This window comes from Myotis daubentonii, chromosome 2 (assembly GCF_963259705.1).
Source record: "Myotis daubentonii chromosome 2, mMyoDau2.1, whole genome shotgun sequence".
NCBI lineage: Eukaryota > Metazoa > Chordata > Mammalia > Chiroptera > Vespertilionidae > Myotis > Myotis daubentonii.
Genome location: NC_081841.1, coordinates 90,892,640 through 91,008,606, shown reverse-complemented (window position 1 = coordinate 91,008,606; position 115,967 = coordinate 90,892,640). Strand labels below are relative to the sequence as shown.

At 41.5% G+C, this 115,967-nt stretch overlaps 2 protein-coding genes across 10 annotated transcripts; one reads left to right on the top strand and one right to left on the bottom strand.

Annotated features, from left to right (window-relative positions):
• The first annotated feature begins 25,873 nt into the window (after positions 1–25,873).
• UBE2N (ubiquitin conjugating enzyme E2 N) lies at positions 25,874–76,801 on the top strand. Of its 2 annotated transcripts, XR_009451279.1 has the most exons (5): positions 25,874–26,100; positions 74,516–74,762; positions 74,952–75,092; positions 75,259–75,405; positions 75,791–76,801. XR_009451279.1 is itself a non-coding variant. In XM_059683787.1 (4 exons), exons 1-4 carry the CDS (start codon positions 26,071–26,073, stop codon positions 75,829–75,831), a joined length of 459 nt encoding a protein of 152 aa, XP_059539770.1. In that variant the 5' UTR covers positions 25,878–26,070; the 3' UTR covers positions 75,832–76,801. The 2 variants fall into 2 exon arrangements, 1 of the variants encoding a protein (XP_059539770.1); XM_059683787.1 differs by lacking the exon at positions 75,259–75,405 and having other exon boundaries at positions 25,878–26,100.
• Positions 55,111–101,431, bottom strand: NUDT4 (nudix hydrolase 4). 8 transcript variants are annotated; one of them, XM_059683783.1, is made up of 6 exons: positions 100,895–101,428; positions 91,356–91,466; positions 90,116–90,160; positions 86,996–87,083; positions 55,594–55,738; positions 55,139–55,447 (listed from the first exon to the last, which is right to left on the bottom strand). In XM_059683783.1, the coding sequence occupies exons 1-6, from the start codon at positions 100,991–100,993 to the stop codon at positions 55,420–55,422; spliced, it is 516 nt and encodes a 171-aa protein (XP_059539766.1). In that variant the 5' UTR covers positions 100,994–101,428; the 3' UTR covers positions 55,139–55,419. The 8 variants fall into 8 exon arrangements, with proteins under 8 accessions (XP_059539767.1, XP_059539766.1, XP_059539762.1 ...); XM_059683779.1 differs by having other exon boundaries at positions 55,598–55,738; XM_059683781.1 differs by having other exon boundaries at positions 55,148–55,447; positions 55,598–55,738; positions 86,996–87,080; positions 100,895–101,427.
• Between the last annotated feature and the right edge of the window lie 14,536 nt (positions 101,432–115,967).

The window sequence follows — 115,967 nt, the reverse complement described above, 5'->3', positions numbered from 1 at the left end:
CCTCACCCCTAAGGGTTTAAAATAGGGAAGTGAGGAGGGCCTCCAATCGGAGAACCCAGCACTGTGTTCTGAGAACTGTGCTAGCTATTCATTATGGGAGGAAGAAAATGTGCAGAATCCTGGATTTTGCCATTTGTCTTACACTTTCTGTTCTCATTGCCATCAGTGCTCTTCTTTCAGCTCTTATGACCACTGCCTTACTTTATCCATATTGCTCAAATATCATCTCAGAGAAGACCACACCATTAAAATAGCCTCACTCACCCATATACTATTGTCTTCCTTTAGTTTTCTTCATAACATTTACCATTATAGAACATCATATTATTTGTCTCCTCATTTAATGTCTGTTTCATGCTGGAATGAAAGCTCCACAAAGGCAGGGTCAGGTATCTATCTTGTTCTATATTGTATGCAAACCCAACATCTAGAACTGTGCTTGGTCTCACTGAAGGCCTCTAGTATTTGTTGAATGAATGAAACAAATAACACAGCAGGCATCGAAAATAGCAGATGATTTTCAGCAGTGTAACCTGGAAATTCCTTTCCCTCATGATTTGCAAATTTTGTATTTATGTACATTTTTCTGAAAAGGATTCATAGCTTTTATGATGTATTCAAGGGGGTCAATAAACCCCTCAAAACATTAACAACCATTGTCCTGAGTGATTAATATTAAAAATAAGTGGATGTAAATTCACAATAAAAAAAATAAATGTGGGCTGCTGTGGTTTCTCTCATTTCCCACAGAATACAGGCTCCTTCTGCTGCTAATCATTGCTTCTGTGGAAGCCCAATGAGGACTCATCTCTGTCTTTTTAATCTTGTCCATCCTTCAAAATCACTCCATAATGCCTTCCGGGACTATGCTGTAGGAAGAGATACAGAGGAAAAACAGAGTTGAATGAACAATCAACTGGATTTGTCAAACATTCATTGTGCAAAGCGGAAGGGGGATAGATTAAAGATGACTTCAGAGGACATGTCTTGATGGCTGTGACAGAATAGGGACCACTGACCAACAGGGAGACTCATCAGAAAGGTTTAAGAAACTGAGACCAGAAAAGAAACTAATCACGTGCATGGAAAAGAGAGTAGAACTAGCTTTAGGCTGAGGGAACAACTTAAAAGTCTTAAGGGGGTGAAAATAACTTACCATCTCCTGGAATACAGAGTGGAGGAGAGTGGCAGGAGATGAAGTAAGAACCATGTCATGTTGGGCTTTGTAGGCCTTGGTGGTGACATCATGGAATTGGGGCATAGGCCATATGTGCAGATTATTCTAAATGTAGTAGGGAGTCATTGGATGGGTTTAACACAAAAGAAGGGACATATGATTTATGTTTTGAAAAGATTACTCTGGCTGCATTGTAAGGAGTGGCAAGACTGCAAGCAAGTCTAATGAGACTATTGCTATACTGCAGTCAAGTTAAGAGATGAAGGTGATAACATGATGTAGGGTAGCAACAGTGGAGATGAAGAGAAGGGAAGAGAGTCCAGATATATTTTGAAAATGGAAATGATAACCAAACTTGCTGGTGGATTGATTGGATGTGGAAGCTGAGAGAGAGGAAAGGCACTTCAGGTGATACTTTGATGACTAGCTTGAAGGTGGTATGGTTCATGAGATAGGGAAGAGTGAAAGGGGAGCAGATTTGGGGGTCTGATGAAGATAGAAATTAATGTCTCCACTTGAAAGTTGTTGAGTTTGAGATACCTCTGAAATATCCAAGTAGGGATTAAAGATATAAAGTGAGGTAGCTGATGGGAAAAAAATGTGTCTAGAGAATAGAGATTAGGCTAGATATAGATTTAAAGCCATGGGAATGTTGAGTGCATGTAGGTAAAGAGTGTAGAACGGGGGAGAACCAAGATGGCGGCATAGGTTAACGCCGGAGTTTGCTGCTTTGAACAACTACTTCAAAAGTGAAACCAAAAAACGGAAGGGACATCACCCAGAACCACAGGAACGCTGGCTGAGTGGAAGTCCTACAACTAGGAGGAAAGAGAAACGCACACGGACACTCAGAGGAGGTGCAGAGCTGAAGTCAAATTCTGAGGTGCGGAGTGCGCAGAGCGGGCTGGCGGCGGAGGGCGCGGTTGTTGTTTTCAATCGGGAGGGAGTCGCAGACTCTGAGCACCAGATCCGGGCGAGTCTTTAGGGACCCAGACTCAAACGGGAGAAGCGGGACTGTCTGACTTCGGTCAGAGTGAGTGCAGCTTTCTCTCCGAGCTTTGCAGCGGGTGCTGGGACTCAGAGAGGCAGAGCCCCTGGGGACAGGACTGAGAGCCGCCATAACTGCTCTCTCCGGCCCACCCTGTTGATCCTGTGCGACCCGCCCCGCCCAAGCCCTGCACAGAGGCATTTGCTGGATAGCCTCAGGCAAAGGCTAGATTAGCACCTCCCTAGAGGACAGAAGTTCTCTCACTGCTGACACAGCTGATTCTCGTAGCCACTTGGCCTGGAGGTCAAACCCTCCCTGGAATTAGCTACAACAATCAAGATTTAACTATAAGACTTCGAACAAAGACCACTAGGGGGTGCACCAAGGAAGCATAACAAAATGCGGAGACAAAGAAACAGGACAAAATTGTCAATGGAAGATATAGAGTTCAGAACCACAGTTTTAAGGTCTCTCAAGAACTGTTTAGAAGCTGCCGATAAACTTAATGAGATCTACACGAAAACTAATAAGACCCTCGATCTCATATTGGGGAACCAACTAGAAATTAAGCATACACAGACTGAAATAACGAATATTATACAGACACCCGACAGCAGACCAGAGGAGCGCAAGAATCAAGTCAATGATTTGAAATGCGAGGAAGCAAAAAACATCCAACCGGAAAAGCAAAATGAAAAAAGAATCCAAAAATGCGAGGATAGTGTAAGGAGCCTCTGGGACAGCTTCAAACGTACCAACATCAGAATTATAGGGGTGCCAGAAGATGAGAGAGAGCAAGATATTGAAAACCTATTTGAAGAAATAATGACAGAAAACTTCCCCCACCTGGTGAAAGAAATGGACTTACAGGTCCAAGAAGCGCGGAGAACCCCAAACAAAAGGAATCCAAAGAGGACCACACCAAGACACATCATAATTAAAATGCCAAGAGCAAAAGATAAAGAGAGAATCTTAAAAACAGCAAGAGAAAGAAACTCAGTTACCTACAAGGGAATACCCATACGACTGTCAGCTGATTTCTCAACAGAAACTTTGCAGGCCAGAAGGGAGTGGCAAGAAATATTCAAAGTGATGAATACCAAGAACCTACAACCAAGATTACTTTATCCAGCAAAGCTATCATTCAGAATTGAAGGCCAGATAAAGAGCTTCACAGATAAGGAAAAGCTAAAGGAGTTCATCACCACCAAACCAGGATTATATGAAATGCTGAAAGGTATCCTTTAAGAAGAGGAAGAGGAAGAAAAAGGTAAAGATACAAATTATGAACAACAAATATGCATCTATCAACAAGTGAATCTAAAAATCAAGTGAATAAATAATCTCATGAACAGAATGAACTGGTGATTATAATAGAATCAGGGACATAGAAAGGGAATGGACTGACTATTCTTGGGGGGGAAAGGGGTGTGGGAGATGTGGGAAGAGACTGGACAAAAATCGTGCACCTATGGATGAGGACAGTGGGTGGGGAGTGAGGGCGGAGGGTGGGGCGGGAACTGGGAGGAGGGGAGTTATGGGGGGGAAAAAAAAGAGGAACAAATGTAATAATCTGAACAATAAAGATTTAATTAAAAAAAAAAGAGTGTAGAACGAAAGAAAAAGGTGTGAGAGTAGTTAAGAAAGGCATGTCATGTCATGAAGTATTTCTTAACTTTAGCATCCAGTGCCAACAAGCTAAAAACTATTATTTCCAAAAATACAAACTTGAAATACCAATAAATAACTTACATTAGCCTACATAAAAGCTGTTGCAATTCATCCTAATGAAATGACAAAGCAGATAAAATCTTAGATGTTTGGAGTTGGTTTCAAATGGCTTCAGTTGAAAGGGGGTCAACTTTTTTCTTTTCTAACTTCACTGAATAAAGTCACTCTTTATATAAATCAGAGAGAGCAAAGACTTCAGAGCAATCTAACTGCCAAACCATTAGGGATAATCTTTCAAAAAACTTTTTTTTATTACATAAAATTGGCTATAATTTTGAGCATTTACTATGTGCCAGACTTTTAAACACTTTACATGTATTGTTTTTTTCTATTCCTACTGTTGGCCCTAGGAGATGGGTATAATTACTGTGACTGTCATTAGATAAATGAAATAACAGAAGGGGAATTGTTCAAAGCCATGTCAAGTACAAGTGGTAGAAATATTATTTGAATCCAGGAACTTCTGATACCAGCACCCATGAGCTTAACTACTGTGTTAGACTGTGCCATGCTCATTTCCAAATAGAAAATGTAGATTAAAAAAAATCCAAGTTAAAAAAAAATCCAAATTAATACAGATTTTAAAAACAAACCCCCAGAGATAATATCTACTAACATTTTGGTGTGTAACTTTTCATTTTTATCACTTCTTATATCTATACTAGAGGCCTAGTGCACGAATTCGTGCATGGGTGGGGTCCAGCCAGCCGGATGGGGGCCGGGAGCACGGAAGTTGGCTGGCTGGCTTCACCCCCTGGTTGAACTCTGGTAGAGGGGGCAATTTGCATATTACCCTTTTATTATATAGGACTAGAGGCTGGGTGCACAATTCGTGCACTGGTGGGGTCCCTTGGCCTGGCCTGTGGGAATCAGGCCAAAACCGACTCTCCAACATCCCCCAAGGGGTCCCGGATTGCAAGAGGGTGGTCCTCAGGTGACGCACCCTGGAATCGGGCTCCCTTCTCTCTGGTTCCAGGTGTGTCACCCAAGAACCCCAGCTGCCAAGTCACTGCAGCTTGGTAGCTCCTGTGCTGAGCGTCTGCCCCCTGGTGGTCAGTGCACATCATAGCTACCAGTCGGACAGTCAGACAGTTGGTTAAGTTTTTATATATGTAGATTATGATACTAATTAACATTTATTGGACACAGTATGTATACTATTCTAAAATCCTATGGTCAGTAACTGGCAGAGGTGAGATATGAACCAGACAGCCTTGTTCTCCTTCAATCTTCTGCTTTTTTACACAAACACATTATCTTTATTTCTATTGCTATATGTATATAAATAAATATACATATACATACACATATACATATAGACTTTTTTATAGAAATATATATATGTGTATATATATGTGTGTATATATATATATATATATGTATATATCTTTTCCCCCCACTTAATGTATCATGAACATTTTTCCTATGAATAGCCTAAATATTATCAGTTTCAAAACATCAGTCTCTTACACATCATCAGGACTTCTTTATTATTATTTTTGTTAATCCTCACCCAAGGATATTTTTTCATTGATTTTTAGAGAAAGTGGAAGGGAGGGAGAGAAACATTGATGTGAGAGAGACACATCAATTGGTTGCCTCCTGCATGTACCCCAACCAGGGCTGGGTATTGAGCCTGTAACCGAGCCACATGCCCTTGACTGGAATCACACCTGGGACCCTTCAGTGCAAGGGCTAATGCTCTATTTGCTGAGCCAAACTGACTAGGACAGGACTTCTTTAGATTATTAAAGATACTTACAATATAGTTTTCTCCTCCCCCCCCCATTGTTTTCATTTTAAAGTTATTTCATTATTAGGTGCTTTTCTGCAACTTCTAAAATTTGAATTTATTCTATATTCATTCATTTAACAAACATTTACTAAGCACATATTAGATGTACAAGACACCAGCACAGTTTTTCTCTTCATAGATTGTACATCAAATGGAGATGACAGATATTAAGTATATAATTATATAATTAATTATCTTATTATCATTGCACTAAGTGTCTCAGAGGAAAATAATGCCATGGAGCATATAACTAGCCCACAGGCATCTGACTAGTCTATTGGGGTTGGAAAAGGTTCCTCTGAGCATATGAACTTAAGCAGAAATCTGAAGGAAGGGTAGAAGTTAGGAAGAGGAAGAGGGCAAGAGGGAACAGTCTGTGTGCGGGCCCTAAGATAAGAAGTAGAATGATTCCTTCAAGAGACAAAAATAAGGTCAATGTGCTGTGGCTCGGTTGGTTGGGTCATTCCTGGCCCCAAAAAGTCACCAGTTCCATCCCTGGTCAAGGCATATGTCTGGGTTGTGGGCTTCATCCCCAGTAGAGTGCATACAGGAATACAGGAGGCAACCAGTCCAATAGATGATCTCTCTCTCTCTCTCTCTCTCTCTCTCTCTTTCTCTCTCCCTCTCCTTTTTTCTCTCCCTAAAAATCAATAAAAATACTTTGAAAAATAATAAGGTCAGTGTAACTAGAATACAGAGGGCTAGCAAAAAAAAAAACAACACACAATGGGTTTGGTGATGAAGGCAGATCTATTGTATGTTTCTAAAAAATATTTCACACATGACAGGTGACATTGAAAAAGGATTTTCTGTGTATCTTTTTTGAAAAAATGTCTATTCATATTCTTTGCCATCCTTTAATCAGATTATTTGGTTTTTGGTTGTTGAGACATACAGATGACCAACAGGCACATGAAAAATGTTCAGTATCACTTTATTATTAGGGAAATCCAAATACAATGAGATATAAAATGGCTAGTATAAAAAATACAAGAAATAACAGGTGTTGGAAAACATGTGGAGAAAAGTGGACCCTTGCTCGCTGTTGGTGGGAATGTACTTTGGTACATGTGAGAAATGCTCACCTATCTGAATTCAAATAATGGACTCAGAAACAGAAGTATGGTGAAAACGAGACTTTTAATACATTCTCGAGAGTGGGTGTCCACCCAGTTGTACAAGAACACGTGGGGCAGTGAATACAGCCAATTTATTCAGTCCCTCCTCCAGTTCCTCATTGGCTGAGTACTATGAGGTCACCTGTCTCCTCATAGGTCACCTAGGTCTTGCTGTCTCCCATTGGGCTTCTTTAAAAAGTTGGGCTGAGACCTTTTCTAGTTGCCTCCACCTACCACTGTCTAGCTGAGTCAGTCACCTGGGGATTTCTACCATGATGTTGGCTAATGTCCACAGTTCCTTGCTCTTAAGTCCTCCTTCCTCCCTCCCTACATTCTGTTCGCCCTGGGGAAATTCAGCAACCATTTCCATCAAAAGCCAACCATGGTAGAGATGGATCACAGAGGCCCATTTCCTATAGTACAGCCACTATGGGAAACAGTATGGATATTCCTCAAAAAAGTAAGACTAGAGCTACCATATGACCCAGCTATTCCACTGCTGGGTATTTATCCAAGAAATATAAAAAACACTAATTCAAAGAGATACATGTACTGCTAAGTTCATTGCAGCATTATTTATAATAGCTAAGATACGGGGGAAAAACCTAAATGCCCACCAATGGGTGAATGGATGAAAAAGATTACATGCATACATATCCTATATGATAAAAAGCTAATATGCAAATAGACCAAACAGCGCAACATCCAGTCACAATGACACGCACTGACCACCAGGGGGCAGATGCTCAACACAGGAGCTGCCCCCTGGTGGTCAGTGCGCTCCTACAGGGCCCGTGCCGCTCAGCCAGGAGCCTCTCCTGCCTCCATGGCAGTGCTAAGGATGTCTGACTGACAGCTTAGGCCCACTCCCGGTGAGTCATCCCCTGAGGGCTCCCGGACTGCAAGAGGGTGCAGGCCGGGCTGAGGGACCCCCAAACCCCCGAGTGCACAAATTTCGTGCACTGGGCCTCTAGTACATACATATACATACATATACTATATAATAAAAGGCTAATATGCAAATTGTCCCTTAGACTGTGAATTCAATCAGGAGTTTGACCAGGGGCGGGGCCAGTTGGCCAACCGCCGTGACCTCTCTCCCCAGCCAGCCTGGCCTGATTGGCCCCAATTGGGGCGGGCCATCTGGACCCCCCCCCATGCACAAATTTGTACACCAGCCCTCTGGTATATATATATATATATATATATATATATATATATATATATATATATATACCCACACACATATCCTATATAATAAAAGCCTAATATGCAAATCGACTGAATGGTGGAATGACCAGTCATTATGATGTGCACTGACCACCAGGGGGTAGACACTCAACACAGGAGCTGCCCCCAGCCCCCAGGCCCCAGGCCAGTCAGGACAGGTGTCAGCAGGGGCCCCACGATAGCCCGACTGGTCACCCTGCAGAGGGAGGTGACTGGTGCCAGTGGTGGGGGGATGGGGCTGGCCGGCGAGAGGGCAGCAGTAGGGGGCGGGGACAGCCAGTGGACGGTACCAGGCCAGCCAAGGCGAGTGCCAGTGGGGGCCCCCAGATTGCCCCACCGGTTGCCCCACAGATCAGTCCTGATCGCAGGCCAGGCCTAGGGAACCTACCCATGCACAAATTTCATGCACCAGGCCTCTAGTAGATAGGTAGGTAGGTAGATAGATAGATAGATAGATAGATAGATAGATAGATAGATAGACACAGAAACACATGCACACAATGAAACACTATTCAACCATAAAAAGTAACAAAATCCTGCCATTTGTGACAACATGGATGGACCTTGAGGGTATTAAGCTAAATGAAAAAAAGTCAGATGGAGAAAGACAAATTTGTATAATTTCACTTATATGTTTAATTTAAAAAACAAACAAACAAAGCAAAAACAAACAGATACAGAGAACAGATTTGTGTGGTGATTACCAGAGGAGAAAGGGTTAGGAGGTGGGCAAAATGGGTTGGGGATCAATTGTATGGTAATGGATGTTAACTAGACTTTTGGTGAAGATCACTTTATAGTGTCTACAGATGTTGAATTATAATGTTGTACACCTAAAACTTATACTATAATGTTATATATCAGTTTTACCTCGATTTTAAAAAAAGAATGCTTTCTGGAACATGTCTGTTTGAAACTTAACCCAAAAATTAAGACTTTCTAATAAGCTTCAGGTGCTTATTGAATGTGTATGATGTGGCCCAGGTTTTCTAATAAGCATTGAGTATTCTTCTTAAGAAGTGTTTGCTACTGTTTGGCCGTGTGGCTCAGAGGTTGAACATTGAATTATGAACCAGGAGGTAATGGTTCAATTCCTGGTCAAGGCTCATGCTTGGGTTGTGGGCTCAATCATTGATGTTTCTGTCTCTCCCTCTCTCTTCCTCGCTCAAATCAATAAAATTTAATTTTTTAAAAAATAAAAAATAGAAGAAACCAAGATGGCGGCATAGGTAAACACCGGAGCTTGCTGCCTCGAACAACCACTTCTAAAATACAACTAAAAGACGGAACGAACATCATCCAGAACCACAGGAAGGCTGGCTGACTGGAAGTTCTACAACTAGGAGGAAAGAGAAAAACATACCGAGACTCAGAGGAGGCACAGTGCTGAAGTAAAATACTAAGGTGTGGAGTGCATGCAGAGCGGGCTGGCGGCTGAGGGCACGGTTGTCGTTTTCAATCGGGAGGGAGTCTGAGGCTCTGAGCTCCAGTTCTGGGCGAGTCTCTAGGGACCCAGACTCATATGGGAGAAACGGGACTGTCTGGCATCGCTCAGAACCCTAGGACAGGTTTCGCTCCTTGGGGCTTGCAGCGATTACTGGGACACTGAGAAGCAGAGCCTCTGAGGGCAAGACTGAGAGCAGCCATAATTCCTAACCCCGCCATGTTGATCCACTGGGACCCACCCCGCCCAAGCCCTGAAGGGAGAATTTTGCTGGATAGCCTCAGGCAAAGGCTAGATTAGCACCTCCCTAGAGATCCAGGAGCCAGGAAGCCCAGAGGTCAGAGTGGGACCATCCAGTTTGCAGCTCCGTGGAACCATAAAAGACACACTCAGGGGGCAGACTCAGTGAGCACCAAAGCCCCATCGAAGCAAGTCTACCCCAGAGGGGTGTCTCCAGCACAGAAGTTCTCCCACTGCAGACACAGCTGATTCTCCCAGCCAATTGGCCTGGAGGTCAATTCCTCACAGTGATAACTATAACAATCAAGGCTTAACTACAACAAGACTGTGCACAAAGCCCACAAGGGGGTGCACCAAGAGTGTCTACCTCAGGTAATTGGGACACATAGCACAGAAAGGCACTCTATCGACACAGCGAAGCATAAGAAATGCCGAGACAAAGAAACAGGACACAAACAACAGAATTGGAGGAAAGCAAACAGTTGGATATAGAGTTCAAAACCACACTTTTAAGGTCTTTAGAGAACTGTCTAGAAGCCGCCGATAAATTTAATAAGGCCGTCGAAAAGACTGGTGAGACCGCCGATAAATGTAGTGAGATCTTCAAGAAGACTGGTGAGACCGCCGATAAATGAAGTGAGATCCTCAAGAAATCTAATGAGACCCTTGATGTTGTGATAAAGAACAAACTAGAAATTAAGCATACACTGACTGAAATAAAGAATATTATACAGACTCCCAACAGCAGACCAGAGGGTCGCAAGAATCAAGTCAAAGATTTGAAATACGAAGAAGCAAAAAACACCCAACCAGAAAAGCAAAATGAAAAAAGAGTCCAAAAATACAAAGATAGTGTAAGGAGCCTCTGGGACAGCTTCAAGCGTACCAACACCCGAATTATAGGGGTGCCAGAAGATGAGAGAGAGCAAGATATTGAAAACCTATTTGAAGAAATAATGACAGAAAACTTCCCCTACCTGGTGAAATAAATAGACTTACAAGTCCAGGAAGTGCAGAGAACCCCAAACAAGGAAGCCAAATAGGACCACACCAAAACACATTATAATTAAAATGCCAAGAGCAAAAGACAAAGAGAGAATCCTAAAACCAGCAAGAGAAAGAAACTCAGTTACCTACAAGGGAGTACCCATATGACTGTCAGCTGATTTCTCAACAGAAACTTTGCAGGTCAGAAGGGAGTGGCAAGAAATATTCAAAGTGATGAATACCAAGAACCTACAACCAAGACTACTTTATCCAGCAAAGCTATCATTCAGAAGTGAAGGCCAGATAAAGACCTTCACAGATAAGAAAAAGCTAAAGGAGTTCATCACCACCAAACCAGTATTATATGAAATGCTGAAAGGTAACCTTTAAGAAGAGGAAGAAGAAGAAAATGGTAAAGATACAAATTATGAACAACAAATACACATCTATCAACAAGTGAATCTAAAAATCAAGTGAATAAATAATCTGATGAAGAGTATGAACTGGTGATTGTAATAGAATCAGGGACATAGAAAGGGAATGGACTGACTATTCTTGGGGGGGGGAAAGAGGTGTGGGGGTGAGGGAAGAGATTGGACAATAATCGTGCACCTATGGATGAGGTCAGTGGGTGGGGAGTGAGGGCGGAGGGTGGGGTGGGAACTGGGTGGAGGGGAGTTATGGTGGGGGGAAAAAGTAACTAATGTAATAATCTGAACAATAAAGATTTAATTGAAAAAAATAAAAATAAAAATGCAATAAATAAATAAATAAATAAAATGCTTAAATGTGTTTAATTTACTTTCATGAAAGTTTCCTTGATGGTTTTATTTTAGTTTCTTGTCTTATAAATAGAAAAAGAATTGTAAATGGAGCTTGAAAGAATAAGGAAAATCTAAACTTTACTGTTATTTAAAAAATTTGAATGCTAATTAAAAACTAATTTGTGGCCCTAGCTGGTTTGGCTTAGTGGATATAGCGTCGGCCTGGACTAAAGAGTTCCAGATTTGATTCCAGTCAAGGGCACATGCCCAGGTTTCAGGCTTGATCCCCAGTGGGGAGCATGCAGAAAGCAGCCAATCAATGATTCTCTCTCATCATTGATGTTTCTATCTCTCTCCCTCTTTCTTCCTCTCTGAAATCAATAAAAATATATTTAAAAAAAAACCACTAATCTGTGAATAATCTCCTTGTGCAGGAAAGCTGCCTCAAAGACACCAAAATACTCATATCAGCATAAAGATGTTCTTGCCCTCTTCTCTCAAAAATCACACCTGAACAATGACAACAGGATGATAGCCAGCAGATGTAGGTATGGCCCCTGACTTAGCAGGACACAGGAAAGTTAAGCCTACAGATTCCACTTAAGCTCAAATAGTTGGTGGCACCAAGTATTAAAAGAAGAGGGAGTGTGGGGGGGGGGAGGGGGAGCTGAAATTTACTGAATGCTTAAAATTCAGTGTAAGGTACAATTAGACCTCAGATTCTCGTACCCATGAGCCCACCTTGCTTTCCCTATTAGAAAATAAGTTCAAGATTAGAGCTCTTGCCTTATTTTTATTTTATTCATTTATTTGTCTGTTTATTTAAATTATATCTTTACTAGAGGCCTGGTGCACAAAAATTAGTGCACTGGGGGGGAGGGGTCCCCTCAGTCCGGCCTGCGCCCATTTGCAGTCCAGGACCCCTTGGGGAATGTCCACCTGTCGACTTAGGCCCACTCCCCAGGGGATCAGGCCTAAGCTTGTAGTCAGACATTCTTCTGGCAGCCAGGGATGCCTCGGGGGATGTCCGACTAAAGGCTTATGCCTGGAAAAACCAAGATGGCGGCATAGGTAAACACCAGAAATTGATGCCTCTCAAAACAAATTCAAAAATACAACTAAAAACAAAACTGACATCATCCAGAACTACAGGAAGGCTGGCTGAGTGGAAATTCTACAACTAGAAGGAAAGAGAAAAGCACACTGAGACTCAGAGTAGCTGTGGAGGTGCAGAGGTACAGAGGAGCACTCGGCAAGGGCTGGCGACTGAGGACGCGGCTATCTTTTTGAATCAGGAGGGAGTCACAAGCCCCTGACTGCTCTGAACTCCGGTTCTGGGAAGTCTCTGGGGATCTGGACTTGAGCAGGAGAGACTGGACGGTCTGGCAGTGGGCAGAACTCAGAACTCAAGGGCAGCTTTCTCTCTGGAAGTTCTTGCAGCAATTACGGGGACACTGAGACGCAGAGCCCCTTAGGGCAGGTCTGAGGATCAGCCATAGCTGCTTGGTCCGCCCTGTTGATCCCCTGAGACCCCACCCCACCCAAGTTGCAGCAGAGGCTTTTGCATATGAATGCCCTGGCCCTTTGCAATCTGAAAATCACCTAACAAACTGCAGCTGGGCCAGACAGACCCAGAACGTTCAAGAGAAGGCCCAAGGTCCCACAGCAGCTTGCATTACTTCACAGCTGGGCCTCATTTGGGCACCTCCAAACCCCAAAAAAGGAAGGGGAATCTGCAGATCTCTTCATAGCTCCTGCTAGGTAGCCTCAGGCAGAGGCTAAATTAGCACCTCCTTAGATCCAAGAGCCAGTGTACCCAGTGGTCAGAGTGGGGCCATCCAGATTACAACTCCTCAGATCCATAAGGGACACACTCAGAGGGCAGACTCAGTGAGCACCAAAGCCCCACTGAAGCAAGTCTTGCCCCAGAAGGGTGTCTCCAGTACAGAAGTTCTCCCACTGCAGACACAGCCGATTCTCAAAGCCAATTGGCCTGGAGGTCAATTCCTCCCAGTGATACCTACAACAATCAAGGCTTAACTACAAGGAGACTGTGCACAAAACCCACACGGGGGTGCACCAAGAGTGTATACCTCAGGTAATTGGGGAGGCTGAGCCACTGGGCCCTATAGGACACCTATCACACAAAGCCACTCTACCAACACAAGGAAGCATATTAAATGCGGAGACAAAGAACCAGGTCACAAATGACAGAAATGGAGGAAAGCAAACTACTGGATATAGAGTTCAAAACCACACTTTTAAGGTTTTTCAAGAACTTTCTAGAAACCGCTGATAAATGTAATGAGACCCTCAAGAAATCTAATAAAACCCTCGAGCTTATGATAAAGGACCAACTGGAAATTAAGCATACACTGACTGAAATAAAGAATATTATACAGAGTTCCAATAGCAAACTAGAGGATCACAAGAACCAAGTCAAAGATCTGAAATGCGAAGATGCAAAAAACACCGAACCGGAAAAGCAAAATGAAAAAAGAATCCAAAAATATGAAGGTAGTGTAAGGAGCCTCTGGGACAGCTTCAAGCACACCAACATCTGAATTATAGGGGTGCCAGAAGAAGAGAGAGAACAAGATATTGAAAACCTATTTGAAGAAATAGTGACAGAAAACTTCCCCTACCTCGTGAAAGAAATAGACTTCCAAGTCCATGAAGCGCAGAGAACCCCAAACAAAAGGAATCCAAAGAGACATCACACCAAGACACATCATAATTAAAATGCTAAGAGCAAAAGACAAAGAGAGAATCCTAAAAGCAGCAAGAGAAAGACAGTCAGTTACCTACAAGGGAGTACCCATACGACTGTCAGCTGATTTCTCAACAGAAACTTTGCAGGTCAGAAGGGAGTGGCAAGAAATATTCAAAGTGATGAATACCAAGAACCTACAACCAAGACTACTTTATCCAGCAAAGCTATCATTCAGAAGTGAAGGTCAGATAAAGAGCTTCACAGATAAGGAAAAGTTAAAGGAGTTCATCACCACCAAACCAGTATTATATTAAATGCTGAAAGGTAACCTTTAAGAAGAGGAAGAAGAAGAAAATGGTAAAGATACAAATTATGAACAACAAATACACATCCATCAACAAGTGAATCTAAAAATCAAGTGAATAAATAATCTGATGAACAGAATAAACTGGTGATTATAATAGAATCAGGGGCATAGAAAGGGAGTGGACTGACTATTCTTGGGGGGGAAAGGTTTGTGAGGGATGCGGGAAGAGACTGGACAATAATCGTGCACCTATGGATGAGGACAGTGGAGGGGGGTGAGGGCGGAGGGTGGGGTGGGAACTGGGTGGAGGGGAGCTATGGGGGGAAAAAAGAGGTACAACTGTCATAATCTGAACAATAAAGATTTAATTAAAAAAAATAAAAAAGGCTTAGGCCCACAAGGGAGCTGTGAAGAGGAGCCACGCTGTTCCGCCCCACCGCCCTGTGTAGGTTCTCACACGGGACGCCAGGGCCCAATTGCTGCTGCCCTGCCTGGATGCCCCAGGACAGGTCCCACATGGGACGCCCGCTGCCCCAGGTCGCAGATAGCAGGCCAGGATGGTGGCGGGGCAGGTGGTATGGCGCTGTCCCACCCTGCCTGCAGTATGCAAATTAGCCACCATCTTTTTTGAGGTTACTTTGCATATCATGCTGATTAGCCAATGGGAGGCATAGTGAAGGTGCAGTCAATTACCATGTTTGTCTATTATTAGACAGGATTGTTGAAAGTATTACATATATCCCCCATTTCTCCCCATTTCCCCCTGTTGGCCCCTTCTAGCCTACCCTCCCCGCCGCCACCTTGTTTATTTTTAAAACCCAGTTCTTAGAAAGGGTCCAGTACATGCTAGGTAGAGAATAAAGGATCTATGAAGGACAAAATATGTGCCAGGTATTATGTTACTGCTGGACTCACTGCACAAAGAATATGATGGTCCCTGCCTTAGAAAGGTGTGCTGTGTGGTGAGGGAAGTAGGTAAACAGATTACTGCAGATAACATTTTTTAGAGCATAATGTGCAAGATGTTTTATAGAGGATAAAGATTTCTCAGAGCGGGGTGAGAGAACAGCAGGCAGGTGGAGTTGGAATTGAAATTGAAAAGGCAAAATGATGTGGGTGAAAAGACAAGATGAGAAAATTATGGTGTTAGAGTGTAGGTATGGTTGATCACAGGATATCCAAAGCAACAAGATTGTCCAGACTGTGGTCTGAGGTGGCCTCTGAGATGGAAAGTAAGCAGTGGGTTAAGAAAATATCAAGTGCTTTTATGATTAGAAGGGAAGAGTAAGTTTTCTGTCTGATGAATCCTACATAATAAAAGGCTAATATGCAAATCAACCAAACAGCAGAACAACCGGTTGCTATGATATACACTGATCACCAGGGGGCAGACGCTCAACGCAGGAGCTGCCTCCTGGTGGTTAGTGCACTCCCGCAGAGGGAGCGCAGCTCAGCCAGAAGTCGGGCTCACAGCTGGCAAGCACAGCTGTGGTGGCGGGAGCCTCTCTTGCCTCCACAGCAGTACTAAGGATGTCCAACTGACAGCTTGGGCCCACTCCCTGCTGTTAGTTGGACATTCCCTGAGGGCTCCAGGACTGCAAGAGGGCACAGGCCAGGCCCTCCCCTCCCCCCGCCGAGTGCATGACTCTCATGCACCGGGCCTCTAGTTTAAAACAATGAGCTCGGTTGCTGGGTCTGCTCGGCCTTGTCTCTTTCCCCCTCTCATTCTCTCCGTTCCTTTTCTTCTAAGTGACTATGCCTAAAATTGGGGAGCTGATGGGGGAATATTAGTATGCCCAAATTATTGCTGACTTAAAGTTGTGTTCTCCAATCAACGTTATTGGTAATGAAGGCAATATTTTTGTCTTGGTTATAATTTGAGGAGCCGAAAGGGGGGCTATTTAGTGGTGAGGAGAAAGTGAAAATAGGGAATATATGAAATGGGGCCTCTTTAACCAAGCTGCTAAAATTATCCACATTATGAAAGTTGAGGCATGAGGCTATGATTCTGTTTTTGTTCTAACTAGCCTGGGAACTTAAACTTTTCGAACTGTCCAGTCCTGTGTCAACACCTGGTTATACATATGGACATGCACCAGACCTCCAGATAACCCTCTGAATACTCTCCTGAAGGATTCACGTATCTAGATCACCTGACATCCATTATTCAGACCACAGGATATGACCAGAACTCCTGGCACCAAGCCTCTGGACCTCCTGGCACCCGTCATCCAGACTGCCTGACATCTGACTAGTAACTGTCCTGGACCAATCCCAGGGCTAAGAATGCAGGACTGCGTTCACAGGTGTCAACGTATTATTATGCTTCACAACTTACAGCTTACACATGTACATGTATATGTATGAAATTATTACATAATAAAAACATTTTATGCACACAAAGTGGAATCCAGACTGATAATTGTCAAGAATGTACTTTTTACTATAAGAACTGTTAACTTTTCCTTCTTCTTTGGTATACTTCTTGGGGTTCTTTTTGGAAACTCTAAAACCCTATTAAAAATCTTTATCATGCCCTTGCCGGTTTGGCTCAGTGGATAGAGCATTGGCCTGTGGACGGAAGGGTCTAAAAAAATCTTTATTATTTATTTCTAGGCAAAACCTCCAAATTCTTTTGAGTTCATTTGACATTGGCCTTCTCAAAACCTGGAATACTGAATAATCTGAAATACTGAACACTTGGGCCAACTTAAGTGCCAACAATCTGAAATATCTAACACTTGGAGCAAGAGAATTAGAATAGGCAGGAGGAAATAGGGATCAAAAAGATAAAACAAAGAAAGAAACAAACAAACAAAAAACAGCAAAAAGAACCCTGGCTGGAGTTGCTCAGTTGCTTGAAGTGTTGTCTATACACCAAAAGGTGGTGGATTCAATTCCAGGTCAGGGCACATACCAGGTTTCGGATTCAATCCCGTCAGGATGTGTTTGAGAGGCAACCTGATAGATGTTTCTCCCTCCTTCTCTCCTTCCCTCCCTTCCTCTCTATCCTCCTTCCCTCTCTATCCTCTTTCCCTTCCTCTCTTTCTTTAAGATCAATTAAAAAAATAAAATAAACAGGAACAAGAAAATATAAATCAAGGTTGATGTTGCAACATTTTGTTTACTTGAGCAGATCAGACAATGTAATTAGGACAGTGACTCTCAAGCTTCAGGCACTTCAGTGGTACCTTGGGAGCTGTTAAAAACAGAGGCATGGGGCCTATGACTACCACTCAGATGATCTTGGGTGGGGCAGTGTGCAGTCTTTTCTTCCTCCCCCACCCACTTCCTCCCTGAGTCAGTGTTCATGAACCCTCTTCTCAGACACTTCTGTCTTGATCGCTCATCGTTTTCCTATGTTGCAGGAAATGATAAGGGTAGTTGCAAACAAATAAGCCATCTGCCAGATGGCTATTGCTCATGAATGGAAACAGGGCCTCTCTTAAAAGGACTGATTTCCAAACTGATTTACTCCATGTTGTCTCTGAAAAGCATTAGGCAGTTTGTGAAAAAACTTCCGTTGCTGTACAGGAAGTCAAGTTGAAAAGTTTAGGGATGAGCACAAACATCCTATGCTTTCCGTAAGCATGTTCTTATGGATCATGAATCTACATCAACATTCTCAAACAGGTATTTATTTTCAGCCTGCAGTTATTGATTCATTCCCTTGACAAATGTATTTTTTTGGAGCTCTCATGTCGCAGGCCCTGCACTGAAGCCCCAGGGGTATAGTGGTGACCATAATGGAAGAAATCCATGACTCTGAGGAGCTCAAGTATAAATGCCCTAAGATATTACCTGAAGGGTAATGCATTCACTATTTTAGGACCAAAGTAAGGAACCTGGAATATTAGAGGGTAGAGGGTGGGGAAGTAGCAGGAGGCAGTAAAATAATGTTCTGGGGAGTAAAAGCTTTGCTCTAATTCCTCTAATTCCTCCAACACTGCATTCTTTTTTTTTTTTTTTTTAAATATGTTTTTATTTTTGTTAATCATTGATTTTTTTTGAGCGTTAGAGGGAAGGAAGCAGGGAGGGAGAGAGAGAACATGGGTATGAGGTAGACACATCTATTGGTTGCCTCCTACATGCCCCTTCTGGGGATAGAGCCCGAAACCCAGGCATGTGCCCTGATGGAATGGAACTGGCGACCTCTAGGTACATGGGACAATGCTCAAGCAACTGAGCCACACTGGTCAGGGCTCCGACACAGTATTCTTGCTTTCTCTTTTCCCATATTATAATTAAAAGGCACCTGTAATTTGAGTCTGGGAAGGAATGTGGAAAAAAACCATGGATGAGAGTGAGGCCTGACAAAGAGCTGAAGATGATTAATTAGCTAAGAGTTCTGCTTAGCACTGTTGAGCTCAGTGAAGCTCTCCGATCACTATAATTTACTCAAATGCCATGGGCTAGCATCATTTTTATAAGTTTTAAGGGTATAATACTTTTTGATCAGTGTTGAAAGAGCTTTGAATACCTCTTAGACTGTTGACATTAGTGAATTGGATTCTTATTTTAATGGTTTGAGTAGGTATCCACATGGCTCAAACTAAAAAGGGTATAGGAGTAAAGAGTGAAAATGCTTCCTTTTACCTCTGGTCTCCAGCTGTCCTCTGCTCTGAAAAAATCCATTCAATTAGTTTTGTGGATATCCTTATTATAAACCATATTTTATGGATATAGTAAGTAGAACTCTAAAGCAGCTTTCCAATGTGAGAATAAACCTCATGTTGGCCCTGTGGCAACCTGTCCTGGAATGTATCCTGTTTTACAAAACTTTAATGAATCAGAAGTTCAGACTTTATTTTACTGATGAGTATAATATGAGCTGTTCTCAAGGAGGAAGAGTGGGAAAAACACCTAGAAGAGACATGAACACATACAGTGTTTATACCCTAACAATCTCTGCCATCAAACAATCTGCCAAACTAGGTTATACTGTCAAGTTTTAAAAATCTGTTTTTTTAAGGAAATTATCCTAGTTCTATCAATATCTATACTAATAATAGAGGAATATGGAAATTGTCTGGGATGCCGTCACAGTAACAGTAATGACAGAACAGAACAGGCTGCATGGGAGACCAGACTGGCAGGGGGGTTAGTGAGGGACGACCAAAGGACTGAACAGCAGGAGGTGTGGGGCAACCAGGCTGGCAGGGGAGGCAGTTGGGGGCGACCAGGCCAGTGAGGGTGGGAGTGGGGCAGTTAGGTGCTATCAGGCAGGCAGGCAGATGAGCAGTTAGGAGCCAGAAATCCAGGATTGTGAGAGGGATGTCTGACTGCCAGTTTAGGCCTGATCCCCGGGATCAGGCCTACAAAATAATAGCCATGCTAACTGCTATGTCATCTTCTATACCAGGGGTGGGCAAACTTTTTGACTCAAGGGCCACAATGGGTTCTTAAACTGGACCAGAGGGCTGGAACAAAAGCATGGATAGAGTGTTTGTGTGAACTAATATAAATTCAAAGTAAACATCATTACATAAAAGGGTACGGTCTTTTTTTTCAATAATTTTATTCATTTCAAACGGGCCGGATCCGGCACATGGGCCATTGTTTGCCCACGGCTGTTCTATACACATGTAATTGAAACTTCACAAAAATCACAATAAAGTACATTTTATAGATAAAGAAAACCAAGGACAGGCAAAATTCGAAATCTGGGCAGGGGCTCCAAACCCCTCACTTTTTTAAAAAAAATTGATTAATTCAGAGAGAGGAAGGGAGAGAGAGAAATAGAAATATTAATGATGAGTGAGAATCATCCATGGGCTGCTTGCTGCACACTCCCAACTGGGGATAGAGCCCGAAACCCGGGCATGTGCCCTGACTGGGAATTGAACCGTGACAGGTTCATTGCTCAATCACTGTGACACACTGGCCACGCAAACCCCTCATTCTTTTTGTTTGTTTTGTAGTTGTTTTTAATCCTTACCTGAGGATATTTTTCCATTGATTTTTATGGAGAGTGGAAGAGAGGGAAAGACAGAGAGAAACACTGATGTAAGAGAAACACGTTGATTGCTTGCCTCTTGCACAAGCCCTGACCAGGCCTAGGTCCGGGAGAAGCCTGCAACCAAGGTATGTGCCCTTGACCAGAATTGAACCTGGAACCCTTTAGTCCACAGATCAATGTTCTATCCACTGAGCCAAACCAGCTGGGGCAGCAAATCCCTCATTCTTAATCTGCATGTACTTACCATTCTAATAGAGAATAGCCAAAAGAAGGGGGGTGACTATTTTTTGTTTATATAGTTTGTTCTTGTTTATTCAAAAATTTTCACTAAAATATTAGGATCCATTAAAATTACCCATGATGGTCCTAACGGGTTTGGCTCAGTAGATAGAGCACTGGCCTGCAGACCAAAGGGTCCCAGGTTCTATTCCAGTCAAGGGCACGTACCTTGGTTGCAGGCACACCCCCAGTGGGGGGTGTGCAGGAGGCAGCTGATCGATGTTTCTCTCTCATTGATGTTTCTGACTATCCCTCTCTCTTTCTCTCTGTAAAAATATCAAAAAATATTAAATAAATAAATAAAATTACCCATTATATTTACGCACACGAACAACAGTGTGGTGATTGTGAGGGATGGGGTGGGGTGAAAACACAATACAGTGCACAGATGATGTGCTGTAGAATTGTGCACATGAAATCTGTATAATTTGGCTATACAGTGTCACTTCAATAAATTCAATTAAAAAAATTACCCATGATGTTTAAATATACATACCCAGGTCTCAGCACTAACGGAAACAGAGGCAGTGGTGGTCAGGGAGAATGGCAGCTGCTTTTCTGGCAGGGACATGGGTGCCGGGTACAGCGCAGAGAACTGGGCCAAGCTTACTGAGAGCCTGGGAGACTGGACACTGGCTGGGATTATGTTTCTCTCTCTCTCTCTCTCTCTCTCTCTCTCTCTCTCTCTCTATATATATATATATATATATATATATTATATATATATATATATAAACTAGAGGCATGCAGGTAGGGTCCCTAGGCCTGGCCAGCGATCAGGGCTGATCAGGGCCTTCCTTACCCCCAGCTGCTGGCCGGGGCCTTCCTTCATGCCGCGCTGCCCCCTGGTGGTCAGCACACGTTATAGTGAGTGGTTGAACTGGTCTGTTGAACTCCCGAGGGGATAATTTGCATGTTAGCCTTTTATTATATAGGATGAGTCCCTTGGTACATGTATTTAACCATGGGTACGTGTGTGTGTCTGTGCGGTATACATGTGGTCTTGCCACTTTACTTTCAAGAGGTAGAGTCTATGCCCCCTATCATGTTGTTTTTTTTTTTTAAAGTTTTTCATTGATTTTTTTTGTTAATCCTTTCCTGAGGATATTTTTCCATTGATTTTTTTAGAGAGAGTGGAAAGGAGGGAGAGAGACACAGAGAGAGAGAGAGAGAGAGAGAGAGAGAGAGAGAGAGAGATTGATTGAATGATTGCCTCCTGTACGTGCCCTGAGGTATGTGCCCTTGACCGGAATTGAACCTGAGACCCTTCAGTCCTCGGCCCGAGGCTCTATTCACTGAGCCAAGTTGGCTAGAGCTATGCCCCCTACCTTTGAATTGGGTGGCCTTTTGTAACTTAGTTAACCAGTAGATTGTGGTAGGAATGATGCTATGTGACTTCCAAGGCTAAGCCAAAAAGAGGATTCAGCTTCTGATTCTAGTTTTGCTAGCTAGAACAATCACTCTTGGAATCTAGCCACCATGCAGTGAGGAAGCCCAACCTGCCTCAGGGAGAGACCTACTTGGAGAGGAATTAACAGCCAGAACCAACTTGCCAGCTATGTGAACCGTAGTGGAAATGGATCTATCCCCAGTTATGCTGCCAAGACTAATGTAGCATTGAGATGTGCCTTCCTGCCAAGTCCTGCCCAAATTTGAAGATTCAAGAGCTAAATAAATGCTTGCTGTTATTTTAAGCACCAAGTGAGCTGGTTTGTTAGGCAATAATATACTTCTAACCTAATAGTCACTCTACCTTTCTTCCTATATGGATGAATTCTGGGCTCTCTCTAAATATTCTGATAGTGTTAGGGGCAAATTTAGAATAGTGGGGACTAGCAATCATTATAAGAAATATTAATCATGCTCTGTTAACCATGATTGTTCTATTCTAAATAGAGAAAGCACATAATAGCCTGGCTGAGTTGTATGCCCCTGGACAAGGGAGTTAAGGAATCCAGTCCATTCTCCTTATTTGAGAACTGCCTATTATCATGGGAAGATTAACCACCTTATCGTCTAAAGTTTAGACTCTAAACACTGGAGTCATGGAGATGCCCACATTGCCTGTAACCTGTAACCATTATACCCATTCTTATTCCTTTTGCCTACTTGCCCATGTCATCTGTAGATGAAAAGGGGCCACATGCTAACCTGACTAGCTCAGGGAAGGGCTGTGTGGCAGCCTTGCAAACTCAGAGACTTAAAGTAACCACAAAGGATGGTCTGAAATTAAAACTTTTTAAACTAAAAAGCAGCATATCGCTGGTATATTCCCTGACAAAGTTCAATCTTTATCTTAACTGAGCCTGTCTATTGTATTTTTGCATCTATAATAACATCATTGGAATGTCAAAGTACTTTCCCTTTTTTCAGACCCCTCAAAACACAGGCACCAGAGACCACAAATCTCCTCATAGTTATTGTTGGCTGTTAACTATCCTGCACCACTTGTGAGAGATCTCAGCTGTCTGAATTAAAATAATGGACTCGGGACAGAAGTATGGGGAAAACGAAACCTTTAATACGTCCTCAAGAGGTGGTGTTTGTCAGGTTGTACAGGCACACATGGAGTAGCGGATCATAGGCAATTTAATCCCTAAGGTGCGAGAGTCCCTCCTCCGTTTCCTCATTGGCTGAGTACTAGGGGGTTAACAGTTTCCTCATAAATTGCCTCAACAGTTTCCTCATAAGTTTTTGTCTCTTATTGGGTTATTTTTAAAAAAATGGGCTGAGGCCTTTTCTAGTTTCCACCTCCCCCTGTCTAGTTGAGGCGGGTGCCTTGCGGGGGCGGGGGGGGGGGGGGGGGGGGGGGAGTCTTCCACCATGCTGCTGGCTCACTTACACAGTTCTTTGTTTTTATAGCCTCTGTTCTTATATCCTCTTCCCTCCTCCCTACGGTCTGTTTGCCTTGGGGAAATTCAGTAACCGTTTCCATTAAAAGTTGACTGTGCTGAAGATGGATCACAGAGGCCTACTTTCTACACCACTTAAGTAAAAGAAATATGTCTATCATTTTACTTTTTATCTAATCCCAGAGGTTTTCCTGCTTTGCTTTCTCCCACCTCCCTAGTCTATCACCAATGGATATCATATAACCCATTTATGTCTCCTCTTGGGATTGTAATGTATAAAACAAAGTACAAAACTGCCATTCTCCAGAGCATTATCTCAATCCGTTGAGATCCTGCTTCCTGGCAATTATCGACAGTTTGGCTCAAACTCACAAAAATTCTTCACAGGTTTGAATGTTTCTTACATTAACAAATCTTTGTCTTTCTACCCAATATAAGCAGCTGGCTTCGGGCGGGGCGGGGGGGGGGGGAGGGCGTGCAGAGCAGATTTTCCCACAATGTCAGCATTATTGGAATAAATACTCATACATGATTCACCCATCTGCTTAATTGGCTCAAGTAGTGACAGGCAGCCCGTACCCAATTGTTGTCTGGTTTCAAAAGTATTCTTGTCCAATTTACTTTACTTTCCCAGATTCCTCTAATCACAGAATCACAGAGTTCAGACTTCTGGTTATTTGAAGTGCTCATTATTACCTCTGAGGTTTGGTTTCTCATCTAAAAAGCACTGGTAATATGAAAGCCTATCTTATAGACTATATAATTGAGATAATTCATGTAATCATTTAGCATTGTGCCCAGCACAAAATGTTTTCTTTTATTATTCTTATAGATTTCTTGCATTTATATCCCTCATTTCTTTACTGCACTTTTTTCCCCCCTTTATAGCTTAACTAGAGGTCCGATGCACAAATTTCGTGCAAGGGACTTGCCGCAACGGCTGCCTCTGCCTCAGTCCCCGTTGCCACCGCTTCTTCCAGAAGGTCATCCGGAAGGATGTCCAGTCTAATTAGCATATTATGCTTTTATTATTATAGATGCCACGTCACAGGCTATTTTCTATGACTGGCTTGCTCTTCCCTACCAGATCAGTTACAATCTTACCTCATCTTTTAGGACTCCCACTTCTCCTTTGGGAAGCCTTCTCTGACTTCCGGTAAGTAATTAATACCTCTCTGTGCTCAAAAAGCACCTTGGAAGAACCTCGATTATAGCCCTTAACACATTGGGTTGTGATTAATTTTTCACTGGTGTTTCTTCTCCACTGGACTTTAAGTTCCTGGAAGGCAGGGTCAGAGTCTTTGTATTCTTATCTTCTAACCTAGTACCTGGCACACCTTCATTCACTATCTCTATCTGTACGACTATGCTAGGAAACGCTGTTGGTAAGCAGTTACGGGGTCCAAGTTTTGGCAGGCTTCCCCAGGGGACAAAACAGCTCCACTTTCTCCTGCAAAATTTTGGGAAACGTTTGTTAACATCTCGGCCTAATTTGTGAGGTGGGGACTACAGACCTTCTTAAGACTGCTGTGAAGATGAAGTAAAATATCTGCAAAAAGCCCATTACATAGCATTCAAGCATCAGGATGTCACGACATGCTTACCCAACCACCCCAATTTTGGGGCACCGTCACTCTAGTCCTCCTTTGGGGCCCCTGCACACTATGGGTAATCCCTACGGCTAAGCGATTACTCTGGGCTCTCTAGTCCTCTCCTTGGTCTTTCCTCCAGCTAGTAACTCTGCGTCTCAACCACTAGGTCCAGAGGTTCAGAAGCCATTCTTCCTCCTTGCTCCAAACCCTTCTGTTTCAGCCTTCCCCAGGCTAAAGGGTGTGTCTAAGAAGCCTGATTTTTGCGAACTTTAGATATCAAAACTCTGTGGCTAGGGTTTTCCTGGGTAACTTGCGAGCCGTTAGAAGATTTGCGACCACATTTTGGTCCTCCCCGTCTATGAGAAAGAAGCCTGCGTTTCAACTAGCAGCCCGAGGTCGTTCCCTGCAGCGCCAGGCCCGGCCGCGCTCAGAGCAGGAACACTGAATGGACAAACGAACGAACGAATGAATGGGCTGCGTCGGCGGCCGGCGGCCGGGCCTCTGTTACGTCGCCACGGGCCCGGCGTGGCCGCGGACAGGGGCCTGCGGAGCGCGCCGCCCGCTCCCACCATCGCACGGAAGGCTCAGTCTGGAGCGTCGAAGCTCCCGCCGCCCAGCGCGCCCCCCCGCCCCAAATCCCTGCCCCGTCGCGTTGCGTCACTTCCGCCACCTCAGGGCCGGGGCTGGGGCGGGGAGCGCGGGGGAGGGCCCAGGTCTGAGGGAACCCCACCCACATCCGCGTTCGAGCAGGGACTACATTTCCCGAGGGGCCTCGGCGGCGGCGGCGGCGGGCGCGGCAACGTCCCCCCGGAAGTGGAGCCTGGGACTTCCACTCGTGCGTGAGGCGAGCGGAGCCGGAGACTAGACCGGAGGCCGAACTTGGGATCTGACAAGATGGCCGGGCTGCCCCGCAGGATTATCAAGGTAACCGCCCAGACCGGCCTCCGGCTCCCTGCTCTGCTCTTGCCCCGTTGGCAGCGCGGTTGCTCGCTTCCGCCGGCCCGCGCTGGGAGGCCGCAGGCAGGCGGAGAGGGTCTGGCCAGGCGGCGAGCGAAGTCTGCGCTGGGGAGGGGGCGCGGGGAGACTTCCGGCCGCGGCGGGGCAGCCCCGCGGCGAACACCCGGGGCTTCCAGGCGGCCCCCTGAGAGCCGGGAAGGCCTGGCCTGCGCCCGGGCGGAGGGTGGGGTGGTGGGGTTCTGGTCTTGGGCGCGGGCCTCCGCGGTCTTTCAGACCACCCCCAGGCGGAGGCCGCGGGCGCGCGGGAATCGCGGCGGGGCCCGGCCTCTGGGCGGGGGTGGTGGCCCGACACGGCTCCTCGATCCCGGATCCCCCTTCTCAGCCGGGGCGGGAGCTCACGGGCGCCGCCGCCGCAGGTTCAGAATGAATGAAGCGGGAGGGTGAGGCCGGGCCGGGCCCTGCACCCGGGAGGGCCGCGCGTCCTGCCGCCGTCGGCACATGCTCGCACCCGGCATCCATCCTGGGTCCGGGGACTTGGGGGCTCCGCGCCCGGCTGCCCCAGCTTCCCCGATCTCTTCCTTAAATCCGCTTCCGCTCGTTGTCTCCGCGAAGTGATTTTACTCTGGTTTGCAAACTCAGACCTGTTTTTGTTCAGAGGAAATAGTTCAGTAGGGAACTGGGGGGCTCAGGTCTGGGGACCTTTTGAAATCTCTTGCCTCTCGATTGTGTACGCTTTTAATTATTAGATCGTTCTTCTGCTCTTTGTTAATACTATACTTGGACAAGCACATATTGAACCCTGAAAACATTCGGAATCGTGGTTTTGTAAATTCTTTACATAGGTCCTCAAAGGTGAAATATTACTTGAACTCACTAAAAACCTTGCATTTTTTGGTGCGTTTTAATAAAGGAAGTAAGTTGAATCTCTGTCTTGTTTAATATTAGGTGGGGCAAAAGTAGGTTTACCATTGTGAGTACGTGAAGCACTTTATTCTTGTATGATTTTTATTAACCGCTGTGTTTTCCATAGGAATACCTACTTATGCCCCACCCTGTATGTAAGTTAAAGGGATTAAATTGCAGCATCACTTTGCTTGATAAAACTAGGTGAATGTGTGTGTTTTAAAATTTGGGGGAGAAAACTACTATGTGAAAGAAAGACCTGTTGAAGGATGATGGGTTGGGTAGTGCTTCGTGCAGTTTCAGTTAAATATGTATGGGTGTCTCTGATCTAAAAGGTGCTTAATTTAGAGAAACAGGACATTTTATGAGATAGAAATTATAATAATGTGGGCCTTCATAGTGAGAAATTCGTTGTACTGTATTACAGATTTGTCTTGGACTTTGTCCAAGGAAGTTTATTGCTGTATGCATTCCGAGGGCCTTACAGTGTGGTTTTAGTTATAATGCAGTCACGGCTGCAGTGGTCATGTTTATTGAGGGCTCAGTTGAAAATGAGGGGTGGAGGGAGGATAGAGCTGTACACCAAATATTCTCGAATTATTATTTACTACTCAGGTTATTGATTAAGTACATAATATAATTTGACATTCAAGATAATTCTCCAAAATACATAACGAATTAAAGGCTTAACATATTTTTCCACTTTTGCTTGATTCTTAAGATACTGTGCAGTAACATGAAAGTCTTGATGGAAAAATAAATTCTGTCTAACCTTGTTTAAAGTGATAATGACTTAAGGTAATAAGTTCGTTTTCATAATTCAATTCATTTGGCACACAATAATGTTGTTTACACTAGGCATTTACATTTCACTATTTAAACCAAGACAGCGATAACTCATAATTTAAATTTTACAGTATTTTGTTGGTATCATCTCTTTAATGAAAGGTGCTGTGATTTGGGTTTTATCTTATAAAACTCAGGTGTTTCTTTATGCCATTTGTAGCTTAAAAGAACTGTTTTCTCCAGTCCATGGGAAGGATTAAAAGATTATGCTATGTGTGTTTTTTAGTGCCCATGCTTATATGATGTAGGTTTTTCCATAATCAATGAAAATGTCTATTTTTTAAAAATATATTTTATTGATTTTTTACAGAGAGGAAGGGAGAGAGATAGAGAGCTAGAAACATCGATGAGAGAGAAACATCGATCAGCTGCCTCCTGCACATCTTCTACTGGGGATGTGCCCGCAACCCAGGTACATTGCCCTTGACCGGAATCGAACCTGGGACCTTTCAATCTGCAGGCCGACGCTCTATCCACTGAGCCAAACCGGTTTCGGCGAAAATGTCTATTTTTAAATATCAGAATTTTTAAAAAGTTTGCTTCTTCTCTCACAACCACAACACAAATTTCTTTGTGGAATTTAATGGTGGTGGTGGTAGGGTAACTCTACTGTCCTGAATGATAGGAACATATTATCCTTCATTGGACAACTGTAATATGATGCTATCTATCTCAAAATGGTCATATTTACCTTTGCAAAATTCTTTAACCATTTGATACCTGCAGGAATCTTGTGATGTGGACAATGCAGTTGATAGTCTAAAACCCCATTGAAATCACTTTTGGCAAGAGGAGGAATTTGGATATTGATTCAGTATGACCTTCCTCAGTCTCTTGTTATTATGAAATGAAATAATGTATGTAAGAGTACCTTGAGATCTGTAAGTAACTATACAAATACAAGAATTGCTATTCATCCAGTTAGATTTCCGTTTTCAATCCAGTAGCAAATCCTATAAGCTCCACTTTCAAAATATATCCTGAATCAGACTCATCATCTTTCTGAAACCACTGTTCAATTCCATCATTTGTTGCCTGGCCTACTATATCAGTCTCCTTTCGGCTTAAAAGGAGTTAAAAAAAACCCAACATGTTCTATTGATTTTTTTACAGAGAGGAAGGGAGAGGGATAGAGAGTTAGAAACATCCACGAGAGAGAAACATCTATCAGCTGCTCCCTGCACACCCCCTACTGGGGATATGCCTGCAACCAAGGTACAAGCCAGCTGTGGGCAAACTACGGCCCACGGGCCGGCCCCTTTGAAATGAATAAAACTATTGAAAAAAAAGACCATACCCTTTTATGTAATGATGGTTACTTTGAATTTATATTAGTTCACACAAACACTCCATCCATGCTTTTGTTCCTGCCCTCCGGTCCAGTTTAAGAACCCATTGTGGCCCTCGAGTCAAAAAGTTTGCCCACCCCTGGTACAAGCCCTTGCCCGGAATCGAACCTGGGACCCTTCAGTCCGCAGGCCGACACTCTATCCACTGAACCAAACCGGTCAGGGCAAAAGGAGATTTAAAAAAAAATAGAGATCATGTCACTACCCTGCCCAGAATTTTACAAAGGTTCTGCATCCATCACACTTAGAATAAAATCTTGACTACCCCCTCCCACCCCCCACCTCCAATACCTACAAGGTCCTCCATGTCACTGGGATCTGCCTACCTCTAGATTATCTCCTGCACTTCACTCCTTTTGTTGTTCCACTTCAACCACACTGTTGCTTTGCTGTATCCTATACACTGGAACCTTGTTTATTCCAGTCACAGGGCTTTCCTCCTGTTTATTGCATTGCTTATTGTTCAGTTCTTGGCTTACATGACATATCTTCTGAAAGGTTTGCCTTAGGATTCCTAAAACACAGTTTTCCTCTCCCCCTCCTCCTAGTTGCTCTTCATTCTCATATTTGCCTCTCTTCTGTCTAGCATTTACCACTACTCCAAGTTATATTACTTACTTTTTATCTCTACTTCTACTAAACTCTATGAAGGCAAGGACTCTTGAATGATTTGGGCATTACTCTAATGTGTAGAACATGTAGTAGGCACTAATATATTTTATTGATTTCTTTTAGAGAGAGGAAGGGAAAGGATAGATAGAAACATTGATGAGAGAGAAACATCAAATATCTGCTGCCTCCTACATGCCCCCCACTGGGGATCGAGCCTGCAACCCGGGCATGTGCCGTGAACAGGAATCAAACTGGTAACTTCTTGGTTCTTGGGTTGACACTAAACCACCGCGCCACACCAGCCAGGCAGCACTGATATATTGATTGGATGAATGGATGTGCTTCAGTCTTTTTGGAAGAAAGTTTTAGGAAAGTTATTCTATATCATAATTTGACAATGTTACTACTTAGTAGCTTCTATCTGAACCAATCACTGAGCTAAACAGTCTCTTTTTCCACCCATAATCGTTAAAAAACAAAAGCCAATCTTTTATTTTGTTGCTTAGGAAATATTTGAATTGGAAGGTTCTGAAAGGTACATAAGAGGAAGATTTAAGGTTCTAAAAGGTACATAGAGGAAGATTTAAGACTCTCATCTGTCCCTTCAGCATTCCAGTTTTATCCTCCCCAGATAACCACTATTTTTATTGTACTAATATATCCTTCTAAAGGCCAGAGACTTGGTGCATGCATATATGTTAATCCCATTCCCTTCCTCATGCAAATACCTTGATTCTCTGCTCTCTTCCATTATATAGAGGTGAGTAATGCTGTAATGAAAAGTCTTATATATAGTGGTATTTTGCACATGTTTGAGTTAATACTGAATCTTAGCAGTTCTGTGTTCAGCTAGACGCAGCGGTTCTCAACTTGTGGGTCACGACCCCTTTGGCGGTCTAATGACCCTTTCACAGGGGTTGCCTAAGACCATCCTGCATATCAGATATTTACATTATAATTCATAACAGTAGCAACATTACAGTTATGAAGTAGCAACAAAAATAATTTTATGGTTGGGTCACAACATAAGGAATTGTATTTAAAGGGCCAGAAGGTTGAGAACCACTGAGCTAGAGGTTTAAAAAATTTTTTAACTCTTCCCTCCAGGGCCAAAGGGACGGAGTAATTAAAGCTTAAAGTCATATAGGTTAAAGTGTACCTAAAGTAAGAGGTCTTTCCTAATCCCTCTGTCACAAAAAAGAACCAGTTATTTTGGGAACAAATAAATGAGATCAGTAGTTGTGGCCTTGGTCAAAAACAAATTTATTTCAGCTTTACATGTTGCACTGATAATGACATTCCTTTGTCTTCTCAAAATTAATCATGAGAACAATAAAATATAACCTTAGCAAACTGTGGTTAACTTACTGAAGGAGTTGCCAATGTTATCACCGATAAGGGTTTAATCTCCAACATTTACAGGGAACTCATACAACTTAACAAAAAGAAGATAAACAATCCAATAAAAAATGGGCAACGGACCTAAATAGATACTTTTCAAAAGAAGACATAAAGAAGGCCAAGAGGCATATGAAAACATGCTCAAAGTCACTAATCATCCGAGAGATGCAAATCAAAACGACAATGCGGTACCATCTCACACCTGTCAGACTGGCTATCATCAACAAATCAACAAACAACAAGTGTTGACGAGGATGCGGAGAAAAAGGAACGCTCGTGCACTGCTGGTGGGAATGCAGACTGGTGCAGCCACTGTGGAGGACAGTATGGAGTTTCCTCAAAAAACTAAAAATGGAATTCCCATTTGACCCAGTGATCCCACTTCTAGGAATATATCCCAAGAAGCTAGAAACACCAACCAGAAAGGATATATGTACCCCTATGTTCATAGCAGCACAATTCACCATAGCTAAGATTTGGAAACAGCTAAGTGCCCATCAGTAGATGAGTGGATTAAAAACCTGTGGTACATCTACACAATGGAATAAATACTACATTGCGGTAAAAAAAGAAGGAATTCTTACCATTTGCAACGGCATGGATAGAACGGGAGACCATTATGCTAAGCGAAATAAGCCAGTCAGAGAAAGATAAATATCACATGATCTCACTCATTTATGGAATATAATGAACAACATAAACTGATGAATAAAAACCGATCTAGAGACAGAAGCATTGATCAGACTGTCAAACTTCAGAGGGAAGGTAGGGGAGGGTGTGGGTAAGGGGGACAGATCAACCAAAGGACTTGTATGCATGCATATAAACCTAACCAATGGACACAGATAACAGGGGGATGAGGGCATGAGTGGGGGGGACGGACTTGGGGGGTTAATGGGGGGATGAGGACACATATGTAATGCCGTAATTAATTAAAGATAAAAATAAACTTAAGGAGTTGACTTACTTGGTTAAAACCTAGCAAACTGATCTGAGATTAGAATTTCAGCAGTCTTTTCTAAAATTTACTTTTCTGTTTGGTGAGGTTTAGTTTCAAATTATTAAAAACCTGATATGGGAGTCTCAGGCCTGGTGCCATCTTCCACACCCTCATCTTGAGAGGGCCTGAGGGGCCTGTCCGCTCTCACCTTGCTTCTGGGCTTTTGGACTGTTTTATTTCTGCTGTGATTTTTTCCCACACCCAAATCCCCTCCTCCCTCACATTCCAGGTAGCTGAGACTCAGCACTGCCCTGACCAGGGTCTGAGGCTGCAGATGACCAGTACTCAAAAACAAAAACAAAAAGAAAACTTGATATGATCTGACTTTGCATTGAGACTTGAGTTCTGCTTATTTTTTACTTCAATAATTTTGATTTTAAAAACACAGCACTTTTTCCTATCACTATTTAAAATATATACAGTAGTTTTTAGTAAGAAAAGTGATTCAGAAAACTGCTGCTTAAAAAAAAAATCTTCACCAAGGATATGTTTTTATTGATTTAAAAGAGAGAGAAACATTGATATAAGAGAAATATCGATTGGTTGCTTCCCCTTAGCACCCTGATCAGGATTGAACCCAAAACCTAGGTATGTACCCTGACCAGGAATGACCAGGAATTGAACCTTTGACCTTTCTCTGTATATTGGACAATGCTCTAACCAACTGAGCCATGCTGGCAAGGACAAACTGAGCCTTTTTTTTAAAGTCTTGCAAATTGTTGGTGGATAATGTATCGTCATCCGTTGGCCCCTCTCTCTCCACCATTTAAAGAAAGGCATGAACAACTTACCATGATGATGATGGACTTGTTATAAATTGTAATTAAAACATCCTTAGGAAACAAAATAAACTCATAGTAAAAATTTGACTAGGGACAGTATGGTTTTTAGCTCTTTTGGTTGTTCCAATTGAGTTTTCTGACCTTCTTAGGACAATAAACCATGGTTTTTGTATATGACTTCTAGGGATCCTGTCTCCATGGATTCCAGGTTAAGAATCCCTAGACTACTTTTGGTAATGATTTAACTTCCAAGCCTATAAGGATATTGTTTAGTATGTTACCTAATGTTTTTATTAAATATGAGCATAATTGAAAAGTTAAAATAGTAGCTGAGTGTTATTCTTTAAGTTTCTCTGTGTCAAGCACTTTCTTCAGTTCAGAATGATCAACTCTCACGCTATAGAAATTATCAATTACTTTCTGAGTACCCACCATGCTAAATGATGATAGCATCAGGAATGCTATGTGTTTACTTTGTGGAAGTTCTGAGTTATTTTCACACTTGTGACCATCTATAGCCATAGAGATTTAACACAGTAAAGATACCATCCTTTTTCTTTTCTGATGAGTCTGTAGGCCAAAGGAGTTGGATCACTAGGAGTCCCCACTTGCAAGTCAGTACCTTTGCTTTTTTCTTACACCTAGTAGTTTGGTTTACCGGTGGGTAAATGGGTTTAAGAAGAAAACAATTTACCCTAAATAGTATGGATTCTGAACATACATTTAAATCTGTTATTTATTATGGGGTGGGGATGCATATGCCAGAAATGAGAAAATGAGATTAGCATCCAGCAGGGGCTTTGAACATTACAGTTGTAGTCAACACAATTGTGATGTAGGTGCCTAATTACTGTTATATAATTTTACTTTCTAAGCACAAAATAGATCTAAAAGGCATAGTATATGTAGTAATGTGATAATCAAGAAATCAAATTATTTTGTGTGTGTGAAAGTTGAATCAGTGGCATTATACAGTTGAAATTTTCTTTGCAAATGTAGTGAATGAAGGATATCAGCGTGGATATACAAATTAGGAGATGTAATAATGGGGAGACAGTTCAGCTAAAATCTCAGCAGCTTTTAAAATATATATATATGTATATATATATGTATATGTATATATATATATATACATATATATACATACACACACACATATATATATATATATTTAGAGAGAGAGGGAGAAAGAAACATCCATGTGAGAGTGAACCATCGGTGGCTTCCTCTTGCACTCACTCCCCCTACTGCGGATCTGGCCCGAAACCCGGGCATGTGCCCTGACCAGGAATTGGAACTGGAAACCTCTAGGTACACAGGATTTCACCTAACCAACTGAGCCACAGTCTTAGCAGCTTCTCAAATGAGGTTTTTGTGTGTGTGTGGTTTTTTTTTTTTTTTAATCCTCACATGAGGATACAGTGGGGCCTTGACTTACAGTGTCCCGACTAACGAGTTTTTCGAGATAGGAGCTGTCTCTCGGCTGATTTTTTGCTTTGAGTTGCGAGCTAAAATTCTGGTTACGAGCCAGCTTCAGACACCCCACCGCTAGTTGGTGAAGCGAATGTCACAGTGAATGCCACAACATCAGCCCAACATTCAATTCATTGTAATGGTGAAAATTGATTTGACATACGAGTAATTTGAGGTACGAGCTCGGTCACGGAACGAATTAAACTCATAAGTCAAGGCCCCACTGTATTTTTTCCATTGATTTTTAGAGAGAGAGGAAGGGAAGGAAGAGTGGGAGAGAGAGAGAGAGAAACATTGATTGGTTGTCTCCCGCAAGTGCTCTGACCTGGCCCAGGGTTGAACCTGCAACCAATTGGAATCTAGCCAGAGACCCTTTGGTGGGAGGGCCGACACAAACCACTGAGCCAAAGCAGCCAGGGTGAAGTTTTTGTTTTTTGGTTTTTTTTAATGTTAAATATAGTCATCTTTAATTTGTAGATTAGATAGGATGTAGGATCACCATGACCATAGTCTAAGAGAGTGAGAATCATGGCCCTAGATAGAACCATGACTTCTCTGGTGGCAGAAGTCATTAGTGTGTGGTTGGAAGAACTGGATAACTGGTTAAGAGCCCTCAGAGAATCAACAGAAAGAATTCATTAGTCATTCTTTCAAGAGCTACACCATGTCATCCAGGCATCGTATATTTGCTAAAATCCTGGACATGGCTATTCTAAAATCTTCTAAGGGTACTTGGCATAGATATTTTTATAATTCTGAATTGGCCTCTAATTCAGCTGTTTCTAAATAATTCAGATTCAGCTATAATTTAAAGTATTTTAGATGTTGATTTCAGAATCTAATGTTGACACATTTTACCTTTTAAAAAAGTTGGCTATTTCCTCTTAGATTTTTAAACTCCTTTACTTTTCAGTACCATCACAATATGTCACTATTAGAGGTTTAGTCTATTTTGGGCAAATCAATTTTATTTTCAAAGTCTTTATAATCTAGTAATTGAAGGCATTACCAAGGGAATACTAGAAAGAAATATAATGTGTTATTTGTGTCTTGAGACCATGGGTGCTTTTTATTTCTTTTTTTTTTTAAATATATTTTATCGATTTTTTACAGAGAGGAAGGGAGAGAGATAGTCAGAAACATCGATGAGAGAGAAACATCGATCAGACACCTCCTGCACATCCCCCACCAGGGATGTGCCCGCAACCCAGGTACATGCCCTTGACCGGAATCGAACCTGGGACCTTTCAGTCCGCAGGCCGACGCTCTATCCACTGAGCCAAACCGGTTTTGGCGCTTTTTATTTCTTTACTACTTTTTAAGATTTCTTTATAGTCCATACTAAAAAAAAAACGTTGACCCTGTAATGTTACTGTTTTTACTGATCCTTGAGGACTATTGGTATTACCATTCCCTACCCCCTTTTACCATGGGGTGGTGCAAAAGTGGCTTTCGTAAACTAGTAAGAGCCCAAAGCAAAATTTCGGTCTTTTGTAACATTGTGATTTGTATGCCTCTTTATTATCCATTTATGAGATATGTTTCAGTTCAATTAAATTAACATTTATTGAATACATAATATATATTCAGCACAAAGCCAGGTGAACAAGATAAGGCATCCTTACCTAGTAGAAAACAGTTGTGAAACACAAAGTTATAGTGAGGTGTGTTATGAAAGAAGATACACATGGGCTTTAAGGATATCTAAGGATGAAGGAAAGATACCTGTTGAGCAAGTGTTTTAAATTTGAAGAGGAGGGAGAGTTTTGGGCAAAAGGAATAGCAGATGTAAAAGTTGGAAGGAGAGAGAGAGAGAATGAATGAATGAATGAATATGAAAGAATATATATAAATGCATAGCATATTCCAGAAATCCAGTGTGTGTGGTGCCTACTGTTTAATTACTAACTTCAGAGAGTTCGCATTAAGTATTCTTGGGCAAACAAAGCTTTGTTGAGTTTTGAATTGTTAAATTAATACTTAGTCTTTGAATTATATTTATCAGAGTGTGGCAACTATTCTCTAAGTGGGATTGATTTTACAGTTTTTATTATGTAAACAATAGAAATATTTTATGGAGCACTTAACTGTATATGAGGAATTGTTCTAAGCATATTGCATGCTTTAATTTATTTTAACAGCAATCCTATGATGTGGGTACAGTTTTATCTCTATACTAAAGGCCCAGTGCATGGATTCATGCACCGGTGGCATCCTTCGGCCTAGCCTGTGGGGATAGGGCCAAAACTGGCCCTCCGACATCCCCCAAGGGGTCCTGGATTGCAAGAGGGTTGTTCTCAGGTGACGCACCCCGGAAACGGGCTCCCTCCTCTCTGGTTCCAGGTGCGTCACCTGAGAACCACAGCTGCCAAGTCACCGCAGCTCCTGCGTCAAGCGTCTGCCCCCTAGTGGTCAGTGCATGTCATAGCTACTGGTTGGAGCAGCTGCCCCTTGGTGGTCATTGTTCATCATAGCTACCAGTTGGATGGTCGGATAGTCACTTAGGCTTTTATATATATAGATTATGGATGTGGATAGCTGGACAGAGGGATTAAGTAATTGATGGAGTTGTGATATGAACCCAGGCAATCTGGTTTTATAGACTGTGGGTACTGTAGATCGAATGTGCCAGAACATATCTGCTCCTATGTGATAACTGAGTATATGTATTTTTTTTTAAAACATCTGAGCAAGGATATGAGAATGAGTGCTCATTTCTTTCTTTTTTTAAAAATATATTTTATTGATTTTTCACAGAGAGGAAGGGGAAGGGATAGAGAGTTAGAAACATCGATGAGAGAGAAACATCGATCAGCTGCCTCCTGCACGCCCCCTACTGGGGATGTGCCTGCAACCAAGGTACATGCCCTTGACCGAATCGAACCTGGGACCCTTCAGTCTGCAGGCCGACGCTCTATCCACTGAGCCAAACCGGTTAGGGCGAGTACATGTATTTTTATATTTTATCATTTGGATGCATGAAGTGAAAATATGTTCATGTGCAGAGTCTATAGTGCTTATTTAGCTTTCTTTCTTTTTTTAAAAAAAATCAAAAGTCTACTTATTGTAGTTGGAGTTCCTGTTTTGTTTGCCTTAATATGGTATGCTCCTGCTCTCTAGTGGCATATTTCTTACCTGCCCTCCTGGTTGTCTGGATTTGGGGAAGTGTGGGGTTCCAGTGAGAAGGAACTAAAGAGCAGCTATTTCTCTCCTGGCCTGCCTGCCTGCCTTCCTTCCTTCCTTTCAACATACTTATATTTGATAGCTCACTTGCTATTTCTTACCAGCAAAATTCATTTTAGGTATCACCGTGTTAGACTATACCACTCTAATGTTAATTTTAAACAAGGTGTTTTGTGGGTTTTTTTTCATTCAGTAAGCCTAAAAATGAATTACAATTAAATTGAATTTTGTGTTTTCCACTCAGGGATGGTGTATGTACCTACTTAATTTAATTTTTGCTTTTACAGTTGAGGCACAATGATTTACATAAAGCTTGAAGTTTCTTTAGATGTGAAAGAGCTAGTACCCCTATTTATATGTATCTTTTCAAATACAGCACTCTGTCCGTTCTGTCTTTATTGTTGCAATTCAGTCAGAGGGTTAAACTGAAAGTGCTGCAAGCTCCATTCAGGCTCTGCCATTGAATGTGATCAGTGAGTCTTCGGCCAAACCTTGCATATTTCTTATCAGAATCTTCTCCTAGTTTAATTTTGTGGGATGCCAATGTATTGAGTGGTAGGAACTAGAAGATATTTTCTGTGAATACTGGTTTTTACTTTTCTTTTTTATTTTTTTCTTTTTTTTTTTTTTATTGCTTAAAGTATTACAAAGGGTATTACATATGTATCCATTTTATCCCCCCGCCCTAGACAGTCCCCTAGCCTCCCCTATCCCCCAGTGTCTTATGTCCATTGGTTATGCTTATATGCATGCATACAAGTCCTTTGGTTGATCTCTTACCCCCGTACCTCCTGTCCCCCAACCCTCCCCGGGCTTCCCGCTGCAGTTTGACAATCTGTTTGAGGCAGCTCTGCCTCTGTATCTATTATTGTTCAAAAGTTTATAATGGTCTCTATTATCCATGAATGAGTGAGTTCATGTGGTATTTTTCCTTCATTGACTGGCTTATTTCACTTAGCATAATGCTCTCCAGTTCCATCCATGCCGTTGCAAATGGTAAGAGTTCCTTCCTTTTTAGAGCAGCATAGTATTCCATCGTGTAGATGTACCACAGTTTTCTAATCCATTCATCTACTGATGGGCACTTAGGCTGTTTCCAGATCTTAGCTATGGTGAATTGTGCTGCTATGAACATAGGGGTGCATATATCCTTTCTGATTGGTGTTTCTGGTTTCTTGGGATATATTCCTAGAAGTGGGATCACAGGGTCAAATGGGAGTTCCATTTTCAGTTTTTTCAGGAAACTCCATACTGTCTTCCATAGTGGCTGCACCAGTCTGCATTCCCACCAGCAGTGCACAAGTGTTCCTTTTTCTCCACTTCCTCTCCAGCACTTGTCGTTTGTTGATTTGTTGATGATAGCCAGTCTGACAGGTGTGAGATGGTACCTCATTGCTGTTTTGATTTGCATCTCTCGGATGATTAGTGACTTTGAGCATGTTTTCATATGTCTCTTGGCTTTCTGAATGTCCTCTTTTGAAAGGTGTCTATTTAGATCCTTTGCCCATTTTTTGATTGGATTGTTTATCTTCCTTTTGTTAAGTTGTATGAGTTCCCTATAAATTTTGGAGATTAGGCCCTTATCAGATATGACATTGGCAAATATTTTCCCACACAGTGGGTTTTCTCGTTGTTTTGTTGATGGTTTCTTTTGCTGTGCAGAAGCTTTTTATTTTGATGTAGTCCCATTTGTTCATTTTCTCTTTAGTTTCAAGTGCCCTTACTTTTATTTTTCAAACTATAAGACAAAGTTTTCTTAGGAAGTCACAGAGGTAGAAGTGAGTCGTAGAAGAAATGGGCTCTGGAAACAATGTTACAGAGGCAAGCCCTAACCGGTTTGGCTCAGTGGATAGAGCATCAGCCTGAGGACTGAAGGGTCCCAGGTTCGATTCCGGTCAAGGGCATGTACCTTGGTTGCGGGCACATCCCCAGTGGGGGATGTGCAGGAGGCAGCTGATCGATGTTCTTCTCTCATCGATGTTTCTAATTCTTTATCCCTCTCCCTTCCTCTCTGTAAAAAATCAATAATAATAATAATAATAATAATATATATTTATTTATTTACAGAGGCAAAAGGGGCGGCCCTTGGAGCTTAGGAGAGAGAAAGGTAAAGGTAAAGCATTTAGGGGTAAGAGGAGGGGGACGGGAAGGGTGCTGGTGTGCTCCTGGGAGTGAGAGCGCCTATGAACATTTGTTTTTAATCAGAGGACTTAGTTCACGGTTGTGTATCAGAATTATCTGGAACACTTACAAATTTAACAGTTGCTAGCCCAAGCATGTTTTTTTATGTTTTGTTTTAAGATCTCCAGATTTTATTGTGTGCCTTGCAGAAACAATGGCCTTGAGTGTACGTGGCTTTAGTGCAAAGATGGGTAGAATGTGAAAATACAAGTAAAATCATACAGCCAGTACCTTTTCATATATAGAAAACAAAGGCAACAATGAGAACACCAAAGATGTGACTATCTGGATGGGGGAACCCTCAAGATTGGTTTTTAAGGAAAGAGATTTTTAGAAGTCTGAGATTTGAGCTAAATTTTGAAAGATAAATAGAAAAGTTGGGTGGGGGAGTATAATGCCATTGGAGGTTAACAGCAAACTCTAGGAAGATATTTGAGCAGTGCTAAAACTATAACATGAGTCAGCACGTCTTTGCATGGACCACAGACACTTCAAATGCGATCGTTGAACTTGCAAAGTTTTTCTTCAGTTCATTACTGAACTACATTCATGAGTTCATTACTAAAAATTCAGTTAATAAATATGTTAATTATTGAAAATAACCAAGTAGTACAGGTAATTATCTCCCCTTCATTTTCTTTTGCTATTCCAACCTGCAATTCATAGGTAAAATAATATTTTACTGAATATGAAAGGAAAATCTAAGTGCTTCATTTATTTTTTGAGATATAATTCACATACCATAAAATTTACCCCTTTAAAATGTACAATCCATTCATTTTAACATATTAACAAAATTGTGCAACCATCACCACTATCTAAATAGAACATTTTCATCACCCCAAAAAAGAAGTCCTATACCACCCGTGGGCAAACTACGGCCCACGGGCCGGATCCAGCTCGTTTGAAATGAATAAAACTAAAAAAAAAAAAAAAAAAAAGACCGTACCCTTTTATGTAATGATGTTTACTTTGAATTTATATTCGTTCACACAAACACTCCATCCATGCTTTTGTTCCGGCCCTCTGTCCAATTTAAGAACCCATTGTGGCCCTTGAGTCAAAAAGTTTGCCCACCCCTGCCCTATACCCATTAGTGGTCACTCTCCACCTCAACCCCTGGCAACCACTTACCTACTTTGTTTCTATGCATTGTCCTATTCTGGATATTTCATATAAATGGAATCATATATGGCTTTTTAAAAAAATATATTGATTTCAGAGAGGAAGAGAGAGGGATAGAAACATCAATGATGAGAGAGAATCATTGATTGGCTGCCTCTTGCACACTCCCTACTGGAGATCGAGCCCGCAACCTGGGCATGAGCCCTTGACAGGAATCGAACCTGGAACCCTTTAGTCTGAGCCAAACCAGCTAGGGCATATATGCCTTTTTGTGTCTAGCTTCTTTCACTTAGCATGTTTTCAAGATTCATCCATATTGTAGTATGCATTCCAACTTCATTCTCTTTAAAATTTTTTAGCTGGAGTTTTTCAATACTTTTAGGAAATGACAGTGCTGAATGAAGCAAAGCAGAAGTTTCAGCAGGTAGATAATCCATATTGGCTCTCATAAAATAGTTACATTTGAAACCTGTATTGCTTAGAAAATGTCCTTCAGTCTTGTGAGTCCCCTCCCTTTTCCCCCTGGCGACCCCCACCCCCCACCCCCCAACCCCCACCCCCCACCCCCCAGGAGAAGACTACATTTATTATGTGGAAGTGGGGATTTTAAAGACTGGTTTAATAGAATGTTGTTCTAAGAAAGCAGTTTGTTTTTTTAATTATTGATTTGAGAGAGAGAGAGAAAGGAGAGGGTGAGAGTGAAACATCATCAATGAGATAAACATCAATCAGCTGCCTCCTACATGTCCCCTACTGGGGATCAAGACAGCAACCGGGTGTGTGCCTTGTCCTGGAATTGAACCAGTGACCTTTTGTTGCATGAGATGACACTCATTCAACTGAGCCATATTGGCCAGGGCTAAGAAAGCATCTATATATATAAAAGCCTAAGCGGCCATCTCAACCGAATGGACGGCCGAACAGGCTGCGTGGGGCGACCAGACCGGCAGGGGGGTTAGTGAGGGACGACCAAACGACTGAGCAGCTGGCTGCATGGGGCGACCAGGCTGACAGAAGGGTTAATGAGGGACAACCAAATGACTGAACAGCAGGCTGCAAAGATGGTAGCGCCCACAGCCACAAGATGGCCGGCAGGGGAGGGCAGTTGGGGGCGACTGGGGCTGCAGGGGAAGGTAGTTGGGGCTGCCTGGATGGGCAGGGGAGGGCAGTTGGGGGTGACCGGGCCAGCAGGGGAGGGCAGTTGGGGGCGACTGGGCCAGCAGGGGAGGGCAGTTGAGGGTGACCGGTCTGACAGGGGAGCAGTTAGGCATTGATCAGGCTGGCAGGGGAGCGGTTAGGGGGTGATCAGGCTGGCAGGCAGGAGCGGTTAGGGGATGATCAGGCTGGCAGGCAGGCAAGCGGTTGGGAGCCAGCAGTCCTGGATTATGAGAGGGATGTCCGACTGCCGGTTTAGGCCCAATCCCACAGTCAGACATCTCCTGAGGGGTCCCAGATTGGAGAGGGTGCAGGCTGGGCTGAGGGAAAATACCCCCTGACCCCCCCCCCTCCCCCCGTGCACAAATTTCATGCACCAGGCCTCTAGTCTTATATAAGAAAGGTGTTCCATTTCATATGCTGCATTTGTCTACACCCCTCCCCCACCCCCCCCCACCCCCACACACACACCTTTAAAAGATTTGTCAGTAGTAGTAAATCTTTATCCTTAAAGATTACATTTAATTGCTGGCACTGAGAAATTCAAGCCACTTCTGGTGAATAAAATCACTTTTACCTCTAGGATTAAGAAACTTTGCTACCTTGGCTAAGTCACTTTTCCTGGCCTCAATTATTTCTAATTTCTATTTTAACTTGATGATTATATGATCCCTTTGGCCATAATTTAAAATAATTAGAAGCTATTATCATACAATCCTGGAACTGATTTTCCCCTTTGGCTTTTAAACTGGCTGTTAGGCATTTCAGAGAAAAAAAATTTACACAGATGCTGAGCAGTAGCAGTATAGCTTTCTAGTAGAAGGTCTGTGTCATATCTGCTGCAATAGTTTTAAAGCCTTTAAATGTTCATGTTCTTTTGGGGTTCAGACCTTGGAACTCGTTATGTGTTCTCCTGATCACATTTAGTTACTTCGCTTCTGTCCATATTGATTCCAAAATCCAGCACTGTTTCAGGTTTCTCCAATTGCCTATTTATCACCACTTGCAGACATTTTAAATGTCTTGCAGACATTTTAAAATCAACTTTTACTTTCAAGGAACGTATTCATTTTGCGTCTCCTTCATATGTCTCAGCACTTGTAGTGTTTCTTTATTATTCTATCAACATTAATCTAGTTGCCCAAGATTTACTCCTCTTCACTATTCTCTCCTCTCTTCCACATGCAGTTTGTTATTAAGTCCAATTGATTCCAACCTCAGAAAATGCTTCTGCTTCTCCTAACCCATTCCTGTCTTTCCTTCTCCCAGTTATCTTTGTATGTGGGCTCAGGATTTTTTTGCAATAATTTAGGAACCCTCCTTCTCTTACCTTCTTTACTTTCCCACTCCCCTCCCTCCCTTCTTCCCTTTCCCATGCCCTCCTCCCAAAATTTTGACACTTCCACATTCTACTGAAAATACAGATGTCATCATGTTGCTCTCCACTGTGTATAAGTTGTTCAAATTCATTAACTTGGTATATAAGGCTTTTCACAGTCTGGTCTTTTCACCTTATTAATTTCATTGACAGCTCCTTCTTTGTCTCTCCTTTCATACAACCTTTGATACTGATATTGTTTACCAGTCAAAATGATGTGTTTTCTAACTCCTAAATTATGCTGTGATTGCAGAGGAACACCTGTCATATGAAATGTGACTGCCCAGGTACTCTGTGTTGGTTGGGTTTGTTTCCTCTGCTCTTCTGGGGGAACCTTGATTGTAGTCATCTTGTTTGTATTCCTAATACTAAGTAAATTATAGTTTAAGATCTAGAAGTACTATATTTTATTATTTCGACAGGTGCCATGAAAAGAAAATCAGGGATAAAATTTAAGTCACTTGCTTTATTTTCTAGGATCCTGTTAAGGCACTCTGGGAAACAAGTGTTGGTCCTGCCTGTTATTATAGTGAAAAAATATTTAAATTTTTTTTACTTATGATAAATAAAAACTGTACACATTTAAGGTGTACAAGGTGATGTTTTGATAAATGTGTACATTATGAACTAATTGCCACAAACTAACATATCTATTTATTACCTTTTTGTTGTTATTAGAACACTTGAGATTTCTTGTAGCAAATTTCAAGCATGTAATACATAATAATTATTATTTTTTAATATCTTTATTGATTTGAGAGAGGGAAAGAGAGATAGAAATATCAATGATGAGAGAGAATCATTGATTGGCTTCCTCCTTCACCTCCCCCAGTGGGGATCAAGCCCATAACCCAGGCATGAGCCCTTGACTAGAATCGAACCTGGAACCCCTCAGTCCACAGGCTGATGCTCTATCCACTGAACCAGACCAGCTAGGGCACATAATTATTTTTTAAGGCATTTTTAAAAAATATATTTTTATTGATTTCAGAGAGGAAGGGAGAGAGAGATAGAAACATCAATGATGAGAGAGAATCATTGATTGGCTGCCTCCTGTATGCCCTCCACTGGGGATTGAGCCCGCAACCCAGGCATGTGCCCTTGACCAGAATCAAACCTGGGACCCTTCAGTCTGCAGGCCGACGCTCTATCCACTGAGCCAAAGCAGGTAGGGCCAATACATAATTATTTGTTAACTATAGTCATCATGCTGTACATTAGGTCTCCAGAACTTACTCATCTTATAACTGAAAGTTTGTACCCTTTGATCAATCTCTTTTCCACCACCTCCCAGCTCTGGTAACCACCACTCTCTCTGTTACTAAGAATTTGAGTTTTGTTTTGAAGATTCCACATATAAGTGAGATTATGCATATTTGTCTTTCTGTGTCTGGTTTGTTTGTTTGTTTATTTATTTATTTAAAGTCTATTTTATTGATTTTTTACAGAGGAAGGGAGAGGGATAGAGAGTTAGGAACATCGATGAGAGAAGAACATCGATTAGCTGCCTCCTGCATAAGGGGATGTGCCCGCAACCAAGGTACATGCCCTTGACTGGAATCGAACCAGGAACCCTTCAGTCCCCAGGCCAACACTCTCTCCACTGAGCCAAACCAATCAGGGCAGTGTTTGGTTTATTTTGCTTACCATAATTTTCTCCAGGTTCACTCAGGTTATGCAAATGTCAGGATTTCCTTTCTTAAGAGTTGATTTGAAAAATAATTTGCTCTTTTTGACCATCAGAAAAATAAAATATTTGTTACTTCCTGGATCAAGGTTTTGAGCATCATATAAATCTTAGAAGAGCTGTAGCTGGTTTGACTCAATGGATAAAGCGTCGGCCTGCAGACTGAAGGGTTTCAGGTTTGATTCCAGTCGGCATGTACCTTGGTTGCAGGCTCCATCCCTGGTCCCCATTGGGGTGCGTGCGGGTGGCAACCATCAATGTGTCTCGCTCACATCGATAATCTTTCTCTCGTCTTTCCCCCTCCCTTCCACTCTCTGAAAATCAATGGGGAAAAAATATCCTCGGGTAAGGATTAACAATAAATCCTAGAAGAAAACATAGACAGTAAAATTTCAGACATCTCACATAGCAGAAATTTTGCCAATACATCTAAGGCATGAGAAACAAAGGAAAACAATAAACAAATGGGACTACATCAAACTTAAAAAGCTTCTGCACAGCAAAAGAAACCATCCTCAACATGAAAAAGGAACCCACTATATGGGAGAATATATTTGCCAATCATACATCTGATAAGGGGTTAATTTCCAATATATATAAAGAACTCATGCAACTCAACAGAAGGAAGACAAAGAACCCAATTAAAAAATGGGAAAAAGACCTGAATAGACACTTCTCCAAAGAGGACATGGGATGAACAAGAGACATGAAAAAATGCTCAATGTCACTAATCATCAGAAATGCAAATTAAAACTACAACGAGGTATCACCTCCCATTTGCCATAATAGTTACTATCAGTAAATCAACAACAGGTGCTATTGGGAATGCAGACTGGTGTAGCCTCTGTGGAAAACAGTATGGAGATTTCTCAAAAAATTGGAAGTTGTACTTTCCTTTTTTTTGTTTTAATATGTCTATTGATTTCAGAGAGAGGAATGGAAAGGGAGAGAGAGAGAGAGAGAGAAACATCAGTGAAGAGAGAGAATCATCAGTTGGCTACCTCCTGCGTGCCTCCTCTTGGGGATGGAGTTGCAACTGGGCGTGTGTCCTGACCTGGAATCGAATGCCACCTGGTTTATGATCAGTGCTGAACCACTGAGCTACATTGGTCAGGCTGAAACTTCCTTTTGACCCAGTGACCCCACTTCTGGGAATATATCCTAAGATCCCGAAACACCAGTCAGAAAGAATTTATGCACCCCTTTGTTAATAGCAGTGTTACAATAGCTAAGATCTGGAAGCAGCCCAAGTGCCTGTTAGTAGACAAGTGGATAAAAATACTGTGGTACATTGACACAATGGAATACTATCTATATCTATAAAAGCCCAGCGACCCTTACGGCAGAATGACTGGTCACTATGATGCGCACTGACCACCAGGGGGCAGATGCTCAACACAGGAGTTGCCTCCTGGGTGGTCAGTGTGCTCCCACAGTGGGAGCTCTGCTCAGCCAGAAGCTGGGCTCATGGCTGGCGAGTGCAGTGGTGGTGGCGGTAGCCTCTCTTGCCTCTGCAGCAGCGCTAAGGAGCGAACAAGTGGGTGGTAAGGCGTGGCGAGCCAAGTGGTAAGGAGTGAGCAGGCGGGTGGTTAGGAGTGAGGCATCCCAGATTGCGAGAGGGGGCAGGCCGGGCTGAGGGGACCCCTTCAACCCCCCTCCCCATGCACTAATTCCGTGCATCGTGCCTCTAGTCCTATATAATCCTATATACTAAAGAGGTAATATGCAAATTGACCATCACACCCTTGCACAAGATGGCTGCCCCCATGTGGTCACAATATGGCTGGCAGGGGAGGGCAGTTAGGGGTGACCAGGCCTGCAGGGGAGGGCAGTGGGGGCGACCAGGCTTGCAGGGGAGGTCAGTTGTGGGTGACCGGGCCAGCAGGGGAGGGCAGTTGGGGGTGATAGGGCTGGCAGGGGAGGGCAGTTGGGGGCAATCTGGCCAGCAGGGGAGCAGTTAGGTGTCATTTAGGTTGGCAGGGAGTGGTTAGGGGGTGATCAGGTTGGTAGGCAGTTGAGCGGTTGGGAGCGCAGTCCCAGATTGTGAGAGGGATGTCTGACCACAGTCGGACATCCCCCAAGGGGTCCCAGATTGGAGAGGGTGCAGGTTGAGCTGAGTGCATGAATTTTGTGCACCAGGCCTCTAGTACAGCTATAAAAAAGAAGGCTCCCTTACCCTTGAGATAACATGGAGGGACCTGGAAAGTATTATGCTAAGTGAAATAAGCCAGTCAGAGAGAGAAAAATATCACATGATCTTACTTATATGTGGAATTTAATGAACAAAATGAACTGACAAGCAAATAGGTTCAGAGACATGGAAGCATGCAACAGACTGACAGATCTCAGAGGGAGGGGCGTGGTCAGGAAGAGATTAACCAAAGAACTTATATAAATGTGTGCATAGCCTATGGACACAGACAATATTGTGGTGAAGGCCTGGGTTGGGGTGGGGGCTGTGTGAGGGGAGAAAAATAGGGGACATCTGTAACACCCTCAACAATAAAAATAAAATTAAAAAAGCCTATAGACTTTTGCTCTCATGGTTCACACACATACATACTATCACTTTGTTTTCAACTGTTTAATTGATAACTGTGAATTAATCATAAGAGGGTCATAAAGCAGGGGGGTCATTGGAGAACTCCGGTGTCATCCCCCTTCATTTTAAGGATTGCCCTAGCAGGTTTTCTTATATTTAGGATGCAACAGTACCCTACCAGCAAAGAACACAGTCCTAGCCTATGAGTAGGCTTTAGCTTCCCATGACCCACAGGTGTGTGCTTAAAAAATGTAAATATTTAGGCTTACTATCAATGAAAAAGTAAAACTAGTGTATGTTTCCTCTTATGAGTTATTTGTTACAACAATTTTAATATTCTGAGAGTGCCCACACACACTTCTTTACTTTATAATACTTTATTTCTTGAGTTGGATCATCAAGCCAATTATGGTTATATATTTATGTGTATAAATTATGACCCGTGTATGTTAATCTTTTAAACATTACAAGTATTAGTAAGGATGTTGAATATTTACTGTGTTCCTTATACTGATTGTACACAGTTCCCCCCATTGTTTATGGCAGATTGGAAAAAATACTGAAGTTATTTCTGGTTGGCATATGTAGTCAAAGAATGATTTAGTTCAGGTATTTGATTTTAGTAGATGAAAGCAAATGTAGATGGTTGGAGCAAGAAGGGAGGGATAATGTGGAAACACACCAATACTCATTTAAGAAAAAATAAGATTTTATTGTGTTTTTTTTTTTAAAGAATAGTTTATTGATTTTTTTTTAAGAGAGAGAGAGAAGAAGGGAGAGAGAGATGGAGAGGGAAACATGCATGGATTGCCTCCTGCAAGCCCAAAACCCAGGCATGTGTCCTTGACTGGGAATTGAATTGACACCCTCCTGGTGCATGGGATGATGTCCAACCAACTGAGCCATACCAACCAGGTCCAAGATTGTATATTTTTTACAAGCCCCAAACAAATGTTGCATTCTAAGTCCAGAGATTCACTTTATAATTGTAAATTTGTAGCTGTTTTAATGATCATGCTGCTTAATCTCTTATTATATCATAGAGTTAGTCATACTTCTGTTGGAAAGTAAAAGAAGTGCCTTGAAAAAATGTGATTGTGAAAAATGGAAGTGTCTTGAAAAAATGTCATTAATTGTGAACAACAGAAATGTTGCTCATTTTGCTCAGATAAGAGTCTTACCACCCTGGCCAGGTGGTTTGGTTGGAGCGTCATCCCATACACCAAAAGGTTGCGGGTTTGATTTCGGGTCAGGGTACATACCTAGGTTGTGGGTTCCATCCTCGGGACGCAATTGATTGATGTTTCTCTCTCACATTGATGTTTCTCTTTCTCTCTCTCTCTCTCTCTCTCTCTCTCTCTCAGATTAATGGAAACATATCATCAGGTAAGGATTAAAAAAAAAGTCATACTGCTTGGTTGGCGTGGCTCATTGGTTGAGCGTTGACCTGTGAACCAGGTGGTTGTGGTTTGATTCCCAGTTCAGGGCATATGCCCGGGGTTGCAGGCTCAATCCCCAGAGTGGGGTGTGCAGGAGGCAGCCGATAAATTATTTCTCATCACTGATGCTTCTATCTCTCTCTCTCTCCCTTCCTCTCTGAAATCAATAAAAATATATTTTAAAAAAGAAAGTTATACAGTTATCATGTCTCAATTGAAAATGGTTTATAAGTGAGAAAGATCAAGAAAGAATATTTATATCCTCTGACAGGAAGATCCTAGAGTTTATTCCCTTTTTAATCCTGATTTTTGCAGCTTACCTTTTTCTTTAGTTTCATATGACTCAAATATTTGAAGGTGTTAGCTCAAAGGATTAGCTAAGCTGTGTGTACAATTGCTGGGCCCTCAATCTTTTACCCTGGGTACGGCAGAAGTGTGGTTGTGGAAAAGTTGGTTGTGTGGTGGTTGGAAGTCTCAAAAATCTTCCTAGATTGTGAAATTCTGTTTGGGCCATTCACACCTTGGGTGTGGCTTACTTTGACCGTATTACCAGATTCTCTGAAGAGCATCTAGGGAGGTATGCTGCTTTGAAAGATGAGGAAGGATGGATCTTAGTATAGGGTTGGTCTTGACTTCTTTGAAACTCACATATTCATACCAGTAAACAACCTTTTGAATCCTGAATTTGATTATTTTCAAGTTATTGCATATGGGCATTGTGGCTTCTGCCCCTGTCAACTGGAAGGGCTCCCAGACATCTGGGGACCTGAGATGTTTGCATGGGCACCATCTAGGGTTGGCATTCCTTTTAATGGAATAACTGCCCTTCTTCTTCCTAGCTGTCCTTGTATCCTTTTATGAGTGGAGGTCAAGAGGAAGAGTAGTACTAGGTGGTGTGCAGCCCACTGGGCTAATTCTTGCTCTGGCAATTCTGCGAACATGTGGGAACTGTCACATATATAAAGTTGTTACGTAGGTGACAGAATGGGAGAAAAGAGAACGTTACGGTGTTTTGGAGTTAGTAACTATAGAAAGCAGCTATCACTCCTAAGACAAAACAAAGGTTGAAATTATTAAAATATAGAAACCTGGGAGAAGTATCCCCAGTGGGATCCAGATCTCTGAAGAGAGTCTGGTTTTCTAGGTCAGTGGTTCTCAACCTTCTGGCCCTTTAATACAGTTCCTCATGTTGTGACCCAACCATAAAATTATTTTCGTTGCTACTTCATAACTGTAATGTTGCTACTGTTATGATTGTAATGTAAATATCTGATATGCAGGATGGTCTTAGGCAACCCCTGTGAAAGGTCGTTTGACCGCCAAAGGGGTCGCGACCCACAGGTTGAGAACCGCTGTTCTTGGGCGTGCGGTGGTGATTAAGCTGTGTCTCTCAGTGTGCGATAAACCGTACTTTGGATGAATGTGCTACAGGGACGTTGGGTGATGCACACAGGCATCTCATGGGCCCAAGAAGCCCTGAAGATGCAAGTCCCCTCTTGCAGCTTCCCTTTAGCAACGCCCCCCCTCTGCCCCCACCCCACCCCCCAAACACACATCTGCAGAGTTTAATTAATGGGAAATCCATGGCAAAGCAGAAATGTGGTTTGCAGAGTACCACCCCCAGAATCGTGAGAAAAAATTACATTACTTTACATCTGGCACAGATATAAATTTCCCAGTGTGGAGGGTTTTAAAAAAATATATATTTTTATTGATTTCAGAGAGGAAGGAAGGGGCTGGGGGAGAGAGAGAGAGAAAGAAACATTAATGAGAATCATTTATTGGCTGCCTCCTCCTGCACACCCCCAGTAGGGAGTCGAACCCCCAACTCTGGGCATGTGCCCTGATTAGGATTCCAACCGTGATCTCCTGGTTCATAGGTTGACTCTCAACCACTGAACCACACTAGCTGGGCCCAGTGTGGAAGTTTTAAAGATAGAAAGCTGTCTGATCACCTGACCCCACCTTTGAGATGTGGCAGTACTTGACTTGCCTTCAGTCCTGCAGAATTAGAAATTTTTAGGGTTTTTAAAAATGTTTGTTTTTGTTTTGATAAAGCTTAGGGGAAGGACCCTTTCCCCATTCCCTTGCTTGACTGTCAGCTGTTGGGTTTTTTTAAAAGTGAATTTTAGTGTATATTATAAATAAATGTCTTTGTTCTAAATCAGTTGAATCTTTCCCCTACTTGATTGGGCCAGCTCTCAAATTTCAAGACAGAACTATGTGCCTTCAAGCTAGGATGTTAGAGAAGAAAGTAGGATTAGAGAGAGAAAATGCCAAGGGACTTAGGCAAATGGTGCCCCAACAGTTTACCTTTCCCCCGTCCTTGGTGACTCCCTTTGCATCAGCTCCAAGGACACTTATACTGTTAGAACAAATTAAGAAACCTTTTCTGTTTTTAGCTCTCATCCGCCTTTTTTAGTGATAATCCTTGGTCATTCACCTGACATGAATACATAGGCATAAACACTGCTGGATGCTGAAGATTCCAAGTTCTAGCTGTGATATGTGAAAAGAACCCTTGATTCTAGAGTGGGCTTCTATTCGGTGTTCTGCCACTTGATAAAATTTGGTGCACATTTCCAGATAGTGTTTTCAGAAGTGGTTCTGAGGATTAAATGAAACATGTATGTGAACATTCAACTCAGTTTTAAGGATTAATCCATATGTCAGTCCTTGGAGTTCATTTTTACTTGTTTCATTGATTTTAGAGAGAGAGATAAAGAGAAACATCGTTCGGCTGCCTCCTACACACACCCCAACTGGGATTGAGCCCTTATGTGTCCTGGGAGTAAATTCAGCATAAAAGTAATACTAATAAAAGTGTTAAAAAGTCCACCAATTGCAAGCATTTGCAAGTTTAGTGATTTTTATTAAAAGTTAGGAGTTTAGCAATAAATGGCCATTAGCCACCTTATCGGCTCTTGATATATTTTCCTCTCTTTCTTCCCATTTCTTTCCTTCTGCATTGCTCTATTGCTCAAAAATTCTTATTCCTGGTCAAACAGTATAGCTCCTGCCCTCAAATCCCAACAAATATTCAGGTGAATAAGGAGTCCTGCCTTCCCAAATGAAGACCCTGTGCCTGCCCTCAATAAGCTCTAGATGCACATTACACATTTTTTTCCTTTTAAATTAACTTAATAATGTGTAATTTACATATAATCAAGTGTATCCATTTAAGTTAAGATTTAGAAATGTCATTTATTCCATCACAACACTAGTTAAAAGATTATACTGTTGGAAGGATGTTTGATATTTTTTCTGGTGTTACACATTATATTTACAGTCTTTTCCCATAGGCTTTGTTGTGATCATTACTTCTGGAGGTGTACCTACCCTTGAGCCCCTACCCAGTTTTTCCTGCGAATAAATTCCAGGAGGTGAAATTGTTAAAGGTTAGGTCAGCTTGTAGTCCCCAAAAGCCATGCATATATAGTCAGTTTTCTCCACAACATTAAATAGCATTGTTTTTTTTCTTTTTATCTTCTGAGTTTTAAGGATTGTCTTGATGACAATGAGACATTGTCACTTTCAAAATAGGATACTCAGAATGCTTATTCAATTTCCCTAGGTGATCTAAAAAATATTTATATTTTTATTGATTTGGGAGAGGGATAGAGAGAGAGACACATCAATGATGAGAATCACTGATTGGCTGCCTCCTGCATGCCCCCTACTGGGGATCGAGCCTGCAACCCGGTACCCTTCAGTCCACAGGCTGATGGCTCTATCCACTGAGCCAAACTGATCTAGGGCTTCCTTAGATGATTTTATTTAAAAACACTTTTTGTTAATTTTTTGGGTAAGTGGTACTTGCACATGTTCCAGAATTCAACAAAAGAGTACTCATTAAAAAATGTCTTCCGCCCTGGCCTGTGTGGCTCAGTTGGAGTGTCGTCCGAACACTGAAAGGTTGCTGATTTTAATCCCAGTTTGGGCATGTACCCAGTTTTGCAGGTTTAATCCCTCGTCTGGGTGCATATGGGAGGCGGCCAATTGAGGTTTCTCTTTCTCTCTGTCCCTCTCCCTTCCTCTCTGTCTCTCTTCAAAACAAAACAAAAAACAAATGTCTTCCACAACTGTGTCCCAGTTACCTAATTCTTTTCCTCAAGAAAACCTCTTTTTACTTGGATCATTTAAATCAGTTATTTTATGATTTTGTAACCTCTTATTTTTATTTAGGTGCAGTTTTACATCATATCTTACCAGCTCACATTATTAGTAAGCCCAAAGTCTAGCATTCATATTATTTAAATGTATTGTTTCAGGACTCTGGCCATTACATGAAGTGGATGAATTTGACCCAGTATTACTGTACACAGGGTTCTATCACATAATATGTCTGCCTCAGTATGTATATTTGTGTTTATTTCAGTTATACAGGCATACCATGTTTTATTGCACTTACAAAACACTTGCGTTGTTTTTTATAAATTGAAGGAAATACCCTCCCAGCAAAAAGATTACAACTTGCTTTATTAAGAGACTCACTTTATTGCTGCAGTTTGAAACTGAACTCACAATATCTCCAAGGTATACTATATTAAAAGTCTGAGTTGTCTGGGTCATTTCCTCCTCTGAATCAGTAGCACAGGACAAAATAATCCTCTGAAATTACAGAAGAATAAAAAATCTACTGAGTTATATACCCCAGCTGGATCTCTTAAGATTATTTAACTTTCAAGCCACATTGGTAGTCTGTGAAATATTAAAATTTTTAATCTCATGTTAATTTGGTTTCTTGAGCAGTTTCAAATTCTTCTAAAAACCTTGTGTTTAGAAAAGGACTGAATTTTTAATATGCTAACCAGTCAGTATTGAGCAAATGATCATTACTAAAGTAGAAGGAAATGGCTATAGGTCATCAAAGCTGCTAGTGGACAAAAGAATCTTAAGTCTGGTATCTCTACTGCCTAGTTTTTGGTTCTTTAAGTGTACAACCTTTAGGAAAGATATCAAAGCCAAGGCTTTTGAGCAGAAGTATGGAATAGTTTGTGAAGGTTGGGTTTTGAATTTTTAAAAGTCCCTTTTTCCTACATACTCCTGCCATTTACAGCCACCGTCTGGCTCCGTAAAGCCTTGGGCCTAGTGTTTTTGGAAGTTCTTGAAGTTATTTCTATTCTTTCAACTGATGTGGAATGTATGATACACTGTAGAGCTCAGCATTGGAGCTGGAAACATTAGACCTGGGCCTTGGCCTATAGCATTGATGGTGAACCTATGACATGCGTGTCAGAGGTGACACGCAAACTCATTTTTTTGGTTGATTTTTCTTTGTTAAATGGCATTTAAATATATAAAATAAATATCAAAAATATAAATCTTTGTTTTACTGTGGTTGCAGATATCAAAAAATTTCTATATGTGACACAGCACCAGAGTTAAGTTAGGGTTTTTCAAAATGCTGACACACCGAGCTCAAAAGGTTTGCCATCACTGGCCTATAGGAATTAGTATTGTTGGGGAGACAGATAGTGGGGTAGCACAGTATGTAAGGGATGTCTTTCTATAGAAGGTGCACCCCTACTTTTCATTAGTGTTCAGTAGCATTTAGTCAGTTGCTTACTTTTTAACAGTTGGCTTTCAAAATGGTAGAAATGCTGCTTTGTGGGCAAAATAATGTTTTATGGCTTAAACGGCTTAGGTCTCCTAATTCTCAAGAGCAAAAGAATTTGGGGTATGTGTGGTTTTATGTGGTAGGAACACAGAATCTGGGGCCAGGATCTCTGGGCTTGACTTCTAGCCAAACACTGGCTTGGACATCATCACTTGACCTCCCTGCTGCTTTATCTGCTTAATGTACTAATCTACAGCTACAGTGGTTGGGAGGTTTAGAGTATAGAGCAAGCATGTCAAACTCAAAGGCTAACATGGGCCAAATATACAAGGTTTAATTTTATGTGGGTCGCAAAAAAACAAAAGCTTCAATTTTCATAGAAACATAGGTTTATTTAGGTAGAGACATGCTGGATACAAAGGGCTGAAATAAATGAGTAATTGTTAACATAAAATAATAGAACATTTTAATAAAATTAATATTTTTCCTTGAACATTAACTTACCAGACACTGAACAACTTAACTGCATATTAATTGCACAACTTAATAAGCGTAACACAAATAAATCTATTTTTCTTGTTCTCCGAAAGCAAAATATTTCCTGTTGTGCACACCAAACAAGTCAGTCCAAGACTAATGATGTGGCAATCGGCTGCTAAAATATTCGCTGTTAGTAGTAGTGGAGAGAAATGGTGCGCCTGTGTGTAAGGTGCGTAAGGAAAATGAATGCAACACGATTATAGTAATCAGTCATTAGAGAATGTTGTAGTTCATTATTAATAATTATGTGTAACAGGATATTGTAAAAGTTAAGTTACGAAATTTTTATTAAAACGTTTCTTACATACTGTTATATTGGCTGGGCCACAAAAATATTTGTTTGTGGGCTGCAGGGCCGTGAGTTTGACATGCTTGGTGTAGAGAATAAATAGGTTCTAACATAACACTGAACCATATTTGATATCTGATTTTGCAAAGATGCTGCTTCACTATAAATATAAAAAGAATTAATGTCTTTCAGTATGGGAAAACTGTATTCATTTATGTATTATTCCCACAAAATAGATAACATTAAACATAACCCTCTGGCCCAGCCGGTGTTGCTCAGTGGTTGAGCGTCGACCCATGAAACAGTGCAATTCTCAGTCAGGGCACATCCCCAGATTGTGGGCTCAATCCCCAGTAGGGGGCATCCAGGAGACAGCAGGTCGATGTTTCTCTCCTCTCCCTTCCTCTCTCTAAAATCAATAAAAATACATTTAATAAAACAAATAAGCAAACAAAAAACATAACCCTCTGAAGTGGAGCATAGATTTTTGTTGTTAATCCTCACCTGAGGATATTTTTCCATTGATTTTTTTTTTTTTTTTTTTTTTTTTTAAGAATGAGAGTAGAAAGGAGGGGGCGAGACAGAGAGAGAGAAACACTACTGTGTGAGGGATCAAGCTTGCAACTGAGGTACATGCCCTTGACTGGAATTGAACCCCGGATCCTTCAGTCTGTGGGTGGATGCTCTATCCACTGAGCCAAACTGGGTAGGGTATGAAGCACAGATTTTTAAAGCACAGTGAATGCCCATTTATCAACAGTGTGTTGGAAAGTGGGATATTTGGGGTAATATGTTTCCATTTTATTAGAATTATCATATGTAATCAATTTTCCATGAGTTAGACAATAAAAAAACTGATTTTTATAGCTGCTAGACTGAAATTTAATTCTTTAATCCCAACTACTTTAGGATCTTGCACTGCATAACTTTAGGGGGTGTGATTCATGCAGATTATGGTGTGAATGGTACTCTCTTGGCGCTGGCCAGTTTGGCAGACTTGTTCAAGGAAGCTTATCTTGGAGGAGACAGAAACCCTGATATCTGATTGCTTCCCAATTTATCTCAGTATGCACAGTGTGACAAAAACTTATTCTTCCTTCTTGGTGGCTTGGATTTTGGACAAAATTATGTTATTGGCACAATTGGATTCCAAATCTGGAACAACTGTAACTTGTTTTTATTTGCCTCTCCAAAAATTTCAACTGCTCTGCTTCCATCTGTCTTGTCTGTTAATATAAGCATAGGCCTTTCCTATGGAGTCCTCAGGCATTAAACACTTAAATTTGTTGTGATTACCCCTTTGGGAACCTGAAATAACTAGTGATCAAAGAAAGGGACTAAGATTACATGTTAACTGTAGCAGTGTAGTCACTAGCTTATCAGCCAGGAAAGGTGCCTGTTCCTGCCGTATGGTTTGCAAAGCATATTGATTCTTTTGCCTATAAAGCAACCAGGAAAGCAGAGTACAATGACAAAGTAAAAAAGACAAACAAGGGTAAATATATTAAATTTTTTAAGGACTTTTGTTTTTAATCAGAACAAAATAAAAACATAACTAGAATGTTAACCAGATTTCGGTTGCTAGGAGTATGGCTAATCTTAAATTGATCTTCTATTTTTCTGTAATCAGCAAGTGAAAAGAAAAACTTGGAGGGAAAGTGGGAACCATTAGCAAAAATTTCTTTTTTATTTAAATATTGCACAAAAGGAAAAAAATTGTACATCAACATATATGCTGGGGATATAGGTATAATATTCTTCCCCCTTGACAAGGAAGATGAAGTATTCAACAGTTAATTACAAGATCAAAAAGTATTTACAAAAAAGGCACCTTCCAGTAGAAAGTAGCATATAGCAGTAAGGTTTAACTCATTCCAGTCACTTTTCAGTCTAGAACTCTAGATAGAACTTTTGAAATGCTCAAGGTACTAAATTTTAGAAGGCTTGGGATGTAAATGAATTTGTGTGGTTGGGTAACAAATTGGTACAATTAGAATTGGGATTACATTCAGATGTCTTATCTCTGACTTTTTCCCCTAGTAAGTACACTGGGCTGCCTAGTGGAAGTTAGCCCTCTAATTTGAAATTAGCTCCCTCTTTAATGACTCTTAAACTAGGTAGAAGTTCTTTGATAAAGAGGTCAGCTGGCTTTAGTGCTCTCCTCCTTTGACCCCATTTAATCCCAAAGAGATAATTTAGCTTCTTAACCTCCTCTCTCTCTCTCTCTCTCTCTCTCTCTCTCTCTCTCTCTTTCTCTCTCTCTCTCTCTCTCTCTCTCTCTCTCTCTCTCTCCCTCCCTCCCTCTCCCTCTCCCTCTCCCTCTCCCGCTCTCTCTCTCTCTCTCTCTCTCAATTATCTCTTACTGTTTATTTTCATAACTAGTTTAGACTTTGTATTTTTAGAAAGAATTGTTGAGGATGCTCCACTAGAACCTCGCTGTCTAAGGTAACTAACTACTGCTGTTCTCTGCAGAGTGGAACCTTCTTTTGTAGTTTGCTTTTGATGCACAGGTTTTGACTGAGCCTAGGTCTCACATGCTTAGCTGCAAGAGAGTTAGGAAATAAGACTAAAGCTTCTAATGAAGGAGGTGAGAATCCATGAAGATTGGAAGGAGGGATGTTATTTCCAAACGAGGGTGTTCTAGCTATAGGGTGGCCAAAAGAAATGACAAATGTTCACTTTGAACCTCATTTTGCCTTATGCTGCCAGACAGTCTTCTGATAAGTTTTCTGTTTCCTAAAAAGTTACCGTGTTTTCCCGTGTATAAGACGCTATTTTTTCTAAAATTGTTAGACTGAAAATCGAGGGGCGTCTTATACATGGAAGTCAGCCAAGGAGGGAGCTGCACCCATGCGAAGCTGCCCACACCTTGTCAAACAGGCTTCCTCCAGTCACGGGCCTTATTGTTACTGACATCAGCTGATGCCATAATTGGAGGTGGAGGTGGAGAGTGCGCAGATGCAACAGGGACTGGAGTGTTCTGAGCCCATAAAGATGTCAAAAAATAAAAAGATAAATACCGGTAAGCGATTATCTTATTCTGCAAAATTCAAACAATGTAATCAGCTATGCAAAAGAGCGTGGAAGTAGAGCTGCAGAGAGACAATTTGGACCTCCTCCCACTGAGTGTATGATTGGACGGTGGAGAAAACAGGAAGAACAACTCCTTAAGATGCCAAAAAAGAAGAAGGCCTTAAGAGGAAAACCAGCAAAATGGGCAAACTTGGAGCAGAGGCTTAAGACTTGGATTATGGAGCAGTGCCAGAGTGGCTTATGTGTGTCAACCAAGCTTATTCAATGCCAGGCAAGAATGTTTGCAAGCAAAATGAACACTGTTGATCTTATAGGAAAGGCAAATGGTGCTTCAGTTTCATGAGGGGAGAAGGGTTGGCCATGAGAACGTGAACAAAGTTAGCTCAGAAAATGCCACCAGTTTATGAGGATGACCTTACATATAAAGGCAGTGACCCAAAAGACAGCAGTGATACAATAGAAGTTGAAGAATTTGATAGATCTGGAACTAATAATGATAAATAAGAGAGCAGTGGTATGTAAACATTATCTGCAGTAATTACTAAATAAAAATGTATTGTGTTTTATGTTTAAAATACTGATTTCTTACTTTTGGATTAGAAAAGTGGGGGGCATAATACATGGAAAAATATGGTACTTTAAATTCTCACATTCTTGCTTGACATGTGGCTCAGTGGTTGAGCATTGACCTATGAACCAGGAGATCAGGGTTTGATTCCCAGTCAGGGCACATGCCTGGGTTGTGGGCTCAATTCCCAGTAGGGGGCATGCAGGAGGCAACTGATCTGATGTTTCTCTCCCTTCCTCTCTCTGAAATCAATAAAAACATTTTTTTTTTAAGAGCAGAATTTTTTCTATTTCACTTAATAAGACTGTATACTTATTCAGTTGCAGTCTCAAAAGGGGAAGGATGATATTGTGACTTAAATTAATTGACCTCTTTCATAAAGCACTTAATTGTGATTATGAAGGACTGAAAATAGCCCTTCCTTAACTTCTATGCTGTTACTGTCCTGCCAGACATTTGACATTTATTGTCTTTTTGTTAACTGTCTTTCTATATCCCATTGAGATTAGGAAAAACAAGCTCTGAAGCCAGACTGAATAGAGCCCAATAGCCTAGATTTCAATCTTGGCTCTGCCATTTGCTAACTTTGGTTATACTCTTAAGTGGCCACTCTTACTTCTCTTCCTCATTTGTAAAATGGATATGAGGAATAAAGAGTTAATGATACATGTAGAGCACTTAAGTCAGTGTTTGGCACTGTTAGTTTTTATTGTTACTTGGACTTCTATTTATTTTTTTGCATATCTGGGAATAGTACTTGATAATTGCATAGAATCCCTGACTTGAAGGAATTTACAGACTAATGCTGGGAAGGGAAGGAAAAGAAACAGAGTACAGTATAACCTGATGTGTTCAGTAGGGCAGAATAATTGGGGGGTTGGAGGGGGAGAGACAAAGAAATCAAGGAATTCAGCCTAACAGTTTCCTTGTTAAAGGCACAGTTTGTTAGTAGGATTTTCAGATTTTTGTCCATTGTGGGTCATTGGAATAATCTTAAATGCCATTCCTGGGTTGAAAGTGAACCAACTAACACAGCAGATATATACTAATCCTTCTCATCAGCTCTGTGTGGTACCTAAGCCTGCATGCATTTACTCATTGAACAAACATTTATAGCACTTCACCACCACCATATGCTGCTGGAGTTGCCATCTTCAAATAGTTTAGGGTCTGACAAATAAACCAACAATTATTGTGATAGTTTTAGGAGTTGTGGTAATGCACAGTAAACTGGAAGTACAGGGTAGACAGTTCAGGTCTGAGAAACAATTTGGTTAGATACTTAGCCTTTTGGAGTCCCTCTCTGACTTCCAAGTCTCCGTTCTTTTCACTGAACTTCACAGGAGCATTGATCTGGTTTTGGGGTGAGGGGATAAATTAGAACATAGAGATTTCTAGCCCATGGTGTCCTATCCTGTCTCTTGGAATACAGGATACTTTCCTGTTCAAGTTAGTCAATTAGGGTAAAATAACTTGTATGAGTGTCAGTTTTTTCATTTGCAAAGGAAATGGGGTTGAAATAAGTAGATGTTGTCTTATGTCCACTAGGGGGTAGTGTGGACTATAAAAATTAAAATTATTTCTCAACTCTTACACTTTAATTTTATCATGAGGTTGCCTTGTTTTAGTTAATTTTTGTCCAAGCATTTTTTGAATTGCTGCAAGTATTTTCAGATACAGTCTTGTGACTATAACAAACAAAAACAAATATACTAATATCTGTTATAGTGATTCAGATGTGCTGAATAGAATTACTTTTTGTATAGAATTTTTTTGAGAAAATAGTGATCATTTAAAGTTTTTCTAACAAATTTTTCTCACTATATAAGCTAAATTCTTCTTACTGACCTCTAAGTAACTTCATTATAACAGGATTGTTTTGTGTTTTAACTGTCCTATAACCATGTAAGCCCCATGTGGCTATTGAGCAGTTGAAATGTGGCTAGTTCAAATTGAAGTGCTGTAAGTATAAATTACACACTGTATTTTGAATGCTTATATTGATTACATGTTGAAATGATACTATCTTGAATTACCTATTTCTTTTTACTTTTTAATGTGACTTAGAAAATTTAAAATATGTGGCTTGCATTGTATTTTTGTTGGATAACACTGCTATAGAGGAAAGTATTCATCAACCATTTCTGTCATGGTGTACCTGGAGCTGGCCTTATGACTTACTAGAGGCCCAGCGCGCAAAATTGTGCGAGACCCAGATCCGCTGTGCTGTCGGGACCCCAGACCCGCCCTGCGTGAGCCACGGGCCCTGCCTCTGCAGCGCCACCAGCCCCATGCAAGCCCTGAGTCCCGGACCGCGAGAGGTGCTCCATGCACCTCCTGGTGACCGGTTGTTCGGTCATTACACTGTTACAGCGTCACGACCACAGGCCTTTTATGATATAGATAAGTAAGTAGTATAGTTAGGAAATCGAGGACAACTTTGGTTCTCTTTCTAATCCCAAACAGAATACATACAGTCAGTTCTATAATGAGACATATGTGTTCCTAAAATTCATTGTCTTAAGCAAAATTGTGTTATAAAAAAATGTTAGGGGTACTCAAAAATGTTGTTGGTAACATTTAGAAAATGCCCACTCACATATACAGGGTGAACTTCAGGATACTTTCAAGTAGTTTACAGTTGTGTATATAATGAAAATTTGACTTTTGCCTTATTTGTAAAGGAGCCCCTGTTTGTTAATATTTTAGAATCACTTAAAAGATGTAGTCACAGAGGTTGGAGTAGACAGAGTAGGTATCATTGAGGCATCTCTCAATTTTGACTTATTTTTATGATAAAATTAATAATTATTTATTGAGTCAGCTCTTGGGTGAGATGAACTAAAAGATGTACAATTGGCATTATCAGTCATATATTGCAGTTTTGCTTCAGAGAATATTTTTTATTTTACTTTTATTTTTGTTGACAGTATTATAGGCTGACGGTCTATCCACTGAACCAAACCAGTCAGGGCTGTTGACAATATTATAGATGTCACCATCTCTCCCCCCTCCCCCCACCCCTACCCCTTTGCCCACCTCTACCCAGCTCCTGCCCCCCTTTCCCTCTGGCCTTCACCACACACTGTTGTCCATGTCTATGGATTATGCATATATGTTCTTTGGCTAATCCCTTCACCCTTTTTTCAGAGAATATTTTAAATGGAGAACAGCGTAATTGCTATACAGATGATGTGATGGGTATATATAGATAGTTATAAACTGGACCAGCTTTTCTTATACAAAATTACCATTCTTTCTAAGACTGGTAATTGTTTACCTAAAATGTCACTGTACTTAATTCAATCATTACCTTACAAAATGTATGAGAAATCTATCTCTCACCGGTCTGGAGGCTGGGAGTCTGAGATCATGGTGCTGCCATGGTTGGAGGAGGGCCTTCTTCTGGGTCACAGATTTTTCATTGTATCCTCATGTGGCAGCAAGGGCCACCAATTATTAATGAACTTTAAAATGGGAAATTTTACTAGTTAATAGGGTTTAGTTGACAAGTGTTGTAGTGTACTATAGTATAATTCTGAGATTTTCTTTTCCAGTCACAATAAATCTGTTGATAATCAGATCAATTTGATATTTCTTTTTAAAGTATTTGCAGCATGAACTGTTGTATACATTCTGTGAGATGAGACAGTTTCCTAGAGACTTAATCTTGTTGCCACTTAAATCCATACTCTATGTACTTCCTTTTCTACTTCCTTTTTAAAAAATATATTTTTGATTTCAGAGAGGAAGGGAGAGGAAGAGAAACATCAATGATGAGAGAGAATCATTGATCAGCTGCCTCCTACAAGCTTCCTAGTACGATTGTCATGTGCCCAGACCAGGAATTGAACTGTGACCTCCTGATTCATAGGTTGACATTCAACCACTAAGCCACACTGGCTGGGCAGCTTTTCTACATTTTAGTAATAAATTTCCTTTTTTAAAAAAAAAAAATATTTTATTGATTTTTTACAGAGAGGAAGGGAGAGAGAGAGAGAGTTAGAAACATCGATGAGAGAGAAACATCGATCAGCTGCCTCCTGCACACCCCCTACTGGGGATGTGCCCACAACCAAGGTACATGCCTTTGACCGGAATCGAACCTGGGACCCTTGAGTCCGCAGGCCGACGCTCTATCCACTGAGCCAAACCGGTTAGGGCAGTAATAAATTTCCTTAACATAGCCAACAGTGCTTTCTGCTGCATGACTTATGCTCGGTTTTACTGGGATTCAGTTTTAGGATTGCTTTTAAACAAGTAGGATTACAAAATGCAACTAAGGGATATTCTGTTTTCATTAAAACAAATGCATTACTTAATAAATTTTGAAATTGTTAAATTGTGTTTTGTTCTTAACCTACATTCCTTTTTAGTTGGTTATATAAGATTATGGTCTTATGATCCATTTGTCAAGTCATTTACAATGTTACTTCATTTGATCTTCATAGCAACTCTGCATGAGCAGTAATGTTAACTTGTGAGGCCACCGAAGCGGGACCCTCACTCTGTCCCACAGATCGACGGCGACCCCAATCAACCGCAGGAGACGTCACTTGATGCAAAACGCAAGAGGCTTTATTCTTTATTCCAGCGCGCTGGGGCCCAACCCGTACTCACACAAGAGCAGAGGAGTTGTGCGCCCAGCAAGGGGTTTTTCAGCTAATTATATGCTAAAATTACACATCAGGGAGGGGTTGCATGCAGGAGGGTAAGAGGAGAAAGAAATTGTTTGTGTCTTGATAGGGATAAGGCACTCCTTACAGTCTGTTCCTCTCAAGGTTGATTGAAGCTGGGTTTACTCAACCCATCCTTTGTTGGGGCTATCTCCTGTAATAGCCTTGGGGAGGGCGTCATTCCCTCTGTTCCTATCTCTAGTGGGGGAAGCCTAGGGAGTTGAGATAAAACAGGCAGCTAGGCCTGGCAGCTGGGCCTGTGCAGTTTGTAACATTCTTTTATTCTTTCATTCCCCCATTTGCTTTTTGGTAAGTTCTAATCATGGAACTTCTGTCTCTAGACATTCCTCTTCGAAACTATCTCTATGGCGGAGAGACTGGTATTGCTGCCTGAGCACTAGTACTTGAAAGGTGACCAGTCGGTTTAAGATATAGGGCCCAAAAGTAAGAATTAAAAGCAATATAATAAGAGGACCCATAAGGGTGGATATGAGGGTCCACTGAGTCCTAGACTTCTCTATTTTGCCTGGGCTGTCTTAAGCCAGGTGTGATGAAGCCAAGTCGGGATCCCGTCGACCTGACCGCTGTGGGGTGGTCCTTTCAGTCCTTGGGTGGCAAATTTCTTTACCCAAACAGTGTCACCAGGTTGGAAGGGATGAACCAGATACAGGCAGATCATCTTGGACGTGCTTCTGGTCTGCTTGCTGTAAAACCTGAAAGAACTTGAGTAAACTGGTGAGATGAGTAGTACACGGTCTGGAAGAGTCACTAGAATCTGTAAAGGCCCCACTGGTTTTAGGGCAGCCTCCTGGGCTGCTTTGTCTGCAGCCTAGTTCTCTCCTGCTTCTGGGGAGTCAGTGCCAGTTGACCCATCGTCCTTGCTCTGCTCATGTCTGTCTAACTACTTATTATATTACCTCAAGGATCCTGGCTCTGAATTCTTTCAGGGAAAATGGGCGTTGAATTCTCTTCTGTAGCTGCTTCGTGCTGAGGAGGGACAGAAGTTTCTCTCAGAGCCAAGAGATCCTTGCTATCTGTCAGAGGGACGATGAGGCCTGGGCACAGAAGGAGGTGGGCTTGTGACCTGGCAGAGACAAACTGTAACAAATGGTCTGGTGGGAGGGAAAGAAAACATTTCAGTTTTAATAACCTCTGTTGAAATAGGATTTTTCTCCTTAAAACTCCTCTATGGCTATCCAAAAGCCAAATCAAGATCAATTTATCTACTGTATTCAATTTGGCCTGATGTTTGCATAAATACAACAAGAATGGTAACTGACTACCTGTGCTGGAATTTCATGGTTGAACCTTAATGTGCCCCGTAGGGCCAGGAAGCCAAGCCATCCAGCTGCCATCAGGCCTGCCTGCTGTATCTGCTGTGTTAGGTGAATCCCTCACCTGTAGCAACTCCACCTGAGCCCACGCTCTAGGCTTTAAGGCCCATCTCAGTAGCCCTCCTACTCGTTGTGGCCCAGAGTGTGTGGGGGTTTCGCAGGGATGCAGAGGCATCCTTACTGCTCCCCTTCTACTCTGACCAACCGCCAGTGATGGTAGGGCATGGGCCTGACGCTCCAGCGCCAGCCATCTTCAGGGCTCCCAAGCAGGATACCAGGCTTTTCCTGTGGCACCTTTTTTTGGCTTCAAGTCTTCAGAGCTCAGACAGGTGTTTTTTTTTAAAACATGATACTCCAGTCAAAGTTTTCATTAAATAAAACCACTACTGGAAACTGGTCTTATTGAATTTATGCAAAGAAATGTATTGCCATGACTTATTAAGCATTGCCAAATTTCGGAGGAATTACATAAGGAGAAAAAGCCACTGACCTGCCTTAACACCTTCTGATTTTCCTTGTAACTGTTAGATTTCTTTTATCATTCTTCCTAAGTACTTTGGCATAACTATTTACCCTCTGTTTAGGGAGGCAGAATGTAAGTTATTTACTCTTTCTGACCTACTGGCCTGTATCATTTGATTAATTTTCTTTCAACATTTCTCTTCTCCTTCTTATCACATACACAACCTTTCTAAATTTTATACTTTCAAATTATCCTTTAAGCCTTCTTTCTATGTCCTTAAAAAATGCATAACCATGCCTCAGACCTTCTACTCAGTAATTCCTTATTCTTAGAAACCTCAATCCTTTAATGATTACCATAAAGTAAACAGCCAGTATTTCTTAGATTACTAAAACCAGGTGCTTCCATCCTTATGCAATTTCAAGTATACTGTATTCGTCTAATTTAGTCTTGGAAGGGTTAAAGAGAACAAAACGGGGCAGAGAGAAACTTACTGAGCTTAGCAGCTTGCGGCCTTGAGTCCAGCAGATAAGTAAAAATCAACAAAACTTCTGGTCTGCTTTCCCTGCCGACGGCCCCCCTCTTTTCTGTATTAACCATTTCCTCAGCTGCTCTCCCTCCTAGATTATCACTCAGGTACCCGCCTGACCAAAGTTTTGGAGCCACACAAAGGAGAGGAGAGGGCAGGCCCCCTCCCTCCACACTCGCACACTTTCAACAGACATTCATTCAGCAAAGGCATTTAGCTATCACAACACACAGTTTTTCTCAATCAGTAACATTTTTAAGCTTCAAGGTCCCAAGTTCTCAGCAGTTCTGGAAAACCACACCTGAGGCTGGCAAGCAGGTTTGACCCAGCCCTTGACTTTAAAACGACCATAATGCTTAAAGGAGTAGTTTGAGTCTGTCCCATAGAGTCCGTCCAGTGAGTCCACAAAATCAAACAAAAGAACACAGACACCAAACAAACAAAGACACCTAAAAACAGCCTTCCGACCCCGCGGAAGAAAAACTGAAAACAAAGCAAATGGGGGCTTTTACACCCCGCCAAATGGGGGCTCAAGGCATCCCTTGACTCCTCCTCTACCCTTGGGGCGTCCCCCAGGGCTGCAACCTGTGGTCCTCCAGGCACGTCTACCGACCACTGTTCGGCCACTCTCACGAGTTGCCGAACGGCTGCCAAACCGAAAGCGCGCACTCAAATCCAGACCGCTTGACAAACACAAGACAGAGACAAACAACTCGGGGTACTCCTTCTTACCTCCAAGGTCGGCTCCGCGGATGAGGGGTGGTCGTCTAATCCCGGACGAGCCCCCAAATGTGAGGCCACCGAAGCGGGACCCTCACTCTGTCCCACAGATCGACGGCGACCCCAATCAACCGCAGGAGACGTCACTTGATGCAAAACGCAAGAGGCTTTATTCTTTATTCCAGCGCGCTGGGGCCCAACCCGTACTCACACAAGAGCAGAGGAGTTGTGCGCCCAGCAAGGGGTTTTTCAGCTAATTATATGCTAAAATTACACATCAGGGAGGGGTTGCATGCAGGAGGGTAAGAGGAGAAAGAAATTGTTTGTGTCTTGATAGGGATAAGGCACTCCTTACAGTCTGTTCCTCTCAAGGTTGATTGAAGCTGGGTTTACTCAACCCATCCTTTGTTGGGGCTATCTCCTGTAATAGCCTTGGGGAGGGCGTCATTCCCTCTGTTCCTATCTCTAGTGGGGGAAGCCTAGGGAGTTGAGATAAAACAGGCAGCTAGGCCTGGCAGCTGGGCCTGTGCAGTTTGTAACATTCTTTTATTCTTTCAAACTGTATAGATGAAGCTGAGACTCTGAGAAATGTAAATTACTTGCTCAAAAATATAGTTAAGTAAACAATCCAGTTAGGAATTTGAACTTGTTACTTCTAGACTTGAAGAAATCATACTGTATTTCACTGTCTTTCTACCAAAGAGAAGTATAAAACTAGGTGTTCTACAGTTAACCTTGTGTTGAATAGTAGCAGGAAGGTTTTATTTCCTACCTAGTTTTTGCCTTTTTAGGGGAGGGAAATCAACACCAACTTCTGTGGGTGAGACTTGTCCATTTGGTTTGGATTTTATTCTTTTTCCCTCCTATAATTTATGCTGTGGGTTATTTGACTACAATGCCATTTAGTCAAGTAATTATGCACCTCTTTATTGTATCAAAGTCAATTAGAACTTGAGAGCATATCAAACTATTTCAAAAAGTCTTCCATACCTAAAAGCTTATTCTAAAATGCATTCCAGTTAAATCTTAACATTTGATCAGGCCACGTGAAATGTTTAATATATACATTTTTTTAGGAAAACCATCTGATTTTGAGGGTGAACTGAAGATGAAATGATTGCTGTATCTATCTCACTGACAGTATACTAAGAGTGATGTTGAATCTATTTTGGGGTATGATCTTGGAGGCCCTTCTGGCAGCTTTTTATAGCTTTGAACAGAGCTGCTACTATTTTGTGTAATCAGGGAGTGGTGTTTTGGGGCTCTTGGAACTCAGCTTTATCTTTTTCCCAGTTTTACTCTTTTATGATGTTCTAAAAATATGAAGACCTGGGGCAAAACAAAAGGATAGAAGTGAGAGGTCAAAATAAAAGGAATTTTAGCATCCAGTTAAAAAGACTGGCCTCTTTTGTTCTAGCTACATATTGGAGGACTCCCCAAGATGGGAGAGGCTTCATTATTGCCTCTTGAGATTTTTAGTGCTCTAAAAAATGTTTTACTGTAAACCTAAAGAACATTTTCCTGAATGTGGTTTACAGTATTTAGCTTTCATTTACCCTTGCATTGCCACAATTAAAACAAAATCTAGTCTTGAATTAAAGTACTAAAGGTATTACTTTAAATGGCTATGGCTTTAACACATTTCGAGGAAGGAGTTGTTAATGTAAAAAAAACCATTGAAACCTGTAAAGAATTTTTTGTGAGTTTATTTGAGCGAAACTGTCGACATATGCCGGGAAGCAGAACCTCAACGAATTGAGATAGTACTCCGAAGAATGGTGGGGTTACATTTGTATTTATACATTTGCAATCAAAGGAGGGACGTAGGTGGGTTACGTGAAATTCATTGGTGATAGACTAAGGAGGAGGGATAAAGCAAAGCAGGGGAAATCCCTCGGATTGGATAAAAAGTAAAATGATGGACACATACTTAGGTGGTTGCAGGATCAATTAACATGATAATGAAGGAATTTGTAGTATCTGTCCTGGCGCCCAGCACATTTGGTTGTGCCCCAGGGGCTCCAGAAAAAGGGAAGTTACAAGTTACCCAGACATTTCAAGGGTCTGTTATCTTAGAGGCAAAAAGGCAAATGGGCTCAGTAAGGATTAAAGTTGATCTTGTCAGTGAAGATACTGGCCTAGGACATAACTGCCCACCATAACTGCTTTTAGTTAAAGTTTAATTTCAGACCATCCTTTGTGGTTACTTTAGGTCTCTGAGTTTGCAAGACTGCCATGCAGGCCTCCCCTGAGCTTGTCAGGTCAGCATGTGGCCCCTTTTGTCCACAGAGTTGATTTTATATATGCATCTTGTGACTCAGTATATGACTGCTGACATTTTTTTTTTAAATATATATTTTATTGGTTTTTTTACAGAGAGGAAGGGAAAGGGATAGAGAGAGAGAAACATCGATGAGAGAGAAACATTGATCATCTGCCTCCTGCACACTCCCTACTGGGTATGTGCCTGCAACCAAGGTACATGTCCTTGACTGGAATTGAACCTGGGACTCTTGAGTCCGCAGGCCGATACTCTATCCATTGAGCCAAACTGGTTAGGGCAACATTTTTTTTTTTTTTTTAGTATATGAACTATAGGCTGTAGAATGAAATGGTATAAGGTGTATAATTTTTTTTTAAAGCAAAAGCAGTATAAATATAGTGTTCACATTCATTTTTTTTTAATACCTAAAAGCATAGGTTTAGTAGTGTTCTAAATGTTTATTACTACACTTTGCCTGTTCAAAATGTTGACAATCTATTACTAGTATGTATATATGTATGCATATATATATATATATATATATATATATATATATATACATACACACACACATACACATACACACACACTATTGTCAGTTTGTATATTGAATATTAACACTTTTCTGGGTAGAAATAAATTATAAATAGACGTTGGATTATTTCTTCCCACACCTGAAGTTATTTCTTTTGTTTTCTTCCTATGAAGTGTACATCCTGCTGTGAATAACACTGCTTTAATGTTAAAGATGAAATTCTTGCCTGGCCGGCGTGGCTCAGTGTTTGACCTGTGAATCAGGTCATGGTTTGATACCTGGTCAGGGCACATGCCTGGGTTGCGGGCTTGTTCCCCAGTGGGAGGCATGCAGGAGGTAGCCTTGTTTCTATCTGTCCCTCTCCCTCCCTCTCGGAAATAAAAATATATTTTAAAAAGAAGATGAAATTCTGAGTTTATTCCTTTTTTTAAATAATATCAAATAGATCCTCAATTCAAGTATTTATTGTACATCTATGGTTATAGGCACTCTTTCAAATGCTGAGGAGTAAAGCAGTAAATAAACCATGCAAATCTCTCCTTTTATGGCACTTTTATTCTGATTTAAATGATATATATGTAAAATGTTAGTAGTGCTGAGGAGATAAAGTAGGGGAGCAAGGATAGGGAGGATTTAGGATAAGGTAATATGGGGTTTTTGTAGCTTCAATCATGGAGGTTTTACTGAGAAAACACTTTAGAATGAAGACCTTAGGAGCTGAGGAAGTAAGCCATATATTAGTAGAAATTTGGGAAGAAGAGCAAATGCAGAGCCCCTGAGGGAGGAGTGTGCCTAGCAGGATGAAGAACTACAAAGAAGCTAGTCTGGCTGGAACAGAGCAGGTGAGGTTGTGGGTAAGGTGTGGAAAGCATAGCTGAAGATGAGTGAAAGGTTCATTTAAAGCCTCTTGGGGGAGGGGGTGTATGATAAGGACTTTGGGTAGATTTCAAAGTTCAAGCCAACAAAATTTGTTGATCAGGTTAAGTGTGTGGGGTATGAAGGAAAAGGTGGATCAGTTGGAATGATGGGTCTGTGGTTAACTGACATGAGGAAGGCTTTGCGAGTAGGAACAGGTTGAAGGTGACAGTCATGCTAAGTTTGGGATGCTTATTAGACATTCAAAAGGAGCTGTCAAGGATAGAAGAGGCAAGATTGGGGAGAGATCTGTGCTGGATATGATTTTGGAGAAACTTCAAATACAGAGTGTATCCTATCTAATATTAGAAAAACATGGTAATTAGCTGTACCTCCGCTACCCTTCCCATTGGCTAATCAGGGTGATATGCAAATTAACTGCCAACCAAGATGGCGGCCGGCAGCCAGGCAGCTTGAAGCGAACAGGAGGCTTGCTTGCTTCAGTGACGGAGGAAGCCAGCGTTCCCCACCTGCCTTGTCGGCCTCTGAGCTTGCAGTTTAAGAAACATTGTTACAAATATAGAAGCTAAACAAAACCCCAGAAACCTGCTTTCAGCGAGCGGGGCTTCAGCCAGCAGGACCGCAACATTGTTTTAATTATAGAACAAACACAGATCCCTGCTTTCAGCCAGCCGGGATATCAGAGCTGGAGTGAGCAGGACCGCAACAGTGTTACAATTATAGAACCCAAACAAACCAGGTACCTGCTTTCAGCAGCCGAGGCCTCAGAGCTGGAGCCAAGCCTCAGAGCTAAAGCTGGCTCAGAATGAAAAAAAAGAAAAAAGGGACAGGTTGGGAGCTTCAGTCACCCGCCAGCCTGAAAACGGCCCTCAGCCCCTCACCCAGACTGACCAAGCACCCCAAGGGGACCCCCACTCTAAAGGGGGTGTGACCAGCTGCAAACAGCCATCAGCCCCTCATCCAGGCTGGCCAGGCACCCCAGTGGGGACCCCCACCCTGATCCAGGACACCCTTCAGGGTAAACCAGCCGGCCCCCACCCGTGCACCAGGCCTCTATCCAATATAGTAAATGGGTAATATGCCTCCCGGCACCGGGATCAGCGTGACAGGGGGCAGCGACCAAATCCCCTGATCGCCATGCGGCTCTGTGTGTGACAGGGGGCGGGGCCACAACCTCCCTATCCGCCCTGCTCTGTTCGTGACAGGGGAAGGCACCCCAACCCCCTGATCAGCCCTGCTCTGTGCCTGATAGGGGGGAGCTCCCCAACCCCCTGATCGCCCTGCAGCTCTGTGTGACAGGGTGCAGCGCCCCAACCCCCTGATCGGCCCTGCTCTGTGTGTGACAGGGTAGAGCCATAACCTCCCCATCGGCCCTGCCCTGAGTGTGAGAGTGGCAGCGCCCCAACCCTCTAATCGGCCCTGCTCTGTGGGTGATAGAGGGCGGCGCCCTAACCCCCTGATCCGCCCGGCTCTGTGTGTGACAGGGTACAGAGCCCCAACTCCCCTATTGGCCCTACTCTGTGAGTGACAGGGGGGAAGCTCCTCAACCCCCTGATGGGCCCTGCTCTGTGCGTGACGGGGGGAGCTGCTCAACCCCCTGATCGGCCCTGCTCTGTGCGTGACGGGGTTGAGCTGCAACCTCCCTATTGACCCTGCCTTGAGTGTGACAGGGGGCGGTGCCCCAACCCCCCAATCGGCCCTACCCTGAGCATGACTGAGGGTGGTATCACAACCTCCTGATTGGCCCTGCTCTGTGCATGACAGGGGGCGGCACCCCAACTCCCCAATCGGCCCTTCTCTGAGCCCGACCAGGGGCTGCACCTAGGGATTGGGCCTGCCCTCTGCCACCTGGGAGCAGGCCTAAGCCAGCAGGTCGTTATCTCCCGAGGGATCCCAGACTGCGAGAGGGCACAGGCTGGGCTGAGGGGACACCCTCCCCCCCCCGCCCAGTGCACAAATTTTTGTGCACTGGGCCTCTCGTTTAGTATAAATTGATTGTGCTAGATGAGATCATTACGGAAATGTATAGGCAGGGAAGAAGCCCTGGGATAGAGCCCTGGCACACTTCAGCTTTAGGGTGTTGGGGCGATTAGGGAGGAATCAGCTAGGAGGTTGCTGCCAAACAAATCTGCAAAGAGCCCAAAGAGTGTGGCTACAGGAAGCTAGATAAAGCCTTGCGACGAGGCCTAGCCAGCTGGGTAAGATGTTATATTTAGGTCAAGAAAAATGAAGATTAAAACATTGGTCATTTGATTTAACCATGGGGAATCATTGGTGACTTTAATAAGCAGGTTAGTGGCTAAGCCTGATTAGAAAATTGTGTTCAAGATAGGAGGGAAGAGATTGGAAATGAGCAGGTATAGATAACTTAACAGAGGAGCAAAGTTATGAGGCAGGAGCTGGTAGGGAGTCAAAGTCAGATTCTTCTCTTATTGGGAGAAATTACAGCAAGTTTGTACAGTTTAGAGAAAGACCCACTAAAAGGGGAGAAACATGATTTAGGAGAGGAAAGAAATGCTAGAGCATGTCTTTGAGTAGGTGAGGAGGAGTTAAGATCTAGTTCTTAAGAGGAAAGGTTGGCCTTAGCCCAGTGTGATAGCCATTTCATCTATAGTGACAGGAGAAAAGGCAGAGCACAGATTTAGGGAGGTGTATAAATGCTACAGAGGAAACTTCAGGAAGTTTTGGTTTTCTCATGACATATTGAAAGCAGAGTCATCAGCCAAAAGTGAGGATGAAGAAGGAGATGTCAGAGGTTTGGAGGAGGAGGAAGAATGTTACAGTTTTTTTCAGAGGGAGAAAGATGGAAAAGAAAACTAATATGATAGTTGGGGACCAGTAAGGGTCCCTTCAAATTTCATCAATCTTAGAGACTTAATTGGCATGGTTGTGTGTTATATTTCTCTAGACCTGATTAGGAGGGGAGATTTTCAGTGGCTTTAAAACTAATTTTACTTTTTATTTTTTTTAGTGTATTTTATTGATTTTTTACAGAGAGGAAGGGAGAGGGATAGAAAGTTAGAAACATCAATAAGAGAGAAACATCGATCAGCTGCCTCCTGCACACCTCCTACTGGGGATGTGCCTGCAACCAAGGTACATGCCCTTGACTGGAATCGAACCTGGGACCCTTGAGTCCACAGGCTGATGCTCTATCTACTGAGCCAAACCAGTTAGGGCCTAATTTTACTTTTTAAACAACTTAGTTTGGGTAGAGTTTTGTTTGTTTGTTTTTATTTATTTATTTATTTATTTATTTATTTATTTATTTAAATAAACTTTTTAAAAATATATTTTTATTGATTTCTGAGAGGAAGGAAGAGGGAGAGAGATATAGAAACATCCATGATGAGAGAGAATCATTGATCGGCTGCCTCCTGCAAGTCCCTCACTGGGGATTGAGCCCACAACCCGGGCATATGCCCTTGACTGGAATCGAACCTGGGACCCTTCAGTTCACAGGCCGATGCTCTATCCACTGAGCCAAACCAGCTAGGGCTTGGTAGAGTTTTAAAGGGCAAGTTGCCTTAGCTATATGGTAATCCTAGTGTTATTCCCCTCCCCTCCCCTCCCCTCCCCTACCCTCCCCTCCCATCCCCTCCTTCCCTCCTCACCCCTCCCTCACCTTTTTCCCTTCCCCTCCCCTCCCCTCCCCTCCCCAGTATAAAATCAGTTTCATTAGTCTAATTTATCATCAGCATATTTGTAGACATTGTACCTGGAATGTGTATGTCACCAGCATTTACTTATAGTTGCGTTAGCTGACTATTTGGATGGCCTTTTCTGTGAACTTTGTGTTTTATAAGCTACATAAAAACCCATCAGGAGATTGGAAAGGTTCAGTTGTGTTCAATTTTAAGAGATGAACTTTCTAATTTTTATGTAGGTGTTTAGCAAAATGACATTTGTTTCACAAATGTGTTATGTTTTTCTGTTGTAGGAAACCCAGCGTTTGCTGGCAGAACCAGTACCCGGCATTAAAGCAGAACCAGATGAGAGCAACGCCCGTTATTTTCATGTGGTCATTGCTGGCCCCCAGGATTCCCCCTTTGAGGGAGGGACTTTTAAACTTGAACTATTCCTTCCAGAAGAATACCCAATGGCAGCACCTAAAGTACGTTTCATGACCAAAATTTATCATCCTAATGTAGACAAGTTGGGAAGAATATGTTTAGATATTTTGAAAGGTAAGTGTTACCTTTATCAGTATGCGCTATTAAGATTTCTTCATTTTGTCTTAGGCATTCCATATTGAGAATCTGTACATTATAATCTTGCCTTATCCAAAGACCACAGAGGTCTGTGGGAGGGCAGTGCAGCAGTTCTGGGGCTGGTTTTCCCTGTTTGATCATTCTGGGCCTGTTGCCTTCATATAGATAAGTGGTCCCCAGCACTGCAGATTCGCACAGTTCTGCTATCGATCCAGGCTTTGTTAAGTGCTCCTAATCCAGATGACCCATTAGCAAATGATGTAGCGGAGCAATGGAAGACCAACGAAGCCCAAGCCATAGAAACAGGTATTTAATATTCATTCTCTTTTACACCATCTCCACTTTTTAAACATATTTGTGCTACCTTTAAAAAAACTTCTTTTAGAGTCTTAACAAGAAAAAGGAAATATATATTAAAGGGAGTAAATCAGATCCTGCTTATAATATGTAAATAAATACCTCTTAACAAAAGATCTTCACGCTCCATCTTATGACCTACTTACTACGTGACCCCCAAGTTTAAAGACAACACATAATTGGGAGATCTTGGACTCTTGTGTAACCACGCCTAATTTAACAAATACTGAGTGTCTACTATTCATCTAGCAAATACACCAAGGTAATGGAAAACTTTTGAACTATGAGTTGTTTTTGCAAGCCATTTGATTATTACATCGGTTTATGTAGCTAGGGAGTTTGAAATCAGTAAGCTTTTTCTACAGATTATAACAGAATTAGGTGGGGGGGGGGCATTATATATCTAGAAATGAGGGTGACAAAAGGAGATAATTCTTTTCATCCTGTTGAATTTTGTAGAACTTTTGGTAATTAAACATATAGACAATCTTTCTGCCCTGGTCCAGATTATGAAAAATTGCATGAATTTAAGAGATAATAACATGACATTTCCATAACTAATATCATAGTGTTTGCTTACTTTTTATAGAGCTTGGAGAGTAACATTGAACTAAGTAAAGTAATTGCATGTTTGTTTTTGTCTACAGCTAGAGCATGGACTAGGCTATATGCCATGAATAATATTTAAATCGATCTCATCATCAGGTGTGCATCACTTCTCCTGTTCTGCCAAGACTTCTTCCTTTTTTGTTTGCATTTAATGGACACAGTCTTAGAAACATTACAGAATAAAAGCCCAGACATCTTCAGTCCTTTGGTGATTAAATGCACATTAGCAAATCTATGTCTTGTCCTGATTCACTGTTATAAAGCATGAGCAGAGGCTAGAAGTACCATCTGGACTGTTGTGAAATGTTTAAAAGCAGTGACCCCTCTCTGCTTTTATTCATTTCTCCCCATCATGGTTTAAGTATAAAGCACTGTGAATGAAGGTAGTTGTCAGGGTTAGCTGCCGGGGTGTGGGTGTTTTCTTTTTTTTGAGGGGGTAAGTAGTTTAATTTTAATTTTATGGGCTCCTTTCCCCCTTTTTATGGTGATCTAATTGCATTGGTTAAATGCAGCTAACCAGTTCTTTAGAATATGCTCTCTAGCCAAGTCTAACTTCATTTAGACGCTGTAGGTGGACAAGCTTGATTGTTTGAACCAAAATGGGAACATTAAACAAACACCATGACCCTCACAAATAACATTGTGACTTTGCTGTCAGATGTAGAATTCCCCCTTCAAGAAAAGCTTGTGACCATTTGTATGGCTTGTCTGGAAACTTCTGTAAATCTTATGTTTTAGTAAAATATTTTTTGTTATTCTACTTTGCCTTTGTACAGTTTATTTTACTGTGTTTATTTCATTTTCCCAATGTGACAATCGTATTTAAAAATTAAAACTAGTGAAATATTCTGTTTTGGTCTTCACCATCCAACAAGTTGAATGATAAGAGGTGGATTATGCCAGTTTCTTTTCACTGATGCAAATTTGTGTTATGATATCACTGAATGGAGTATTTTTAAGTTGGCCCTGAGCATGCATAAAACATCCGTATCTTAACATTTTTTTACCTCCTTGAAATTTGAAATAAATGTATTTGTGTTGTCTGATTAGCTAGATGAGCATTGGTGTCTTGCCACAGTGTTTGAAAATTAACTGTATATGAGAGTCCCAGCAAAGCAGCAGTGTGACTGACTTTGTGTAGGACTTTCCCATGTTGTGCCACATTTGTGACAGGCATTTGGGTTATGACCCTTAGTTCTTGTCGGAAAACTTCATGTAATCACTGATGGGTGTTTTAGGAAACACAATCTGATAAGCATTTGGGATTTGCTGAGAATTTTGAGTCTTCCTTATAGATCCAGTGAGCAAATCTTAAGCTACGAGTTTGCAGAAGTGTCATCAGAAAGACTTCTTCATTTGAGTGTCAAATTCTCAGTTACTTATTATTATATTTATCCCTCTAGTATTTGCTATGGGAGCTCCTTTTATTCTTTAATTTGATAATTCAGTAATTTTTTCATCATTGACAGAGTCCTTTGCCCCACAAAACTCTTCTTTCCCACACCTCTCCATATCTAATTCTGATTGTTGTTATTTTAAAGTCATCACTGTAGCCAGTCCTAAGTATGTATATGTTAACCTATGGGTTGGAACCCTTATCTCTTGCAGTTTCAAGGTAATGGATATTGTAGCCTATCTGAATTTCCCCCACTTTTAATCTCGTAACTTTTGGAGTTTCTTCAGAATGTGGTGTATTTTATTGTGCTCCTATGTAAGATGAAGAATTATCTATTAAAATTACATTTTCAACATACAAAAGTTTTTTTATGACTGGTAACTGGTATCCTACTGAATAAATGCATTGTTTGGAAACAAATCTAAGTTTAATTCAGAAAAAAATTGTTGATAACCTGAATATTTTAAACTTAAAAACTATTCTTAGGCTATTTAGAGAGTGTTTTAGAACTAAGGAAATAATCTTATTCTGGGGCTAAAATAAATGAACATTCAAGGTGGCACTGCTCATGATGATACCTAGTCTCACATAGTGATTTATAATTCTAAAATCATACATTTAAATCTATTGTACTATAAAAATCTGTCTAAAATAGGACTGATGTCTACTAAGTTTGTAATAGAAGTACTGAAATGGAATAATTCAGTTTTCATTTCAAATATATAAATTCCCAATTTCATGGCATCATGTTTTTTTCCTTTGTAATTTTGATGAGTCAGGATTGTTTGGTAAAACCTGCTTTCTCAACCTTTGGATTGAAGTAAGAGTCAGTGTGTTCACTGAACTTTCAGAGGATTTCAGGGAGAGGCCAACGCAGGGTTTGCAGCTATCTGGAATTTTGGCCTGTTTTTCTTGGCCCCCACAGTGTGGTTGGTTAAACATTTTAAATTGAGTGCCAACATTTATAAAAATTGGGAGATTTTCATGAAAATACAGAATTTTGGTAACTTGTTCTTACTATCTGGCAACAGAGGACATGACCCACCGTTGCATGTCATTGGCTGGGAGGAACTGAGTGGCAGCCTTGCCCTCTTATCCAGTGGCTCTGCAGTTGGCTAAAGTCTCACCTGCCTCCCAGCACACCTGCTTCTTTATGCAGTCCTTTTCCCTTATGAGCCTTTGACTTTGTAACTCCTAAGCTTAAGGAAAGAATTTACTTAACAAATAAAAATCTTTAATGTGTGCTCAAGACCAGACTACTTGTTAGGGATGATTAGGGCCTTTCTTTCCCTCATGGCCTTTTTAATCTAATGAGGGAGGACAATGGATAAATAGTTGCAATTGTCTTGGAGTGGGGAAATAGTACTTGGGAAGGCTGTTCTACTGGAGTCCAGCCACATGAACACCTCCAGGCAGGGGGAATAGCATGTGCAAAGTCCTGGGAGCAAGGAGGAGAATCTGCATCTATACTAATAAAAGGGTAATATGCTAATTAGACCAGGTCGACCAGATGATGTCCGGTCCTCCTTCCAGACAAAGCCACGGTGGCGGGGGCCGAGGCCGAGGTGGTTAGGAGCAATCAGGCCGGCAGGCGAGGGCGGTTAGGGGTGAGCAGGCAGGCAGGCAGGCAGGCAAAGGAAGTTAGAGGCGATCAGGTCAGCAGGCAGAGGTGGTTAGGGGCAATCAGGCAGGCAGGCAGAGGAGGTTAGGGGCGATCAGGTAGGTAGGCAGGTGAATGGTTAGGAGCCAGTGGTTCCGGATTGCGAGAGGGATGTCGGAGTGCTGGTTTAGGCCCGAGGGGTCCTGGATTGGAGAGGGTGCAGGCCGGGCTGAGACCCCCCTTCCCCCATGCACGAATTTCATGCACCGGGCCTCTGGTATATTGATAAGTGGCTTCTTGAGAGTCAACTCTGCCCAAACTCTGAGGTGTTGATATAGCTTTGTGTTGCTTGATTTTTAAATTTTGTTGTAGTCTACTTTGCTGTGATTTGCTTCCATAGTTCTTCGAGGCAGCCTAATAAGATCTTTGTCTGATACAGAACTTAAACCCTGCTCTAGACCGAGATTAAATACAAATAGATACAAAAAGCACAGGTGGTCCCATGGTTTAGCACTGTTTAAGGAGAGTGTAGGGGGAAGGAAATCTGGTATTCTACAAGACACTATGAACACAATTCTTGCTAAATGGAACTAAATGATGTCATGGGAATGATAGGGATTGGCTTTATATTTCTACTAGAGGCCTGATGCACGAAATTTGTGCAAGGGGCTTGGCCCTCGCAGCCACTGCAGCTTCCGGCCTTCGCTGCCCCAGCTTCGGACGGTTGTTCTGCTGTTCAGTCTAATTAGCATATTAGCTCTTCATTATATAGGATTTGAAAGCCCAGGAATCTTTTGGTTATTCTAGCCACATCCATTTTTGTTGCAGTAGCAAACAGTTTAAATATAGTCTTTTCTAGAAAAGCTACCCCCTCCTCCCAAATACCATGATTTATAAAACAGCTAATTCATCAGTCTAAGAAAATGTAATAATTCATTGAAATAATGTATTTTGGGGTCTCGAGCAGCATTTCATTTAGCTATTTGGCATGCTGCTTAGTTTAAGGAATTTAATAGGGGTTTATTTTTTAAAAGACTTGATCACAAAAGCAAAACATATTGAATGTAATAACTTGAAAGAATATAAAGACTGGTGATACTTTGTTTTCTTAATTATACCCCTGCATTAATTTCCATTTTATCATTGAGGTTGGAATTTGGGAGGATTGGTTCCGAGAGTTGGCTTTGCTTACAGTTGTTACAAATTGGGCAAGTTCCCATTGGCTGCAAAACTAGGAGTTGGACTAAAGTTTTTACTGTTAAGTGTAGAGTTCAACATGAAGAGTTTGGGTCCTCCCCTTTGCCCCCAATTTCACCTTTGTCACCCTTCAGCTGCTTTCATTTCATATGGGCCTGAGATACTTCAAGTGTGTGAATGTAGACTTGCTACCAAGCGGAGTCTCTACTGATTTGATAGAATTCTTTCAGTTTCTGGTTGTAGAAGCATATAATAATTGCCTGAATATTTAGACCTTGCTAATGGTCTCCAGTTGGCAGAGCAACTGAAATTCTATTATCTGTAAAAGTACATTTTATGGTGCTCATTAAGGAGCTTTAACATTTTACCTCCTCTAATCATTGCGTCAAAACATGTTTTAGAAATTAGATTTGATAACCTCATGTTCTTACCAAGAATAAGATTTACTTTTTACATATTCCTGAACCATTTTCATCCACCACGATTCTTTTTGAAATAGTTCAATTATCTAGGTTAGTAAATCCCAATAACTTAAATTTCATTATAACCTAACCTAGCAAGTTTACAAAGTAGACTACTTAAGTCTTAGACCAGTCAAAAGCAGCTTTGGCATGTTAGATTGGTTGCACTAAATTTGAACTTGTGTCGTTTTCCTTCAGTTTTGGCACGAAACAGGACTGGGTAATCAAGGGACACATTCTTGCAACCTCCTTTTCCCTTCTAAAGCTAAGTATTTTGGGCTTTGCAGGCCATGGATCTGTCTACACGCAGTGGTTCTCAACCTCTGGCCCTTTAAATACAGTTCCTCATGTTGTGACCCAACCATATAATTATTTTTGTTGCTTACTTCATAACTGTAATGTTGCTGTTATGAATCTTAATGTAAATATCTGATATGCAGGATGGTCTTAGGCGACCCCTGTGAAAGGGTCGTTCGACCGCCAAGGGGTCGCGACCCACAGGTTGAGAACCGCTGGTACAGTAACATACCCAGCTCTGCTATTGTAGTGAGAAAATATCCATAGACAATTTTAAACAGAGGCTTCTGCACTCTGATAAAACTTTAATTTTTACATATCACAAAGTATTCTTTTAAATCACTTTATGTTAACATTCTACGTTTCTGGGCTGTTACAAGTTGGGGCTAGGTTTGGCCTATAGGTTCAGCTTCCTTCCTCCTTGGCAGTGATTGATAAGTCACTGCTATAGTGCTAGAAGCAAATGTGTCAATACTTCCCCCCCCCTTTTTTTTTTTTAATACTTCCCCTTTTAAAAAGTGATACATTACTGTACTCCAATAACAATTAGATGAAACATTTGTATAAGTTTCTTCTTTCCCCTTAATTTTTTTTTGATAAATGTATAGATCAGGTCATTAAACCCATTTTTTTCATGTAAGATTATTGAACATTGTCACATAGAAAATTTCAATATTTCATTTAAAAATAAAATCTGAAATATGTACAGGCTCCTTTTTTTTTATCACCTTTTTTTTACATATATTTTACTGATTTTTTACAGAGAGGAAGGGAGAGAGAGAGTCAGAAACATCGATGAGAGAGACATCTATCAGCCACCTCCTGCACATTTCCCACCAGGGATGTGCCAGCAACCCAGGTACATGCCCTTGACTGGAATCGAACCTGGGACCTTTCAGTCCGCAGGCCGACGCTCTGTCCATTGAGCCAAACCGGTTTTCGGCTACAGGCTCCTTTTTAAAAAGTGAGCTTTAACAGGTAATGCTGTGTAGTGGTTTATTTTTTTTTTTTAAAAAATATATTTTATTGATTTTTTACAGAGAGAAAGGGAGAGGGATAGAGAGTTAGAAACATCAATGATAAACATTGATCAGCTGCCTCCTGCACCACCCCCACTGGGGATGTGCCCGCAACCAAGGTACATGCCCTTGACCAGAATTGAACCTGGGACCCTTCAGTCCGCAGGTTGATGCTGTATCCGCTGAGCCAAACCAGTCAGGGCCTGTGTAGTGTTTTTTAAAATCAGTTACTAAAAGGACCTCCACCTGTGGCAGTGTAATTCAAGTGATATCTATTGACTAGATGACCATAACACCCCCATTTGCAATTCAAATTGATGAATTTAATAAATCCTGCAATATACATCTTTGATACATTTTGATTGTGCAACTTGAAGTATCTCCCAGAAATGGAATTGTTGGGTGAAAGGGTTACATTTTATGTCTAAAATAGTCCATTATATAGACATGTTCCTAGCTAACCATTACCCCATTAGGCAGGTCTGGGCATTTTATTTTCACGCCTTACCATTTTAGTTGCCTATCTTAGTGCATAAATCTTTAACATTTTTGGCCATCTTGTGTAGTTAATTCATCAAAAGGTATGTTTAAGTTTCTTGATACACATTGAGAGCCAAATATTTTTATTTCACTAATTTGAGTAAAAGTTGAGAAAATAAGATTTACAATACTTATATACATATGTGCCTGGCATTGGCGTTTAATAATAAGGAAATGTGATGTCCAGAGGGTAGTAATCCACATATTGGGAAGAATAATTTTTGGGGTCACATTTAGTTGAAATTACATCAAATAGAGGAATTTGAGACTAGTTTCTGGCAAAAGGGCCTTCTCATCTTACTCCTGTAACTTAGCCAATGGCACTAGTCAGGAAGGTATTGAAAATAGGAAAGCAAAGCAGCACCAAGGGTAAGTCACTTTTCCACCAAATAGCAACATTTTATATGGAACTGTACAGCAAAGTATTTGGTGGGGGAGTCATTTTTAAATAAAATATTACTTTTGAAGATGGTGCATGTCTTTTAAAAGCAGATCCTGATTACTGTATGGGTTAAGAACTTATGAAAGTGTTGGTTGGAAACAGACAAAACCAACTACAGAAATATTCCTGCTATAACCAACTCATTAAAAATTATACTTTTAAATCAACTGTTTAGCCCTGTCACTTTTGTCTACAGAATTCTGCTTACAGAGACCTGTAGAGAATTCTTGTATTTCAATGTGAAAATAATACTGGGAAATGCCAAACTTTCTCTTTGCCTACTATTTTTTTAAAAAATGTTGAGAGGGAGAGGGAGAAAATCATAGAAACATCAATGATGAGAATCCTTGATCGGCTGGGGGATCAAGCCCACAATCTGGGCATGTGCCCTGACCAGGAATCGAAATGTAACCTTGACCTGGCTCATGGGTTGATGCTTAACCACTTAGCCACACTGGCCAGGCTTCTTTCCTACAATTTAAATAAGATTTGTGTAGAACATTTATGTAAGGACTCTAAAGTTGGTCTTATGGCTGGCAGGGTACCTGTAGCCAGCTACCCATTTAAACAGTAAAATGATTAAAATGAAACACCCTACAGCAAAACACAGAATACATCAAGAGCTCTTGAAAATCATTGAAATAATTATAGCAAAACCCGATTAGGGCAGGGGAACAGTGCTATAAGACAACTATAGCTGCCATGCACCATTAGGCTACTGTCTAAGAAGATGGGAAATACCCATTGGGAGAGTAATGGCAACATCATATTGGTGACCAGTTCCTTTTATAACCTAGTTAATCATAAAGGGAAGTGTATAAATGTACTTTTACTGAGATAACATATATGACCATCAGTGGGAGAAGAGTAATGTTACTGTGGAATGCAAGACAAGTTTTTTCTTGGTCTTAATATAAAAAAAAAAAAGTTACTTTATTTCCATTTTTATTTGATGTTTCCAAATATAAAAAAAGTCAAGATTCTTACACCAATTATCTCAATGAGACCATGCAAAGCAATTCAAATGTATACAACAATCACCCCCCTTCAGTTTTGCTTCTTTATACAACTGTGTGATCAACACCAGAAAACTGAGTGGCATGTGTCTGGTTGGAAAATTTCACCTGTTTACAAAAACCAAAAACCCAACAACATGCAGGCTAGTTGCTACTTTGTGTCTGCAAGTCACTTTACAAACTTGTTGTTTTAATTAGGAGGCACATGGTACTGAAAAATTTAGCTGTCCAATTTTATCCAACTACCCCACAGAAAGCATAAATGACAATCCCAACACTGTAATAATCTTTAGAGGGTTGAGATAGTAGATACTTTTTGTTACCCATAGTAGATTCAACTGTTGAGCCTGAAAATGTAGGCTTTTTCTCTGAACAGAAATAAATCCTTAAGGCCCTTCTCTAATTTTGCTAGACTGGGTTCTAGAAGAATAGTGAATAACCCCTCATATGAAATTTAAAGTGTGACAACTGTAAATCTTCTGTTGCATCATTCAAATTTCTGCTAGTTGCATAGACTAAAGACAGTTAGTTTGCTAAATGGCACTGAAGAAATCCTGACTCGAGTGGCACTACTTCGTCCAAATGTTTCTGACCAAAGAAAATTACACAACAATATTTATAGGCTCACTTTTAAGAGATGGCTGACATTAATATTGTACATATTTTACAGGTCAAATACATAGTCTAAGAGTTTATAAAATAATTTCATGCATTGTTAACTCTCAGAATGTCATGTACAAGATACCCACCTCCCCTCCCCGCAAGCACTGTGATAGCATTTTAGGTGGACACAGTCCTATATACAAAAACAATCCAGTTTCTCTGCTGTTTTAAGTATGTAATTTAAAGAAACTTCAGAGATTACTGAGAACAAAAATCTTAGTCCATTGAAGATTGATAGAAAGCGTCAATCTGTGGAATTTAAACACCCAGAATACATAACCTCTGTACAAAGAAAAACAAAAATTCTGGATGATCGTGTTTGACCACACCACATAATTTAGAATAAAGTGTCATTGGTTAATTACTCATTCCTTTGACAGCATTAATTTGTGAACTAATGTTTATATATCTAGTTCATCTGCATTTATGGCACAAGATCTCATTTTATAAAGTGGCACCAATTTTCCTCAAGTGTAACAGCACTCTATTTTTAGCAGCAATTACATTTTTAAGGTTAATAATTTGTAGGACAAATGTATAACTACTTATTTTCTACTTTATGCTCATCAGTTACAATATTTACAAAAGGCTAATGTCTACATACAGAATGATCTTGCCTTCATCTCCCACCCCACATCTTACTGAAAGGTTTTCCCTCCCACCTTATTCCTGGCCTGTTTGGGGGAAATACAGGAGTTTCAGAAAAGGTACCTATATATTTTAGCTAGGATTCTTGATTTTAATACATATAAAGACAAATATAAGACAAAATAATTCTTAGTTCTGGTATGTTCCAGTGCCCCAAAAGTAAGTAAGTCATGTGATAAATAGTACCTACTGACAACCTATAAAAGATTAGACATTCTAAAGGTACCCTAACAATCTAAGTCTGTAACAGCTGAACAGCAAGGCCATTTTAATTGTGAAGCCGTCATCACTGACTGGCATTTGAGGTTATTGATTCCAAACCCAGGTATGGTTGGTTATCAGTGACCAACAAGTTTGAAGAGGTGTCACTAAATTGAAAAACTGAAAATATATTTTTAAAAAGCAATTTACATTGAGGGAAATTTGGTTCTCAGATATTTGGTGTAAAAAGATTATGGATAAAGGGAATTGGCAACTGGGTGTGCTAACTCAAATGCCATGAATCCAGATTTCATGATAAGATGATGTATTTGCTACATGTGTTTTGCTTACATTAAATAGCTCCCTAAAAATTGCCAACTCTATAGAGTTAAAATTTTGTGTTAAAAGGCTATTGAGCAATAGGGGAATTATGTTAGTGACATAATACCAGTTGTAAAAATTGAAACAAATGAGTTAGCAAATTCCTGTAAATAGCAAATTAGGTTCTTTGTCAAAATATTGGGCCATACAGAAATATTCCAAATATGAAATTTTTGAATTAAAATTGTGATACTATGAAAAAGTTTTCCGTTAATATCAAGAATTATTTTTGTAAATTCCCACAACAGAAGGATTTGTTGAATACATTAATGCTGTGAATGAGAAAACAAATTGGGGTAAAACATACCCACGAGTAAGTTGATCTGACAGAAACCACAGACTGACGTCAAATGGACAAAAAACTGAAGAAAAAGACAACCAAAATAATATGGAGGGTGGGAGGGTCAGGGGCACAGTTAAGGCATCTAAAAAAAAACTCCACATGGCTTTGGCTTATTAAAATATTTTACACTATTAAACAAAAGATTCAAAAGCATCTGAAAAACATGCAAATTGTTTGAAGAAAACCTTGTATGGCAAATTCAGACAGTTTGCAAGCGTCATTCAGATGTTTGCCAAGGAAAATAAAGAAGCCTCTCCCATGAGATTGCACATGGTGGGAGTGACCTCCCATTCTATCTTATAGTAGATGGTAGGCCAGGGGTCTGTGCAGCAGTTACAAACAAGGTGTTATTATCTGGGAGAGAAGGGACTGTGGAATTTCCATTGGATGGAGAACAACCCAGCTTTAGTTTTTCCAGATACTCTGCATGTACAGGCTTATGACATTGGAGAACTTTGATGGCATCTTCTACTTTGAACCACTCTCTCTTCCTTCCTAGAAAACAGTGATGACATTGATTACTATACAATAAAGTCAAGTTTAAAAAGTAAGCCATATGCTGTTAATAATATTCCTCACTCTTCACAAATGACTATTTTTTTTGGAATGGCTTAGACAACAGTATGTTGAAGAATTTTCAAATAATTCAAACATGGAGATGTATATTCATCTTCCCTTCTCTAAAAGAAAGGTAACCAAAAATAATTTAAGATGAAAATTGGATACAAGTATGTAGTATTTTTTAAAAAATATATTTTTGTTGATTTCAGAGAGGAAAAGGGAGGGAGAGGGAGGGAGAGGGGGAGGGGGGAGAGAGAGATAGATATCAATGATGAGACAGAATCATTGATTGGCTGCCTTCTGCATGACCCTACTGGGGATAGAGCCCGCAACCCAGGCATATGCACTTGACTGGAATCGAACCTGGGACCTTTCAGTCCGCAGGCCCACGCTCTATTCACTGAGCCAAACCAGCTAGGGCATGCATACAGTATTTGAATTAAGAGAATTCTGATAGCAAAAGGAAAAAGAAACTTACCTATATTAACAGAATCTTCCCAATCTTCTAATATTTCAGTGACAATAAGAACATAGACATATGTTCTGTGCTTTCGGTCTTGGTTCTGCTTGAATGTAAAAAGAAAAGCATTTTAATCTATAGGAACTAGTCATGTACATATTTTTAAGGGAAAAAATCAGTTGTGGCACACTGCTGATTAGCATAGCCTATTTACCAACATGGGCAAGTATACTCAGTTGTATAATCCAGCACAGAAGTGAGTTTATGTAAGAGAAAATACTAAAGTGATGAAATTAGCTCCCAGTTCTAAACTTTTAGCTTTCTGATTTCTGTCCATCAGGTAAGTAATTAAAAGAACTACATTCCTATCCTTTTTTAAGGTCCTATTCCGTGGGGCTAATACTGATAGCCTTTCCATACTATGGAAAACTGCTTCCCTCACAAGAGCAGTATCCCCAGTTAGTTCAGAGCATTCCCCTCAGAGGTTTACAAGACACACACACACACACAAGAGCACAGCTCTACTAACCTAGACTAGGGCTTCTCAATCTTGGTCACCCATTACATCACCCAGGGCAAACGGTTTTTTGAGACACCAATTCAGTTAGTTTGAGGTAAGGCCTAGGTTTTGATATTTAAAAGCTTCTAGATGAACTATGCACAGCCAAGGTTGAGAATATCTGGGTCAACCCAATCATGGAACATTATTTTTAGTCCTATATTCAACCTCAACTTTACCCATATTAAAACTGCCACCTAGTCTTGTCTCTAGACAAAATTAAACACAAGTTGGCCTTAAGACAAAGGGGCTCACATTCATCTCAACTAAAATTAGCCTTGTTTGGTATAGTCTAGGACTATAGATAATTGTCCTAATTTTTTCTACCACAAATAACCTGAGTAATCCACTCAAACAATGTATTTTGTCTTTGGAAAGGAATAAGAACAGCAATAAAGTAGAGGCATCTCTCACAAACATTATTGTTCCTTATTTTGAAGAACTCGTTATCTCTGTGCCTGGCAAATCAATATCTTTATTAAGCTATGATCACAAATGCATTGAAATCACCAGGATGAATGAGTAGGGCCTTTCTACTTCTGTTATATTTCCTAAGGGAAAGTATATTGATTACCATTTTCTGTTCAAATTCTATAAAATATAAATTGTACTCTATAAAAACAGTAAAAGCATTTAATACCATTACCTTCCCATGTTATGTAAACATTTATTTATAATGTGAGAAGTTTTCACCCTAGCCAGTTTGGTTCAGTGGATAGAATATCAGCCTGCAGGCTGAAGGGTCCTGGGTTCAATTTGGGTCAGGGACATGTACCTTGGTTGCAGGGTTCCTGGCCTTGGTTGGGGTACGTGCAGGAGGCAACCAAATCCATGTGTCTCTCTCACATCAATGTTTCTCTCTGTCTCTCCCTCTCCTTTCTACTCTCTCTAAAAATCAATGGAAAAATATCCTCAGGTGAGGATTAACAAAAAAATAAAATGAAACATAATGTGAGAAGTTTTCTTTAAAAATCTTGTCAGCATACTGACAAATGTGCTCTTTATATCATGGCTATTCAGAATTATAGAAAACTCAGTATGTTTTTTAGTTTAGAAGATAGTGCTATTTAACTGGGCAAAGCAAGTGCTGAATTCTGGGAAAGTTTGAACATTATCTTAAGAACTTTACTCCTTTTTCTGTTATTAAATTGATTGGGGTGACCCTGGTCAACATGATGGAACTTTACTCAACAATTACTATATTCTGGGAATTAATTCTACCAAGTACTGTACAATCAGAATTTTTTCTAAATTCCTTTAAAAAGGCTTAAAAATAAAAATTTTATGGTTCTATCAGAAGGACTAAGCTACCCTTAAATAATATCTTGGGGGAAAAGGTCACACTGTATCTGGTATACCATGTATCTAGGCTTGAATCTTGGGTGAGTATCTATTTGAGAATAGCTTAGGCCTCATGACTTGACCGAATTTTTCCCTACTTTCCACAGACTATCTACCACTTCTAAATTCCCTCCCCATAAATTCCATTCTGCATTCAGTAATAAAGGATTATACAGATGAGAATTCTATGCTTTTACACAACTATTCTATGTATCTGAGCTTTGTATTTTCACATAGCCCTTTAAGGATAGTCATTCTGTATGTCATTCTAATGTTATATGCTCATGGTAAGGGTACATTTCCAGACATCCTATCTAATAAAGAGGGAATATGCTAACTGACCCTCATGCCATCGCAAAAGATGGCAGCACCCAAAGCCAATAAAGAGGAAATATGGTAATTGACTGCCCCACCCTCAAAGATGGTGGTGCCCACAGCCAATGAGGAAATATGCTAATTGCTGCCTTGCCCTCAAGGATGGCGGTGCCCACAGCCAATAAGGAGAGAATATGCCAATTGACTGCCCTGCCCTCATCTCCCCTCAGCCCCACTGGGGCGGCAGGAGGGCCCAGCTGCTCCACGAGCCTGCCTCCAGAGTCCCCCAGTCCTCTCAGCCCCCCAGGGCGAGCCCCAGGCACAGGCAAGCCTCGAATGGCGGCTGCTCAGCCGCCCAGGGCCGCCTGAGGCTTGCGCTGCCAGCAGTGGCAGCAGCAGAGGTGTGATGGAGGCGTTGCCTTCCGCCCCTGAGGGCTCCCGGACTGAGGGAACCTCCCTCCAGTGCATAAATTTTCATGCATCGGACCTCTAGTTCTTCATAAGTGATAAATGTTTCTCCATCAACTCCACTGTATTGTCATAATATGCTGTATATAACTAATGGTACAGGCAAGTTAAGTAGTTTTTACTTCCCTCCCTCCTAATTCTTATGACTTACTTCCCTTCTGATAGTTTTAAAGGAAGAAATTATTAATTCTCTTATCAGCAAACCAAGGATTATTTTGTTTGTTTTTGAGAGAGAGAGAGAGAGAGAGAGAGAGAGAGAGAGAGAGAGAGATATGTGAGAGAGAAACATTGATTGGTTCCTTCCCACACATACCCCAACCAGACAGGGATCAAATCCACAATCTGGGTATGTTCCCTGACTGGGAATCAAACCCTCCACCTTTTGGTGCACGAGAGGACATTCCAACCAACTGAGCCACACCAGCCACAGCCCAAGGATTACTTTTGTAACTCACCTCAAATATGCCCAGGAGCCTGCCCAATTTCCCTTTGACTCCAGCCTATTGAAAAAAGATGAAATGTACAAATTTTACCTTTTCATAACAAAATTGATATGAAAATTACTTTCTATTTCAACTTGTAAATCTAAACACATTAGCCCCTTCCATACTAAGCATGCTTCTGTGATTTTTTTGATGTGCTGAGATTCATGACCCATGGTTTGCTATAACACATTGACTTCATTTGCTCTACATGCAGCTTCCTGTTGATCAGACTTATTGCCATTTATTCAATAAGAAATGGCAAGAACTGACCAAAAATTAACTCCCTACAAATTTGGGACAAATTTCCTGAATGAAAACAGACTTTTCTCTGTGAACTGATAAATACTCCTCCCCCTTCTTACTTAAATTTAGGCCAGTCTTCCTTTAGTCACACACCTCAGGAGGTATAATTCCTTCTATAGGCAGGAATTTACAGTTACCAAGTAAAGAGTGATTAGAATGTCAGTGTGCCCCCCCACTCAAATCCATCCTGTGAACTAATAGACTGGTACATGCTTGTCTTCTCTATCTCAAATGTGTTCTTCCCTTAAGAAGTCACTCATCCTTCAAGACCCATCTCTATGAAACCTCCAACTACACACCAAGGCCCAATGAGAGCTTTAGCATTATTTTCCCATTTATACTCTTACCTGCTGTTCAATAACTTTTTGTGGCACTTACTATGCTGTTTTGCTTGTGAGTAAAAGCAAGGTGTATATCATCATGTGTAAGAAGACAAGCAGGCCATGTACGCTTTTGTGCGTGCGTGTGCCATTTTATTGAACTTTCAGACAAAACAAGTAAAATAAAAGCAAATTTGTTTCTTATTTACTTGAAAAACAATCATAGCACATGATTAACATCTCTGTATGTTTTTGCTCAGTGTAATACTAACTTTGCTCTGGGCAAGACCATCATGTTATATATTGATCACTGATCAGACTTATTGTTATGCAATTCCATGTTCCACATTGATGTTAGCTCTATTTTACCAGGTAGAAAAAATATCTGCTTAGCAAAATGCTAGATATAGTCACATGCTTTAAAATGTTAAACTAGGCAACAAAAAAAACACACCTATGGGACCTGCCTTCTTGACTTCTCCTCAGTGTATGTAACAAAGTCCCTTGTTTGTGAACCAGAAGGATGTCTGTAAAACCCCAAAATACAGTCTGTGAAAAGAGAAAATGCAAACTACTGTTCACCTCACCTCTTCATAAACCTCCCTCACGGCAGCACCGCCAGGCTCCTCCTCAGGCTCCATTCCTCCTCCTGGGACAATCCATTGGTCTGGGTACCGACTGCTGCTCACCAACAGCACCTGAAAGAACCACCATAACCATATATAAGCAACATTCTAAATCTTTTACAAGACTGTACTTCTCTTCTAGACTAACCTACTTTTAAATTTCATTAAAATTATTAGAACACATTATAGTACAAAAAAGCAGTTGACAGCCTTTAAACACCATCTCTGTGAATTCAGAATTCAACAATAACATGATCTCACCACTAAATAATTCTTACCTAATTAAATCATGTAAGCTGCCAGATTCAGTTAGTAAAACTCTCCAATTTTTAGATATTAACAAAGGATAAAAGCAAGAGACTTTGTTTTTTAGCTCCAGAGCTGTACACCCTGAGGTTTGTGGTCAGATCCATTATTCTTCAGTTACATTATCTTATTATTTTTCCAAATGTAAGGATATGTAACCATAGGCAGGTCACCCTGTTCTTTCATCTACAAAATGTAAGAATATTCAGAATATAACAGATGCTGTGAGAAAGGAATAGGGAAATTCATGTAAAGCCAACGCTGGGTACATAAAGAATTCTTATTACCTTTATGCTTAAGATTAGACAGAAAGAGGCTCCCTTCATATTCTAAATCTATATAAATTAGCAAAAGTTGCTCCATTTGATAACATGCAGCTTTAATTTATGATCTAGCAAAGAGTTGTCAAGGTATGGCCTACTGCCTGTTTTTGTACAGTCTGTGAACTACAAATGATTTTTATATTTTTCAATTATATGAAATTCAAGTTTTAATGTTCATTAATAAAATCTTATGAGAATCCAGTCATTCATTTTTTACATATTGTCTGTGAATATTTTTGTGCTACAACTTGAGTTGAGTAGTAGTGACAGAGATTATATATGGCCCACAAAGCCGAAAATATTATCTGGCCCTTTACAGGAAAAGTCTGCGGACCCCAATCAAGAACATCATTAAGCTTGAAATGTGCAAACACTTAAAAAATACACAACAGCTATTATCACAGAGTATCCTAGAGGCTCACTATTTTTTAAATTTTCAGGTATGTAGTACCTGAAACAAGTATTACATATCCATCTTATAAATGAAAAATTTGTGAGCTAGATTAGGTTGAAATTCACCCAAGTAAAAACAAAACAAAACAAGTCTATGATAAATAAGCAAATGACGTTTATTAAGATAACAGATGTCTTAACTGACCTGAAAATGTTACCTTAGTATATTGCCTTCAAATAAATATAAACAGTGCTCACCAGATAAATCAATTTAGAGCAAAGTTTAATCCCCTGTGTGGGTCCTGATTTTTTGACATGCATGCCAGTCGTTTTCTCTGCCCAGCTCCCTCCCGCCCTCCTGCCAGAGGAACTGATGGCCTGAAGAGTTCAGAGACAGCACAATATTCACCTCCTACTTGAGTAAGTTGCCAGGAACTCAATCTGCCCCAACTGGAAAGTTCCAGGCTGACATTAGTTCGGCAACTCCCAGCTTTCCCCTAAAACCTCTAAAATGTTAAGTAGAAGATATGGTAATACTGATTCAGGCACATTAACTTCAATTTGAAAAAAGCAGACACCTTTGCCTATGGACACACCATCACTGCAGAACAGTGATCAATTAATGCTGAGGGGGTCTGAACATTGTTTCTCTCATTCTTGATCTGGTAGGACTCTATTGCTCCCACCAGCATCATTCCTTCAAGTAAATAACCGACAGAACAGTGGCAAATCCATAGAAAACACTGTAAATTGACACAATGGTTGACAAAGCCTTAGCTAAAATAGAAAATACTAATGGCTGACATTGAGGGTACCACCACGTCCAAATACAGCAATCTGGGTGAGATAAAATGAAATGTCTTAAATGTAAGCTTTCTTTAAAAAAAAAAAAATTATTTCATAGAGAAAGGGAAAGGGAGAGATAGAAACATCAATGATGAGAGCAAATCATTGATTGGCTGCCTCCTGCACACTCTCCCACTGGGGATCGAGCTGAAATCAGGCATGTACCCAGACCAGGAATCAAACTGTGACCTCCTGGTTCATAAGTCAACGCTCAACCACTGAGCCACACTGGCCAGGCTAAGCTTTCTTAAGTATTAGCAAATAGGGCTTAGATATCAAAATTGGAATTAAAGAGCCAGCATAAGCAAATCGAGCAAGAACCTATGGTATTCGAAGGCTTTGGCCCTGGCCCTAGCCGGTTTGGTTCAGCGGAGAGAGGATCGGCCTGCGGACTGAAGGGTCCCAGGTTCAATTTCGGTCAAGGGCACATACTTTGGTTGCAGGCTCCATCCTACCGGCATGGAGGCAACCAGTCGATGTTTCTCTCCCCCTCCTTTCCACTCTCTCTAAAAATCAATGGAAAAATATCCTTGGGTGAAGATGAACAACAACAACAAAAAAGGCTTTCACCCTGTTATCAAGACTGGCAAATGAATTTAAGTTTTTTTAAGTTAAAACAAAAATGTTTAAGGTACACACAAGCATTATATCTTGCAACAAAGGAAAAGTAAATGGTAACTACTGGTCCTGACTGCAGAGTTGGAGGCCTCTTTTTCTCGTCTGGGTTAAGGATAACCTGGTTTCTATTGCCTGGATGAAATTCTTACACACTTCTATGCTGTCTAAGCAACTTCCTTGATTACCTTCATAATGGGACAGAATTGTACAGGTGACTAGCCATCAGAAAAGTACATTTTCATTTAGTAAATAGATGGTTTCAAAACCATAGATATTCATATTTGAGTCCTAAAAACATAACATTCAGTGTCATGTATCTAGGTCAATGACTGTTATAGTCCCACTAGAGGTCCAGTGCAGGCCAGTGGAGTCCCTCGGCCTGGCCTGCGGACATCCCCCGAGGGGTCCCAGATTGCCAGAGGGCGCAGGCCAGGCCGAGGGACCCCACCAGTGCACGATCAGCCAGGGAGGGATTGTGGGAGGATTCCAGGGCGTGTCCGGCCCCATCTTGCCCAGTCCCTATCAGCCGGACCCAAGGATCAAGCTAACCTTCGGGTCGGAGTATCTACCCCCTTGTGGTCAGTGCCCTTCAGAGCGACTGGTCAAAAGGTCGAATGAACAGTTGGACACTTAGCATATTAGGCTTTTATTATATAGGATTTGTCCAAGATAAAAGCTAAATTACATTAAGATTAATAATGTAGGAAAACCCCATTAGTCTGCATCTGCTTTTCTGAAACTAACACTTAAGCTTCCAATTTAATACACCTTTATCTATAGGCCATCATTAACATGACTAAACTTCTCTTCCAAAGTCAGTGACATGGAAGCCCTGTATGGTTCAACATCTCCCTTCATAAATTACTGTTTAGAAAGCCACAAGAAAACAGGCCCATATACATTTTGGACAAATGATTTAGCGGAAACCAAGTAATTATTGTGCACTGACATTCCAAAAATGATTAAATTGGATCAAACTATTAACTTGAAATGCATTTTTCAAAAAAAAAACAAAACAAAAAAAACGATCAATTTAAATTAGTAATTAATACCTGTGTACAGAAATGATCAATGTCTGAACTACTAGCTTAAGGGATTTGCTAAAGAGTCTTTGGTGATGGTACAGATTGGAAAACCAGTATGTTTCATTAAGTACTTGCCTACACATCTTCAGTACTGGGAGTTCAAATGAGGTCATGGCCACAAATGTTTTGTACAGCAGAGGGGGCAGAGGGAGGGTGGTAATGAAAGAGCAAGAACTGAGGGATATACTCCATAGACAAGAGTAGATAACACTATGGCATGGGTTTGCCAGGGCAGAAGAAATCAATCCGAGCAGCATAAGCAAAGTCAAGGACAATTAAAACCCCTCCAACACACCTGGCTAGTGTGGCTCAGTGATTGAACGTCCCGGGTCAGGGTACATGCCCAGGTTGTGGGCTTGATTCCCAGTGTGGGGCGTGCAGGAGGCAGCCGATCAATGATTCTCTCAGATCACTGATGTTTCTAACCCTCCTTCCTTTTCCCTTCCTCTCTGAAATCAATAAAAGTATATTTAATGGAAAAAAAACAACAACCCTCCAACACACTGGGAGAACCTAAACCTGTAAGAACTGCATCCCAAAGTATTATTATTCAATAGTCTCTCCCCCAAAGCCATCTATAAACTTTTCTAGAACATCCTCAATCTACTAGGATCTATAATATAGTATTAGCATGCTAACTAATGCTCTGAACATGGTATTAGTGAAGAAACAAAGGCTATAAAAGCTTATTTGGTAAGGCTACATCAACAACTAACAGAACCATACGTGGTCATTTACAGGTTTTAAATTTCTTTTAAACTACCTTTCTGGGTATATTACACTTTGTATAGCCAAAATGATGACAGTTTGTCACTTTAGTGACAAGACGACAGATGAAAGTAGGCATTCAATGTCCTAGATGAGCCAGAGCCAAGACCAGAGAAAAGTTTATAAAAAAGAGGCTTGTCAACCCACCAGACTACAGAATTAGACTTGAATCGCACTCAAACTCGAAAGCCAATGCTGGTAGAGTGGTGAAAAGTGAAGACATTCTTCCCCTTCGATCCAACCTAACCACCTCCATATAAGCATTCCTCCTACCACACTAACAGACCTTACCCCTCTTTGCATGAATGATGATTATCGGAATAAAACATCACTTACCTGGCATTGTTGAAAAGTCATTTCTCACATTTGTTTATTTTCTTAGATACTAATGTTTTAAACATTTGGAATAGAAGTATTTCTCATTTTAAGTAGTAATAGTGGTCAACTTGGAAACAGCACCCAGTCTATGAATTATTGATTCTGTGCTTACACTGCCCAACAAATCCTTCTCATTGGGGAGATGTAAGAAGAGCATGTAAACTACCCTGGTCGGTTTGGCTCAATGATTGGAGGGTTGGCCCGAGAACCAAAGGGTCAAGGGTTCAGATTCCCGGTCAAGGGCACATGCCTCAGTTACAGATTAGAACCCCAGCCCCATCAGAGCATGTGCGAGAGGCAATCAATCGATGTGTCTCACATTGATGTTTTTCTTCTCTCTTTCCCCCACTCCTGCCTCCCTCCCATGCTCCCTAAAAATCAATGGGAAAAATATCCTCAGGTTTGGATTAAAAATAAGAGCTTATAAACTAAAAATGCAGTTCAAATTCTATGCAATTCAGTTATGCCTCCAGAGGCTAGAGGTACATGGGATAAGTTAGTCCTCCCCAGTCAGTGGCTCCAAATTGCCCTTAATGTTTCACCTGCTATCTGCAGGTACAGATGCAGAGGTTAGTGACATTTCCCTGTATTTAGAAAATGCTAATTTAGATGTTTATTTCATGAAGTGGTCTCCACTTGAATCAGGTATCTTCAAAGACTTTAATCTCTGAGGAAGTATAAGTCCCAGAATATACCTCTGAAAAAGGTGGACCACCTGATGATTCTATATGTAAAAATGCTAGTAGAGACTTAACTGCATTGATATTTCTTATTATAATTGTTTTTATTTATTAGAGCTCTGGTTTTAGAGTTGTATAGGTTTTGAGACTCTACGTTCCGCATAAGCCTTAGTTTCAGTGTATGATTTCATAAAACTCAGACATTTTGGGGATACATACATTCAGGATTCTGGAAGACGTTGCCCCTGGTTCAGGGAACTTAAAAGCTATTGAGAGCAGTAAATAAAAATGGAAGCCAGCCCAGGAGGCAGGGTGAGCCTCCTCCCTGCTCTGTGGGAGTATACAAGTGTGTGTCCCCGGGGCATGGGGCAAGTAGCTGTGCATTCCCCCTCCCCCCCAACAATAAATTGTCCTCTCTTTTAAAAAAAGTCAGTTCTTAAAACTGTTTTCTCAATGTTTTTCACTCACAACTCTGTCTGGATCCCACCCAGGATCAAGTCATTTCTCCCTTTAGCACCCTTTCCTATTTTGCTGCCAGATCATTCTCAACCTTGAATACATCTAAGAGCTCAACGTTACTTGTTTGAAACTAGAAGTTCTTTTCTTGCCTAGATATTTAAGGTGCTGTTTTTCAACTATTTGTCTTATGCTGTCCTAAGCTGTAGTCCAACCAGACCACAGCAACACCCAAGTCTTGCTCTGAGGTGCTTGGTTCTTCCTTACACACTAACTGCAATACAACTCCAAATGACTCACACTTAACCCTGGAGTAGCTGCTGGCACTTTCACCCTATCGATCACCCTCCTTTTTTATCAGGCATTTATCTAACCTGCTATAGCAGTGGTTCTCAACCTTCCTAATGCTGCAACCCTCTAATACAGTTCCTCATGTTGTGGTGACCCCCAACCATAAATTATTTTCGTTGCTACTTCATAACTGTAATGTAAATATCTGGTATGCAGGATGTATTTTCATTGTTACAAATTGAACATAATTAAAGCACAGTGATTAATCACAAAAACAATATGTAATTATATATGTGTTTTCTGATGGTCTTAGGCAACCCTTGTGAAAGGGTTGTTCGACCCCCAAAGGGGTCGCGACCCACAGGTTGAGAACCGCTGTGCTATAGAATATGTTCCTTAGGAGCGGGCATTTGATCGCTGCATCCCTGTTAAAACTATCAAACATGCAAACACAGTATGTTCTAAGGAATCCTTTTTTTTCCTTAACATTTTGTGAATATTCACAAAAGCACAGTATCCCAACTACACTATGGGACATGTATTTGTGGGCTTGTCCAGAACCCCAACTGCTAAAACTTAGGGTGATTCCACACAGAAGTAACTAGCTGAAGAGAAGATGATTAAATGAATATAGAAGAACTTGGAGTCAAAATGATCTGCCAGCTTCTGTGACCTTGATAAATTATTTCTGCTGCCCAATTTCTTCTTATAAAAATGTAATGTTTATTACTTAGTTCACAGAGCAGAAAAACATAAAATGAACAAATACATAAAGCCGCCCCAAAAGAATATAGACTTGTTAGAACAACCTGTTCAAAAGTAAGGGCTACTTGAGAACTCCTTCAGTATAGGGACAACCATATCATTGCATTGCACAGCTTTTTGGAATCAAACAGCAATTACTATTTTAATTTACATTCTGTAAACATCTCATCATAAAATACAGCATACATTTAAATCTCCCATCCAGGATCTAGGTGTTCTTAACCCAGTAGGGGAAAACGGAATCTCATCTATTAGCTAAAGAGAGGGGAGTTCAGGCTGGCTTGTATTCTAGTCCTGAAAAGCAAGCAATGTAATTCCAACAGAATGGGAAAAATTCATAGCAAAGCACCAAGATGTCCAGGTAAGCTAACTAATAGGGTTCATTCTATAATTATCATATTATAGAAGGATCCCCCAACTGTACACAACTACAGAAATGAAGATGATCCTGAAGTACTAAACCAAATATTAAAAGTGGCTGTGCATTTCAGAGAATTCAGAGCCTTCCCTCGGAGCATATTCTAACAAAGTGATTCACTTGCTTTCTCAACTCAGAAATGATCATATTTACACAGTTTTATGTAATGGATTTATGTAATAAAGTCTCCAAATCTTGCTCCTTACTTTATTTTATCTAATGACACCAATCTCTTGACTCAACTAATAAATGCTAAATTACTGCATTTATTACAATAAAAATAATTCCCCAGCACAAAAAGACCTTATTTGCTAAGGCAATTTCTGAAGTTCTCAGACTTTGCTTTACCATTCACACAATACAGACCATTTCAACTTCCTCCCATTTCCCATATTTTCCCCTGAGAGCTTGTGTTTCACAAAACCTGGATTCCAAGTTCAGGTTATGACAAGACTTCAAAGTCACTACTTTCAGGAAAACCTCCAAGCTCAGCCTCACAAAATCTCACTCATTCAGCAGACAGTGTGCACCCAATTGCTATGAGCTGGGACCAGTGGTCTGACTCTACCACTTCTTAATTAGTCAGTACTTATGCTCTGCAATTGTCTTCTCACTTATAAACCAACATTAAGCAGGTTAAATGTAACAAAGTTAAAAGTGTTTAGGCAATGCCTCCACATTATAATCAAACTAAGAATGTGACTACACAATAGTGAGCATATCAGACAAGATCCTTAACCTATCTTGATCACTTTGGGGCTATTATGTTTTATCCTCATGTGCTCCTTCCCTCAAGGACCTTCTAATCTTTTATCTTTTTAAATAGAATACACTTCATGCTTGTTGAATTTATTACTTTGTAAATGTTTCCCCTTTTACTTTTGAGCTCTCCTAAGTAGGCCCAGCTCAGAGACACAGACCAATTTCTTCTGAAAATGCAGGTTTAACACATAAAGACCCCCCCCCCCCCAACTGAGCACTGATATCACTAAAAAGCTTGGTTTCTTTAAAAATAAATAAATAAATAAAGACAAAACAAAAACTGGAAGAGAACCACTGTGAAACACTTAGACTTTTGTTAACATGCTAAGAACTGTGTGTACACAATGTCATAGTAGCCTAACTACAGGGACTAGCAATAAGGAAGCCATTAGATTCCCATCTCCAGCTTTCACCTGGCATTTTATTGCGCAGAACTCAGAATGCTATGTCCCCTCCTGTCTAATCATTTTAGAGTGGAAATGCTAAAAAAATTCTTGCCCTAAGCAAATTTAAAGCAGTGAGCCGTTTTTAAATTAAGTAGATGTAACTGAAATAAGTAAAAACTGCCCCAAGAGGGAAAACTCAAGGACCTCACTATCAACCCAAGACAAATTATAGATGGACTGCTTACTCTAAGAAAAAGAAAGACAGCTCCTCTCCAGATGTCAAACCAAACACAGCAAAGCAAAAAAGCGATGATCAATATGCCGCGCGCCCGAGACTGTCTGGAAAATGGCAACTTTGCCCACCTCCAGTCCATCTCCCTTCTGGCGTTATTCCACATGTTTCACTGACCATTTGTCTGCAACCAGAGAACTTTACAAGGAAGCTTTAAAAGAAAAATTCAAGTATAATTACGGCAAGTGCATGTGAGTTCAACGAGCCACTTAAAAGTGGGACGAACAGAACTAGACCGAATGGGCTTGTATTTGAAAGCTCGGGGTCTGCGTGGCTATTCCACAGCCCAGCCCAGATTTCGTACGAAACCGCAAACGGCGGTAATACCGAAGGAACATGGAAGGGGCAGGCAGGCGAGAGCGGCAGCACCCACGCCATTTCCACTCCCTCCATGAGCACTCGCGATTCATCGGGCTTCAGCTCGGCTCGCACGTTAAGATGGTGACTGGCTAGGCGCGACCGGACGGCGGGGCTCCCCAGGGTCGGGGGGCCGGCTCGGCCGCCGGCGCGCACCGCGTCCCCGCGGGAGAAGGGCAGGCTGGGCGAGCCCCTTTGTCTCGTCTATCAACCCCGAGAAAGGAAGGAAGGAGGGAGGGAGGCCGGGGGCGGAAGGGGGGCTGATCCCTCCCAGCCCGGCAGCCGGACGGAGGGCCGGGGGGGGGGGGGGGCGAGGGGAGAGCGGGGCACCCCGTCCGGCCCGGCGCCCGCGGGCGGTGCGCGCCGCCCGCCTCACCTCATCCTCCTGCTCGCTCCGGAAGCACAGGCACGCCGCCCGCTTCTTGAAGCCCTCGCGGTCGTAGGTCCGCGTCTGGTTGGGCTTGAACTTCATCATAGAGGCGGGCTCTGGCGGCCGCTGCTCCTCCAGGCGCCGCGGCGGGGGCCCGGCCGCCGCCACCCCGCCGGGGAGTGGGGCCGAGGCGGGTCGGGCGCAGGGGTGTCCGGAGGCGAGGCGGCGGCGGCGCGGGGTGGGCAGCGAGGCCGGTCAGTCCCGGAGCCGGCGGCCGCTCCGACGCGGGGCCAGGCGCGAGCTCGAGTCACTGGAGCCCGGGTGCCGGGGAGGAAGCGCCGCCTCTGCTCCGGCGTCCGCCGCTCTCCATGGAGCCCGCCGCCCGCTCGCTTCTGTTCCCTCCTGTCGCCTCCGCTGCGCTATCGCCGCCGCCGCCGCCGCCGCCGCCACGGGAAGAGCGAGGCTCGAGGGTCGCACCACGAGGAGACAGTTGCCGAGACTCGCTCGGACTGGATGATGGCAGCGCCGCCCCCGCCCCCGTTTAAGCGACCCGCGCATGCTCCGCCCCGCGCCCCGCCCCGCGCGCCAACGCGCCTGCGCGCCGCCCCGAGCGGCGGGGGAGGGGAGAGGGCCGGCCTCGCGGCTGGGGAGTCGGCTTCGGCGAGGTGCCACCGCCGAGCGCGGGACGGCGGGGCCCGCTACAAAGCCCGTGAATGGAAAGCGGCAAAGACCCCTTCCTCCCCGCGTGCGAGCCCTGCGGCTTTCCCCGGAAGGACCTTAAGCCCCGGCTCGGTGAGAGGGACCCTGCCTGGCACAGCCGCGGCACAGTGCGCCCTGGGAGCCCGGCCGGGGGCGCCGCCGGGGCCGCAGTGCCTGGGTGGACGCGTCCAGAATTCGCCGGGGAAGTGAGGGGAGAGAAGAGAAAGAAGGCCTGCAGAGGTGAAGGCGTTGGCTCAGAGGTCTTACTGTTTTTGTTTGTTTTCCAGAAGAAAGGGAGAAGGAAAAGCCCTCCCTACCCCCCTTTGAAACCGGTGGTTGAGGAGTCGTTTGTATTCTGTGAAAAGTCAGCTCAAGCTTGAACATTTCTCCATATAATCCCCCCCCCCCCCATGCATTGCTTCGTGCTGGCAATGGCCAATATTTACTAAGTGGTTTTGTTGTATGTCTTATGCTAAGTAACAGGTAAGCTCGATCCTGGGGCCACAACACTAATATAGGGGGGTGCCTGCTATTTGAGAGCGTCCAGCCTCCCAGGGCCTGGGGACAGACAGCGTTTAGATTGCAGAGTGCCACACGGGGGCTGAGACCGGCGCCGCAAAGCCTGTGGCTAATGGAGCTAATCCACTCCATCCTGCCCTTTCCCGGAGGCCCGGGCTGCTTAGATCCAGGCGCATCTGAATGTTCCTTTTTCACTCCTGGGGGCCTACTGTGTGCCAAGCACCGACGGCTAAAACCAGCCCCCGCCCTTCCAGGATCGTAGGCACCTGAGAGCAGAGTCGGATATTAAAACAATCAGACTAGCACCTGTAAAACGACAAGTGTCGTAAGGTCAATGTGGGAGAGGGTGTCATAGGGACATATGACCAGATCTGCAAGTCCGAAAAGGCTTCTGAGGCAGCCCGGTGGTGGCCGAGTGCTGAAGGAGGAAGAGGAGCTAAGTAGACCAAGAAGAGCCTGGTGAAGTTTCATCGCGGCTGAGGGAACTGGGACTTATGCAATGTCCAGCGGAGGCGGTCGTGCAGGGAGCCTGTAGAAATGGAAGGAAAAGTCAGCAGACAGGATAGGGGGAGCTGGGGTCCATCTCTGTCCCAGAGGGGTGTGAGGCCTGGCCATTCAGAACCTGGAGGCTCTTGGAGAGCTTGGAGCAGTGCATTGGTCTGTCTTCCTGTTCTAGGCTCCAGCCTCCTTTAAGGTCAGGACTTCTGCGCTAACTCAAATTTCCTACCCCCAGAGCCTAGCAGATGCAACTTTGTAAAATGAGTTAATGTTGAATTAAGTGATTTAAGAAATGAAGTTTTACCACAACACAATTAGAAATCTTATCAACTCTGTGCAGGCGTTTTCTAAGCCTTAGCTCTCTTATAGAAGCCACTGAAGTTTATTTCCACATTTACAAACAGGAACAGAATACGTCTAGCGGTGGACTCCAGTTTGGCTAATATGCAAATATTCTTTTTAGATAATTGGTCCCAACTGATAAAGTAATTAATTTCACTATAGTGACAGAGTGACATAAGTGACAAAGAAGATTAAGTTTCTCCTTAAAACTCTTCAGCCCAGCCGACATGGCTCAGTGGTTGAGCATCGACCTATGAACCAGGAGGTCACGGTTCGATTCTTGGTCAGGGCACATGTCTGGGTTGTGGGCTGGCTCCCCAGTGAGGAGCTTGCAGGAGGCAGCCAATCAATGATTCTCTCATCGATGTTTCTCCCCCTCTCCCTCTCTGAAATCAATAAAAACATAAAAACAAAAAACAGCCGAAACCGGTTTGGCTCAGTGGATAGAGCGTCGGCCTGCGGACTGAAAGGTCCCAGGTTCGATTCCGGTCAAGGGCATGTACCTGGGTTGCGGGCATATCCCCAGTAGGAGATGTGCAGGAGGCAGCTGATTGATGTTTCTCTCTAATCGATGTTTCTAACTATCTCTCTCCCTTCCTCTCTGTAAAAAATCAATAAAATATATTTTAAAAAAACCCAAAAAACAAAAAAAACCTCTTCAAAGGGTCTGGCTTCTAGTGGACATTTAATAAATACTAGTTGATTAAATGTTGGTTCACTCAATCAAGTCTTTCCCATTTAGTAATTACACGAGGTGAGGCACGAATCAGAATTAACTGAGTAGGAAAGAGGAAGATGTCTGGAACCAACTCCATTAGGGGGGGAGCAGCAGCACCCCAGTGAGCATGAGCATGGGGCCACTTGCTTCAGGTTCCAGACCATTGGATGTAGTCCAAAAGACATGGATCAATTGCTACGTGTAGCTTTCCCCACCTTTCAAATAGGTGTATGGTTTATACCATCTGGTATAAGAACACAGTGGGTCTGAAAGTGCTTTAAAAGGATCAAGCATTTAAAGCAAGGGCAGAGAGATCATTTGGCCCTGCCAAAGCAACTGCAGGTGGGACTTGAAATTCAATACATCTAGGAGCTTTTTTCATAGCAACGTAAATTTTTATTAAGTGAATTATATTAAGTGAATGATGTTATAAATATCCAAATGGCCCTTGGCAGAAAAAGGTTCCCCACCCCTGATTTAAAGGAACATAAGATTTTAAAAATACTATATATATATATATATGTATATATGTGTATATATATATGTGTATATATATATATATATATATATATATATATATATATATATATATATTTCAGAGAGGAAGGTAGAAGGAGAGAGATAGAAACATCAATGATGAGAGAGAATCATTAATTGGCTGCCTCCTGCACACCCCCTACTGGGGATGGAGCCAGCAACCTGGACATGTGCCCTGACTGGGAATCGAACCTTGACCTCCCGGTTCATAGGTTGACGCTCAACCACTGAGCCATGCTGGCCGGGCAACATTAGATGTTATTAACAATATTTTCACTGGAGACCTCTCCCTCTTCCTTTCCTCAAGGAGTAGAGAGAGGTGTAATGGAGAGGACCAGGTGCTTGGGGAGAGCCATGAATTTTCATACTGTGAGGGAGGAGGTTTTAATTTAAAAGGAATTCTGCAACAAATGGTTTAAACTATGAATAACCACTCCCCCCTTCCACTTTTTTCTTGATAAACTAATTTATTAGATTTTTGCTATTATTTGAGAGGGACCCACCAGAAAAGGAAACTTGTGTGACCAAAATGAGAAAATAGAGAAAGGCCGAATTATAAATGCTAGGTCTTCATTTTCCTGCATAAGTTCCCAGATTAGTATTGTCAAGCACGTATTAATGCATAAAAAAATGCACTTAGGCACCGTCCAAAGCTTAGATCATATCCAGCCAGATCACAGTTGAGATAGACAGACGAAAGCTTGTTTTTTTCTGTGGGGCTGGTAAAGACCGGGTTACACCAGTCGGTTCCCTTGGGGATCAGAGTCCAATTTCAGGTTAATCTCCGCTTAGTTCATTTACCACAGTATTGTCTTACCTAGAACTTAATATACACAGTCACTTCTTGTACTTTTTTCAAATATTTGGAACCTCAGCAAGGGAAACTTTAACATTGCCCAGGCAAGGTGCTGCTTTTCCCAGGTTCCTTTTAACAATGTAGCAGAGTATCTGGGAGAGAGAGATAGAAACATCAGTGAGAAACATCAAAATGATGGGCTGCCTCCTTCACAGCCCCTCTCCCCTCCCAGGGACGAACCTGAAACTCCGGGCATGTGCCCTGACTGGGAATCCAACTGGTACCTCAGAGTGCATGGGTCGACTTGCAGCCACTGAGCCACACTGGCCAGGTGTAACCCACTTTCTTAACTCCTACCCTGTTACTGTGAGCTCCTCCTGCTTCCTCTGCCACATGGCAATTTAATATGTATGTGTACGTATTATTGTTTGCATTGTGTCGTATTCTAACACTAGGTTTTCAGTTTTGAAGTGAAAAACATGTTTTGTTTAAGGTGTGATCCTTAAGAGATGATCCTTCTGGTGAGAGTCTGATTTCCTATCACCTACAGTGATTTTCTTGTCTTTTACCAAAGGCGCAGAGTAGAATGGAATAGGGAAAGTTTTGAAAAATGTAAAAGCCTTACATTAAAGCCTTATGATTAAAAATCCTACACATAATTCATCAATCCAACCAGCATTTGCAAAACTTTAAAAGCAGACTGTTTGATTTGGTCATTTATAAACTTTTCTTTCATTGAAATGAATATGTGATTTTCAGGTTTACAATTCCTTTTCTATTTCCTCAATTCCTATTTACTGCAGAGCACTTTGTTTCACAAGCATCATGTCTGTATGCAGTTCTCTGGGGCTCATAAAAATGTTTACCAGGAAGCACAGTGCCTCCTTCCCTCCCTTATCATTCGGGGATAGGTGTGTGCTAAGTGGTTATCTCTTTGGTCAAGGCAATGACTTGACATTTCACCCACTTCTTCAAGACAGCATTTGGCACTCCCGCTTCATCAGAGAGCGCTGCTTTTGCTATATAACAATTCTGCATTTTTTTGGTTTGAGAATAAAGACTAAGAAAAAAAGAATGTTTGTCCATATGACACGTTCATCAACTGCAATGTGTAGACCTTGTTTTGATCTAGATTCAAACAAATAGGATATTTATAAGACAATTATGGAATGTGAACACTGACTGAATGTTTTATATTAAACAATTGTTACTTCCTTTGGGGGCTGAGATAATGTTTATAATAAAGGGGAGTCCTTACCTCTTAGAGATATCTACTAAAATATTCAGAGCTGAAGTGATATGGCATCTGAGATTTCCTTCAAAATAATCTGGTTTGTCGAAGCAGTGAAGATGGGTGGGAGTTTGGAGGAAAAGAGATAGCTATAAGTTGATTGTTATTGAAGTTGTAAGCAATTAGGAGAATTGGAGAGGAAAAAAAGGGGAAAAGGAAGAGAGAAATGTCCCACATTTTACAGGGGCTTGGAAATGAATCTCCTCATTGTTAGAATATAAGTTGTGCACACTCACGATACAAGCATTAGAGTCTAGAATGGTTGGAATAATAAATAGTGTAGTTTGCAATTATACAATCTATTTTATAAAATATAAAAAAATACGACAAATTAGAAGACACCCCTTCCTAAAAGTTTAACCAATATTATTACATTTTGTAACAGTCATTTCTAAGTGAAAAACTAAATGGTGATTGACTAGGTTCTCAGCATTCACCCTTGCCTGGTGAAATAAAATTTCATTATAGACTACAAGCCCCAGGAGGGTAGAGAGCTGTGTGGTCCGGTGACACTATTGTGTTCCCGCTGAGTTTTAGGCTGTGAGGCAGTCCATAGATAATTGTTGCTGATTTCTTCTAACATAGTAACTATAGTATATAATGTATCATATTATTCCTCTAGAGCAAATGCAAAATACAGTCTCTCCTCTCTTAGTTTTTATACAATTTTTAAATCTCCTTGATTTTTGCTTCTTGTTTTGTTTTTAGTTTGTGGACTTTAGGTGCTAAGGATTGAGTTGATTACATTTCTTAGGGTAAATGTATATATTTTTTCTTATATATTATTGCAATCTATATATCGTTTTATGTTTGTTTTTTTAATCCTCACCTGAGAATATTTTTTCCATTGCTTTTCAGAGAGAGTGAAAGGGAGAGAAGGGGAGAGAGACACATCCACTGGCTGTCTCCCAAATGCACACTATCCGACCGGTATGTGCCCTTGACAGGGAATGAACCTGCGACCCTTTGTTGCATAGGCCAACCCTCTAACCACTGAGCAATGCTGGCCAGGGCTATGTGGATGTATTTTTAACCTATGCAAATAATAATTACATTTCTTATTTTTTATCATCCAATGAGTAAAATGAGTTTAGTTATTTCCTATAGATTTTGTTCCCTAGTTAGTTAAATTAGCTTTCCCTTTCCTCAATGAAGGATTCACAAGTAGAAGGAAAAAGCAATACATTCAAATAGAGAGAGTATTAACTGTTCCCAAGTGCTTAAATTCCCATTAAAATATTACAAGAATCACATCTTCTTTGTACCAGCGATAAAACATTACTCAAAGCACCACTTATTAGAAAAAGAACTTGCATTGACTTTTTTTTTTTTTTTTTCAGATGTAGCTTAGGAGGATTTTTGCTTCTATATTCAGAAGTGAAAAGGGCCTTTATACAAAGGTCAGAGAGATAGGTGCTCACTGCTAAGGTCTAGACAACATTGGAAGCAACCAGTTAGAAGCACACAAAGTAACATGGATTTTTAAAAAAGCAACATGGAGCCCAGCTGGAGTTGCTCAGTGGTTGAATGTCAACCTATAAACCAGGAAGTCACTGTTCGATTTCCGGTCAGGTCACATGCCTGGGTTGTAGGCTTGATCCTCAGTATGGGGCGTGCAGGAGGCAGCTGACCAATGATTCTCTCTCATCATTGATGTTTCTATCTCCCTCTCCCTTTCTCTTTGAACTCAATAAAAATATATTTTAGAAAATTGATCCTAGAGTCTTATAGACGTGCACTGTTTTTGTAGTTTTTTAAATTACACTCTACATTACTACTAGCAGAAGACTCTCAAAAGGAATCTCTAAGTATCATTAGCTTCTTGAAATTGTATGCCAATATTTTGTGTTTGTGTGCCTATGTACAATTTTGGAGGGAATGAGTTAATAACTTTCATACATTTTCAAGGAACCCTTCCAAAGGATTAAGAACCACTACTTGAAACAGATTGACCTATAAATCCTCAACAAGGCCAATAGGAGTCTGCTCTGATTTTAGGAAATTAGGGTCAACGTTGGAATCAGGTGACACAGTTAACAATGCAGATGCAAGTTTCAAGAATAAGATATTATAGTTATGGAGCAGATCATAAGCTTGTACGTAAGAATCCAGATGCAGGGACAGTAACTACCTGGAACTGGGAAAGAACAGAAAAAACACAACAAAGGCATTCTTAATAAATACCGATTGCACAACCATCTTTAATGAAAGTAGCTTGATTTCGGTGTTGGGTAAGACAAGAAGTTTTCTAGTAACAATTATGTATTCTGGTGTGAGTTAATGTGCCTGAGGTCCCCAATAACTAACTATATGATGACTCCAACTCTCCTTCCAAAGGGATTTCTCCACACCCTGTAATTGATCTACAGGAGATTCAGGGATGATGCACTCCTTGCTTTCTACTACTTACTTGCCCCTGTTCACTACATTTATAAAATTATATCTGAGGCTTTAAAATATTCAGGAAGCAAGCACGAAAAAACCCCATCACAATTATGTTTCACAATAATATTCGCAACTGTATCATATAAAGGCAGGTTATTGTAAGTTCAAGATATACCACAAAATAATATTAACATGCAGTTTTACACTTTAGAGAATGGGAACAATTTATTTTAAAGATTGGATGGTTAGTAGAACTGTTTTTTTTTTTGAACATTGGATGAATTAATTTCTTTGAATTCAATATAAACATTGTGGCAAGCACTGTGGAGGATACAAAAGAAATACAAGACAGAGTTCTTAACCTCAATATTTATGGTCTTTTCAGGAAACAAAACAATGCCAGGCTGTATAACAGTATAAAGTGTTAATTTTAGTGTGTGAAGTGCCAAATTGTAACCACATTCAGAGGCTGGTTGAGGACTCTTGGAAACTGCTCTTCAATGACAGTAACACGTGCACATGTGTGTACTCGTGCATATGTATGCACATATACACATACACACATTCCTAATGAAAGTAGTTGTTAATGTCACATTTCCTTTAATTTTAAAAAGAATTAATATATTAAAATATGATATATATTAGTAGAAGATGTGTTCTCTTTCAATTGCATGTTCTCCCAGAGTCTTATACATCTTCTATATTACACAACAATCTATAATAATAAAAGCGTAATATGCTAATTAGACTGGACGTCCTTCTGGATGTCCTTCCAGATGACCTTCTGGACAAAGCTGGGGCTGCAAGGGAAGCCTGGGTTCTGGGTGCCTGCCAGCGGTCAGAGGGAAGCCAGTGCCAGCAGCTGGGGGAAGGGAAGCCTATCCTTGCACAGATTTTGTGTATCGGGCCTCTAGTCCTATCTAATAAAGAGGTAATATGCTAATTGATCCTCAGGCTGTCGCAAAGATGGTGGCGCCCATAGCCATATGCTAATTGACTACCCCACCCTCAAAGATGGCAGCGCCCACAGCCAATAAGGAGGGAATATGTTAATTGCCATGCCCTCAAAGATGGTGGTGCCCACATCTTTCAGCAGGGGAGGGCAGTTGGTGACCAGGCCAGCAGGGGAGGGCAGTTAGGGGAGACCAGCAGGGGAGGGCAGTTATGGGCGACCGGGTCAGCAGGGGAGAGCAGTTGGGGGCGATCAGGCCTGCAGGGGAGCAGTTAGGCGTTGATCAGGCTGCAGGGGAGTGGTTAGGGGTTGATCAGGCTGGCAGGCAGAAGTGGTTAGGGGCAATCAGGCAGGCAGGTAGGCAAGCAGTTGGGAGCCAGCAGTCCTGGATTGTGAGAGGGATCCCAGATTGGAGAGAGTGCAAGCTGGGCTGAGGGACACCTTCCTCCCCCACCAGTGCATGAGTTTTGTGCACCAGGCCTCTAGTCTATAATAATAAAAGCATAATATGCTAATTAGACTGGACATCCTTCTGGATGAAGCCAGGGCTGTGAGGGAAGCCCAGGTCCCAGGTGCCTGCTGGCAGCCTGAGGGAAGCTGGTGCCAGCAGCCAGGGGAAGGAAGGCCTACTCTTACACAAATTTCATGCATCGGGCCTCTAGTAATGATCACACAGTTTTATAGAGAAGTCACATTATTTAAAAAGGCAAGTGTCCATATACCAATCTATTTTCTACTGACTTTTTCCGTCTGAGCCCTTACATATATAGTTATCAATAAAAGTATTTTTCTACTTTACTTGACAGAGCTTGGTAATATTAAGATAAATATTCCCTTATTCAATTTAAACTACACATGAGTGTAGATTTTTTCTGCATTTAAGAAACACTTGCATTTTTTAGTTTTGTCATTTAAATGTCAACTGTAATTTTTCAAATATGTTATAGTATGTAAACATTCATATTGATTCCTTCTATTTGGAAAAATTGATGCTAAAATTATCTTTGAGTTCTACTTTTATATGGGTCAATTAGATAATAAATTTTTAAAATTTATATTTGAAGAAACCTGGAGATGCTTTAAGACAATATATCTATGTGTACTTCAGGAAAACACCCAGGATTTATACGAAAGATTTAAAACAAGTATAAGACTGCTTTGGGGTGTCTGAAGTACAGCCATGTCTCTGTAGACTCTCTAACAATGTCACCTGCCAAAGCCACTGTGACAGTCTGCAAGAGAAGGCACACAGGGCCTAAAGACAAGACATCTGCGTGCTGGTGGAAACACCTGAACTCTCCATCTGTTTTCTTGTCTCTGAAACAGATAATAATAACTGCCCTGCCCATCTCTCAGGGTTTTGTGAGGACAAACTCTGATCATAAATATTTGGCAACAATTTGGGCAAAGCATGTAGAGTGAATTAAAAATTTTAAGGTAACTTTCTAAGAAAAAATTCACTTAAATAAGAATCAAATGGCATTGTGTTTTCCCCAGATTGCCACAAAAATCCAGGGAAACTGAATCTTATTAAGACTCTAAACCAGTGGTTCTCAAACTTCTGGCCCTTTAAATACAGTTCCTCATGTTGTGACCCCAACCATAAAATTATTTTCGTTGCTACTTCATAACTGTAATGTTGCTACTGTTATGAATCGTAATGTAAATATCTGATATGCAGGATGGTCTTAGGCGACCCCTGTGAAAGGGTCGTTAGACCGCCAAAGGTGTCGCGACCCACAGGTTGAGAACCGCTGCTCTAAATTATCACTTCTGCCCTAACTGGTTGCTCAGTGGTTAGAGCCTTGGCCCTCAGATTGAAGGGCCCCAGGTTTGATTCTGCTCAAGGGCACGTACTTCAGTTGCAGGCTCAATCCTTGGCCCTGGTTGGGGCGTGTATGAGAGGCAACTAATCGATACGTCTCTCTCACATTGATGTTTCTCTCTCTGTCTCTCCCCATCCCTTCCACTCTCTCTAAAAATCAATAAAATATCCTCGGGTGAGGATTAACAACAGCAAAAAATATCATTCCCATCATGAGGATTCTAGCCATGTGGATTTTGTGGAAGAACTCTGGCCACCTACTCTGTTGCTGGTAAAGTCTAAAGATGAATGCGTTGGCCCTAGCTGGTTTGGCTCACTGGATAGAGCGTCGGCCTGCGGACTGAAGAGTCCCGGATTCAATTCCGGTCAAGGGCTTGTACCTTGGTTGCGGGCACATCCCCAGTGGGAAGTGTGCAGGAGACAGATGATCGATGTTTCTCTCTCATCGATGTTTCTAACTCTCTATCCCTCTCCCTTCCTCTCTGTAAAAAATCAATAAAATATACTTAAAAAAAAGAACTAATTAAAAAAAATAAAGATGAATGCGTTGGTGAAATGACACTTAGTAGATAGGAGATTACTGTAACAACTGGTTGTTAAAATTCTTTGTTTAGGAAGGTGTTCTTCTGCCCTGGCTGGTTTGGCTCAGTGGATAGAGTGTTGGCCAGCAGACTAAAGGTCCTGGGTTTGATTCTAGTCAGGGGCACATGCCCAGGTTGTGGGCTTGATCCCCAGTAGGGGGTGTGCAGGAGGCAGCCGATCAATGATTCTCATATCATTGATATTTCTATCTCTCCTTCTCCCTTCCTCTCTGAAATCAATAAAAATATATTTTTAAAAAAAGTGTTCTGAGATTTAAGAACTTGTATCAAGCTTATCAGACAGAGTCTAGTCACCAATAAAGGCTGCCGTGGGTGGGAAACTGTGCTAGGTGTCACATTAAGAACCCTAATACCCCCCCCCCCAAAAAAAAAAAAACTCACAAAAAAAATTCTAATCTTTTCCCAACTTTGGTTCGTTTTGTCTTTTGAGTTAATCCTCACCCCAGGATATTTTTCTATTGATTTTTTTTTTAGGGAGCGTGGAAGAGAGAGGGAAAGACAGAGAGGAACATCGATGTGAGAGAAACACCTCTGAGCTTGATGACCGGAATTGAACCAGAATTAAACCAGAATTGAACTCGGGACCCTTTGGTCTGTGGCCAATGCTCTATCCACTGAACCAAACCAGTCAGGGCCCAACTTGGGTTCTTTATACCACTTCACATATATTTTTGCTCCTTCACATATATTTAACACTCCTCTCTTCCCCAAAAACCTTCCTAGAACTGGTCTCACCATCAAGTCAACAGAAGCTTAAGAAATACAATATTAGAAAACAAATAAAGAAACACATTATTCTTTTAAAAAATATATTTTTTATTGATTTTTTACAGAGAGGAAGGGAGAGGGATAGAGAGTTAGAAACATCGATGAGAGAGAAACATCGATCATCTGTCTCCTGCACACTCCCCACTGGGGATGTGCCCGCAACCAAGGTACAAGCCCTTGACCGGAATTGAATCCGGGACACTTGAGTCCGCAGGCTGATGCTCTATCCACTGAGCCAAACCGGTTAGGGCCACATTATTCTTGAGGAAATTTCAGAGTATTTCCTGCTTTTGTCCATCTCTTGGTGGTATTGTACCTGTTTTTCTTGGCTAAAGGAAACCAATGACTAAAATGCTTGCTAAACTTGTCTCCTACTGCTGCCTACACCTTCTTTGGAGTTGTCATTCATATCTTGCTGGTATGGAGTGCTTTTAAAGGTTTAAGTCCATATTATTCCATAATATGATAAAACTAAATGCCTATAGTAGAGATATGGTTACATAAATTACAATATATCCACATAAAGAGTACTTTGTAGGTGTAAAAACAGTGCTTAAGCAGTATTCTAAAAACAAGGCAAGAGCTTGTTACAAAGTTATTTTTTTAAGTAAAAAGCAAATACAATCACAAATAAAGGTCTTTAACAGGTGTTGTTTTTTTCTAATTTCTTTTTTCTTCTTTTGCGGAGTTTTTCTCTACATTTCCCCCAATTTTCTATTATGAGCATGTTCATTTTTAGATTAGAATGGAGTCTCTGTGAGCTTTTCCCAGTCAATATCAAGTAAATTGCTTTCATAATGGTTAATAAGAGTATAAGCACCTATAATTCCAACAATAATGATAAAATATACATTTAATGTTCTAGGAGGAACTGGTATATAACGAATGAGTTCACTCTGGACCACTCAACTTTAAGTCAGACCTAGAGTTTGGCCTGTTAGTGTGCAAAGCAGGAAGTGGTAGGTCACTGTAACTTTGAGGTTGACTTAATTTAACCTCAGCCACTCCAGGCATAGATACCTTGATAGTCCCTTTTACTGCCCTCCCCTTCATCCTTTACTTTCTCTTCCCCTTCCAACTTCCCATTGTATTCCTATACCTCCCCATGGCTTAAATCAATGGACAGGAAGGGAGGAAAAAATGAGGCAGGCCAGGCTTAAAGGTGTAAGAAAGATTCCTTTTCCTTCTATCTCTGCAGGCAGGAAAGGTCCCTTTGGACAAGTTCTGAGAAAAAGAACTATTTCATGTGACTGAGCACTCAACTACCTGAGCCAATGAAGCCTGTGACCCAGTTGTGAGAGTGGAGTTGAGTTCCCTTTTATTTCTTAGAGTGGCTTTTTAAAAGGCACTGGAGCATGTAACAGTTTCTCTCCCCCATCCCCCCACCTTCTTCCTTTCGAATACTGAAAAGTCATGACAATGATTAATATTTCCCCATTAGCAATTTTGTGAAATTGATCAAGGCCTAGAGTAGCTTTTCTGGCATAAGATTGTTGCACTATCAGATTCAATAAAAGTTTAGTGGGCAGAGACTCTAAGGACATAGAGTAGTAACATATTTGAAGGCCTCCCTATATCTCCATTAGCTCTTAAAGGACACCCTCTGTGATGCAAACAGTATTTTTTCAATCCCATTTAAAATGTTATGGAGGAGTCCAGCCAGCATAGCTCAGTGGTTGAGCATCAACCTATGAACCAGGAAGTCATGGTTCGATTCATGGTCAGGGCACATGCCCAGGTTGCGGGCTCCATCCCCATTAGGGGGTGTGCAGGAAGCACCCGATCAATGGTTCTCTCTCATCATTGATGTTTCTATCTCTCTCCCTCTCCCTTCCTCTCTGAAATCAATAAAAAATATCTTTTAAAAAATGTTGGGGAGGAAAACTGTCTCTATGAAATTTTACCTTTGCTGCTTATTTTGTAACATATAATTTGTGAACTTAAAAGACAAGTCCCCCAAGTATTATCTAATAGGGAAGAATAAAACATCTACAAGCCAAGAAAGAAGAACAATAACAGATATCATGTCCAGGGTACAACTCTCCCCTGGACTCTGGGAAGGCTCCCAGTAGAGGCCTTGAAAAGACAATTTCCAGGCAAGATACAGAAAGAAGAAAGGCCGGGGCCAAGGGAAGATCTTGTGCAAAGGCACTGCTTTGTGGATCTTCAGGAAAATGAAAGCTACTGACTGAGAATAGCTGAAGATGAAACCAAAGAAGCAGGCTTCCTCTACATTGCAGACTGAGAGAGAGAGTTTGGACTCTACTGTGTGAACCAAGAATAGCCAAATGGCCTCAGAAAGAGTTGACTAGGCTGGCACAGTTGTTTTAAAATAGTTTTAGATGTGAATGCCTTTGTTATTTATTTATTTGTTTTTTTTTAATTGTTGACAGTATTACAGATGTCCCCCATTTCCCCTTCTTTGCTTCCCTCCACCCAGCCCCCACCTTACATCAGGCCTTCATTATATTATTGTCTGTGTCCATGGGTTATGCATATCCTATATAATAAAGAGGTAGCATGCAAATTAACCCTCATCCCATCACAAGATGGCTGAGCCCACAGCGGAGGTGGGGTTGCCTTAATGAGCCTTAATGAGTGATCATCAGGGACCTGAGGCTGCATGGCACAGGGCTGGGGCAGGGCACCTGAGTCCGTGCCCCCGCCTGGTGGGGCTTGAAGGGGACTTGAGGCTGCACACCCGCCTGGCAGGGCTTGACAGGGGTGGGGCTGGCCAGGTATGGGTCTCGTGGGATTTCAAGGTGCATTGCAGGTGGGCGGGGACTTGACTCTGGGTCCTGCAGTGCACCCCAGACTTCCTCAGGAGGAAGATTTTCATATACCTTTTACTAATTTTCTTTCATCTCTGACATTTCTATTATAGAGAAAGGGTAAATAGCGATATTAAAATAGTTCCTCTAATTAATTCCCTTTTAATGTGCATGAATTTCATGCACTGGACCACTAGTATGCATATTAATTCTTTGGTTAATCTCTTTCTGTCCCCCTAACCCCTCCTTTCTGAGATCTGTCAGTCTGCTTCCATACCTCTGGACCTATTTTGTTTGTCAGTTTATTTTATTTATTAGATTCTACATATAAGTGAGATTATGTGATATTTGTCTTTCTCTGACTGGCTTATTTTGC

What these genes read in the sequence shown, in the direction of transcription:
- NUDT4 (XM_059683779.1), bottom strand. Translation starts at nt 100,993, where the DNA reads ATGATGAAGTTCAAGCCCAACCAGACGCGGACCTACGACCGCGAGGGC. An exon ending in GGCTCCTGGGCATATTTGAG is followed by an intron (nt 87,084 to 90,115) that starts GTGAGTTACAAA and finishes TTTACATTCAAG; the next exon opens with CAGAACCAAGACCGAAAGCA. An exon ending in GTGGCCCAGCCAATATAACA is followed by an intron (nt 55,448 to 55,597) that starts GTATGTAAGAAA and finishes CCTTACACACAG; the next exon opens with GCGCACCATTTCTCTCCACT.
- UBE2N (XM_059683787.1), top strand. Translation starts at nt 26,071, where the DNA reads ATGGCCGGGCTGCCCCGCAGGATTATCAAG. An exon ending in ATGTTTAGATATTTTGAAAG is followed by an intron (nt 74,763 to 74,951) that starts GTAAGTGTTACC and finishes GCCTTCATATAG; the next exon opens with ATAAGTGGTCCCCAGCACTG. An exon ending in AGCCCAAGCCATAGAAACAG is followed by an intron (nt 75,093 to 75,790) that starts GTATTTAATATT and finishes TTTTGTCTACAG; the next exon opens with CTAGAGCATGGACTAGGCTA.